We start from the raw sequence: 143034 nt of genomic DNA, 5'->3' as shown, positions 1-143034 counted from the left end.
AAAGCTAACCTATCCTGCTCAGCATCCCCTGGGAGGTTGGAAGGGTGCTAGAGTCATCTGAAAATTCTTCACTCACATGTGCAACGGTGGTGGATGCTGGCTGTTAACTGGGACCTCACCTGGGGCTGTCACCTCGGTCACCTACGCAGATGTTCTTCATGTGACCTTGGCCTCCTCCCAGCACTGAAGCAGGGTTCCAGGAGCAAGTGTCCCAAGAAAACGGGAAAGCTGGATGGAAGCTATATTACCTTCTGAGACCAAGTCTCCAAAGCTGCATAGCACGACTTCCACTGTACCCCATCTCGCAGGTAAGGGGAGGGACCATAGATTCCATCTCTTGCTAGGGGAGTGGTAAGGTTCTAGAAGAACATGTGAGACTGGAAATACTGTCATGGCTAATTTTAGAAAATACGGAAAATACAATCCCCATAATATGTGTCTGGTCCTAGGCGAAGCACCCCCTTACATTATTTCATTCCATCCTGTACTATCTTTACAGATGACAAAACTGAAGCTTGGAGATGTCACATCACTTGCCCAAAGCCGCCCAACCACTAAGGGGACAGAACTGGAGTTTGATTCCAGTAGTCTGATTCCATGTAACTGGCAAGAACCTGGCCAAGCCAAATGCAGCCAAACAAGACTTGGAAGTGGCAGAGAATGGTCTTCCGAGGTTAGCCCAGAGAGTGAGCAGCTAGAGATGAGAGCTGCCTGCTCTGGGCCTACTCGCAGCCTCTGGCCTCTCTAGGGTTAGCCTTAGTCTCCCAACTGGCTCTAAGGCCATGATTTTATTCTGATTTCAAGGCTATAAGAACATGAGGCCATGCCTGTAATCTCAGCAGTTTGGGTGGCTGAGGCAGGAAGATCACCTGAGCCCAGGAGTTCAAGACCAGCCTGGGCAACAGAGTGAGACCCCTTCTCTACAAAAAAACTTTTGAAATTTACAGGGTGTAGTAGCACGTGCCTGTGAGCCCAGCTATTTAGGAGGCTGAGGTAGGAGGATTGCTTGAGCCCGGCAGGTTGAGGCTGCAGTGAACAAAGATCATACCACTATACTCCAGCCTGGGCAATACAGAGAGAACTTGCGAAGAAGAAGAAGAAGAGGAGGAGGAGGAGGAAAAGGAGGAGAACGAGGAGAAGGCAAAGAGGAAGAAGGAAGAAGAAGTTTGAACACGCATAAGCAGAAAAGACAATTTGCCCTGAGCAGGCCCTGGAAGCCTGTTCTTGGCTCTGGAGGGCCCTAAAATCTGGATGGAGCTTCCCTGCAGGGTTGGATGCAGGCCAGTGTGTGGGCAGATGGAAGGGATGGTGGAAAGCACTTATTCCAGAAACCATCAATGTGGGGCTTAGATGCCCAGCAAGGGAACTGGGCTGTCTAAAGACAGCTTTCTAAGTCAAGCTTTATTTTGATCAATAGCCCCTTTATTTTGATCAATATTTCCTAGGAGAAAAGGCCGGGTCAGTGCAGAAACTTAGATGGTCTCTGGGGACCACTGGTTTCCCTGCCCGGTGGCCGATCATCAACTTCCGCTGTGAACAGCTTTCAGTAGTTTTCCAGAGTGCTGGCAAGGAAGACTTGACTTGAGGATTGGACACCAGGAAAATTGCCAGAATAATGTGTGTGTGTTGGGTGGGGGTTATAACAGGATGTGTTTATTTTGTTTGTTTGTTTTTTGTGTTTTCTTTTCCCTTTGCTTTTTTGTTTCTTTTCTTTTTGGAAACCATCTCAAATTGTATATTTATTTTTTGATAAACTATCTCAGGCATTAAAATGATAGATAATACAAACACAGGAAATAACCCAAATGCCTGCCAACAGGTGAATGGATGGACATATTCTTTTTTTTTTTTGAGACTGGGTCTCTGTTGCCCATGCTGGAGTGCAGTGGCACAATCACAGCTCACTTCAGCCTCCACATCCTGGGCTCAAGGCCTCCTGCCTTAGCCTCCTGAGTAATTAGGACTACAGGTGTGGGCCACCACTTTTAGCCAACTTTTTTTTTTTTTTTTTTTTTTTTTTTAGAGACAGGGTTTCACCATGTTGCCGGGCTCCATATAGGTGTCTTTTTTTAGATTCTCATGCCTCAGCCTCCCGAGTAGCTGGGATTACAGGCACCCACCACGCCCAGCTAATTTTTGTCTTTTTAGCAGAGACAGGGTTTCACCATATTGGCCAGGCTGGTCTCAAACTCCTGACCTCAAGTGATCTGCCCACCTTGGCCTCTCAAAGTGCTGGGATTACAGGCGTGAGCCACCGTGCCCAGCCTAAAATCCTTTTTTTTTTTTTGAGACAGAGTCTAGCTTTGTCACCTATGCTGGAGTGCAGTGGCCAGGATCTTGGCTCACCACAACCTCTGTCTCCCAGGTTCCAGCCACTCTCCTGCCTCAGCTTCCTGAGTAGCTGAGATTACAGGTGTGTGCCAGCTAATTTTTTGTATTTTTCATAGAGACAGTTTTTGCCATGTTGGCCAGGCTGGTATCAAACTCCTGACCTCAAATGATCTGCCTGCCTTGGCCTCCCAAAATGCTGGGGTTACAGGCATGAGCCACCATGCCCCGCCTAAAATATCTTTCTTAAAGCACATTGTGGACCCCAATAAGTTTGAAAACCCTGCCCTAAATATGTGATATTGTTTTCCCGTTTTAAACTTTTATGTAAGTAGCATCATCCAGCCCAAATGCTTCCCCCAGCTGGCTTTTGCTTCGCTGATATTAGGTTTGAGATGGATCCATGTTGATACACGTAGCTCGGTTTCCTTCCTTTCCATCACTGCCTAAACATGCTGCAAGTTATTTCTCTGTCATCCTATGATTGGATTTTTTTCTTTTGCCAAATGGGACATTTAAAAAATAGCTATCTCTCACTATTGCCACCTTTCTTACTTGGAAGGACATTTTAATATAAATAAAGTCAGAATGTCCTGCTCTCAGAAGCAAAGCCGGTCTTTTAAACAAAATAAATCTGGCTTTATGAAAACTCATTCCACCTGCCCCTGAGGGTTAAGGCTGTTGGTTTTCTTCCTTGTTGACTGTTAGTTTGTTTATTAGATGTTGTAACCTAGTGAAAACATAGTCACCTACACAACAATCTTAGGCTGCCTGATGCTACCTCTGGGGAAGGAAAGGGGAAGCGAATAGGAGGGAGATGGGATTCAAAGAGAGTAGGCTGGGCACGGTGGCTCATGCCTGTAATCCCAGCACTTTGGGAGGCCAAGGCGGGTAGATTACTTGAGGTCAGGAGTTTAAGACCAGCCTGACCAACATGGCGAAACCCAGTCTCTACTAAAAATACAAAAATTAGCCAGGTGTGGTAGGCACCTGTAATCCCAACTACTTGGGCAGCTGAGGCAGGAGAATCGCTTGAACCTGGGAGGTGGAGGTTACAGTGAGCCAAGATCGCACCATTGCACTACAGCCTGGGGCAACAGAGCAAGACTCCGTCTCAAAAAAAAAAAAAAAAAAAAAAAGTGCCAACCATAATACTTCATTTCCTTTCTTACCTAGAAAAAAAACTAAGTCAAATGTGGCCAAATGTTAACATTTGGAATCTCTGGAATGTGAACAGGGGTATCTATATGCAAGTACTTTAAGCTTTAAATAGTTCATTACATTTTTTTCATTACCAATCTATACTTCGCTCCAAGTTCTAAATAGTTCATTACAATGTTTTTTTCTTTTTCTTTTTTTTATTTTTTTTGAGATGGAGTCTCACTCTGTCACCCAGGCTGGAGTGCAGTGGTGCTATCTCAGCTCACTGCAGCCTCCGCCTCTCAGGTTCAAGTGATTCTCCTGCCTCAGCCTTCTGAGTAGCTGGGACTACAGGCGTCCACCACCACACCCAGCTAATTTTTGTATTTCTAGTAGAGATGGGGTTTCACCATGTTGGCCAGGCTGGTTTCAAACTCTGGACCTCAGGGATCCACCTGCCTTGGCCTCCCAAAGTGCTGCGATTACAGGCGTGAGCCACCGTGCCCAGCCAAAACATGTTTTTTAAGGAATGGGGTCTCACTACATTGTTCAGGCTAGTCTCAAACTCCTGGGCTTGAAGCAATCCTCTCACCTTGGCCTCCCAGAGTGCTGGCATTACAGGTGTGAACCACCATACTGGCCAGAAGACATCTTTCATTGTCATGACTGGAGAAGAGGGCATGCTACTTGTATCCAGTGGGTAGAGATCAGGGATGCCGCTAAATACCATGTAGTACACAGGACAGAACCCGCACAACAGAGAATGATCTAGCCCAAAATGTCAATAGTGCCCAGGTCAACAATCCCTGCTCTAAAGCGAGCCTCCCTTTGCCAGACTTTGTTCTAAATGGCAGTGTGATCCACCCTCCAGATGCTGGGACAGCTTGTTTCTTTCCCGACCACAGAGTGAGTCATTTTGTGATGCTAAGGAACATTTAGCAAGGCGATAATCATCCTAGTTTCTCTGTTGGATAAGTCCAGATGAAAGTGTATTTGGGGCCTTCTCAAAGAAAGACACACCCAACGACAATGAAGGCTCTGTGAAGGCCAAGGCTGGTGCAAGAGGTTTTGAACAGCCCATCTAAATCCCCCTGCTCCAAGAAGGCTCCTGGGAACATCCCAAAGAATCTGCTCTCCCTGATCCCTAAGAACGTAACTTCTGTGTTTGGAGGAAGAAGTATGACATCAGATTCCCTGGGTTCAAATCCTGGCTCTGGCCCTCCCTAGCTGGGTTATAAATTATTTCCCTTGGTGAAACCTAACTCCTAAAATAGTGTGAAGATTAAAATGAGCATGCAGGCAGGGCGCAGTGGCTCACGCCTGTAATCCTAGCACTTTGGGAGGCTGAGATGGGAGGATCGCTTGAGCCCAGGAGTTCAACATCAGCCTGGGCAACATAGTGAGACCCTGTCTCTACAATAAAAAAAAAAAAATCAAAAAAATTAGGGCAGGCATGGTGGCTCACACCTGTAATCCCAGAATTTTGGGAGGCCGAGGCAGGTGGATCACCTGAGGTCAGGAGTTCAAGACCAGCCTACAAAAATATTAGCCAGGTGTGGTGGTGCATGCTTGTCCTCCCAGCTACTCTCTACTCTGGAGGGTGAGGCAGGAGAATCGCTTGAATCCAGGAGGCAGAGGTTGCAGTGAGCGGAGATCATGCCACTGAATTCCACCCTGGGTGACAGAGTGAGACTTCGTTTCAAAAATAAAATAAAATGAGCGTGCTTGAAAGGCCGTGAGCATAGAGACTGGCACACAGAAAACACTCAATAAATGCCAGCTATTATCACTGTTATTGTCATAATTATTCCTGTTAGCACCCTAAGTACATTGCAAGATACATTCTCACAACCACATTCCGAGATGGGTAATAATGTCCCCATTTTGCAGATGAGAAAACTAAGACTCAGCAGTAAAGCCACTTTATATATATATATATACATACATATATACACACATATATACACACACACACAATTTCACTCTGTCACCCAGGCTGGAGTGCAGTGGTGAAATCTTGGCTCAGTGCAACCTCCATCTCCTGAGTTCAAGAGATTCTCCTGCCTCAGCCTCTGGAGTAGCTGGGATTACAGGCACCCACCACCATGCCCGGCTAATTTTTGTATTAGATGTAGAGATGAGTTTCGCCATGTTGGCCAGGCTGGCCTCAAACTCCTGACCGCCCGCATCAGCCTCCCAAAGTGCTGGGATTACAGGCGTGAGACACTGCTCCCGGCTAAAGCCACATTTTTCAACAGCCTGCTCTCTAGTCTCATAGCTTCCTCTCCTTCTCACCTACAGTCCATTCTCCTCACGGAAACCAAAGAAATCTTTAAAAAATATAGGCCGGGCATGGTGGCTCACGACTGTAATCCCAGCACTTTGGGAGGCCAAGGTGGGAGGATCACCTGAGGTCAGGAGTTCGAGACCAGCCAGGCCAACATTAGCCAGGCATGATGGCAGGTGCCTGTAATCCCAGCTACTCGGGAGGCTGAGGTGGGAGAATCACTTGAACCCGGGAGGTGGAGGTTGCAGTGAGCCGAGATCACGCCATTGCACTTCAGCCTGGGTGACAGAGTAAGACTCCGTCTCAAAAAAAAAAAAAAGATGCAATCAGAGCTAAGCATGGAGGTGTGCACCTGTAGTCACCGTTACTTGGGTAGGAAGTAACTGTCCAGGAGATCGTGGCCAGCCTGGGCACCACAGTAAAACCTGATCTTGGCCGGGTGCGGTGTCTCACACCTACAGTCCTAGCACTTTGGGAGGCCAAGGTGGGTGGATCACTTGAGGTCAGGAGTTTGAGACCAGCCTGATCAACATGTAGAAACCCCGTCTCTACTAAAAATACAAAATTAGCTGGGCGTGGTGGCGCATACCTGTAATCCCAGCTACTCGGGAGGCTGAGGCAGGAGAATCGCTTGAACCCGGGAGGCGGAGGTTGCAGTGAGATGAGATCGCGCCATTGCACTCCAGCCTGGACAACAAGAGCGAAACTCCATCTCAAAAACAAAACAAAACAAAACAAAACTCTGATCTCTCAAAACACATATACACAATCAGACCTTATTTAGAAGAAGGTACTGTCTGGGTTATATGTGATGTGATATTTTATGATCCATCATTTTTTTGTGGGGGAGACAGGGTCTCACTCTGTCGCCCCAGCTGGAATGCAATGGCACAGTCACAGCTCACTGCAGCCTCAACCTCCGGGGCTCAAGCAATTCCTCTGCCTCAGCCTCCCAAGTAGCTGGGAGTTACAGGTGCACACCACCAAGCCAGGCTAATTTTTTGTATTTTTTGTAGAGACAGGGTATTGCCACGTTGCCCAGGCTGGTCTCAAACTCCTGAGTTCAAGCGATCCACCCATCTCAGCTTCCCAAAGTGCTGGGATTACAAGCATAAGCCACCACACCCAGCCTGATCCACCATTTCTTTATGATTTAGGTGTTAGGAAATAATTATGAGCAATGCCTTGGCTGTTGATGTTAACGTTAAGGGGAAACCTAAAGGCATATGGGAACTCTTTGTACCATCTTTGCTACATTTCAGTAAACCTAAAACTATTCCAAAATAAAAAGCTTATTTTAAAAAAACATGAGGCTGGGTGCGGTGGCTCACGCCTGTAATCCCAGCACTTTGGGAGGCCGAGGCGGGTAGATCATTTGAGGTCAGGAGTTCGAGACCAGCCTGGCCAACATGGTGAAACCTCGTCTCTACTAAAAATATAAAAAATTAGCTGGGTGTGGTGGTGCATACCTGTAATGCCAGCTACTAGGGAGGCTGAGGCAGGAGAATTGCTTGAATCCAGGAGGCAGAGGTTGCAGTGAGCCGAGATCATGCCATCTAGCCTGGGCAACAAAGCGAGACTCTGTCTCAAAAAAAAAAAAAAAAAGCATGAAGTCATGAAGTCACGCTGGGCACAGTGGCTCATGCCTGTAATCCTAGCATTTTGGGAGGAGGAGGTGGGCAAACTGCCTCCTTGGCCCAGGAGCTCAAGACCAGCCTGGGCAACATAGCAAGACCACTGTCTGCACAAAAAACTTAAAAATTAGCTGGGTGTGGTGGTGTGCACCTGTAGTCCCAGTTACCTGGAAGGCGGAGGCGAGAGAATCACTTGAGCCTAGGAGGTCAAGGCTGCAATAAGCCATGATGTCACCACTGTAGTCTAGCCTGAGCAACAGGGCAAGACCCTGTCTCTAAAAAAAAAAGTGAAATCAGATCATGTTACTCCTCTACCTAAAACCCTGCAGTGACTTCCCATTAAGCTTAGAATAAAATCCAAACGTCTTCTTGTGGTTTATAAGATCCTGAGTGGGCCGAGGCGGGCAGATCGCCTGAGGTCAGGAGTTTGAGATTAGCCTGGCCAACATGGTGAAACCCTGTCTCTACTAAAAATACAAAAATTAGCCAGGCATGGTGGCAGGCACCTGTAATCCCAGCTACTTGGGAGGCTGAGGCAGGAGAACCGCTTGAACCCGGGAGGTAGAGGTTACATGAGCCAAGGTCGTGCCATTGCACTCCAGCCTGGGCAACAAGAGAGAAAAAAAAAACAAAAAAACCCTGAGTGATCTGGCCTCTGGCCACTTCTCCAATCCCCACCTTCTTCTTCTTTTTTTTTTTTTTTTTTGAGATAGAGTCTCTCTGTCACCCAGGCTGGAATGCAATGGCGCAATCTCAGCTCACTGTAGTCTCCACCTCCCGGGTTCAAGCGATTCTCCGGCCTCAGCCTCTCAAGTAGCTTAGGATTACAGTCACCTGACACTACTCCTGGCTAATTTTCGTATTTTTAGTAGAGACAGTGTTTGAGCATGTTGGCCAGGCTGGTCTCAAACTCCTGACCTCAAGTGATCTGCCTGCCTCGGCCTTCCAAAGTGCTAGGATTACAGTCGTGAGCCACCGCACCCAGCCTTCCAACCCCAACTTCTGACACTCTTCTCCTACCTTTCACACTGTGCCCCAGCCACTCTAGCCTTTTTCCCATTCCTCCAACACTGGAAGATTGTTCCTGCCTCAGGGCCTTGGCACTTGGTGGTCCTTCTGTCGGGAATATTCTTCCCCTATGCCATCCTTCCCATGACTTTCTCTTTTTCATCCTTCACATTTTGACTCAAATGTCAAATCCTCAGAGTCCTCCTATGTGGTCACATGACCCTTTCTAATTTTCTCACGAAATCGCCACTCTCTGAAATTATCCTTCTCAAATGGTTTATCTGTTCCCGTCTGTGTCTTTCTCTAGACTGGGAGCTCCATGAGGACAGGGACTGAGTCTGGCTTATTCACGGCTATGTCCCCAGCTTTTCACACAGTGCCTGACACCCAGTAGGGCCTCGACAAACGTTGCCCAAAAGAATACCAGTGTCTGCCGGTAACACCACAGGATGCTGAGATAGAACTGTGGACGTTGTCAAAGAGCATTCATCCCCGGAATAAAACCCCAGGAATATCCAGGGAGGTCTAGATTTGCGGGCAAACCTCATCACCCAACACTCAACACTTCTTTCTTTTTTTTTTTTTTTTTGAGACGGAGTCTCATTCTGTCGCCCAGGCTGGAGTGCAGTGGCATGGTCTCAGCTCACTGCAACCTCCGCCTCCTGGGCTTAAGCGATTCTCATGCCTCAGCTTCTGGAGTAGCTGGGATTACAGGCGCCCGCCAGCACGCCCAGCTACTTTTTGCATTTTTAATAGAGATGGTGTTTCATTATATTGTCCAGGCTGGTCTCGAACTCCTGGCCTCAAATGATCCACCTACCTCGGCCTCCCAAAGTGCGTGAGCCACTGCGCCCAGCCACCAACACTTCTTTCAATCATATCACCACAATCCTAATACTCATTAAATTGGAAGGAAGGAGAGAATAAAGTTCACCCCCAGCCTTCTAGGACAGAGTTCCAAATTGCTGGCCTAGGGCCAAATGTAACCCACAGATATGCTTTGTCTGCCTCACACTGTTTTAGAAGATTTTGAGTTCATGACCGACTTTTTAAAATTGGAACATTTAACATAAAAATCCATATGTTCAAGTTTTACCAAAAACTCAGAGGATCTGGCCACAAGTGGCCCCAGGGGACTGGAGCCGAGAAATGGCCGCCCCCTTGGATGAAACGTGGGCTCAGTTTGCTCCAGTCCCTACCCAGAGGCTGAATTCTTTCGTATTATCAGCCAGGTCCCTTTAGGCACTGGGATCCCCGCTCAAAGCCTAAGTATCCTCAGAGACACTATTGAGTTTCCAATATTTTGGCTACAGCCACTCTCTTCTAATCATCAGCTCCCCATCATCTTCGGCAGCCCCCTAAGAAAGCTCTGTAGAGCCAGGAAAGGCAATTTGAAAAGTGCACTTTAATCCACTCTCCTCATTTTACAGACAGGCAAACTGAGGCCTAGAGAGGGGAAGGGACATTCCATTTATTAGGCTGTATCCTTTCTGACAGGTTGCTTACATCAACTCATCTTTGGAAAGCCACTGGTGCTGATAATGGCAGAAAAAGGCGAATAGGGAATCAGTGCTTTCCTCCACCAGCTATTTGCTGGTTCCTGGGAGCTGTGCAGGCCCACCCTGGTGAGCTATGCCATGCTCAGGCTCAGAGCCAGCTAATCACTTAGGCGTGTGCCAGCAGAACTGAACTCTGGAGGGGAGTTGCCCAGCAGAAAACAGCCTGGGGACAGAGGCTCTCCTCATGTCCCAGCTCAGTCTGAAGTCCTCCTCCAGCCCTGATGATGTTGCAAGAGGTTAACACACCTGCCATTTTGCATGAGGAAAATTATGGCATTCCTATTGTGGGCAGAGACACAATTCAGTCACTCCACTGGGTTCCAAATTGATATGTGCCCAGTATGTGCCAGGGATGTGAATGCTGCTGGGGGTTCACTGCCGGGTTTTACTGAATATGAACGAGGGCTGTGGTTTCAGGCTGTCCTGAGTTCCAGCCCTGGCTCTGTAACTTCCTGGCTGTGTGACCTTCAGCAACCACCCTAGCCTCTCTGTGTCTCACTTTCTTCATCTGCAAATGGGGATGATAGGAATAGGACATAATTCCTAGAATTGTCTTGGGGATTCAATGAGATCATTTTTTGGCACATACTAAGAAATGAACACAGTAGCATTTTTTACTTGTTTATTTTTCTCCACAGCACGTATCAGAAGCTGATATTTTTATTTGCATCTTTGCTTACCATCTGACTGACTAAATGACTCTCCACAGAGAAAAGCCTTGTCTGTCTTGATCACCCCTGCTTCCCTGTCTAGAACAATGCCTGGCACAGAGTGGGTACTCCATAAATATTTGTCTGCTGAATGAATTGCTGTCTTTCATATTTCTACTCTAAATGCTATTCCGATGATGCACCCTGCCCTGGAGTAGCCCAAAGTCCTGTGGACTCCAGCAAGAGCCACCCTGACCTCCATAGCCAGATGTTCACAGCAGCGCTGGGCACCAACTCTGAATGTCACCAACTGGGCTCATTGCCTTGGCCTGACAAATGGCACTTATGTGACTTCTGGTGGACAGAGCCGTAGCAGGGGAAAGTGAGTTGGTGCCTGAGGAAAGTGGATCGATAGGCTGAGTTCTGAAACTCAAGGACCCTGCACCAGTAGCGAGGGGGCCCAAGTGAGGGGACATGGAGCCCGCACCCTGAGGACATTGCTTTGGAAGAGGATGCCTGGGTGGTGCAATTACCTCGTGGCACACTGCGATGGGGATTCGTGCATCCTGCACGCCTTGGAAAACAAAATGAATTTCTCGGAGAGAGAGAGCTTTGCAAAATGTAAAGCGCTGCAGGAAGCAACGTACATGGAAAGGTCAGGAAAGAGAGCCGATCTGTTTGGAAGTACAGCCGAGTATGGGCTGTACTTCCAAACCCAGCCAAAGTCGACGCGCAGCCCCTGGAGGTGGCACAGTTTGGGGGCCCCTTGGATAGGAGTGCCCTCGGGGAGGCTGGGAAGCCAGAGAGGAATGGGCCAAAGTTTCTTCCGGTGTCTGCAGAACCCAGGACCGCCCGCACAGCTTGCCTCTTCTCTTCCCGCCCCCGGCCCGCACGCGTGAAATCTGCAAATTCCCCTTTTAACTGCTGCACGCGCTCGTTCAACTTTGCCCTGGCGAGAATCGGGATAACCGTCCCGATGATTACATAACTTTCCGAGTTCAGGAAAGATAAATCCAAGGGATAGAAATGATGAAATTTTCTTTGAGGATGGATTTTTTACCCCTAAAGTAAAGTTACAAAAGTGCACAAAAATATATATATACAAATACCCATATACCCACCACTCACAATGAGTAACTGTTACATTTTGACTTATCTGAAAGAGGGTTTTTTTCTTTTTAGTTACCAAATAAACCTTTCTCTTCTCCCAAGTTCCAGTATATCTGAATCCAAAATAAGTCAACCTTCTTTTCTTTATTATTCTCCTTTTCTATCCTCACCCCAGATTTATCTTAAAGGGTAAATTCCAGGACCCCCGAAATCCCTCGGTGAGCTCCCACCTGGCCAGGTCTGCAAACATCTAGCCTCAATGTACAAGATCCGGCGACGGCCGCAACCGGCGGTGTGCACAGCTGCATTTCCTCCCCCAGCCCCAACTCCCGCGTGTAACTTTGCAACTCACGCTCGGGCCCGGCATCGGGGGCGGGCCTATTTACTCGGCCCGTTTGGCGGAAGGATCCCGTGCGCGGACGCGGTTGCGCTCAACCATCTCCGCCCCGCCCCGCGCCCGGGCCCCGCCCCCTCCCGCGCCCGGGCCCCGCCCCCTCCAGCGCGCCCTATGGCCCATAAAGAAGTCCCGGCCGGGCCGCTGCACTCCCCGCGCGCATCCGTGCGCCGCCCGAGGCTGTCTAAGGAGTCGGCGGCCATTTTGTTCTTCTCGTGGTTCCAGTGGGGAGAGAAGGAGGAAGCAGGGAGCGGGGCGGCAGGGGGGGGGACCCGCTGCGGCTGCTGCCACCGCCGCCACCACCGCCTCTGCTCGTGGCGTGGGAAGGGAGGTGTGAGTCCCGGGCGCGAGCCGGCGGCGGCGCCGCTGCGGGAGGGTCGGCGGTGGGAAGGCGATGGCGGATTTAGATAAACTCAACATCGACAGCATTATCCAACGGCTGCTGGAAGGTAAGGGGGGCGGCGGGCGGCTGAAGGGGGAGGCGGGCCCGAGGGCGGCAGGCGGCCCCGGGGGCTCGAGGGAGGGGAGTTGGGAGGCCGGTTGGGCTTGCAGCACCGTGGGGAGTGAGCTCCTCGAGTTGGCCCACGGGCCGGGGACTGCAGCCGGAGGGAGGCCAGCCCGGGATTCCCAACTTGTCGCCAGCCGCGGACCCTCCAGGCTCCGCTCATTCATTGCACGAGGATGCAGGCTTCCTCCCGGCCGTGGAATTTGAAAACTCCGCTCCCCACCCCCACGTTTCCCGCCCCTACCCGTTTGCCCCCGCACACCGGACGGGTCTTTGGAGCGATGGTTGGGGATCCCAGTCCAGCCCCCTGGACGACGTGTGCCGTACTGTGCGAGATGGACTTTTCGGTGCTCGTCCTCTCGGAAGGCAGTTTGATGAGGGCATGAGTTCCACCGGGTTTGGGGGCTCTTTTCCTGCTTGCTTTTGTTTTTATTTTTCGTGGTTCTGGGGTCTTGGGGGGCCCATTTCTTGTTACTTGGTAACAAGCGTTCATGTCTCAAGAGGTGTGAGAACCTGTGTTCGCCTGCTCTCCAAATCCTTTTAAGTTGTTCTAATCTTGGAGAGGTCTCCGCGCTCTTTTCCTGAACGTGCATCTGAACAGGAAGCCAACAAGGCTGACGGTATCATTATCTTTCCAGTGTGCCAGGCTCTGTCTTAAGCACTTTGCGTCCATGAAATTATTACTATAATCATAACTGACGCTACTAAAGCGCTTACTGTGTGTCAGGCATTCTTTGAGCACTTAAGACAGATTTCATTTAATTCTCCCACCCATTGCAAGATATTTGCAATTTTTTTTTGTTTTTGTTATTTTACAGAAGAAACTGAGATGAAGTCACTTAACCAAGGTCACACAGTTACTGACAGTTGGATTTCAAATGCAGATAGCCGGGAGCTAGAACCCGCTACAGACAACACTGTCACCTTATGTAGGAAGGAAGGTGGCCAGTGGTTAAGTAAAGGTTAATAGAAAGCTTTAAATTTCGGCTCATCTAAGACTAGTGAGGTGCCTGGCAATTGATTCATGTTGATGTGGGAGAGGGGCGAGGTTCAGCTTTTAAAGACGGAAGCTGAAATGAGCTTCTTTCAGATTCAAGGGCATGTCAACGGATGCTAACATCTTATCCAAGACTTTGTAAGAATTCAGTCATATCCCCTAACTTGGAAACTTCATAATGGGAACTTGGCAGTTTTAACTGCTTTTTGCCTTTATACAGTCCTAAAATATTGTTGGACTATAAATGCTGTGAGTGGTGGAGTCGAGGGCATGAACAGTTGGACAGCTCTGGTGTTAGAATTTGCAGATCTTTTAAAGTAAGTTATTAAAATGAAGCTCCTGAAAATATCTCGTCCTTTTCTTAATCTGTGCATTCTTTCCTTTTATGCTGTCTTAAAAAAAAAACCACTAAATGTCATTAAGAACCCCTGAAATGTTCTTGAAATGTTATTGCAGGTGAAAACCTTGTATTGTAGGTGAAAACCTTGTCATTCCTTTAATGCCAGGTATTTATGTAAGAACCATACTTTTTCATACTAGTTAATAAGTTCTTTAATTTATTCGAGGCAGCAGTTGGTCAGAAACTGATTAAAATAGGTTGCTGTAAGAAAGGAACTTTTTGTTAAATATTTTCTTTCTAAATTTTAAAATTCTGCTTATCTCTACAGGGATATGTGTGGCTTTATTTCTCTGAGGAAACAGGAAAAGTTGGAATTTGCATGGATTAGAAACATTAGAATTTTAAGATCATCTAAGGCTTGCTAATTTAAGTTCTGGTTTGCCCATAACTGCCTCTATTCATAAACAGCTTTTGTTAATTTTGATCTCTAAAATCCTAATAAGTAGTTTGCCTGGTAAGTAATGATACATCTAAAATGAGATCATTGTTTAATAGTTCCTCTTGTTATGTGGCACTTGAAAACCAGGTTTTCTTATATTTCATTTTTTGCTGAAATTAATAAAGCAGTGCATTTTAATGTCTTGGGAATAGGCTAACTGCAAAGTATACTTAAATTTCTTTTTTTCTCGTGGGTGTTAAATTGGCAGAGAAACAGTTGAAGATGATCCATTGAGGATATGTAGATATCTAAGTTAAATGATGTTGGTAATAAATTCTGTGTTTTACAATTTTTTATTTAAGAAAATTAAATTTAATCATTTAAAATAGAAGTGAGAGTCTCACTGTGTTACCCAGGCTGTTCTCAAACTCCTGATTTCAAGCAATCCTCCCACCTCGGCCTCCCCAGGTGCTGGGGTTATAGTCTTGAGCCACCATGCCCAGCCTAAATTTTGTTCTTTTCGTAATGTCCCCAAAACCTTTTTTTCCTCTAAATACTTTAAGATGTAAGTATATCTGAAAGTGGAGGGAATATGACTTTTGTGACTTTGGTGGATTTTTTTACGTGTTCAGAATTGATCTTTTAAGCTTGAGAGCAGTATAAGCTAGTTGAGAAGTAGCTCAGTAATAGTACTAAAAGCTAACTGAAAAGTGAAGTCTTAAGAAAAACAGCATGTTGGTTTAGAGCTTAGTCACTAACCTTTGCAGTTCTTTTCTTCTCTGAACTCTGAGTATTCCTGTAAGCGAGGCATCACCTCTGCAACCCACCATGGATGCTTTTATCCAAGCTCTGCCTTGCTGATGATAAAACCTTAAGGTTTTAACTCCTTAGTATAACTGATGTTAGTTATTTAAATAACTACACAGTAAAACGGCATTTTAAGAGAAAATAAGCCAGCTGTTGATTTGGTCTGATGTATTGAAGAAAAGTGAGATTTGGGGCAGTTTTACTTTGTAAATGACCTCCTTCAAGGAGCCGTGGTGGCTAGCGTTTTTCTTGCATAGCAGGTGGTTGTAACTTACTTCACATCTTGGTTTGCAAGAAGCATCTTTGCTTTGAAGAAGGCCATTGTCAAAGTGCAAGACCATGTCAGGCTCTGCAGAATTGCCTGACTTGTTTTAGTGATTTAAGTATGATCTCTGCCCTGGCTCACAGAAAGTGCTTACAGATTTAATCCTCTGATACATAAGGGTTGTTCTGAAGGTAGGGAGCGTTCAGGTATTCTGAAACTCTAAGATTGTTTAAATAGCGCATGTGTTCAACTTTTTGATGCAGTATAAAATGTTCATATTCTGGTGTTTAGCCATCCTTGGTCCTAAAGATAATAAAGGACAAACATAATGGTTTAAAAAGGGGAAGGTTTCTTAATATGCTAACCAAAAAAACACAAAAGTAATCTTTCCTAATGAACACCTGTAATTATTTAATTTTTTATTTTATTTTGGAGACAGAGTCTCACTCTGTCACCCAGGCTGGAGTGCAGTGGTGGAATCCCGGCTCACTGCAACCTCTGCCTCCCGGGTTCAAGCGATTCTCGTGCCTCAGCCCCCTGAGTAGCTGGGATTAACAGGCATGCACCACCACGCTCGGCCAAGTTTTTGTATTTTTAGTAGAGATGAGGCCAGGCTGGTTTCGAACTCGTGACCTCAAGTGATCTGCCCGCCTCAGACTCCCAAAGTGCTGGGATTACAGGCATGAGCCACCGTGCCCAGCCTGTAATTATTTGTTTACAGAGCAGGTAATTTTTATACTCACATCCAAGTTGTCAGTTTCTAATTCCCTCATCGATAAGAACTCTGATGTGAGCCCTTGCCCTTCCTTTCCCATCAGTATGTTGGTCATATGCCCACTTCCTCTCCTCCTAGGCAAGGTGGGAAAGCTCTGTTGGAGACAGATGATCTGCAGCTTGCAGGAGTCCTTTTTTAAACCACAGCATTGAAAAAGGATTACTCTCCTTGTGCCCACAGTGCCCTCTTGGCCTGTCAGTAGCAGGAGGTAGCAGTGAAATCTGACAGAATTGTGTGTGACGTTGTGTTTGGGGGGATGTGACACACAGGAGCACTCTGCGTTCTGAGCCTAGGGCGTTCCTCCTCAGAACTGGGCAAATGGACATGCAGTTGTAGCCCAGCAGTGGTCAGCTGTAGAAATTAGTGAGGTGATTTGATGTCTTTGAAAGCACAGTCCTATTACAACCTGTAACCTGTTGTGCAGAATCACAGTACCAGTCAGCCCACTTGACTAGGTGAGGATTCCTGATGGTGAAGCAGGGAAGTTATTGATGTTATGTGGGCTTCACCATTTAACTTAATTTACAATTGAGGCCATTAGTTGACCTTAGAGATTGAAATATGAAGGAGATAATATTCTGGGTGTCAGTCGCTTTGTAGATAAGAACTGGAAAGTCATTCAAGACCAAGAAGGAAAGATTTCATTTCCATGGAGCTTATGGAATTCCAAGACAGAGTTTGATATTTTAAGATCATACCTCTGTATCCAAAGCATCAAGAACAGATGATGTGTTTGTGGATCTTGGTGACTTGTCTGAAATCTCCAGCTTCCCCACTTCACTGGGGTTTACTGTCATCCCTCTTCTAGAAGGTAGTGGTCATCACCGACAGTAAAGCTTACAGCAAATGAAAACTCAAAATGTAGTCTACTCAGTGGTATATTACCAAAATGTGTTCTTAGACTGGAAAATTAAAGTTTTTAATGGATTGGCTTTACTCTAGGTATAGAAAACTCAAGATGCTTTATTGAGAACAGTAAACAGTGTTTTGCAGCCACATCCTATCTGCCTTGAAAGAACTGGTGTCACTTTTATTTATTTTTTTTACTAGAGACTGGGTCTCACTCTGTCCCCAGGCTGGAGACCTGAACTCCTCGGTTCAAGTGATTCTTCCTCCTCATCTTCCTGGCTAGCCGGATCTATAGGCACACACCACCACACCTGGCTAATTTTTTTTTCTTTTTCCTTTTTTCTTAAAGACAGGGGTGTTGCCTAGGCTGTTCTTGAACTCCTGGCCACAAGCAGTCCTCCCACCTCAGCCTCCCAAAGTGCTGGGATTACAAGCGTGAACCACAGCTCCCTGCCTTGGTGTCACTTATCAATGCCTGAAGTGTAACCCCATCAGTTAGGAAAATCAGGATGGGAGAGGGCAGGGTGTGGAAAAAATTGTAATAATCAGAACATGGAAGTCTTTCTGCTGGTGACTTTGCAGAGAAACTAAAGGATTCTTTTTTCTTTTCTTTTTTTCCTTTTTTTTTTTTGAGTCTTTGTCACCCAGGCTGGAGTGCAGTGGCAGGATCTCGGCTCACTGCTACCTCCACCACCCAGGTTCAAGCGATTTCTCCTGCCTCAGCCTCAGCCTCAGCCTCAGTTGTTGAGTAGCTGGGACTACAGGCATGCACCACCATGCCCTGCTAATTTTTGTATTTTTAGTAGAGATGGGGTTTTACCATGTTGGCCAGGCTGGTCTCGAACTCCTGATCTCAGCTGATCCACCCACCTCGGCCTCCCAAAGTGCTGGGATTACGGGCGTTAGACACTGTGCCTGGCCCGAAGGATTCTTGATAACATTTTTGTGGTTTATACTTTTTGCAGAAAAGAACTCAGTTGTTTATGGGAATGCTTAATGTTGGAAGTATTTACTGTTTTTGGTTTTGGTTTGAGTCTTATTTTCCTAAATCTGTCAAATATCATGAGGCTATTGATTCACTGAAATGAATATGATGTGGCATATTGTTAAAATTATCACCTACTTTTTAACAGGATTATTTTAAAACAGCAAAATCTTCGTTGGCTTATTTTTATACCACTTGTGCCTTTCTTAGGTTCTGAAACTTCATTAGAATTCAGCTAGGGCTTTTTTAGTATATGCTATTTCTTTAATATGTTTTTCTTTAAACAATTAAGGGGCCTTTATGTGGCAAGGAAAATACTTTTTTATTCCTCATAAATAATCTCAAACTTGTCTTAAATTTCCTTCCATAGTTTCCATCTTTGCTTTGCTTGTTGCCAGCAACTAACTTTCAAAAGTTAGTATTGCTTATGAGAAAGAACTGGTGTTGTAAATAATCACCAATGCTATTTTATTTATTTATTTTTTTTGAGACAGGGTCTCACTCTGTGGCCCAGGCTGGAGTGCAGTGGCGTGATCTCGGCTCATTGCAGCATCTATCGCCCGGGCTCAAGTGATCCTCCCATCTTAGCCTCCCGAGTAGCTGGGACTACAGGCGCATGCCACCATGTCCAGCTATATTTTGTATTTTTGGTAGAGACTGAATTTCACCATGTTGCCCAGGCTAGTCTCCAACTCCTGAGCTCAAGTGATCCTCCCACCTCGGCCTCCCAAAGTGCTGGGATTATAGGCCCAAGCCACCGCATCTGGCTGCTATTCTTTTATAATTCAAATTTTTACCAGTTTGTTTTCAATAAAAATGTGTGGAAGTTTTTATGATATGCTCATGTCAGTGATTTGCCAGAAAAATAGATCAGATACATTTCTACAGAGCAACCTTCACTTTTAACAGTAATAATACATTTTCCTGAATCTCCCTTTCTAGCCAGATAAAGAAATATTAATACTTCTACTGAAAAGTCACATCCTTAGGTCTAAGTTGGTGTTGCTTTTTTTTTGTTGTTTGTTTGTTTTGAGACAGAGTTTGTTTGTTTGTTTTGAGACCAAGTCTCATTCTTGTTCCCCAGGCTGGAGTGTGATGATGCAATCTGGGCTCACCGCAACCTGCCTCATTGGTTCCAGCGATTCTCCTGCCTCAGCCTCCCGAGTAGCTGGGATTACAGGTGCCTGCCACCATGCCCAGCTAATTTTTGTATTTTTAGTAGAGATGGGGTTTCACCATGTTGGCCAGGCTAGTCTCGAACTCCTTACCTCAGGTGATCCCCCCGCTTCGGACTCCTAAAGTGCTGGGATTACTGGCATGAGCCACCGCGCCTGGCCGAGACGGAGTTTCTTTCTTGTTGCCCAGGATGGAGTGCAGTGGCACAGTCTTGGCTCACTGCAACCTCCATCTCCTGGGTTCGTGCCTCAGCCTCCTGTGTAGGTGGGATTACAGATGTGTGCCACCATGCCCAGCAAATTTTTGTATTTTTAGTAGAGATGGGGTTTCACCATGGTGGCCAGGCTGGTCTCGAACTCCTAACCTCAGGTCATCCGCCGTCTCAGCCTCCCAAAGTGTTGGGATTACAGGCATGAGCCACCATGCCCGGCCTTCTCCTTTGGTTTTGAAGTTCAGTGTAGAACAGATTCTTAATTGGGGGGGTGGTATGGTGGATGCACCACTAGATCTAGCATCGTGGCCTCATGTCCTTAAGCTCTGTGACTTTGGACTAAGTCACTGTAAAATGGAAGATGACAGTGCCTGACTTCCTAGGATTGTTGACAGGATTGAATGACAATATAAAGCCCTTAGTACAGTGCCTAGTGGATAAGTGCTCAGTAAATGTTAACTACAACGAGTAAATAATTCTGTTTGATGGACATTGAAAATAGCGAAGTGGGCCAGGCGCGGTGGCGCACACCTGTAATCCCAGCTACTTGGGAGGCTGAGGCAGGAGAATCACTTGAACCCAGGAGGTGGAGGTTGCTGTGAGCCACGATCGCATCACTGCACTCCAGCCTGGCAACAGAGCGAGACTCCATCTCAAAAAAAGAAAGAAAAAAATAGTGAGATGAATTTGTATGCTTTTGGCTGATATGGCAACTTTTTTGTTTGTTTTGTTTTGTTTTGTTTTGTTTTGAGATGGAGTCTCACTCTGTCACCCAGGCTGGAGTACGGTGGCACGATCTCAGCTCACTGCAACCTCCACCTCCCGGGTTCAAGCGATTCTTCTGCCTCAGCCTCCGCAGTAACCAGCCACCATGCCCAGCCTGATATGACAACTTTTAAGAACTCTCCAGTGTTCACTTGGACTGCCAAGCCCCATTTGAAATCTCTGTTAGACCATTCAACATGAAATTTAAGAGTAATTCTAGATTTTCATACTTTGAAAAATACTCCAGTAAAGCCTGGTAAGCAAGTGGCACTATTGTTTTATAATTTTATAGTGCAGAAACAGGCTTTTTGCTCATCAAAAGTATATAGTCTGGGCTGGGCACGGTGGCTCACACCTGTAATCCCGGCACTTTGGGCTCTGAGGCAGGCGGATCACTTGAGGTCGGGAGTTCGAGACCAGCCTGACCAGTATGGAGAAACCCCATCTCTACTAAAAATACAAAATTAGCTGGACGTGGTGGCGCATGCCTGTGATCCCAGCTACTCGGGAGGCTGAGGCAGGAGAATTGCTTGAACCCGGGAGACGGAGGTTGCAGTGAGCTGAGATCGCGTCACTGCACTCTAGCGTGGGCAACAAGAGTGAAACTCCGTCTCTAAATAAATAAATATATAGTCTGGAGTATATGTTTAATTCTAATGCCGCCAGTCAACACTACTTAAAGACTTATCCAGATTTCAGTCATGCAACAAATTTTGAGCACCTGCTGCATGCTGGCTATGGCTCGTGTACACTACAGAGCAGGACTACTGCTGTGAGTTTACTACTGTGGGTTTACATTCTACCAGTGGGTCCAGATGAGCTGGCAGAAGCAAACTGGCAAGTATAAAACAAATACAAGCATGGTTGAGGGGGTGTGGTGGGTAGTGACCTGATGTTGAGAGAGCCTTTCAAAAAGCATGCAGCAAGCTTGTGAGGGGAGAGGAGATGGATGAGAGAAGCTTTTCTCCAGGGTGAAGTGTAGTGTCTGAGCAGAGGCCTGAAGGCTGAGCAGCTGTATGATAGCTGATGGAAGATGGTTTTGGCAATTTCTATCTTTATATAACTTTTTTCCTTCTGCTAATTTTAGGGAATTTAAGAAGCTTTCAGACCATGTTTGTTGATGTTTTTCATAAGCACCATTCTTTAAATAGAAATCTTTATTTTTTCTGGAAAAGCTGCATCTAATCTTAATATTAAGAGTAATTTTTAAGGCCAGGTGCAGTGGCTTATGCATGTAATCCCGGCACTTGGGGGGCCAAAGCAAGAGGATCACTTGAGCCTGGAAAGTTGAGGCTGCAGTGAGCTATGACCATGCCACTGCACTCCAGCCTGGGCACCAGGCTTCTTCAAAAAAGAATTTTTAAATTGTTGTTAGTATTGCTTTTGCTTTTTACTGATCTCTGAATGTCCCCACCCAGAGGACAAACAGAGAAACAGAATAAAGGAGGTAAAACAAATATAAACTAGGTTCAAAGGTGACAGTGGAGAGCTTCCAAAGCCAAAAAAAAAAAATTGTTAGCAACGTTGATTTCATCTGATGGCGTTGACTAACTACAATAGCATTCATACAACAAAGCCTGCCATTATATGGTATGAGCCAATTATCGCAGAAATATTCTCCTGGAAGACTTAGAGTCAGCTATTCATTCATAAGTGTGGGACTCTGCTGAAAAAAATTCACATTGAAACCGGAAGCTTCTAGGATTTCCTTCCTAGCTAAAAATAAAGCTTCCTGCTGGGCAGTCTGCCCAAGTTTTTGGTTAACTTGTGGTGAAATCACTAATGATTGGCATTTTCTGGCCAATGACGCGGGGATCCCATCTTTCACCGGGAGTATTTCCTGAGTTCCAGCTCTGTATGTGTGTCTAGAGAGAAAAAGAAAATCACTTATGGAAAAAATATTTTTGTTGCTCAGTTGCTGTTTTATTAAATATGCATCTGTTTCATATCTTTCCTCGAAGACTATTATTACTATGCTTTTATTGCTGCTTGTTGTATAATAATTTTATCAGAATGAGACTTAGTTACATATTTTGGGGTCCAGAAGTGAACTTTGTAACTGTAAAATTAAGGTACATTTAGCAGTTCAGTGCTACTTTATCTGTATCTAATGACTATCCAGTCTGTTACAACTGGAACCAAAACAGAAAATTTCTTTCTCACAACTACCTACGTGCTGACAAGTGAGCTCTGTTGCAAAGTTTGTACTTTGATAGAAGAACCCCAAGTGCTCTCGTGGTGTGGATGCCCCATGCTGTGCAATGATTTCTTTCTCCCATTATTATCTTATCTGTTCAAATTATTAGGAAACATGCTTTCTTACAGTATAGCACATGACTGACATCCTTTGCCCTATATAGATGTGAGCATAAACACAAATGCAGGCCCAGAAAATGCATGGCAAAATAAGTACAGTGAACCAACATTTTCTTAATGAAATGAAAACAACACTAACATTTTTTCGTAGGTAAATTCAGTCAGAGATCCTCAGGAGGAGATACCCATGGTCCTCTGAAAAACACTGATGGGGGAGGGTTCTGAGTATTTTCAATCCTGTTTCTTGTCTTGTCTTTTCTTTTTTGTTTTCTTTTTTTCTTTTCTTTTTTTTTTTTTTTTTTTTTTTGAGACAGAGTCTCGCTGTGTTGCCCAGGCTGGAGTGCAGTGGCGCGATCTTGGCTCACTGCAACCTCCGCCTCCCGGGTGCAGGCGATTCTCCTGCCTCAGCCTCCCGAGTAGCTGGGATTACAGGTGCACACCATGTTGGCCAGGATGGTCTGGATCTCTTGACCTCATGATCTGCCCGCCTCAGCCTCCCAAAGTGCTGGGATTACAAGCGTGAGCCATTGCGTCCGGCCTCTAGTCCTGTTTCTAACAGCATTTGCACAGACAGGATGGCTCCTTTTTTGGAATACTATAAAAGAAGTCTTACTTGGTATCGAAGATGCAATTAAATCTTGTCTAAGATTTTAAGATTCTAATTAGACATTAAAACCATGTTTATTATAAGTGTCCTGAAAATGAAGCCACTCAGAAAGCTAGTTAAACCATGTTTTTGCCCCTTTATCTAAATCTCGTATTTTGTATTTTGGTTTCATTGGACTAATTGCGATTTTTCTCCTGCAGTGAGAGGGTCCAAGCCTGGTAAGAATGTCCAGCTTCAGGAGAATGAAATCAGAGGACTGTGCTTAAAGTCTCGTGAAATCTTTCTCAGTCAGCCTATCCTACTAGAACTTGAAGCACCACTCAAAATATGTGGTAAGTTTGGGGCACACAAGTTATCTTTGGTTACATGATTGATTAACTGAGTCAAGGATATGTTGATGACCTTGTATTAGCTAGCAGAATGATTATCCTGTTTGCGAATAGCTTGGAACTACTTAAAATTCAGTTAAATAGTAGCTTTAGAATAAATACCTCTAATGGACTTAGTTTACTTAGATGTACTTCAGATTTTTTTTTTAAATATTTTGCTGAAGGAATAAACGTTGCAGAAGAAAAAAATGAAACTTAAGAATGGAGAGCTGAGGAAAGGTCTGAACTACATGGATGTATAGGAATATGTTTAAGTTTAAAGCAACACTAGTTATAGCTAAAAATAGAACTTCCTTGATGCTGATTTTGTGGTTCTGTTTTCTGCATAATAGAAGCAAATAATCTGTTTTAACTCAATGTAAAACTAAACTTTATTCATTTGAGTAATACATTCTTATAGCATATTTGCATTGATAAAACTTTGTGTTCATGTTTTTAAAAGTAAAATGTTCTTTGGCATTATCTAGCAGGGAGAAATTGAGAGCTAAATGCATTGATGGGTGGGGGGTGGGGGTGGTGTGTATGTGTGTATGTGCTTTTGTTCAGATGGGGCCAAGGCTCACTAGAAGTGCAGCAGTTCTGCTAACACAGTACCCAGAGACTGAGCTGTCAGAGATCTGATATTGATCAGTCAGCCTGAAAGGAATACCATGTTACTTGGCAAGAATGCATGCTTGGACATAATAACCCCTTCCACAGAATAAATTCTTAATTAGTTGAATTTTATGTGAGGTTCTGGACATAACACATATACTTAAAATTTTTGTTAAGCTCAATTGAACTAAATATGATGTAAGACTGGAAATTACTTAGTGTTGGCTGCCCAATTAAACTCTCATTACTAGAGGTCAATGCCATTGTACAATGAGTATTTAAAGAATGTCTTTCCAAAGCTTTGTTAGTGGATTGAGCTTTAAGTATGGGAACACTGTGTAACAAAATTCTTGCTTCCAGGTGACATCCATGGGCAATACTATGATTTGCTGCGACTTTTTGAGTACGGTGGTTTCCCACCAGAAAGCAACTACCTGTTTCTTGGGGACTATGTGGACAGGGGAAAGCAGTCATTGGAGACTATCTGCCTCTTACTGGCCTACAAAATCAAATATCCTGAGAATTTTTTTCTTCTCAGAGGGAACCATGAATGTGCCAGCATCAACAGAATTTATGGATTTTATGATGAGTGTAAGTACTTTCCTATATCTAAGGAAGAGTTATTGAAATTAAGATATTTATCATAAACAATTATCATGTACTTCTGTTAGGAATTGTGAGAGTTTAGATGCAGTGGTATCATCTCTCATGATTTCTATTTCATCAACTTGTTTTTAGCTTAGCTTTTTTAGGGGGGTGGGGGAACGCAGTCTCACTCTGTTGCCCAGGCTGGAGTGCAGTAGCACCATCTTACCTCATTGCAACCTCTGCCTCCCAGGCTCAAGCGATCCTTCTGCCTCAGACTCCCAGGTAGCTAGGACTGCAGACATGCATCACCACGCTTGGCTAATTTGTGTATTTTTTTGAAGAGATGGGGTTTCACCTTGTTGCCCAAGCTGATCTGAAACTCCTGGCTCAAGGAATCTGCCCGCCTAGGCCACTCAAAGTACTGGGATTACTGGTGTGAGCCATGGTGCTCAGCCAGTTTTTTCTCTCTTGGGTAGAAAAATAACACTGCCACTGTAATAAAATAAGGTCTTGGATTCTTTTATGATGTGATGATCAGATTAGGAAGTAATGATCATGGTAATGGTTGCTTTAAGATTTAAATTGTTGTATTCACAGATAACTTAATTCTTAGTTGAAATCTGAGAACCATTCCAAATAGTTTTTTTAAGCAACTTTATTATGTAATTTCATTCCATAAAATTAATCTGTTAAAAGTGTACAATTCAGTGATTTGTAGTAAATTTATAGTTATGCAACCATCACCATAGTCCCCAGGCAACCACGAATCTACTTTTTGTCTTTTCTAGAGAATATTGCATGCAAATGGAATCTTGCAATATGTAAATAATTAGTTTTTGAAATTATTGTAGTTTTTCTCCTTCTGGCATATCCACACCCAGGAAGAATGGCAGTAACTTTCCTAAAACTAAAATGTGCTGAACAAAGATTATTTTTACAGTATTTTACACATTTTGTGACCCATTTTGGATTGTTTAATTAAAGGTGCACTTTGATTTGACTGTTGACAAAACACAGTTCTTAAAGCTTTGAAAATAGGCCGGGCACAGTGGCTCATGCCTGTAATCCCAGCACTTTGGGAGGCCACAGCGGGTGGATCACAAGATCAAGAGATCAAGACCTTCCTGGCCAACATGAGGAAACCCCGTCTCTACTAAAAATACAAAAATTAGCCAGGCGTGGTGGCAGATGCCTGTAGTCCCGGCTACTCAGGAGGCTCAGGCAGGAGAATTGCTTGAACCCAGGAGCCGGAGGTTGCAGTGAGCCAAAATCACACCACAGTACTCCAGCCTGGGTGGCAGAGTGAGACTCCGTCTCAAAAAAAAAAAAAAAAAAGCTTTGAAAATATCAGTTCGATAAAGGGTTTTAAGTCAGAAAAGGTTTTGAGTCTCTACCTTCACCTTCCTTTTGTGCTCATCATTGCTGCCAGGAGGGGTTTCAGGTTTGGAGTGAAGAGGTGGTTAAGGAACTTCAGGTACTTGGCATTTGCTAATATTATAGGGAGATCAGCAAAGGGTTGTCCCTGTGGCCCTCCCCTAGACCACATTGTAACCTAGAGCCTCCAGATGCGGTGTTTTTCCATCTCAATTCACATAGATGTGTTGAGCTAGCACATTTGTTAGAAGTGCATCCTAGAAAGATTATATTCACAGACTGAGCCCTTCTACTACCACCCTTTCCCACAACTGGATGTTTGCTTGGTCTGTGACCTTGAGATCCAGCTGATAAGACGCAGGGTGGCAGGAATATCAGGGACAAAAATTCTGTGGGTTCTGGACTGACTGATAGCATTGAACTTGTACATGAAAGATATTCAATATTAACAGTGATTCTGTGTCAGAGAAGTACCAGTAAGCCAGTTACTACTCCTTAGGTAGTGAAATGCAAGGCAGGTGTGATGGGTTTTTTTTGTTGTTTGTTTTTGAGACAGAGCCTTAGGCTGGAGTGCAGAGGTGGGATCATAGCTTACTACGACCTGTAATTTCTGGGCTTAAGCAATCCTTTCACCTCAGCCTCCCTGAGTGCTGGGATTACAGGCATGAGCCACCACACCAGCCAACACTGTGTTTTGGATACTTATTCCAAGTGTTACTCTTGAGTTAAGAAAGGATTCCTTTTACATAGCTGTTAGCCCAGCAAATACTTTTCATGTTTGCACTGATGAATTCAAATCCAGTTGACCTCATTGTTGTGACATGTATCCTAATGTAATGATACTGGCTGCATCAGTTTCAGTTTCTACTTAATGCAGAGGCCTTTAAAAAATGACTTAGAAGATCAGTGTTGGTTGGTATCAGTTTCGACTCCTGTTTGGTCATCAACACAATTTGTAGATCTTGTACTCAAGCTTCCTCTCTCTCATCAGGCAGATATAATTTGCCATCCAGTCTACTTGTGGGCATGAAAGTGCCCTTGACATAGGTGGCTTTTGGTTGAAGGCTTGCAGACATTTAATATATATATAAAATACTTATTAATTTTATTAAAATGAAAAGTTATATTCAAATGTTGATTTTCATGGGACAATTTAAAAACCACTGCCTGTTTTCCAGGTACGTAAGTACTTTATACTACCATTTCTTTTTTTTTTTTTTTTTTTAAACTTTGCAAATGTGATGGAAAGGCTGAGGTATATGTTGTTGGGTAAAACATGAATGTTTGTTGATCTGTTTCTGCTACTGTAGCTGTCTGATGTACAGTAATGGGAAACCACATTACAGGTTATGGCTCAGAATCTTAGGATTTGGAAGCTGGGCGATTACCCTGGCTAAACCTTTCAGGAGCCAGATGTTCCTAGTGGTCTGAGGTGGCCTTAGGGAGGAAATGAAGAGAGAATAGAAAGAGGCAGGCCCACGCTGAAAGTGCTGAGAGGCAAAAGGAGGAAACAAACTGATTTTTGATGGAGAAGCCAGCAGGAATCGGCAGGAGAAGCTGGAGTGTGTGGCATAATTAAAGAATCAAAGCCCGGCCGTGGTAGCTCATGCCTGTAATTCCAGCACTTTGGGAGGCCAAGGTGGGTGGATCACTTGAGGTCAGGAGTTTAAGACCAGTCTGGCCAACATGGCGAAAACCCATCTCTACTAAAAATACAAAAATTAGGTGTGGTGGTGCACACCTGTAGTCCCGGACACTTAGGAGATTGAGGCAGGAGAATCACTGGAACCTGGGAGACCATGGTTGCAGTGAGCCAAGATTGCGTCGCTTCACTCCACCTAGGTGATGCAGTGAGACCCCACCTCAAAAAAAAATATCCAGACGTGAAGCTGACCTTGGGGAAAGAGGAAGTCACTGTCACTGGGGAGCTAAGACAGCAGCTCTGTTTTTATAATACAGGTTAAGTATTCCTTACCTGGAATGCTTGGGACTAGAAGTGTTGCAGGTTTCAGAGGTTTTTTGTTTTTGCTTTTTTTTTTTTTTAATTTTGGAATATTTGTGTTATAATTACTGATTAAACATCCCTAATCCAAAAATCTGAAATCCAGAATGCTCCAGTGAGCATTTCCTTTGAGCATCATGTGAGTGCTCAAAAAGTTTCAAATTTTGGAGCATCTTGGATTAGGGATACTCATCCTATGGTGGTGGTAGTAGTAGTAGTAGTAGTATTGCTGTTGGAAATGGGAGGTGGTGGTTTTGCAGATTGCCCTTCAGCCTTTCGTAAGGAGGAGTTTCCTTTTTTTTTGAGACGGAGTTTCACTCTTGTTGCCCAGGCTGGAGTGCAATGGTGCGATCTCGGCTTACTGCAACCTCTGCCTCCCAGGTTCAAGCAATTTTCCTGCCTCAGCCTCCTCAGCCCGGCGGGAGGAGTTTGTTAAACTTTCTGAACCCCCCAGTGAAGGAATTAGTAGCCTCTAAAGAAATATGCAACAGGGTAAACCATAGTCAGCGTTAGACCCAGTCATTGAGAAACCAGAAATTACTAGGAGAAAAGATAACACTCTCCTCTGCAGAGAGAAGGCAAACATTTGTTGAATTTACATTACATTTCAAGCCCTGTGCTAAACTCCCTAAGCTGCTTGATTTGCATTACAGGGTGGGAGGTGTGGTTCAGGTCAGTTGCTTGGGCTGGCGCTAACTCTCAAAGGAGAGGTACAGGTTTAAACCTTTAGATGTCCCTTATAATTTCTGTTCTTTTACATTTGCTGAGGAGAGCTTTACTTCCAACTATGTGGTCAATTTTGGAACAGGTGTGGTGTGGTGCTGAAAAAAATGTATATTCTGTTGATTTGGGGTGGAGAGTTCTGTAGATGTCTATTAGGTCTGCTTGGTGCAGAACGGAGTTCAATTCCTGGGTATCTTTGTTAACTTTCCGTCTTGTTGATCTGTCCAACGTTGACAGTGGGGTGTTAAAGTCTCCCATTATTATTGTGTGGGAGTCTAAGTCTCTTTGTAGGTCACTCAGGACTTGCTTTATGAATCTGGGTGCTCCTGTATTGGGTGCATATATATTTAGGATAGTTAGCTCTTCTTGTTGAATTGATCCCTTTACCATTATGTAATGGCCTTCTTTGTCTCTTTTGATCTTTGTTGGTTTAAAGTCTGTTTTATCAGTGACTAGGATTGCAACCCCTGCCTTTTTTTGTTTTCCATTTGCTTGGTAGATCTTCCTCCATCCTTTTATTTTGAGCCTATGTGTGTCTCTGCACGTGAGATGGGTTTCCTGAATACAGCACACTGATGGGTCTTGACTCTTTATCCAATTTGCCAGTCTGTGTCTTTTAATTGGAGCATTTAGTCCATTTACATTTAAAGTTAATATTGTTATGTGTGAATTTGATCCTGTCATTATGATGTTAGCTGGTTATTTTGCTCGTTAGTTGATGCAGTTTCTTCCTAGTCTCAATGGTCTTTACATTTTGGCATGATTTTGCAGTGGCTGGTACCGGTTGTGCCTTTCCATGTTTAGTGCTTCCTTCAGGAGCTCTTTTAGGGCAGGCCTGGTGGTGACAAAATCTCTCAGCATTTGCTTGTCTGTAAAGTATTTTATTTCTCCTTCACTTATGAAGCTTAGTTTGGCTGGATATGAAATTCTGGGTTGAAAATTCTTTTCTTTAAGAATATTGAATATTGGCTCCCACTCTCTTCTGGCTTGTAGAGTTTCTGCCGAGAGATCCGCTGTTAGTCTGATGGGCTTCCCTTTGTGGGTAACCCGACCTTTCTGTCTGGCTGCCCTTAACATTTTTTCCTTCATTTCAACTTTGGTGAATCTGACAATTATGTGTCTTGGAGTTGCTCTTCTCGAGGAGTATCTTTGTGGTGTTCTCTGTATTTCCTGAATCTGAATGTTGGCCTGCCTTGCTAGATTGGGGAAGTTCTCCTGGATAATATCCTGCAGAGTGTTTTCCAACTTGGTTCCATTCTCCCCATCACTTTCAGGTACACCAGTCAGATGCAGATTTGGTCTTTTCACATAGTCCCATATTTCTTGGAGGCTTCGTTCGTTTCTTTTTATTCTTTTTTCTCTAAACTTCCCTTCTCGCTTCATTTCATTCATTTCATCTTCCATCACTGATACCCTTTCTTCCAGTTGATCGCATTGGCTCCTGAGGCTTCTGCATTCTTCACGTAGTTCCCGAGCCTTGGCTTTCAGCTCCTTTAAGCACTTCTCTGTATTGGTAATTATAACAAACTGTCTCTCAGACCACAGTGCAATCAAACTAGAATTCAGGATTAAGAAACTCACTCAAAACCGCTCAACTACATGGAAACTGAACAACCTGCTCCTGAATGACTACTGGGTACATAACAAAATGAAAGCAGAAATAAAGATGTTCTTTGAAACCAACGAGAACAAAGACACAACATACCAGAATCTCTGGGACACATTCAAAGCAGTGTGTAGAGGGAAATTTATAACACTAAATGCCCGCAAGAGAAAGCAGGAAAGATCCAAAATTGACACCCTAACATCACAATTAAAAGAACTAGAAAAGCAAGAGCAAACACATTCAAAAGCTAGCAGAAGGCAAGAAATAACTAAAATCAGAGCAGAATTGAAGGAAATAGAGACAAAAAAAACCCTTCAAAAAATTAATGAATCCAGGAGCTGGTTTTTTGAAAGGATCAACAAAATTGATAGACCGCTAGCAAGACTAATAAAGAAAAAGAGAAGAATCAAATAGATGCAATAAAAAATGATAAAGGGGATATCACCACCGATCCCACAGAAATACAAACTACCATCAGAGAATACTACAAACACCTCTACGTAGATAAACTAGAAAATCTAGAAGAAATGGATAAATTCCTCGACACATACACTCTCCCAAGACTAAACCAGGAAGAAGTTGAATCTCTGAATAGACCAATAACAGGGTCTGAAATTGTGGCAATAATCAATAGCTTACCAACCAAAAAGAGTCCAGGACCAGATGGATTCACAGCCGAATTCTACCAGAGGTACAAGGAGGAACTGGTACCATTCCTTCTGAAACTATTCCAATCAATAGAAAAAGAGGGAATCCTCCCTAACTAATTTTATGAGGCCAGCATCATCCTGATACCAAAGCCGGGCAGAGACACAACCAAAAAAGAGAATTTTAGACCAATATCCTTGACGAACATTGATGCAAAAATCCTCAATAAAATACTGGCAAACTGAATCCAGCAGCACATCAAAAAGCTTATCCACCATGATCAAGTGGGCTTCATCCCTGGGATGCAAGGCTGGTTCAATATACGCAAATCAATAAATGTAATCCAGCATATAAACAGAACCAAAGACAAAAACCACATGATTATCTCAATAGATGCAGAAAAGGCCTTTGACAAAATTCAACAACCATTCATGCTACAAACTCTCAATAAATTAGGTATTGATGGAACGTATCTCAAAATAATAAGAGCTATCTATGACAAACCCACAGCCAATATCATACTGAATGGGCAAAAACTGGAAGCATTCCCTTTGAAAACTGGCACAAGACAGGGATGCCCTCTCTCACCACTCCTATTCAACATAGTGTTGGAAGTTCTGGGCAGGGCATTTAGGCAGGAGAAGGAAATAAAGGGTATTCAATTAGGAAAAGAGGAAGCCAAATTGTCCCTGTTTGCAGACGACATGACTGTATATCTAGAAAACCCCATTGTCTCAGCCCAAAATTTCCTTAAGCTGATAAGCAACTTCAGCAAAGTCTCAGGATACAAAATCAATGTACAAAAATCACAAGCATTCTTATACACCAATAACAAACAGTGAGCCAAATCATGAGTGAACTCCCATTCACAATTGCTTCAAAGAGAATAAAATACTTAGGAATCCAACTTACAAGGGACGTGAAGGACCTCTTCAAGGAGAAGTACAAACCACTGCTCAATGAAATAAAAGAGGATACAAACAAATGGAAGAACATTCCATGCTCATGGGTAGGAAGAATCAATATCGTGAAAATGGCCATACTACCCAAGGTAATTTATAGATTCAATGCCATCCCCATCAAGCTACCAATGACTTTCTTCACAGAATTGGAAAAAACTACTTTAAAGTTCATATGGAACCAAAAAAGAGCCCACATCGCCAAATCAATCCTAAGCCAAAAGAACAAAGCTGGAGGCATCACGCTGCCTGACTTCAAACTATACTACAAGGCTACAGTAACCAAAACAGCATGGTACTGGTACCAAAACAGAGACATAGATCAATGGAACAGAACAGAGCCCTCAGAAATAACGCCGCATATCTACAACTATCTGATCTTTGACAAACCTGAGAAAAACAAGCAATGGGGAAAGGATTCCCTATTTAATAAACGGTGCTGGGAAAACTGGCTAGCCATATGTAGAAAGCTGAAACTGGATCCCTTCCTTACACCTTATACAAAAATTAATTCAAGATGGATTAAAGACTTAAACATTAGACCTAAAACCATAAAAACCCTAGAAGAAAACCTAGGCATTACCATTCAGGACATGGGCATGGACAAGGACTTCATGTCTAAAACACCAAAAGCAATGGCAACAGAAGCCAAAATTGACACATGGGATCTAATTAAACTAAAGAGCTTCTGCATAACAAAAGAAACTACCATCAGAGTGAACAGGCAACCTACAAAATGGGAGAAAATTTTCGCAACCTACTCATCTGACAAAGGGCTAATATCCAGAATCTACAATGAACTCAAACAAATTTACAAGAAAAAAACAACCCCATCAAAAAGTGGGCAAAGGATATGAACAGACACTTCTCAAAAGAAGACATTTGTGCAGCCAAAAGACACATGAAAAAATGTTCACCATCACTGGCCATCAGAGAAATGCAGATCAAAACCACAATGAGATACCATCTCACGCCAGTTAGAATGGCAATCATTAAAAAGTCAGGAAACAACAGGTGCTGGAGAGAATGTGGAGAAATAGGAACACTTTTACACTGTTGGTGGGACTGTAAACTAGTTCAACCATTGTGGAAGTCCGTGTGGCGATTCCTCAGGGATCTAGAACTAGAAATACCATTTGACCCAGCCATCCCATTACTGGGTATATACCCAAAGGACTATAAATCATTCTACTATAAAGACACATGCACATGTATGTTTATTGCAGCACTATTCACAATAGCAAAGACTTGGAACCAACCCAAATGTCCAGCAGTGATAGACTGGTTTAAGCAAATGTGGCACATATACACCATGGAATACTATGCAGCCATAAAAAATGATGAGTTCATGTCCTTTGTAGGGACATGGATGAAATTAGAAATCATTCTCAGTAAACTATCGCAAGGACAAAAAACCAAACACCACATGTTCTCACTCATAGATGGGAATTGAACAATGAGAACACATGGACACAGGAAGGGGAACATCACACTCTGGGGACAGTTGTGGGGTAGGGGGAGGGGGGAGGGATAGCATTAGGAGATATACCTAATGCTAAATGACGAGTTAATGGGTGCAGCACACCAGCATGGCACATGTATACTTATGTAACTAACCTGCACATTGTGCACGTGTACCCTAAAACTTAAAGTATAATAAAAAAAAAAAACCTTTAGATGTCCCTGTAGTCCCCAGGAAAAGAGATTAAGGACAAACTCTTGGTTTGTTTTGTTTGTTTTGTTCTTTGAGACGGAGTTTTGCTCTTGTTGCCCAAGCCGGAGTGCAATGGCACAATCAAGGCTTACCATAACCTCTGCCTCCCAGGTTCAAGCGACTCTTCTGCCTCAGCCTCCCAAGTAGCTGGGATTACAGGCATGCGCCACCACACCCAGCTAATTTTTGTATTTTTAGTAGAGATGGGATTTCTCCATGTTGGTCAGGCTGTTCTCAAACTCCCAACCTCAGATGGTCTGCCCACCTCAGCCTCCCAAAGTGCTGGGATTACAGGTGTGAGCCACCGCGCCTGGCCAAACTGGTTTTTAAAGATTGTGCTTAGTTTAGTAAGTACAGGAAACAAAGGCATCTGGACAATTGGACAGTCCTCAACCAATCCAGAGAAATTTGTTCTTGCAAGGTATGTGAGTAGGTTTTAAACTCAGAACATCAGTTTCCTGTAGAACCAGTGCATAGAGGCATATTTCTGTCAGAACTGCACTCTGACTCCAGAATGTGTGGATGCGTGTGCTGTTGAGGGAACAAGACCACCCTGTAACATCAGGCCTGTGGGAGCATGTGGAGTCTGTGCAGTGTTGGAAACAAATGCCCTGTAGTGCCTGTGAGAGGCAGCCACTGCCGTGTGATCATTGTGCCTCCTGCTAGAGTACTGAGGGCTGGAGATCCTCTGGTATCAGTAGGTTATTGAGTGGGGTACATGGGGAAGGGTGCTAACTCAGGTTTCCTCAGAAGGAAGGTCGTAACGCCACATGTGTAAGTTCTCATTGAATTCAGAAGTAGGGAACTAGCTGCGGTGAGATTGGACAGAGCAGACAATTTCAAACAGAATTGATGCTACCAGATAATTCCTGGGATTTGATGGCAGTCCTTAATCGTTATCAAATCTGGAATTCTGGTTTCATGCTTCTGTGGAATTTAAAAAGATTTCATGTGAAAATGTAAGTCATTGCTTTTAGATCAGATATGTGTCTCTCCTAAACCCCTTCCTTCCAGGAGAGTCTTTCTTTAAAGAGATGGGGTCTCACTATGTTGCCCAAGCTGGTCTTGAACTCCTGGGCTCAAGCCATCCTCCTACCTCAGCCTCCCGAAGTGCTGGGATTACAGGTCTGACCCACCACGCCCAGCTCTTATTTTAAAAGAGCCTTAAAATAAGATGGTTTTATTAAGATTCTTAATAAAAACATAGTTTCATTTGCTTAAAAGGCACCCAGAGTCTTGCTTTGGAGGAAGTTAATCCTGAGAGAATGAGCCTACAGAACAGTAATACTCTCTTTTAAATCACAGGTAAAAGAAGATACAACATTAAACTATGGAAAACTTTCACAGACTGTTTTAACTGTTTACCGATAGCAGCCATCGTGGATGAGAAGATATTCTGCTGTCATGGAGGTAGGTGGGCTGATTTTTGTTCCAAATAGGTTTTGATCCCTTCCAAAGGGTGAACACTTTAACATTTGTGAGTTATCGTTGGGATGACTTTCTCTGACAGAACACTCCTTTGTTGATGTGTTGCATTGCACTTTCACTCTGATACAGCCAGGATCATTTGGATAAAAATCTTAAGGAATTGATTTATGGGAATTCTAGACTCTGTAAGTTAGGTTTGAAAATAGAGCAGAAAATTTTTATTTTTATTTTATTTTTTGTAAGGATGAGTTCTCACCATGTTGCCCAGTCTGGTCACAAATTCCTGGGCTCAAGCAATCCTCCTGCCTCGGACTTCCAAAGTGCTGGGTTACAGGCGTGAGCCACCATGCCCGGCTCAGAAAAGTTTTTTGTTTTTTGTTTTTTTTTTGAGACAGAGTCTCGCTCTCTCGCCCAGGTTGGAGTGCAGTGGCACCATCTTGGCTCACTGCAAGCTCTGCCTCCCAGGTTCACGCCATTCTCCTGCCTCAGCCTCCCAAGTAACTGGGACTACAGGCACCCGCCACCATGCTTGGCTAATGTTTTGTATTTTTAGTAGAGACAGGGTTTCACCCTGTTAGCCAGGATGGTCTCGATCTCCTGACCTCGTGATCCACCCGCCTCGGCCTCCAAAAGTGCTGGGATTACAGGCGTGAGCCACCGCGCCCGGCAGAAAAGTATTTTTAACTATAAAATGAACAATGTGTAATTTGCTGTGCCAGAGATCCTCTAGAACACTCAAGATGTGAATAGATTTTCCCTTGATTGTTTTTTATCCTCTCAGAACTTTCTCTGACTTGGATTTTGAAAGTTATTTTGGCCAGGCATAGTGGCTCGCATCTGTAATTTCAGCACTTTTGAGAGGCCAAGCCAGGAGGATTGCTTGATGCCATGAATATGAGAACAACCTGTAACATATCGAGACGCCTGTCATTAGAAAAAGTTTTAAAAGTTAGCCAGGTGTAATGGTGCACACCTGTAGCCGTAGCTATTTGGGAGGCTGAGGCGGGAGGATTGCTTGAACCCAGAGGTTTAAGGCTGCAGTGAGCTATGATCGCACCACTGCACTCCAGCCTAGGCAACAGAGCAAGACCGTATCTCTAAAAATATATACATATACATATATATGTTATAAGCTGTTTTGCTTTGCTCAGTGGTTGTGCTTTCTATAATGTAATTAAAATAGTAATTGCAAAGAGAATTTCTTTTCACGTATGGTCTGAAATTAATCAGCCATCAAAAAGCCTGCATAATGTCTTTTATCTCTGTGCTTCTGTACTTAGACAGGTTTTGGTAGAGTTGGATACATGGTTTTTAACTCTTACAATATGCATCCCATATTGTAACTCGATATAATAAGCTCTTATAGATTTTAATGGTCTGTGAACAGTGCAGGTTTCCTAGAGAACTACCTCACACTGAGCATCCTTATCTTCTCAGCTCAGTCATTGTAAGCCATCAATCATAACATCGCTCATTATTGTCATCAACTGGGGGAAGCCCATAGAAGAGTTTTTTAAATCACTGGATTTTATTTTACAGTGTTCTGTATAATATAACTGTTTCCATGTATTGTTTAAACCTGCTGCACCCCATGCCTTACTGCATATAATTCTAGTGTGTATCCAATGTTGTCCTTTTTCTGTGTTTTTTTTTCTTTTAACTAAAAGTAAATAAAATATAATCATAGGTTTCAGTTTTTATGTCAGGATTATTGAATTTCTGTGTAGACAAATGGAACTTATGAAGGGGTAGTATCCTTTTAAAAGTTCTGCTTTCTTCATTTTTTTTTTCCTCATTGAATAGGTTTATCACCAGATCTTCAATCTATGGAGCAGATTCGGCGAATTATGCGACCAACTGATGTACCAGATCAAGGTCTTCTTTGTGATCTTTTGTGGTCTGACCCCGATAAAGATGTCTTAGGCTGGGGTGAAAATGACAGAGGAGTGTCCTTCACATTTGGTGCAGAAGTGGTTGCAAAATTTCTCCATAAGCATGATTTGGATCTTATATGTAGAGCCCATCAGGTATTGATTTTGAATTTTACATGTACACTTAAGAGCATGTGTGTGAGCACAGATTCTCCTTGTTGATTTTGGTGGGTAGGTATTGCTTATTTATACAAAGTGTTTCTGGAACACAAGATATCAGGCTCAATGGGAAACTGAAACATGGTTTTACTCACCTAGTATTTGCACCTATTTATACTGAAAAAATTTTCTCTTTAAGGTGGTTGAAGATGGATATGAATTTTTTGCAAAGAGGCAGTTGGTCACTCTGTTTTCTGCGCCCAATTATTGTGGAGAGTTTGACAATGCAGGTGCCATGATGAGTGTGGATGAAACACTAATGTGTTCTTTTCAGGTAGAGTGTGCTTTCAACATTATTTCCTTTTAATATGTTTACACTTTGCTGATTGAAAAATATAATCGCTACTTTTTGCCTAGTGTTCATTTATGCTGAGTAGGCTAAGTTTTTATTTTCCCTTAACTAGTGTGTATCATAGTTGAATAATGTGTGGATCCCTTGTAAAAGAAAAAATTAATTATGGCACCTTTCCCCAGTGTTGAATTACAATTTTTTGCATTGCATATTGGCTCCTTATGCTTATGGCTCTTTTACTGTAAATCTAAAACCATAATGACAATGTAATATTCAGCTAAAATTAAATCACCACTTGCATGTGAAAAGTACTGAGTGCCTTGTGCTGTGTGTTTACTTAGTTCTGCCCTCTAGTCTAACTTCCACAAAACTTCTGTTAATGTACCATGACATCATTTGGCCTTCAGTTGGCACAAAAGCATTATTTAGAATCTGCCTTGGCCTTTTTCTCATTTGCTTATTATGATACTTGTACAACTTCAAGCCAGCCTAGTCATAAACATAAATACAGCCACAAAATCATGTGGCAGTCATCAGTTAAATGAATTAAAATAGTTTTTTACCAATTATCAGAGAGAACTTGCAGCTTTCAAAATTCCAAAGATTGTGCAAGGATCCCCTACAGGTTGGAGAAACACTTTTGTAAAGAACTTTCTCCCCTGTATCAGAAGGAGTAGCTAAAGATACTACCAGGTGTAGACTTCAGAATATTGTCATTATACTCAGAGACAAAATAATTTGTCCAGATAATAGATTTTATCTGTTCGTCATAGCATTAATTACTAAATGTTTACATTCAACGTAGCTTGTGTTAATATGCTAGGGGGGCTTTTACACTTGTTGGGGCAGTTGTAAACACCATCTGAACAGAAGATCTGAATGAAATTTAAGGACTCTTAAGATTTGGGGTTGAGTATATTTCCTAAATGAACTGTCTTTTGAATCTCCAGATTTTAAAGCCTGCAGAGAAAAAGAAGCCAAATGCCACGAGACCTGTAACGCCTCCAAGGGGTATGATCACAAAGCAAGCAAAGAAATAGATGTCATTTTGACACTGCCTAGTCGGGACTTGTAACATAGAGTATATAACCTTCATTTTTAAGACTGTAATGTGTACTGGTCAGCTTGCTCAGATAGATCTGTGTTTGTGGGGGCCTTTCCTTCCATTTTTGATTTAGTGAATGGCATTTGCTGGTTATAACAGCAAATGAAAAACTCTTCACTCCAAAAAGAAAAGTGTTTTGTTTTTTAATTCTGTTCCTTTTGCAAACAATTTTAATGATGATGTTAAAGCTGTACACCCCAGGACAGTTTATCCTGTCTAAGGAGTAAGTGTACAATTGATCTTTTTTAAGTCAGTACAACCCATAATCATGTAAATGCTCATTTTCTTTAGGACATAAAGAGAGCCCTAGGGTGCTCTGAATCTGTACATGTTCTTGTCATAAAATGCATACTGTTGATACAAACCACTGTGAACATTTTTTATTTGAGAATTTTGTTTCAAAGGGATTGCTTTTTCCTCTCATTGTCTTGTTATGTACAAACTAGTTTTTATAGCTGTCAACATTAGGAGTAACTTTCAACCTTGCCAGCATCACTGGTATGATGTATATTTAATTAAAGCACACTTTTCCCCGACCGTATACTTAAAATGACAAAGCCATTCTTTTAAATATTTGTGACTTTCCTAAAGCCAAAGTTTCTGTTGAATTATGTTTTGACACACCCCTAAGTACAAGGTGGTATGGTTGTGTACACATGCTGCCTTCTTAAGGATTCAAAAACAGGTTTTTGATTTTGAATAGCAATTAGTGATATAGTGCTGTTTAAGCTACTAATGATTAAAGGTAATAACATTTTGTACAATTTCCATATAGCCTATTCATTAAGTAATCTTTTTACAGTTGCATCAGGCCTGAACCCGTCCATTCAGAAAGCTTCAAATTATAGAAACAATACTGTTCTATACGAGTGACCGATTATGCTTTCTTTGGCCTACATTCTTTATTCTGCGGTGAAGTTGAGGCTTATAAGTTAAAACAAAGGAACTAACTTATTGTCCACCAGTTTATACAGAACTCACAGTACCTATGACTTTTTTAAACTAAGATCTGTTAAAAAAGAAATCTGTTTCAACAGATGACCGTGTACAATACCATGTGGTGAAAATGAATTCAGACTTATTAAATGATGAACTTGTTAAATCTTCTCAGTGTCTATTTATCAGCACAATACACACAGGAGAGCTGTTGATGGCATATTGAATAGATTTTCCTGAATAAATTGCTCTGGAAACCACACAGTTGCATTTTGGTTTTGCTTCTTTCAAATAATCTGTTTTCCAAAGATGGATTATAATACAGATACTAATACTCTTTGAGTTGTAACCTGGAGACATCTATTTGTGTAATAGAGTGATGAGGTGGAATGATCCTCCTCTACCATTTGGGGAGATGGGGATGAATCTGTGTCCATAGTTTTCTTACTGTGTGGGTTCACTTGAACTTAGTGGCGGATTTGAAAGCAGCTCACTTTGTTAGATTCTGAGTCAGCCACCTATATTTTCATGCTCAGTTCTTTGATCTCTTCCCCCTTCCCTGGTTTATATGGAACACAGTATCATGTTGTATTTTGTCACAAGTATGTATCTTAATTTCTCAAAGGTATGCTAAAAATGAGTGAAGAGCATGTCATTTGAAAAGCTTTTTTTTTCTGTTACAAAGTGGTCTCCCTGAGGGCGTTGGCAGAGGACCTAGCAAGGGACTGTTTGAAGGACACAGAAGAGCACAGGGCCATGGACTCCCCTTTGCTAACAAGCTCTGGTCCTGAGGCATCTGGACCCTGCCCTGCTCCCATCAAAGAGGGAAGGGGGACCTCATGACCTGCCTGCTCCACATTGACAATATCCAAACTTGTGATGTTTCACTTTTACTTTATATTCTCCCAGACTTCTTTGACTATAGGAAGAAAAAAGTGAACGATAATTGTGTCAAAGGCAAATTCTGCACATCTTTATGTCCTGAACGTTAATGAATTGACACTAGGATTTCAAAATGCCATAAAGTTGCAAAATTGGGCTGCTTTACTAGGATTATATCGTTATTGGAGTGTGGTATCGGGCTCAAAATTTTCTTAAGGAACATTGGTCAAGTACTAAGGATGATATCATTATTGGAGTGTGGTATCGGGCTCAAATTTTTCTTAAGGAACATTGGTCAAGTAGAAGACAAGATTAATCTTTGGTTTTAGGACCTGAGATCCTTAGGAGAGACTCAGTTTGAAATCTGTTTGACAGCAGAACTTGAGATTTGTGTGATAACCCAAGTCCTGGCCCCTCCTACCTGATTTGAGTGAGTGACCTGAATGCTGAGCCTCCTAGCTATGAAACGTCCATAGCAGTAGCCGTCTCACATTGTGAATCTTGAGTGAAGTTGTGTGGTGTCTTTAGAATGCTCAACTCGGTGGTATTTGCTAAATGTTTGCTTTTGGTTATCTTACCGATCCCAGTTCTTTCGTGTCTTTGCACATCTCGGTTGGCTGAGTTTGAAGTGTCACTTGCCTTTGCTTTGCTTTGCACCTGATACCAAGCCATGGATAGCTAAGTATGTCTGAGCATTTACTGCATAAGGGAACACCATCATGGATGTTTTCAGCATATGCAAAAGAAGTAACTAGGAAAGAGGAAGTTGTAATTATTAGTGTGATACTATTCTAGTAAGTGTTTTTGTTTTGTTTTGTTTTTGTCAAGTATTCCTGGTCAAAAGATGACAGCACCATTACAAAACCATACAGAAAGGCAGGTGCTAGGCATCCTTAGTCGCTCAATCATCTACGTAATACCCTCCCATAGAAATTGCTGATTTGGTACACAAACTAGGCCTGCCCACGTCTAGCTGCAGTGCACAGCATAGATGCTCACATATAACCCTTGTTCTTGAAGTACCTTGATTTAAGGCCAGAGTTCTCAAGTAACATACACATAAATGGGCTATGGAACACAGGGACTAGGAAAAAATTACTGAATGCTGAGCCATGAAGAAGGCACATGATTTAAACTGATGGAAAGGAATATCAATCAAATTTCTCAATGTGGGTCCATGATGAGCGTTTGAAAGGGAATTCAGTTTGCTGGGAAGTGAAGATACAAGCTACCAAGTTAAGGCATCATGATACCAAAAAACACAAAGGAACCATTGCAGGGAAGTGCTGCATGAAAAATCTTAGGTTTATTTTGGCAGTTTGCAGACTCGCCATGTGAATTGAGACATGGAGACAAGGGCCACGTAATCCAAGTATCACCTGAAATTAGTAGAAGGGACAAAGCTGAGGATCTGCATCAGAACAAAGAAGGAATGTCTTCCTCATGTTTCGGTCTATAGAAGACATTAAAGAAAACTTCCAGAAAGTGGGTTTGAGGCCGGGCGCGGTGGCTCACGCCTGTAATCCCAGCACTTTGGGAGGCTGAGGCGGGCGGATCACAAGGTCAGGAGATCGAGACCATCCTGGCTAACACGGTGAAACCCCCGTCTCTACTAAAAAAGTAGAAAAAATTAGCTGGGCATGGTGATGGGCGCATGTAGTCCCAGCGTGAAGCTGGGAGGTGGAGCTTGCAGTGAGCCGAGATCGTGCCACTGCACTCCAGACAGAGCGAGACTCTTGTCTGAAACAAACAAAGTGGGTTTGAAGTGCTATGTCTCCATTTTCCTATCTTGAGGAAAAGACCCAAAACTCAACCTCATGTACCAGCTGGCTTGAATCTGCAGGGGTGGTTTTGATGAGTAAGAACTTTTTCAGTCCTGCAAATCAGATGTATCCATCAGCCCAGACTGGAAGAACATGGCACCCTCTGCCCCAGGCTTTGGTTTCCTTCTCACCCACAGAATAGGGATAACTAGAATACTTACTGATGGGATTGTGAGGATTAGCCCACCAAAAATCTACAATTTGCCTTACTCATAAGCATTCAGGAAACATTATCCCTGGTATAAGACCAACGAATAGCCCTAAGATTTAAACCAATGGCAACACACAGGAACTTTGATTAGGAAAACTTGGGCCAGGCACAGGCAGAAGTCACTTTTCATTCATCCTTGCTGACGTGTGAGCTTCAGAAGAGTGGAAATGATGGACTATCAACACCTTCGGCCTACGACTCAAATAGAATTGAGTACTTGGCATTAGTGCATCCCTGAATTAGTGGGTGGTTCATAGTTGTGTGATCACAGAGATGACTGCCATCCCATCTGATCAGCTGTAGGTCCAACGGACTTGTCATCCAGATGTATTACAAGTATCCCAATAATTTCAAACACAGGTAAGTATTTCAGTTGTGAGAATTATGTCAGTTATTTGAAAGATAAATATGTTAGAGGATTAAAGCACTTCAGTTAATCATGTAAACAGTTCTGTAATCAAAAAGTTAAAACTAGGCTGGGTGCAGTGGCTCATGCCTGTAATTCCAGCGTGATTGGGAGGCCGAGGTGAGTGGATCACTTGAGGTCACGAGTTTGAGACCAGCCTGGCCAGCATGGTGAAACCCTGTCTCCACTGAAAATACAAAAATCAGCCCGGTGTGGTGGCACATGCCTGTAATCCCAGCTACTCGGGAGGCGGAGGCAGGAGAATCGCTTGAACCTGGGAGGCAGAGGTTGCAGTGAGCCAAGACTGTGCCACTGCACTCCAGACTGGGCAACAGAGTGAGACTCTTATCTCAAAAAAAAAAAAAAAGTTAAAACTAAGAAAGTTTGCGGTAATAGGGAAATAGAATATTACCTACATAAGTTCAAGAACTTTATACTCTTGAACTAACAAAAGTTTGTAAGAACTTTAAAATACAAGGCGTGCAAAATATTGGGAATGAATCAGTACGGCAAGTCTTTTAAGTGCATCTCAGAAAGCATCCTGAGGCACTGCCCAAAGATTGAGATTGAGGGGTTGTGTAAAGGCACTAGCATCAACCAGATTTTTTAAGTCTAGGAATTGAGAAGGAAGACATAAGTTTTTTACCTTGCTATTGGGATGGAACAACCAATTTGGTAGTAGGACCAGCCAAAAAGCAACTTGCCCTTCCACCAACCTCAGTGAGCATCTATTTAGTATTACAAACGTGCAGATACCGTAGGAGCAATAAAGCGACAGGTGGTGCTAAGAAGGTAGCATACTGGCTGGGCACGGTGGCTCACGCCTGTAATCCCAGCACTTTGGGAGGCCAAGGCAGGCAGATCACCTGAGGTCGGGAGTTCAAGACCAGACTGGGCAACATGGAGAAATCCCGTCTCTAATAAAAATACAAAATTAGCCCGGCGTGGTGGTGACACATGCCTGTAATCCCAGCTACTCAGGAGGCTGAGGCAGGAGAATCGCTTGAACCCAGGAGGCAGAGGTTGCAGTGAGCTGAGATCGCACCATTGCACTACAGCCTGGGCAACAAGCAAAACTCCATCTCAAAAAAGAAAAGTAGCATACCAGCCCAGCGTCAAACTTGGGAGAATTCTGATGATTGTAATAATTAAATGGTATCAATTAAATTTTTTTCCAGTATGGGCATCATGGTGACACCCCGTCTCTATTAAAAATATAATAATACAAAAAATTAGCCAGCCATGGTGGCACACACTTGTGGTCCCAGCTACTTGGGAGGCTAAGGTGGGAGAATCGCTTGAGCTTGGGAGGCGGAGGTTGCAATGACCTGAGATCGTGCCACTGCACTCCAGCCTGGGCGACAGAGTGAGACCCTGTCTCAAAAAATAATTTTTGATAGAATTTCAAATTCATTCTTGTGTTCCAAACAATCAGTTCCCTAATAGCGATATTTAGCTATGACCACCAAATACTAATTTTAATACTCATTCAGCCAAAATGCATATTTGGTGCAACTCTTGAAACAATTCTAAAATGTCACTTAAAAATGCGTATTCCTTTTTTCTTCTAGCCACCCAATTAGCACAGTATCAAATACCATGTCTCCCAGAGATGACCATCCCACACACCAGTTGTTCAGGGCTGGTGAACAAGAGAACAGTAAACTAGTCATATTCTTGGACAGGCTGGCTTGACCTTTCCCTGGCAAGTTAGGTAGGTGTGGCAGAGGGAGCAGGTGGGATAAAGGGTATTTTTGCTGAGGTTAGCAGAAGATTTTTACCATCTGATGGGGCTTTGCTCATTCACCAGCTCCACGAGCCCCTCAAGGAGTCCAGTTCCATACCTGCTGTTAGTTATCATAATGAAATCACTTCCCAATTTTTTTTTTTTTTTTTTTTTTGAGACAGTCTTGCTCTGTCACCCAGGCTGGAGTGCAGTAGTACAATCTCGGCTCACTGCAAGCTCCACCTCCCAGGCTCAAGTGATTCTCCCGCCTCAGCCTCCCAAGTAGCTGGGATTACAGGTGCGTGCCACACACCCAGCTAATTTTTACATTTTTAGTAGAGACGGGGTTTTACTACGTTGGCCAGGCTGGTCTCAAACTCCTGACCTCAAGTGATTCGCCTGCCTCAGCCTCCCAAAGTGCTGGGATTACAGGCCTTCCCAAGTTTTGATTACTGACCTATAAACACCACATATCTTCTCTAGTGCTTGCCCTTCAGATTGAGAGGCGGAATGGACAGATCGTAGACTCACATGGTCCTCCGCTCAGGAGGCTGTCCAGCATAAGTGAAGGACCGAGATTCAGCGTGGATCACAGCGTTAGCTGGATTTTACTCACTAGCTTGGCTTAGATTGGTTTCAGATCTGCCCCATGTTCCTCTCACTGTTCTAGGGCCATTGGGTATTACTTAGGAGAGCGGACTGAGGAGAGGAGAGCAAGCAGGCAATCTTAAGATTTGCTGCAGTGCAAATTACTCATTGGTTGCACATTTTGGTCGCCATGAATGCTGTGTTTTTATACTTTTATTTTTAGAAGCCATAATCTTGCTGAGGTCAATATAATCTTGCTACAATGAAAGTTTTTTTGTTTTTGTTTGTTTTTGAGTTGGAGTCTTGCTCTGGCACCCAGGCTGGAGTGCAGTGGCGAAATCTTGGCTCACTGCAACCTCCACCTCCCAAGTTCAAGCAATTCTCCCACCTCAGCCTCCAGAGTGGAACTATAGGCGCCCGCCACCACGCCCAGCTAATTTTTGTACTTTTAGTAGAGACAGGATTTCACCATGTTGGCCAGGCTGGTCTCGAACCCCTGGACCTCAGGTGATGCGCCTGCCTTGGCCTCCCAAAGTGTGAGCCACTGCGCCTGGCACAAGAATGAAAGTTTTGAGAAAGTGATCTGCATTCTCAACTCCAGAAAACCAGAATTCCTCTAAGACAATGCTGTTTGAACTTTTTTGACAGGTGGAACCCATCAAACAAAATAATATTGGAGGCCTCATGTAAAATGAATAAAATCAGAACAGCTCTGTTAAAAGCAGGGGCTGGGGCCTGCTTGTCCCTGAACAGCTGCCACCTCCAAAGATTGAAACCATGCTCTAGGAAAGATAATGGCTGCTACATACAGGCCTGTGTTTGTAGACCAGCATTGGTAAGATGTTAGTACAACTTATTAGATAGAGCCTTCCCTGATTTTGTGATGCCTTGTCTAAGATCCAAATAGCTAAGAAGTTCAATCCAAGTATTCTCCAAGTAGAAAGTCAACACGTGGCCAGGCACAGTGGCTCACGCCTGTAATCCCAACACTTTGTGAGGCCAAGGTGGGCAGATTGCCTGAGCTCAAGAGTTCGAAAACAGCCTGAGCAACACGGTGAAACTCATCTCTGCTAAAATACAAAATAATTAGCCGGGCATGGCAGCGTGTGCTTGTAGTCCCAGCTACTCAGGAGGCTGAGGCAGGAGAATTGCTTGAACCCAGGAGGTGGAGGTTGCAGTGAGCCAAGATCATGCTACTGCTTTCCAGCCTGGATGACAGAGTGAGACTACATCTCCAAAAAAAAAGAAAGTCAGCATGTAACTACCATTTTCCAAGTTATTTAGCTGGTTTTCATTTCTTTTTTCTTTTTTCTTTTTTTGAGATGGAGTTTCGTTCTTGTTGCCCAGGCTGGAATGCAATGGTGCAATCTCGGCTCACTGCAACCTCCACCTCCCAAGTTCAAGCAGTTCTCCTGCTGCAGCCTCCCAAGTAGCTGGGATTATAAGCATATGCCACCACGCCCGGCTAATTTTGTATTTTTGTAGTAGAGATGGGGTTTCTCCATGTTGGCCAGGCTGGTCTCGAACTCCCTACCTCAGGTGATCCACCCACCTTGGCCTCCCAAAGTGCTGGGATTACAGGCGTGAGCCACCACGCCCAGCCTGGTTTTCATTTCTTAGCACTGCGGTAACAGACACAGGAGATCAGAAAAGCATTTTGCAGATTTGAACAAAGCATCCTTTAGGAGACCAGGGTTTTTCATCAAGGGGATTTCAATGCCACTTTTTTTTTTTTTTTTTTTTTTTTTTTTTGAGACAGTTTGTCGCCCAGGCTGGAGTGCACTAGTGCTAACTTGGCTCAGTGCAACCTCCACTTCCCGGATTCAAGTGATTCTCCTGCCTCAGCCTCCCGAGTACCTGGAATTACAGGCACCCACCACCACATGTGGCTAATTTTTGTATTTTTAGTTGAGACAGGTTTTCACCACATTTGCTAGGCTGGTCTCGAACTCCTGACCTCAAGCCATCCACCCACCTTGGCCTCCCAAAGTGCTGAGATTACATGCGTGAATCACCACGCCCGGCCTGTGTATCTGTTTTTCAATGTGTGTGTGTATCTATAAGGTATATTGTCATTTTATGTTATTTTATATAATATATATGGTCCCGTGTCACTTAACGATGGGAATACATTCTGAGAAATGTGTCATTAGGCAATTTCATCATTGTGCAAATCATCATAGTGTCCCCACACAAACCTAGATGACATAAGCTATACGGTAGGGCCTATTGCTCCCAGGCTACAAACCTGCACTGGACCCTGTAGGCAATTATAACACAATGGTAAGTATTTCTGTATCTAAACATATATAAATATATAGAAAAGGTACAGTAAAAATATGGTATTATAGTCTTATGGGACCACCATCACATACGCGGTCCATCATTGACTGAAAACTCGTTAGGTGGCATGTGACTGTATTTTTAATGGTTTGTTGTTGTTTTTTTGTTGTTGTTTGAGACAGAGTTTCATTCTTGTTGCCCAGGCTGGAGTGCAATGGCGCGATCTCGGCTCACTGCAACCTACACCCCCCAGGTTCAAGCAATTCTCCTGCCTCAGCCTCCTGAGTAGCTGGGACCACAGGCATGCACCACCACGCCCAGCTAATTTTGTATTTTTAGTAGAGACGGGGTTTTTCCATGTTGGTCAGGCTGGTCTCGAACTCCCAACCTCAGGTGATCTGCCTGCCTCAGCCTCCCAAAGTGTTGGGATTACAGGCGTGAGCCACCGCCCCTGGCTAGTGTATTTTTTAAATGAAATGTCTTAATACAAAAGAATACATAAAACACCCACATACCCATCACCTGGGTTAAGAAGTAGAATATTACCAATAGCTTAAGATCCCGTGTGCGTACCTCCCCAGTTACATACTTACCCATCTCCCTCCAGAGTTAACCATGATCTTGAATTTGAAAGTAATCACTTCCTTACTTTTCTTCATTGTGTTTGTATCCCTAAGCAATATACTGTTAAATTTTGCCAATTTATTTATTTTTGTAGAAACAGGGTCACGCTATATTGCTTAGGCTAGTCTGGAACTCCCGGCCTCAAGAGATCTTCCTGCCTTGGGCTCTCAAGTAGCTGGGATTATAGGTGCAAACCACAGTACCGGGCAATTTTTGAGCTTCATAGAGAAATATCTGTATTTCTGTAAATGGTTTCCTTCAGCATTTAAAAATTTTTATTTATTTATTTTATTTTGAGACAGAGTCTCACTCTGTCACCCAGGCTGGAATTCAGTGGCACCATCACTCACTGCAACCTCCGCCTCCTGAGTTCAAGCAATTCTCCTGCCTCAGCCTCCTGAGCAGCTGGGATTACAGGCACATGCCACCATGCCTGGCTAATTTTTGTATTTTTAGTAGAGACGGGGTTTCACCATGTTGTCCAGGCTGGTCTGGAACTCCTGGCTTCAAGTGATCCACCTGCCTCGGCCTCCTTTTAAAGTGCTGGGATTACAGATGTGAGCCATCGTGCCCGGCCTAAAAATTTTTATATTTTAGAGAGACAGGGTCTTGCCTTGTTGCCGAGGCTGGTCTTGAATTCCTGAGCTCAAGTGATCCGCCCACCTTAGCCTCCCAAAGTGCTGGGATTACAGGCATGAGCCACCTCACCCAGCAAGCATTTTTTTTTTTTTTGAGAGAGAGTCTCGTTCTGTCACCCAGGCTGGAGTGCAGTGGCGCAATCTCCACTCACTGCAAGCTCCGCCCCCCGGGTTCATGCCATTCTCCTGCCTCAGCCTCCCAAGTAGCTGGGACTACAGGTGCCCACCACCACACCCAGCTAATTTTTTGTATTTTTAGTAGAGATGGTGTTTCACCATGTTAGCCAAGATGGTCTCCCTCTCCTGACCTCATGATCCACCCGCCTCGGCCTCCCAAAGTTCTGGGATTACAGGCGTGAGCCACTGCGCCCAGCCTAATTTTTGTTTTTCAAAACAAAAATTTTTTTGTTTTGAAAATTTTTGAAATTTTTAATAGAGACAGGGTTTCACCATGTTGACCAGGCTGGGCTCAAACTCCTGACCTCAGGTGATCCGCCCACCTTGGCCTCCCAAAGTGCTGGGATTACAGGCCTGAGCCACCGCACCTGGCCTTAATTTGCATTATTAATATTAGAAGTTATCTTTGCCCTTTTTCCTATTCTCTTTGGGAAATATAATGAGGTGTGTTAGACCTCATTCTGTCTTTCATTTCACTTTAACATCTTGTTTTTCCATCTCTTTCCCTATGGTTTGCATTCTTGATAATGTCCTCAGCTCTATCTTCTAGTTTACTAATTTTTTCTTCAGTTGTGGTTAATCTAATCCATGCACTGAATTTTTAAATTTTAATTACTATATTTTTATCTTAAGTTCTATTGGGTTTTTTGTTTTCCCTTATTTATTTTATTTTATTTTTTTGGAGTTTTTTTATTTTTCACAATCCACTTGGTCATTCTTCATTGTCTATTATTTCTTGCTAATCTTTTTAAAACTTTTAAAATTTGGCCGGGCGCAGTAGCTCATGCCTATAATCCCAGAACTTTGGGAGGCTGAGTCAGATGGATCACTTGAGGTCAGGAGGTCGAGACCAGCCTATACAACATAGTGAAACCCCATCTCTACTAAAAATACAAAAATTAGCCAGGCGCCTGTAATCCCAGCTACTGGGGAGGCTGAGGCAGGAGAATCACTTGAACGAGGGAGGCAAAGGTTGCAGTGAGCCGAGATCACACCACTGCATTCTAGCCTGGGTGACAGAGTGAGGCTCCGTCTCAAAAAAAAAAAAATTATTTGACCCCGTGGCCTTCTGGTCTGACGCTTTTTGGCCAGGCACCATGGCTCATGCCTGTAATCTCAACACTTTGGGAGCTCGAGGCGGGTGGATTACGAGATCAGGAGTTCAAGACGACCCTGGCCAAGATGGTGAAACTCCGTCTCTACTAAAAATACAAAAAATTAGCCAGGCATGGTGGTGCATGCCTGTAATCCCAGCTACTCGGGAGGCTGAGGCAGAGAACTGCTTGAACCCAGGAGGTGGAGGTTGTAGTCAGCCGGGATTGTGACACTACACTCCAGCCTGGGCAACAGAGGGAGACTCCGTCTCAAAAAAAAAAAAAGTTTTATTTCTCTAAATATAATAAACATGGTTATTTTATGTTCTATCTGATTATTCCAATATCTGAAGTGTTTGTGGGTTTGTATCTATCATTTGTGGGTTTTTGTGGGGGGTTTTGCCATTCTTCTGAATGTTTCTATCATCGGTTGTTTCTATTGTTCCTCATAGTTGTTTCTCTGTGTGTGTTGTGATTTTTTGACAGTTGCCCATTTTCTTCACATCTTTATCCATGGGATTCTCTGCGGCCTGAATTGAAGTTGAGCTCCTCCAGAGAAGATCAGAGTTTGCCTCTGCTGGTAGACTGGGGCAGTATCAATCTAGACTCTTTAAATCCTCACTTGACATTTTTCTTTTTTTTTTGAGACGGACTCTCGCTCTGTCACCCAAGCTGGAGTGCAGTGGTGCAATCTCGGCTCACTGCAACCTCCACCCCAGATTCAAGCGATTCTCCTATCTCAGCCTCCCAAGTAGCAGGATTTACAGGCGTCTGCCACCATGCCTGGCTAATTTTTATACTTTTAGTAGAGGCGGGGTTTCACCATGTTGGCCAAGCTATTTTTGAGCTCCTGACCTCAAGTAATCTGCCCACCTTGGCCTCCCAAAGTGCTGGGATTGCAGGTGTGAGCCACCATGCCCAGACCCACTTGACATTTTTCAGATCATACAAGTCTCATGAAATTAGGCCACAAACCTGCAGATCCTGGTTGTGAATTCTCAGGAGAAAGTTGTTTTTCCAAGAGTAATGGAGATCCCATTGGTAATAACTGTAATATTTTCATTGTGCATGTGTTTGTTTTGATGAATAAACATTGGAGTCATATATATCTTTCACCCATGAGAGAAGTTGCTGAGTTGCTAATAGTTTCTAAAGAATATAGATAGATGGGTGAGATTCCATTTATTTAAGCTTTCTATTCCTTTAAGAGCCAATTGTTATAAAGAAGTAGGAAACTAACTCAAAACTATAAGGTTTTCTGCAAACTATGCAGCTCAACCTAGCTCTTACAGAAGCAGGGTACCCCTTTCTGTAGTGAGTTGGTGGATTCATGTAGCTAGTTACACTGGCACCCCAGTCTACAGAAGCCCACAGGGGCAGCTTCTGGAAGCTGTTGCTTCTCTTGAGAGGCCATACTGGGCAGTGGTTAAAGCTTGGGCTTTGCAGGAGTGTTAAAGCCTGGCGTTTGCAGCCAGTGGCCCAGGTGGGAATCCTGACTCTTGCATTCTGGTTGTGTGTGACCTTGGGCAAATCCCTTAATCTCCCTGTGCCTCAGTGCTTCCCTTGGTTAAAACAGGGATAGCAGCACCTGACTTCAAGCTATGCTACAAGGTTATAGTAACCAAAACAGCATGGTACTGGTACCAAAACAGATATATAGACCAATGGAACATAACAGAGGCCTCAGAAATAACACCACACATTTACAACCATCTGATCTTTGACAAACCTGACAAAAACAAGAAATGGGAAAAGGATTCCCTATTTAATAAATGGTGCTGGGAAAACTGGCTAGCCATATGCAGAAAGCTGAAACTGGATCCCTTCTTTACACCTTATACAAAAATTATCTCAAGATGGATTAAATATTTCAATGTAAGACCTAAAACCATAAAAACCCTAGAAGAAAACCTAGACAATACCATTCAGGACATAGGCATGGGCAAAGACTTCATGACTAAAACACCAAAAGCAATGGCAACAAAAAAAAGCCAAAATAGACAACTGGGATCTAATTAAAATGAGCTTCTGCACAGCAAAATAAAATATCAGTGTGAACAGGCAACCTACAGAATGGGAGAAAATTTTTGCAATCTGCCCATCCGACAAAGAGCTAATATCCAGAATCTACAAAGAACTTAAACAAATTTACAAGAAAAAACCCCATCAAAAAGTGGGCAAAGGATATGAACAGACACTTCTCAAAAGAAGACATTTGTGCAGCCAACAGATGCATGAAAAATGCTCATCATCACTGGTCATCAGAGAAACGCAAATCAAAACCGCAATGAGATACCATCTCACACCAGTTAGAATGGCCATCATTAAAAAGTCAGGAAATAACAGGTGCTGGAGAAGATGTGGAGAAATAGGAACACTTTTACACTGTTGGTGGGACTGTAAATTAGTTCAACCATTGTGGAAGACAGTGTGGCGATTCCTCAAGGATCTAGAACTAGCAATACCATTTGACCCAGTGATCCCATTACTGAGTATATACCCAAAGGATTATAAATCATTCTACTATAAAGACACATGCACAGGTATGTTTACTGCAGCACTATTCACAATAGCAAAGACTTGGAACCAACCCAAATGTCCATCAATGATAGACTGGATTAAGCAAATGTGGCACATATACACCATGGAATACTATGCAGCCATAAAAAGGATGAGTTCATGTCCTTTGCAGGGACATGGATGAGTCTGGAAACCATCATTCTCAGCAAACTAACACAGGAACAGAAAACCAAACATCGCATGTTCTCACTCATAAGTGGGAATTGAACAATGAGAACACATGGACACAGCGAGGGGAACATCACACACAGGGGCCTGTCAGGGGATGGAGGGTTGGGGGAGGGATAGCATTAGGAGAAATACCTAATGTAAATGTCTAGTTGATGGGTGCAGCAAGCCAACATGGCACATGTATACCTATGTAACAAACCTGCACATTGTGCACATGTACCCTAGAACTTAAAGTATAATAATAATAAAAAATAGGGATAGCAGCATCTATATCAATGGTTGCTCTGAGACTAAATAAATTAATACATGGAAAGAACCCAGACACATAATAGGCAGCAAATATTAGGTATTATTTTTATTGTTTGACTATTTCCTGCCACCAAATCCAGGTAGCATTGATGAAAGGTGTAAAACACAGTAACAACAAAACAAGAACTCCATCCCCCTACCATCATGTAGTTGATAGTTTGCTAAAAGCACAGTTAGGAAATTCTGTTCCACAGAGATCCACAATCTTTCCAGAAGTAACACAGAGCCAACTAGGAAACTGAAGGAAAAGTAATTTCTTTTTTTCTTTCTGAGGCGGAGTCTCGCTGTCGCCCAGGCTGGAGTGCAGTGGCATGATCTCGGCTCACTGCCAGCGCCGCCTCCCAGGTTCACGCCATTCTCCTGCCTCAGCCTCCCGAGTAGCTGGGACTACAGGCGCCCGCCATCACGCCTGGCTAATTTTTTGTGTTTTTAGTAGAGACGTGGTTTCACCGTGTTAGCCAGGATGGTCTTGATCTCCTGACCTCATGATCCGCCTGCCTCGGCCTCCCAAAGTGCTGGGATTACAGGCGTGAGCCACCGCGCCCAGCCAGGAAAGTAATTTCATACAGTCAACAAATCAATTACTGGTTCTTTTTGAAACAGGGTCTCACTCTGCCTCCCAGGCTGGATTGCCCTGGTGCACTCACAGCTCACGGTAGCCTTGATGTCAAGCGATCCTCCTACCCTCCCACCTCAGCCTCCCAGATTCTTTTCTTTTCTTTTAGCATATTTTAACATTTTTAATTAATTTTTTAATAAATGTAATAGCATATAAATCATGTTTTAAAGATCCAAATACTCCTATGCATGGAGTGGGGGCAAAGGGTATATGAGAAATCTCTGTACCTTCCTTTCAATTTTGCCATGAACATAAAAGCACTCTGAACAATTTTTTTTTTTTTTTTTTTTTTTTTTTTTTGAGACAGTGTCTTGCTCTGTTGCGCCGGCTGGAGTGCAGTGGTGCAATCACAACTCACTGCAGCCTCAACCTTCCAGGCTCAAGCAATCCCCCCACCTCAGCCTCCCGAGCCTCATGAAGTGAGGGTCTCTCCATGTTGCCCAGGCTGGAAAACAGTCTTTTAAAACAAAAATGCAGACACTTTAAAATGTGAAATTAAATTGTCCCTTTGCCCCGATCCCTCCCCAGAGGAAACTGTCCCTGTTTGTTTTTTGTGCCAGCGTGTATGAGTACCTATCTTCCTAACAAATGACATCGCATCATTGTTTTCATTACTTACTGTATCTTGTAGATTTCCCATATTAATACATTGTAGAGCTCTATTTCATTCTCTTCCTTCAACTCAGCCCGATTCTAATTTTTCAAAAAGCTTATTGAAATAAGGTTCTTCTTCACTTCGTTGAAAATAAAGAAGTGTGAAGCCAAAAGTACAATAGAAAAAACGTGTGTGGGGGAAAAAAAACCCATATAATCAGACATGGGGACCTGTTTTATGCCAGCACAGCTGAGTGTTTACCTGGAAACGTTTGTTCTTTGTAACAAGCTTCGTTCCCAGCCTGCCTCCTGGAGGTGAACATGTGCAGGTGGAGGAGTGCACTGCATCGGGGCCAAAAGAGGCAAGTGAGCTCAGTGGACCCCAGGCCAGCTCTAGGATTGTGCCAGAAGGAATGGCAGGGCCCCATCCCTGAAACCCAGCCCAGGGGGATACCTGGGGGCCTACTAGTCACCAGGTGTGGCTGTTCATTTATAGTGACAGTGCTTTAGCTACTACCCCTGCATTTGTTTACCTGGGGAGGTGTGTTCTATTTTTGTTTTTTAACTTTATTCTTTTTAGAGGCAGGGTCTCACTCTGATGCCCAGGCTAGAGTGCAGTGGCACAATCATAGCTCACGGCAGCCTCCAACTCCTGGCCTCAAGTGATCCTCCCGTCTCAGCCTCTCAAGTAGCTGGGACCACAGGCACGCACTACCACACCTGTCTTTTTTTTTTTTTAATTATTGGTAGTGACAGGGTCTTGCTATGTTGCCCCAGGCTGGTCTCAAACTCCTGGGCTCAAGCAATCTGCCCACATCAGCCTCCCAAAGAGTTGTGATTACAGGCGTGAGCCACCATGCCTGGCCCACACTATTTTTTGTATACACTTCTGCATTTCTATTTAAGTAAGTATATTAACCTATACTAAATAATAAATCTTGGGGATCGTTCTGTATTATGTGTACATATTGCTACCTTCTTCTTTAAGAGCCACACAATATTCCTTTGTATGGCTTTACTATAATTTATTTAACCACCCCACTATGGACGGACTTTTAGGTTGTTTGCCCTTGTTTGCTACTATAAATCATGCCAGAGTGAATATCCTGGCCCATACTTAGGTGTACACATGTTCAACTTAGGTGATCTCTGTTGGATAAATTTCATGCAGTCAAATTGTTGATCAAAGTGGAGAGGTCCCAAAAAATTTTTAATAAGAGAAACAATACATTTTTAAAAAGAGAAAAATAGGCCAGGCACGATGACTCACACCTGTAATCCCAGTACTTTGGGAGGTCGAGGTGGGCAGATCACATGAGGCTAGGAGTTCGAGAGAAGCCTGGCCAACATAGTGAAACCCCATCTCTACTAAAAATACAAAAATTAGCCAGGCATGGTGGTGCACGCCTGTAATCCCAGCTACTTGGAAGGCTGAGACACGAGAATTGCTTGAACCCAGGAGGCAGAGGTTGCAGTGAGCCGAGATCATGCCATTGCACTCCAGCCTGGGTGATGAAGTGAAACTCTGTCTCAAAAAAAAAAAAAGAGAGGGGTGGGGGGGAAATAAATAAATAAACAAAGTGGGGCGGTCCTTTTTATTTGTTTTAACTCTGAAAAAGAATCAAATATATACACAAGTAGAAGACTACTTCTGAAGCCCCATGTACCTATCATTCAGCCTTAACAGGCATCAAGTTGGAGCCAAATTTGTTTCATCACCACAGCACTCGCCCAATATGGTTATTTTGAAGTCTTAGATACCATTTTATGTATAAATATTTCTGCTTGGAGAGCCACAAGATGATTTTTTAAATTTTTTTAATTTTTAATTTTTTTTTTCCTTTTTTTTTAGAGTCAGGATCACACTCTGTCTTCTAAACTGGAGGGCAGTGGTGGGATCACAGCTCATTGCAGCCTCAACCCTCAGGGCTCAGGCAATCCTCCCACCTCCGCCGGTCAAGTAGCTGGGACTACAAGCATGCACCAGCACATCCAGCTAATTTTTAATTTTTTTTTTTGTTTGTAGAGACATGACCTTACTATGTTGCCCAGACTGGTCTCAAACTCCCGGGCTCAAATGATCCTCCCAAAGCACTGGGAGCCACCGCGCCAAGCCTTGCATTTTTTAAAATAGTTTACTGGGCCTGGTGCAGTGGCTCATGCCTGTAATCCCAGAACTTTGGGAGGCCAAGGCAGGAGGATCACTTGAGGTCAGGAGTTCAAGACCAGCCTAGCCAACATAGTGAAACCCTGACTCTACTAAAAATAAAAAAATTGCCAGGCGCGGTGGTTCACGCCTGTAATCCCAGCACTTTGGGAGGCCGAGACGTGCGGATCACCTGAGGTCGGGAGTTCGAGACTAGCCTGACCAACATGGAGAAACCATGTTTCTACTAAAAATACAAAATTAGCTGGGCGTGGTGGCACACGCCTGTAATCCCAGCTATTTGGGATTACTGGCGCAGCGCCTGGCACACGGCCGGGAGAGGAGGGGTGGCGGCGCTGTTATTATCTCCCCGTTATCGTCATCACTGGCCATTTCACTCTTCAGCCTCACATTCAATCTGGCTGTTCTCGGCTCTGCCTCCCGCCTTTCGAGTGTGTCCCTTACCAGCAAGGACCTTGTCTTCTCTCTCTCTCCCTCAGCTCCTGGCCTGGGCTCCTAGGCTGCAGACGACAAAACCAGTTCAGGCTGACTGGAGCAAACAGGAGACGGCTGGAAGGCAATGGGACCCCCATAGAATGACGGAGGCCTGGAAACCATGGCTTGGGTTGGGGGCCTAGGAGCTTCTCTGCTGCAGGAGCCCACCCCAGCGGGAGTGCATGTGGCCATTCACCATGGCTCTGTCTCTCTCCCATTGGCTCCCGTCCCAGGCCAACCCCTTGGCAGGAAGAGGGGGATGCCTGGATGAGCAGTTCCACCAGGGACCCAGCGAGTGTGCTGAGAACATGAAATGTGCCCTGGGCTGCAGCCAAGACCCAGCAAAGCCCAGCAAAGCCTAGCAAAGGTCAAGTCTGGCCAGGGGCCGTAAGTGTTTTTGTTTGTTTGTTTGTTTGTTTTGAGATGGAGTCTCACTCTTGCTCAGGCTGGAGCACAGTGGAGCAATCTCAGCCCACTGCAACCTCCACCTCCCGGGTTCACGTGATTCTTCTGTCTCAGCCTCCCGACTGGCTGGGATTACAGATGCCTACCACCACGCCCAGCTAATTTTTGTATTTTTAGTAGAGATGGGGTTTTACCACGTTGGCCAGGTTGGTCTCGAACTCCTGGCCTCAAGTGATCTGCCCGCCTTGGCCTCCCAAAGTGTTGGGATTACAGGCGCGAGCCACCGTGCCCGGCTGGCTGTGTGTTCTTGACGGTAAGCACCAGACACCCTGACCCAACAATGGGTAAACAGGTCCACTCCTCTCAAAAACGGAAGGAGGGAAGCAGGGGCTGCCCAGGGCCAGTGGACGGAGTGACTCATCACTGGGTCTTGTCCAGAGGAAGGAGAGGCAAGAGGAGGAAACTCCTGCAAGTCCCTGCAGACAGCGCTCGGGTCCCCCTGGCTAGAGCAGTTGATGATCACATGACCTCTGCTGCAACAGGTAACTGCAAGGGGTGCGGGGGAGTTCAATGTAGACTCCCGTGGTGGAGACGCCAGGAGTCCTCCCAGGTTGGCTCTGCTCCAGTGCTGCAGCGGCTGCGGAAGCCTCTAGTTGGCCTGGAGGGCGGAACCAAGGTGTGGAGAGCACTTTCCACCAGCAACCAGCAGGTGGAACAAGGGGATGCTGCTAAACCCTTGAGTGTGAGGCTCTGCTCACTAAAGTGAGTTAGAACATATCTCTAGTGTCTTCTGCCTCCATCTTCCCAATGTTAAGTCTCACCCACTTCAACAGACAGGAAAGGCTGGGCATAGAGGCTCACACCTGTAATCCCAACACTTTAGGAGGCCAAGATGGGAGGATCGCTTGAAGCTAGGAGTTCAAGACCAGCCTGGGCAACATAGTGAGACCCTGACTCAACAAAAAAATAATAATACAAAGCAGAGAAGAAGGATCCTAAAGGACTGGAGAACTTGACCCACGAACAGTAGCAGCACCCACTCTCTCTCTGCGGGCCGAGAAGGAGCCCACTGAGAATCCTGTATTGGGAGCCAGGTTCATGTTCTAGCTCTGCCTCTTACCAGCTATGTGGCCTTGTGAATAATTCTCTGAGTCTCAGCCTTAGCTGTGAAATGGAGACAAGATGCTTAACGGCCAGGCGCAGTGGCTCATGCCTGTAATCCCAGCACTTTGGGAGGCCGAGGTGGGCAGATCACGAGGTCAGGAGTTCGAGACCAGTCTAGCCAATATGGTGAAACCCCATCTCTACTAAAAATACAAAAATTAGCCAGGCGTGGTGGTGTGCACCTGTAATTCCAGGTACTAGGCAGGGCTGAGGCAGGAGAATCGCTTGAACCTGGGAGATGGAGGTTGCAGTGAGCTGAGATCGTGCCACTGCACTCCAGCCTGGGCGACACAGCAAGACTCCATCTCCAAAAAAAAAAAAAGATGCTTAGCACGGTGCCTGGCATATAGTAAGAACTGAATCAATGGGTGTTCTTGCATTCCAGGTGCTGTGCTAGTCTTGGGGGGACTCCAGTGTGGACCCTCCAGCTGTCCTCCCATTTCTCTGCTCCCTTCAAGTGCTTTTGTATCTCCTTTCCACTCTCTCCCTCTCTGCGCTGTTCACCCTATCAGTTTCCATCTGACACAACTTATTCCTTCCTCTCCTCAAAACGCTCCTCTCTTGGTTTCCAGGATCCCACACGCCCTTGGTTTTTCCTTCTACCTCTTGGCTACTCTTTCTGTCTCCTTTGCAGCCTCTTCCTCACCTGCCCAGGCCCTAGCTTGGTCCTGAACCCCTTTGTCAACACTCTGGAAGGGGATCGCAGCCCAGGCCTTGCTGTCAATACCAGTTGTGCAATGATGACGCCCAAGCCTCTCTGCCAAATTCCTGACTCAGATCCTACTGCCCAGGTGACACCTCCACTTTGACAATTCAAACAAAACATTATCAAAAATGGGACATCCTCCACCTGGCCCCCTCCCGGGCTTCTCTGCTCGATGGAGGGCACCACAGTGCACCCCGGTGCTCTGCCCCTTCCTCTCCCCTACATGTCCAGGCCACCCACAGTTCCCACCTGTCCATTCTGTCTCCCACATGGATCTGGAATCATGCCCCTTTTTCCTTCCCTACTCCCAACAGACTTGTCCAAGCCATCCTATATCTCCTCTACACTTCCATTTTTATCTTCCCTATAATCTAATCCCCACCCAACAACCAGAGTTATCTTTTTTAATCAAACCATTTCAGTGGATGGAAGGATAAGCAACATGTGGTAGACCCATATAGTGGAATATTCTTTGGTCATAAAAGGAATGAAGGACCATGCTACAACATGGGTGACGCTTGAAAACATTGTGCTCAATGAATGACAACAGACACAAAAGACCATATATGATGATATTCCATTTAAAGCAGGCAAATCCATAGAGATAGAAAGTAGACTAGCGGGTTCTTAGGGCTGGAGGGAGACGGGAATGGGAGGAACTGCTTCGTGGGTACAGGGTTTCCATTTTTCTTTCTTAGAGATGGGGTCTTTCTATGTTGCCCAGGCTGGTCTCTACCTCCTGGGCTCAAGCAATCCTCCTGCCTCAGCCTCCAAAGTGATTGGGATTCCAGGTGCATGCTACCATGTATGGGGCATTTGACAGTGTTTCCTTTTGAGATAATGAAAAGGTTCTGGAACTAGATAGTAGTGCAGGTTGCACAACATTGTGAATGTACTAAATGCCACCAGCCGTATACTTGATAATGGTTAAAATGGTAACATTTATGTTATGTGTATTTTACCACATTTTTTGTAAAAAATCAAATGGTCCTGGCCGGGCGCAGTGGCTCACGCCTGTAATCCCAGCACTTTGGGGGGTTGAGGTGGGCAGATCACCTGAGGTCACAAGTTCGAGACCTGCCTGGGCAACATGACAAAACCCCATCTCAACTGAAAAAAAAAAAAAAAAAATTAGCTGAGCATGGTGGCGGGCTCCTGTAATCCCAGCTACTCAGGAGGCTGAGGCAGGAGAATCGCTTGAACCTGGGAGGCAGAGGTTGCAGTGAGCCGAGATCGCGCCATTGCACTCCAGCCTGGGCGACAAGAATGAAACTCCATCTCAAAAAAAAAAAAAAAAAAAAATCAAACGGTCCCTCCCCTGCTTAGAACTCCCATGGCTTCCTGTGCTCTGCATGGACTCCAGCCCCTTCTGTGGGCCTCCGGCCTCCTCCCCAGCCTTACTTCTCATGACTGTCTTCCCCCTTCTCTGTGCATCCACAATCCTGGCCTCCTTTTGGCCTCATAAGGCCAAGCTCTTCCCACCTCAGGCCCTTCGCACATACTGTTCTCTCTTCTGAAAAGGTTTTCCCTCTCTCTTCATAGCTGCTTCTACTTCAGCTTTCAGTGTCCGTTTAAATATCACCTCCTCAGAGACCCCTTCCCTGCCGTCCTGCCTCAGTGGATCTGCATCTCAGTCTCCACCTTTAGTTACCTCCACCACAACCCCCAGCTCATTCTTTTGAATACTTAATTTTTTTCAAGACAGAGTCTCACTCTGTCACCCAGGCTAGAGTGCAGTGGCGTGATCACATCTCACTGCAGCCTGGACCTCCCAGACTCAAGCAATCCTCTGGCCTCAGCCTCCTGAGTAGCTAGGAATACAGGCATGCACCACCACACCTGGCTAGGTTTTGTGTGTGTGTGTGTGTGTGTGCATGCGCGTGTGTATATACAAAAAATAAACAAAATATATGTAATTATAAAATTATAATTATACAATTATAATTATAGAAATGTTTATATATGTGTGTGTGTGTGTGTGTATATATATATATGTAGAGACAGAGTCTCACTATGTTGCCCAGGCTGGTTTTGAACTCCTGGCCTCAAGTGATCTGCCTGCTTCATCCTCCCAAAGTGCTGGGATTGCAGGCGTGAACCCTCGCACCCAGACCCTTTTCAATACTTATCACTTTGTAATTTCTCGTTTAGTATTTGTGTGCCTCCCTATATAGACTAAGTTTAATGAGGGCAGGCAGGACCTGCCTGTCTTACTCAACTCTGTATTCTCTGCCTAGCACATAGTTGGCACTCAGAAACTCTTTGCTGAATTGATGACAGATCACTCAGCGGGCAAGGGAAACCATGGAGGCAGGATTTACACCCAGGCCTCTTTGATGCAATGCCTGTGTTCTTCCTACTCTTCTGTGTGACTCTGAACTGTGAGGCAGAAGGCTGAGCCGAGTGCCAGAGAAGAGAGTCGGAGGTGACCGTGCCCTTTTCACGTAGCTGTGTCATCAGGCATCGGTGCCCAGACCTTGTGCAGATCCCGTCGTGTGGCCGTCACTGCTGTAGATAAATCTTATCTGCTGGGAAAGGCACCTCTGGGCCTAAACAACAGACGTCACTCTGAGAAATCCCAACAGAACCCCCACCCTGTCCCTGGCTAAGAACTAATCTACTTTTCTCTTCCTCTGTCCGTTTTCTCACACTCTACCAGAGCCAGGACAGGGCTTTTGCCCTAGGAAGGGAAGTGGTCAACTGCAGCCGTTGAAAACGGCCTTGGAGGAACCAAAACCAGCAGAGGCAGCCCTCTCTCTTCCCGCTGGGCAAAGCCAGAGCTGGCCACTGCCCTGGCCCGGCCCCAGCTGTCCTGGAGCCCAGAGATGGCCCAGTCCCCCAGGGCTGTACTCAGATCTTCCTCAAAATGCTCCATGTGGCCAGGCGCGGTGGCTCGTGCCTAGAATCCCAGCACTTTGAGAGACCAAGGCGGGAGGATCCCTTGAGCCTAGGAGCTTGAGACTAGCCTAGGCAACATAGTGAGACCCTGTCTCCACAAAAAAATAAAAATTAGCCAGGTGTGGTGATGCATGCCTGTGGTCCCAGGTACCCAGGAGGCTAAGATGGGAGGATAGTTTGAGTCCAGGCGGTCAAGGCTGAAGTGGGTAGTGATTGCACCACTGCACTCCAGCCTGGGTGACAGAGCAAGACCCCATACCTAAATAAGTGAGTACACGCTCCATGAACATCAAAAGGCAGGACACCCAGAAAACTCAAGCAAGCTGGGCTCACTGCTTGGTAAGAAATGTGGAGGACCGGGGGTGGGGTAAGTACTGCCTTGTGTAAGAGAACTGTTTTGGTATTGCCCAAACCGGAACAAGTCCTTCATCTAACGCAGTTCCTAATCTTTTTGTAATCTGGGCCCTTTGACATCTAGGGAAGCTTCTGGACCTCTTCCAAGAGTAATGTTTTTCAAAGCATAAAACAGAACGAATGCATTGTATTACAAATGATGCCAGCTATCTTGCATTGAAGTTTTGAATTTTTTTTTACTTGTAATAAATAGATGAAGTTCTTATAATACACATTAAACTATAAGAACAGCTGGCTCAGTAACTACTATAATTTTGAAGTAATGATACATATAAGTTATATTTTGAGATATCTCCAATAACTATACTGTGGTTTAAAAACATCTGTGATTTTGACTGATGATAAAGTTAGTGGGTTTTTTTTTTTTTTTTTTTTGAGATGGAGTTTCGCTCTTGTTGCCCAGGCTGGAGTGCAGTGGCATGATCTCAGTTCACTGCAACCTCCACCTCCCAGGTTCAAGCGATTCTTCTGCTTCAGCCTCCCAAGTAGCTGGGATTACAGGCATGCACTACCACACCCGGCTAATTTTGTATTTTTTAGTAGAGATGGGGTTTCACCATGTTGGCCAGGCTGGTCTCAAACTCCTGACCTCAGGTGATCCACCCGCCTCAGCCTCCCAAAGTGTTGGGATTACAGGCATGAGCGACCACGCCTGGCCAGTTAGTGATATTTTTAATGCAACTGTAATTTGTTACCTACATTCATAATTGAAGGAAATATTAAATTTCAGTTAAAGGCCAGTGGCTCACATCTATTATCCCAATTAAAAAAAAAAAAAATTGGGGGAGGCTGAGGCAGGAGGATTGCTTGAAGCCAGGAGTTTGAGACCAGCCTGGGAAACAAAGCAAGACCCCATCTCTACAAAAAATAAAAATAAATAAATAATAAATTAGCTGGGTACAGTAGCATGTGCCCGTAGTCCCAGCTACTTGGGAGGCTGAGACAGGGGTATCACTTGAGCCTGGGAGTTTGAGGCTGCAGTGAGCTGTGCTCGAGCCACTGCATTCCAGCCTGAGCAACAAAGTGAGACCCTGTCTCTAAACAAACAAACAAACTAATAATGTGTTTCAGTTAGAGGTTAATGAAAATAAAGACAATTTTTTTCCCACCCAAATTCATAGACCTCCTGGATTCTTTCTGTGGACCTCAGGTTACTCTTCCCCAAGTTTTTGTTTTTGTTTTTGTTTTTGTTTTTTTTAAGAGACAGGGTCTTGCTCTGTCACCCAGGCTGGAGTGCTATGGTACAATCATAGCTCACTGCAGCCTCGAACTCCTGGGCTCAAGGGATTCTCCCACCTCAGCCTCCTGAGTAGCTGGGACTACAGGGGCACACCACCATGCCCAGCTAATTTTTTAAAACATTTTTTATAGAAATGGGGTATTGTTCTGTCATCAGGCTCATCTTGAACTCCTGGGCTCAAGCAATCCTCCCGCCTCAACCTCCCAAAGTGTTCAGACTACAGGTGTGAGCCACCATGCCCAGCCTTCTCCCCTAAGTATTGTTGGCCTCACTTTCCCAACTAAAATGGGAGCTCACTAAGAACAAAGGCTGTTCCTTCATCTTATACTTAGTACCTTGAAAGGGCCTACCACACAGTAGGTGGTCATGTGTTAGTCTGTTAGGTCTTTTGGATTTTCTAGGTAGACAATCACATTGAATGCAAATAATAGTCTTTTTCTTTTCAATCTTTGTATTTCTTTTTTCTTGTTTTATTGCATTGACTGAGATCATCAATGAAATGTTGAATAGTAGCAATGATGGAGGGCACCCCAATCTTATTATGCTCAATACTCGTTAATTTATGCAATAGGAATGTAAAGTACCTACTGCGGGTCAAATCCTGTGCCTGGGGATAACAGTGTAACACATTTGAGATCTTTTCCTGTCCACTGAAATGCCTGAGCAGTAGCAGGATTTCAGTGAACACAGCAATGCTGAGAATATCACCAAATTCTCCAAACTTGTTGAAGTGCTCCTTTGGGATCCTGGTTCCCAAAAAGTATAGACATAGGTCCCTGCTGGTGGCCCCAGGTTCCAGGCCATCGGTAAGGTTGGGAGCTGCAGACTTTCCCAGGACCACTGCAATGTGGAGCAGAGGCAAGTACCCAGGGAGAAGACTGAGCGATGCCTCTGTAGGGGAAGGGATGGGGGAAGGCAGCCAGAGGATCGAGCCAGGCCAGGGTTTGAGCCTTGCCTTGCCTTAGCAGGGCCTGTTGAAGTCACCACCTCTCTGCACTAAGGGTCTAACTACAGGCAAGACCAGATGTTAAGACAGAGGACTGCAACTTCCAGGTGTGCAGCTAGGGAACGGAGTACTTGTTCCCTTTTCCCTTCCTCAACCAGAGGGGAGTGAACACAGAGGAGGGGCTGTCGGGAGCAGTCCCCACATCCTCTCCACTCTGTCTAGCTGGCCCTGGGGAAGGAGGAGAATTTTTAATAAAATATAAGGAAGTTGAAGTTGAAAATGGACCAGACTATGCCTTAGGAATTGGCATGGGACTGTTGTAATAATACATGACTGAGAAGTCAGGAGATCTGACCAAAATGTTTTTAAGAAAGCCTTCTGGCCGGAGGCGGTGGCTCACGCCTGTAATCCCAGCATTTTGGGAGGCCGAGGAGGACGGAGCACGAGGTCAGGAGATGGAGACCATCCTGGCTAACGCAGTGAAACCCCATCTCTACTAAAAATACAAAACATTTAGCCGAGCGTGGTGGCGGGCGCCTGTAGTCCCAGCTACTCGGGAGGCTGGGGCAGGAGAATGGCATGAACCCGGGAGGTGGAGCTTGCAGTGAGCTGAGGTCGTGCCACTGCACTCCAGCCTGGGTGACAGAGTGCGACTCCGCCTCAAAAAAAAAAAAAAGAAAGCCTGTTGCAGGCCAGGAGTGGTGTCTCACACCTGTAATCCCAGCACTTTGGGAGGCCGAGGCGGGCGGATCACTTGAGGTCAGAAGTTCGAGACCAGCCTGACCAACATGGAGAAACCCCGTCTCTACTAAAAATACAAAAATGAGCCAGTCGTGGTGGCAGGCACCTGTAATCCCAGCTACTCAGGAAGCTGAGGCAGGAGAATTGCTTGAACTCAGGAGGCAGTGGTTGCAGTGAGCCAAGATCATGCCATTGCACTCCAGCCTGGGCCACAGAGTGAGACTGTTGCCGGGTGGAGTGGCTCATGCCTGTAATCCCAGCACCTTGGGAGGCCAAGGCAGGCAGATCACTTGAGGTCAGGAGTTCGAGACCAGTCTGACCCACATGGTGAAACCCTGTCTCTACTAAAAATACAAAAATTAGGCATGGTGATGCTGGCCGGTAATCACAGCTACTTGGGAGGCTTGAGGCAGGAGAACTGCTTGAACCCAGGAGACGGAGGTTGCAGTGAGCCAAGATCACACCACTGCACTCCAGGCTAGACGACAGTAAGACTCCGTTCCAAAAAGAAAAAAGAAAAGAAAAGAAAGCCAGCTGCCCAGCATAATTGGGGAAAGCGGAGTCAGTTGAAGCAGACAATACCCCTATGGGAGGCAGAAGAATGCACCCCGCCTACCAAGATATCCACATCCTAACCCCTCCAAACCTGTATGTTGCCTTAAGTGGCAAAGGGGACTTTGCACATGTGACTATGTGAAGGATCCTGAGCTGGAGAGATTAGCCTGGATTATCCAGGTGGATCCCGTATAATCACAGGGCTCCTTAGAAGGGAGAAGACGCTGTGACCATGGAGGCAGAGGTCGGATTGAGGCAGCCGAGGATCACAGGCACCTCTCCAGCCGGGAAAGGCAAGGAACACACTACCCTGGGGCCTCCAGAAGGCACAGCCCCACCCACACCTTGATTCTGGCCCTGTAGGACCCATCTGAGACTTCTGGCCTCCAGGGCTGTAAGATAACACATTTGTGTTAAGCCACTAGGTTTGTGGTGATCTGCTACAGCAGCATGAGGAAACTAACACAACCCCAAGGAGGTGAGCCTCTCCCCACAGCCCCGACCCAACCGGAAGGGAGAGGTGTGCAGAAGACGGCTCTGCAGGCTGTTTGGGACAAATGGTCTCTGGGGGAAGACAGAAGCTAACAGAACTGATTCGACTGTGTGAACAGGGTGCTGGGAGGGCCCACAGGGGAGGGACTTCAGAGCTGGGCCTGCGCCTGCGGGGCCGTACGAGTTGGCCAGGAGCAAGGCGGCCCGGGACAGGCAGGGGCTGCACGCGGTAAGGCTCCCTCTTGCCAGTACCATCCCATGAGCAGCCTCAGCGCCCTCGACCAAGGGAAGTCCTGAGGGCTGAGAGGTTGCTCATTCGTTAGAGCGTCCTGCCCACCCTCCACCCCTGCATGGCAGAAACTGTGCAGGGGACGAGGCCAAGGAATCAGGAGACCCAGAGGCAGGGGTGGCCCGGAGACGGTGGGATGGAGCAGAAGTTCCCCGAAAGGGGTTGGCGGGGTGGATTCGCCCCGCTCCAGCCGGCGGAGGAAGGAAGTGGTTCCTCCGCCCACCCTTCCCTTAGGCTGGCCCGGGGCAGGATTCTCGTGATCCGCGATTCGCTCCCACGGGCGGGACCTTCGTAACTGCGGGACGCCCAGGACAGGCCCACCCTGCGGGTCGGGAGGCAGCCGCGGTGAGGGAGGTAGGCACGAACAGGTGGACTGACCACAGGCAGGGACAAGGGGACTGAGACCCGGGCCGAGGCCTAGAAGCCCGCCGACCGTTGGGGGTCTGCGGGCTGTGGGGGCGGGGACGGGGGCGGGGCCTGGTACGGTAGGGGCGGGCCGGGCCGGGCCGGACCTGCTCTGAGGCTCCCAGTCGCAGCGGTGACCGCGGGCGGGTGGGGCGCCGGGTAAGTGCTCGGGCCGGGCAGGGGGCGTACCCCGTTTGGCGTGCAGCCCTTTCTACAAGACCGCCAGTGCCCGATCCTTCCGAGAAGAGGGGACCCCTCCCCCTGCATCTCAGCTGTCCAAGCCTCGCCGCGGAGCCCCAGCAGGACCCCAGCCCTCGGTTGCCCTCGGCTCTGGCGTGTCCCAGCGCGGGCGGCGCGGGCGGCGCGGGCGGGCAGTGCTTCCCCTCGGCTGGGACTGGAGTCCAGGGGAGGGGGACGCGGGAGACGCCGGCACTAGTGACCCCCCGATCCCGGAAAGTTGGTGGTGCGCGCCGCCCTGGGTCAGGTGCCTTCAGTTCTTCACACTTCGCGCAGCAGCCGCAGGTGACCATCGTCGTCTCTCTCTTAACAGGTGAAGAAACCAAAACGCAGAGAGGCCAAGCCCCTTGCCTTGGGTCACACAGCCAAAGGAGGCAGAGCCAGAACTCACAACCAGGTCTGTGTCCCCTAAGTCCTCGGATGCATCATCCCTGACCCGCTGCCCTCCCAGGAGATTGTAGGAGAGAAGCAGGGGCAGAGGCAGTGCTGGGTGTCCCGGGAGAAGGCTGCAATGAGCAGGCCCAGCCATCCCTGAAGGAGGAGCCCCGGGGCAGCAAACCCTTCCCTAGAAACACTTTAAAAGCACCCACCTGTTGGAGACAGAGATGCTGAGGAACCAGTGACTGGGGCCAGGGTAAACGCCAAGACAGAGAGGGGAGAGCAGTTCCTCACTGAACTCCCTCCAGGAACATTGCTCCCACCACTTTTACCAGTGCTGGGTGTGGGGGATCTTGCAGGCTCAGCTACCTGACTTGGCCTGTCTCTGCCTCAGTTTCCGCATCTGTCCCATGAGGTTAAGCATGTACCTACCTCGCAGGATTGCTGAGAAGATGACATAAGATGCTTGGTGTACAGGCTTAGCCTCTGGTACCAGGTTACTACCAAAAGTTAATGGTTCCAGTGCCTCCTCCACCCTCCCTCCTGCCCCTCTGAGAGTACTTCTCTGTCCTGGGCACCTTTAACTTCAGGTTGTTCAGGGTTATCTGAGATGTGCAGGATTTCCGGACAGCCCCACCAGCAACTAGGAGGTGCTTGAGTAAGACCAAGGCGAGGGGGCGGCAACTTCTCTGGCTCTGACTCCCCAGAGGGAAAGGCTGATAAGGGCAGGGTTTTGAAAACCTCTGGGCCGAAGCTTGCACAAGGTCCAGAGCTGCCCTGCGGCCCCTGCCCTCCCCGACACTGGTTTAGCAAGAAGGAGAAAGCCAGAGTGTTCTTGTCCCCAGACTTGATCCTTTGCTAGTCACTGGGGCTTGGGCCCTGGGAGCTGTCATCCACCACCCCCCTCCTCATCCCTTCCCCGCAGTCTAGGCTAGTGACAAGTTCTAACCCAAAGCATATCCTGAATCCAGCCACTCCTCCACCCCCTCCTTCCACCCTGAGTCCAGGCTGCCAGCATCTCTTGCCACCTCATCACGCTTGACCCCTCAGTCCCATCCAACTCCCCAGCATCGCCTGCCAAGCCCTCTCCATGATCAGGCCCTGTGTGATTATTCTCGATTCTTCTCTCCGGCCACTGTCCTGTCCACTGCTGTCCCCAGCCGCCGCCTCCTAAGTTCTCTGCTCTCTCAGGGGCTGTGCACAGCGCATGTGCTCTTCCTTTTCCCGGGAATGCTCTTCTCTGCAATCTGTGACATACTCCCTTGTAATTCAGGGGAACACCATAAATGTCGCATTGTCCCTGACCACCCCACCTAAGGAGACCCCACCTGCTCCCTGGCCCCTTACTCTGGCTGGTTGGCTTCCCAGTGCTTAGCTGGGGGTGTGGTCTGTCTTGTGTATTTCCTTGCTTCCTTGTTTGTCTCCCCAGGTAACGTGTCAGTCTACCAGGATCATGATCTGGCCCTTGCCTCTTCACCTTGGATTTCCCAGAACCTGGGAAATCAGTGCCTGGCACCTAGGAAAGGCTCAGATACTTTTGTACAGTTGCAGGCAATGTGTCAGCCATCAGCCTATTTTTCTTCTCATTGCTTGACAGCATTTTTTCTCCCATTTCTACATAGACTTCAGAATTATCCCTCCCAAGAGCCCACTGCCTTCCTCAGCTTTTCCCTAAAGTAGGGCTTGAGGGTTGAGGGCCACTTCCAGGTTTTAGCTGTACTATTCAACTTAGCTATAAATATCATTGTGCATATTGTGCATGTTTTTGGCTATCAAATGGCTTCATGGAGACACAGTTTCCTAACCAAGTTGTGCAAGTCAAGGGTGGGATCATTTTGGAAGCACTTACCTCTTGTGACCAGGTAGCTATTTAGAAAAATCATCCCCAGGAATGTGTGCACATTTCTCTGCAGCTCTGAAAGCATTGGGTTTTATCCTTTTTATTTGTTTTGGCTAGCTTAATGGAGAAGGGCATGGTAGTTTTAAATTTTCTGTTGCTTGAATTGCTGAAGCTGAGTGTTTCTCTGCGTGTGTGCTAGTTCTAGTTCCTGTCTTGCAAAGGAAGGGAATCTCCAGGGCACCGTAATTTTTCCCTTCACCTCCTCTTGTGGTGATGGTTCCACTTGAGCCCCTCTCGTGAGAGCAGGTTGAGAATCCCAGGGGGCTGGTATAGGGACATGCAAAGCTGAACTCTGCTGGGTCCGGAAGCTGCTCTGCCAGTCAACCAGCGAGAAAGTCTAAGAGTCCCTTGCACCCTCAGCATGTAACTGTGGGGAGAGAAAGAACCTTTTTAAAGTTTTCTTGAAAGTTTATTTCAAAATTTTTTAGAATTAGGCCAGGCACGGTGGCTCATGCCTGTAATTCCAGAGCTTTAGGAGGCTGAGGCAACGGATCACTTGAGGTCAGGAGTCCGAGAGCAGCCTGGCTAACATGGCAAAACCCTGTCTCTACTAAAAATACAAAAAAAATTTTTAGCTGGGTGTGGTGGTGGGCACCTATAATCCCAGCTACTCAGGACGCTGAAGCAGGAGAATCGCTTGAACCTGGGAGACAGAGGTTGCAGTGGGCAGAGATCATACCACTGCATTCCAGCCTAGGCAACAGAAGGAGACTCTGTCTCAGGGGAAAAAAAAATTATAGAAGTTACATAGAGGGATCAGGTGCAATGGCTCATGCCTATAATCCTAACACCATGGGAGGCTGAGGCAGGAGGATCACTTGAACTCAGGAATTTGAGACCAGCCTGGATAACATAGTGAGATCCCCCTTTCTACAAAAATTAGCTAGACTTGGTAGTGTGTGCCTATAGTCCCAGTTACTCGGGAGGCTGAGGTGGGAGGATCACTTGAGTCCAGGATCTTGAGGCTGCAGTGAGCTCTGATCACACCACTGCATTCTAGCCAGGGTGACAGAGTGAGACCCCAACTCCAAAAAAAAAGCCAAAACAAAACAACAACAAAAAAAGGGTGCGCAGGGTTATTTATTGAAGCACTGGGGTGGGAGGGGATTGGAAACAACCGTTAAGTGTCCATCACTAGTAGGATTAAACACATTCCTACGGGGGACTCATGTGCAGCCGTGACAAGGCGTGCACTTCATACAGGACACACTGGCATAGAACCACCTCTGAGATACTGTGTTAGTCTTCTGTGGCTGCTGTAACAAATGGCCACAAGCTTGGTAGCTTAAGATAACACACATTTATTATGCTACAGTTCTGGAAGTCAAAAGTCCACAGTCGGTCTCAGCGGGCTCGAGTCAAGGTATGGGCAGGGCTGTGTTGCTGCTGCAGGCTCTGGGGGAGAATCTGTTTGCTTGCCTTCCCAACTTCTAGAGGGGCCCACATGCCTTGGATTGAGGCCCCATCCTCCATCTTTAAAGCATTGAATCTTCAGATCTTTCTGATGCCAGCCTCTGCTTCTGTCCTCGCAATCTCTTCTTTCTCCTGCCTCCACTTATCAAAGACCCCTCTGATGACATTGGGCCCACTAGGATAATCCAGAATCATTCCTTTCATCTTGAGAGCTGCAACTTAATCATGTCTGCAAAATCCTCTTTGCTATGTAAAGTAATATACCAGTTCAAGGACTAGGGCATGTGCATCTTTGAAGGGGAGCATTATTTTGCCTACCACACCCTACAGGGAAATAAGGTTCAGAGCAGTATGTGGGTTCACATTTGTTTACCAAAAAAAAATAGAAGGTTGGGGGAGAGTATCTACTCATGTGCTTGTGAGGGCATAGAATACTCCAGAAGGCGACGTAGGAAACTGGTCAGAGGGTCAGAGCGACCACTTCTGGGAAGGATAATGGGTAGAGGGGAGACTGACTTGTCATAGAATATCTTTTTGTATAATTTAAATTTTTTACTACATGCATAGATCACCTATGTTAAAAATAACGTTTTAAAGTAACACCTACTTATTGTAAAAGTTCACGCCTCCCAGAAGCAGAGAAGGAAAGCCCCACACCCAGATCACTCCCTTTTTTCCCAAAGATAACCACTGCGAAGAGTGATCCTTACGGACCAAAAAAAAAGCATCTGTATTTCTTTTGACTTAGATGGGGTCATCCTGTAGACTCTGCCGTAATGTGACTGCTCTGTGGCTGGCGCCTTTCCACGTCCATATGTGAATACTCAACGGCACTAGCAGCTCCTGCTGCTCAGAGGTGCATTCACTGATGTAGCTGGTGATGGGTATTCAGAAGGTTTTACTGTTTTTCAGAGCAACCCCAACACTGTAATGTCTGCTTTTTTCAATTGGAGTGAAATTCACATAATGTAAAGCTAACCGTTTTAAAGTGAATAATTCGGTGGCATTTAGTACGTTTCACAGTGTGCGGCCTTCACCTCTATCAGAACATTTTCACTGTTTTTCTTTGTATTAAAATTAATAATATATCATTTTGCTTTTTTAAAAATACCTTGTTAGCTGCACAGAACATTTTCATCATCCCAAAAGGAAACCCCCTAATCCATTAAGCAGTCACTCCCCATTCTTCCCTGCCCCCAGCCCCTGGCAACCACCAATCTGCTTGTTCTGTTCTGGACATTTCATATCCTATTCTGGACATTTCATATCAATGGAATCATACAATATGTGACATTTTATGTCTGGCTTTTTTCACTTAGCATGGTATCTTTGAGGTTAATCTACATTGTAATAAATATCAATACTCATTGTGAGAACTCTATCATGAGTACAGCACTAGGAGGATGGTGCTAAACTACTTCCTATGGGAGAAACCCACTCCCATGATCCAATCACCTCCCACCAGAGCCTGCTTCCAACACTGGAGATTACAATTCGACATGAGATTTGGGTGGGGACACAGATCCAAACCATATCACTGAGTACGATGAGAATTAAGCATTGACCTCTGGGTCAGTGACCTCGATAGAGCAGTTTTAGGGGAGGACTGAGAAGAAAAGTCAAATAAGAGTTGATAGAAGACTAAATGAGAGGTTATAAAGTGCACACAGCAAATACAACTCAAGAAATATTTTTAACAACTGTACATTCAAAATTGGTTAGGATAGTAAATTTTTTGTATTTTTACCATAAAATTTTAAAAATTGTAGTAGAAAATAGCAAAATAGTGATAACTGTGTGTTGGAAAATTTTCATAATAAAGTAATAAAGTTGTAAATAAATAAATAAATAAATAAATATCAATACTTTATTTCTCTCTCTCTCTTTTTTTTTTTTCCTTTTTTTTTTTTTTTTTTTAGATAGAGTCTTGTTCTGTTGCCCAGGCTGGAGTGCAGTGGCACAATCTCGGCTCACTGCAACCTCTGCCTCCTGGGTTCAAGCAATTCTCCTGCCTCAGCCTCTGAAGTAGCTGGGATTACAGATCCCCACCACCATGCCCAGCTAATTTTTGTATTTTTAGTAGAGACAGGTTTTCATCACATTGGCCAGGCTGGTCTCAAACTCCTGACCTCAGGTGATCTGCCCACCTTGGCCTCCCAAAGTGCTGGTATTACAAGTGTGAGCCACCACACCTGGCCCCCTTCATTTCTTTTTATGGCTGAATAACGTTCCATTGTGTGGATAGACCCATTTTGTTGATCCAAGTGGGTCATTTCCACCTTTTGGCTTTTGAGAATAATGCTGTGAAAGGCTATGAACTTTCGCGTACAAATAAGTATTTGTTTGAGTCCCTGTTTCAGTTCATTTGGCTCTATATCCAGGATGTATACCCTCCTACATACACTTTGTACTTTACACTAATTTCGGGCACAGTTAAAACTAAACTAACTTAAAACTAATTTGTCAGAACGGATTACAGAGCACATACCAAGGTAGATGGCAGCAAGATGATAGATCTGGACAAATGTCTTCTTATTTTTCAGATCCAGAGGCAACAGGGACATGGCCACCTGGGACGAAAAGGTAATGGATTATGTGGTCTTGCAGCTTTAGAGGATATCCCAGCCTAGAGAGGATAATTCTGTTTGGTGTTTCAAACAGGAGAGGGAGAACTACCTGTCCAGGTGTTTCCACTATACTGAAATATTTAAAATCACAATGATGAAAAGCTGTAAAAGGACTTCACAAAACCTCCAAGTAGCCTGATATTCCACATCAGACCATTTGAATCCCACCCCTGTATGTTAATAACTATGTGCATTTTTTTTTTTTTTTGAGACGGAGTTTCACTCTTGTTGCCCAGGTTGGAGTACAATGGTGCGATCTCAGCTCACTGCAACCTCTGCCCCCCCAGGTTCAAGCGATTCTCCTGCCTCAGCCTCCCAAGTAGCTGGGATTACAGGCATGCACCACCACACCTGGCTAACTTTGTATTTTTAGTAGAGATGGGGTTTCTCCATGTGGGTCAGGCTGGTCTCGAACAGTGCATTTAATAACTATGTGTCCTTAGGCACAAAATAACTGTGTGCCCTTCAATTCCCTGAGCCTGTTTCCTTATCTGGAAAATAGTGAAAAGATTATTTACCACCCCTGCCCTTGCAGGATTGTTGGGAAGATTTGATAATACAGTGGTCTCAGAATGTTAGGCAAGTACTGAGCCCATACAGGGCTTGGGCACAGAGAAGTAAAGTCACTTCTCTAGATCACACAGCTAGAAAGTGGTAGAAATGGGATTTTAGGCCAGGTGTGGTGGCTCATTCCTGTAATCCCAGCACTTTGGGAGGCCAAGGTGGGCAAGTCACTTGAGGTCAGGAGTTCAAGATGAGCCTGATCAACATGGCAAAACCCTGTTTCTACAAAAATACGAAAATTAGCCAGGCATGGTGACATGCACCTGTAATCCCAGCTACTGGGGAGGCTGAGGCAGGAGAATCGCTTGAACTTAGGAGGCAAAGGCACCGTGGCTCACGCCTGTAACTCCAGCACTTTGGGAGGCCGAGGCAGGTGGATCACCTGAGGTCAGGAGTTTGAGACCAGCCTGGCCAACATGGTGAAACCCCATCTCTACTAATAGTACAAAAATTAGCCAGGCATCATGACGCACATCTCTAATCCCAGCTGCTTAGGAGGATAAGGTAGGAGAATCGCTTGAACTTGGGAGGCAGAGGTTGCAGTGAGCCAAGATCACACCATTGCACTCCATCCTGGGTGACAAGAGCAAAACTCCGTCTCCAAAAAAAAACAGAAATTGGGATTTCAACTTGGCCTGACTCCAGAGGAAATGCTTTCCTCCTGTATCTTATGGCCATCTCAAGTAGGAAATAGACTGTGTCTTTGATATGTGAGGTGCAGGTTTATTGGATTTCGGGGGCATTGGTTGTGAAGATTGGGGGCAAGGTAGAAAGGAAGTGTTGACTTTCGCATCAGCTGTTCATCTTGAGGTTCTGGGGGCCTAGCCAGGCCAACCTGGCGAGGGCAGAGCAGTAAGCTCAGGGCAGCAGCAGGGGTGAGTGGGGCAGAGTCTGAGAAGCAAATGTGAGGGTCAGAATGACCACGGGATGATGATGATGATGGTGGTGATTGTGTATTTCATCAAATTGATGACCCTGGTAGCTGTAAGAGTTAGGAGCTCCAGGTATCCTTCATAAGAGAGTCAGCATGGAAGAAAGGTTAAGTGGGAACTGTTCATGCTTTTCCTTCATTTGTAGTTCCCTATTAAATTAGGCAAACCAAAAAGAACATTCGGAAATGCTAATGCTGATTAGACTGTGATGAAACCAGCTCACTTGTACATGTCACGGGGGACTGGGTCAACCCATGCCACTGTTCTAGACACACAATTTGACCATGTGTATCAAGAATCTTGAAAATATCCATACTCAAGCCTGGTCATTTCACTTATGGGAAAAGAACCCATAAAAAAGAAAAAGTACAATTTATGGCACCATGTTTCTTAGCACATGAGACAACACTGTGCATGCACCTTATTTTATGTACTATGAAGAAAAAAAGCGAAACCATGTGCTGCCATTTACTGTGATAAAAAGTAACACAAGGCTGAAACCGATCAATTGTCAGGCCCAGCCAGATTTCAGAGACATTAAAATGTGAGAAAACGTGGTCTTAGAATTGGATTAAAAACCATCCAAAATGGTTTAAAAACATGCAAAATGCAATAATGAGATCATTTGACTCCTTGGTAAGTTTCCTGGCCTCTGAACAGGTGCGAATCTGATGCATGTAGTGGTAAAAAATAAGATAGAAAATTGTCTGCTGTCTTTTTTTGTTTGGTTTTTTTGAGACAGGGCCTGGTTCTGTCTTCCAGGCTAGAATGCAGTGGTGCAATCTCGGCTCACTTCAACCTCTGTCTCCTGGGTTCAAGTGGTTCTTGGGCCTCAGCCACCCTAGTAACTGGAATTACAGGCGTGCGCCACCATCTCCAGCTAGTTTTTTTTTTTTTTTTTTTTTTTTTGTATTTTTGGTAGAGACAGGGTTTCTCCATATTGGCCAGGCTGGTCTTGAACTCCTGGCCTCAAGTGATCCACCTGCCTCAGCCTCCCAAAGTGCTAGAATTACAGGCATGAGCCACCACACCTGGCCCACTGTCTTTGATTATAATTGTAAAAGATATAGACAGGTGGGAGAGAAAGAGGTAGATGGGTAGATGATACATAAGTTTGGTGTGCAGGGATTGTTATGAATTTATTTCCCTTTCTTTTGTTCCTTTTTTCACAATAGTAATAAATAGAACAAGGCTATAGGTCTGTTCATGGGGTAAATGGCAGCAGGTCAAGCTGGGGTTATGCATTTGAGTCTGGGGGTTCCAAATGAGGCTGGGGGTTGCAGGAACGAGTTGGTGGGGTGAGGACCTTGTCAGAAGCCCATCCCAGGCATAGAGACAGCAAGGGAAGTAGGGATTGAAATGCAGAACCAGGGACACACCTTGGGGAACTCCCAGGGCCTGGAACCTGGAGCCTGGAGCCTATCTGTCGTCACACAGAGGCTAGCCTGAGAGGGTGTTGTCAGGAGGACATTGCTGGGGGGCTGGGGAAAAGGCCAGGACCACTTATGGCAAATAAGCCTCTTACTGGTTTGAAGAACGTGTTCCTTCTCATGATCTGCCCTTATGGAATTAATTGTGTTTTGGAAAAAAGTTGTCTTAATGAGATTGCTTTTAGAGATTTTTGAGTGTCAGCTCTCCTCGTTTCTGACAGGAAAATAGCTGTGTTAGGAGAGAAACTGGTGGGGTTTTGTAGCCATGGGGCAGACCTGGCTTGCAGTTCTGCTGAGATAGGCTCACCGGCCCTCCTCAGAGCCCCTCTCTGCCCCCGCCACCTCCCAGAGCTTCAGTTTTCCTCTTTGGTAAAATGGGAACGATCACACTACCTCACAGAGTTGAGGTGAGGATTAAACAACATTGCGTGCAGAAAACACTTTAGCCGGGTGCCTAGCTCCAGCCTGCATTTAAGACATGGGAGCTGCTGGCTCTGTCATGAGCATGAACCAGCTTTTCAGCCCTCAGCTGACCTTGTTCCTCAGCACAGGTGACTGCACTCAACAGCCACCTCTGGGGAACTTAAGAGTCAGGTATGTATAGAAATCCCTGCAGCTCCTGGGCTCATTTCACATGAGGCATGCAGAGGCCCCTGGTGCAGCTGGGGTTCCTTACCCACCTCAGCTGCACATCCACCACCGCAGCACCCAGACCACACCCAGATGGGTTGAATTGGAAGCTCTGAGCCCAGGACTCAGATTTTGGGGTGCCTTAAAGCTGCTAGGTGATTCCAACATGCAGCCTGGCCTAGGCAGCCCCTCTCTCTGCAGAAGGAGGAAAGAGGGATAGCTGAGCTCTGTGTCCTGTGGTTTCCATGGCCAAAGCATCACTAGACATTGGCTCAGGCGACCTAGTTACACAGGTGGCAGCTCTTCATTTCTACCTGGGTAACTTTTTCTTTTTTCTTTCTACACTTTTGTAAAACAAATAGCACAGCCCCTGCTTCTGGTTGACATGACTGAAGTCACAGGCTTGGACCTGACTCCCCTCTCAGTCATTCCCAGGGAAATAGGCAGAGCGTGTCCGCCCAAAACTGTGTCTTTAAACTCAACCCATTGGCGGGTCCTGAAATCCATTGAGTGGGCTACAGTCGACCTTTAAATAAATGAAATAGGGCTAGGTGCGGTGGCTCACACTTGTAATCCCAGCACTTTGAGAGGCCAAGGCAGGCGGATCACTTGAGGTCAGGAGTTTGAGACCAGCCTGGGTAACATGGAGAAACCCATCTCTACTAAAAATACAAAAAATTAGCCAGGCATGGTGGTACATGCCTGTAGTCTCAGCTACTTCTGGGGCTGAGGTGGGAGGATCTCTTGAGCCCAGGAGGTTGAGGCTGCAGTGAGTCCTAATCGTGCCACTGCCCTCCAGCCTAGGTGGCAGAGTGAGACCCTGTCTCCAAAAAAAAAAAAAAAAAAAAAAAGAAATAGAATGAAATGGAAAATAAGAGCGCCTCACATAGTAACTTTAGTGCTAGTTATAGAATATGTGTACACAAGTCAGTGTGTACTGAGAGGCAGGGTATGAAATGTGATTTCTTATTGAGAAACACTGCTCCAAACTCCCTTCCCAGCATGGGGCTTCCCCAGCTGTGAGGAGGGTGCAGGGCTGGGCAGTGTTCATGAGGGGTCCCGCAAGAGGAGGGGGCGCTGGGCTTGGCAGCCTGGGTTGGAATCCTAGCCTTGCTTCTCGCTGGCTGTGTGACCTGGGGCAAGTCACTGGCCTCTCTGTTCTCAGTCCTTATCCATAAACAGAGACATTGCAGTGCCCGCCTCATGGGCTTGTTACAGTATGTTAATGAAGGTCTTTGCACAGAGCTCAGAAAATATTAAATATCAGGTATTCTGGGGATAGTTGGAATGATTACAGTTCCTACTCCTGTAAATATGTCCCTTATAGTCTGTATGCAGCCCTGCCATCATCTCACCAGGCTGACCGGCTCATCTATCAGGCAGGAAGGTTCCTAACCCTATAGAAAAAGGAGACAGTTGGGGACCATGGCTTTAGGGGAACCTGGGCCGCCAGTTAAACCCCTCAGCCTGTAAGCAGCCCCTCCTGCCAGAGCTGATCAGCTGTCACGGTGGTTGTTTTCATGAACCTCAGACTTCCTCCCCACCCTAGAGAAGGAAAAGTTTCTACACTTATTTAAAGACTTCCCTGATTTTAAAAATAGGCCTTCCTCAGAACACGGATCCCCTGGGGCAGGAGGGGAGAAGTGCTGGGGCAGCTGAGCCTGCTGCTTGGAGTCCTCTTGCCTCCCCACAGAGAAGAGATTTGCTCAGGGGTTTCATTCCACCTTCCACCATCCAGGAGGTATGTTCAGCAAGAGCCTGTGGTCTGCCAGGCACAGAGGTCATGCTGTGAACAGCTGGGCCACGTGAGAGTGTGATGGGGAAGGCCTGGCCAGCTCCTGAGAGCTGGGATGAAGAAGAAGATAGAGGACAGGGTGAAAGGGGGTTGCACATTCTACGCAAAAGAAGTCACGTGTGCAAAGGTCCTGTGGTTGGAGAAACCAGCCAAGTATGAAAGGCTCAAAGGAGACAATGTGGCCAGAGTGGGGAGAGAGGTGAGAGGGAAGGTGAGAAGATGGGCAGATAGAGGCTAGATAGAGCGTGCCAAACAGGAGTGGGCTTCTGGGAGGCATTGGTGTCTTTTTTTTTTAAGAGACAAGGTCTTGCTGTATCACCCAGGCTGGAGTGCAGTGACACGATCACAGCTCACTGCAGCCTCGACATTCCAGGCTCAAGCGATTCCCCTCTCTCAGTCTCCCAAGTAACTGGGACTAGAGGCGAGCACCACCACACTTGGTTAATTTTTAGATTTTCTTGTAGAGACGGAGTCTTACTCTGTTGCCCAGGCTGGTCTTGAACTCCTGAACTCAGTGATCCTCCTCAGCCTCCCAAAGTGCTGGGATTACAGGTGTGAGCAACTGCACCCAGCCAAAAGTTTTAAATAAGGGAATGTGTCAGAGACCCTATGCCCAGCATCAATGACTCACTAGGAGGACCTGTGGGACTTGCATGCAGATGCACTCCTGGCTCAGATTAATTGCCACAAAAGGATTGAAATTAAAATCAGTAAAGGGAAAAGGCACGTGGGGTGAAGTTCAGAAGAAACCGGCACAAGCTTCCAGAGCCCTCTCCTGGGTTGGGGGCAGATGTCCTTGGGGTCACACTTAATTCCTCCAGCAGGGAGTTGTGACAAGATGTGTGAAGTGTTTGCAAGCAGAGCAGTTCCTTAGAGACCCAACGCCCAGAGTTTTCACTGGAGCTGGGCACAGAGGTACCCTCTGCCTGGCACTTAGAAAAGTTCCAGACTCTCCAAAGGAAAGTAGGAGTTCAGCATAAACCATGCTGTTTCCACAAGCAGTCTAGGCACAGTGAGCTGCTCTTATAAGGGAATGGTGGGAATTTTCCAGAAGTCCAAGTTCCCAGATGCCAGTGGGGGCCAGGCAGGCCTGTCTGAGGAAGGCAGCCTCGGGACCGCTGGGCTGGCCCTTTTCTGCACAGGGAGTAATTTATTTATGCTTGGAGGGATGCTGTCCTGCAGCTGATGGAGAATGCAGCAGGGAAGGAGAGAGCAGAGAGGAGCTGCGACAACCTCCAAGTGAGGCGGGGGGTTGGCCAGGGCAGTGGCAGAGGGTGGGGGAAGTAGGTGGCAGATCAGGGGTCATTTAGTTGCTGAAATACACCAGGCTTAGTGCTGGATAGGGCTATAGGGGAGGGTGAGTGAAGCTAGGACTGGGGACAGCTGCCCTGGCCCTGCCTGGGTGGCGTTAAGACCCAGGACCAGGAAGCAGCACACCCAGCTGCAAGTCTGTGGACTGTCCACTGACAGGTGGTGGTTACCATGTTGCAGACTTCAGTTTGCTCCTCTGCTAAGGGAGGTAAGACTGCATCTCAGAACCTTGATCCCATCTCTTATTTATTTATTATTATTATTATTATTATTGAGACAGAATCTTGTTCTGTTGTCCTGGCTGGAGTGCAATGGCATTATCTCGGCTCACTGCAACCTCTGCCTCCCAGGTTCAAGCGATTCTTATGCCTCAGCCTCCCAAGTAGTTGGGATTATAGGCATGCACCACCACCACCCCCAGCTAATTTTTGTATTTTTAGTAGAGATAGAGTTTCACCATGTTGGCCAGGCTGGTCTTGAACTCCTGGGCTCAAGCAATCCACCCACCTCAGCCTCTCAAAGTGCTGAGATTACAGGCATGAGCCACCACTCCCAGTCCCATCTCTAAAATATCATTTTTGTTGCTGAAAGAAAAATCTACTTTTCTGCCATTTTTTTCTCTATATTTGCAGAGAAAAGAACAAAGCGGGTGGACTTGAGTTCCTGTGCTGGCTTTATCACTTACTTATGATTTTATGTTTTTTTTTGGTTTTCTGTTTCTTTTGAGATGGAGTCTTGCCCTGTTGCCCAGGCCGGAGTGCAGTGGTGCGATCTCGGCTCACTGCAACCTCCGCCTTCCAGGTTCAAGCAATTCCCCTGCCTCAGCCTCCCAAGTAGCTGGGACTACAGGCATGTGCCACCACGCCTGGCTAATTTTTGTATTTTTAGTAGAGACAGGGTTTCCCCACGTTGGCCAGGCTGGTCTTGAACTCCTGACCTCAGGTGATCCACCAGCCTTGGCCTCCCAAAGCACTGGGATTACAGGTATGAGCCACCACACCCAGCTTTATGTTTGTTTTTTAACAACTCTACATGAACATATGTATAGCATAATAAAACAGCAAACAGGTATATATTAGGTTGAATCATATGAAATTATCAATTTCTTCTAGTTTTTATCTACAAAGATGGCATTTTTAAGTCCTCTTTTATATCAGAAAAGTTTTCTTGAATTATGTCTTTGTTCTAGTCTATTAATCTCATTTCCTTATTCAGGGATTCCAGTTATGAGTATATTGGTTCCTTCTCTTTCCACCTCCACTAAATACTTCATTCACCACTTAACTCCCTGCTGGCTGGATCTCACTCCAATTTCACTGGCAATTTCTTAGGGATAAACCTTGTATTTGTTTTCATGCTGCTGATAAAGACATACCTGAGACTGGGAAGAAAAAGAGGTTTAATTGGACTTATAGTTCCACATGGCTGGCGAGGCCTCAGAATCATGGCAGGAGACGAAAGGCACTTACATGGTGGCAGCAAGAGATGATGAGAGAGAAGCAAAAGCAGAAACCCCGATAAACCCATCAGATCTTATGAGACTCATTTGCTATCACGAGAATAGCATGGGAAAGATTGGCTCCCATGATTCAATTACCTCCCCCTGGGTCCCTCCCACAACACATGGGAATTCTGGAAGATATAATTCAAGTTGAGATTTGGGTGGGGACACAGCCAAACTACATCATTCTGCCCCTGACCCCTCCAAATATCATATCCTCACATTTTAAAACCAATCATGTCTTCCCAACAGTCCCCCAAAGTCTTACTTCATCATTAGCCCAAAAGTCCACAGTCCAAAGTCTCATCTGAGACAAACCAAGTCCCTTCTGCCTATGAGCCTGTAAAAATCAAAACAAGCTAGTTATTTCCCTAGATGCAATGGGAGTACAGGTATTGGGTAAATACAGCTGTTCCTAATGGGATAAATTAACCAAAACAAAATAGTTACAGGGTCCATGCAAGTCTGAAATCCAGTGGGGCAGTCAAATTCTAAGGCTTCAAAATGATCTCCTTTGACTCCATGTCTCACATCCAGGTCAGGCTGATGCAAAAGGTAGGTTCCCATAGTCTTGGGCAGCCCCGCCCCTGTGGCTTTGCAGGGTATAACCCACCTCCTGGCTGCTTTCATGAGCTGACGTTAAGTGTCTGCGGCTTTTCCAGGTATATGGTGCAAGCTATTGGTGGGTCTACCATTCTGGGGTCTGGAGGACTGTGGCCCTCTTCTCACAGCTCTACTAGGTGATGCCCCAGAAGGGACTCAGTGTGGGTGCTCCCACCCCACATTTCCCTTCTGCACTGCCCTAGCAGAGGTTCTCCATGAGGGCCCCACCCTTGCAGCAAACTTTTGGCTGGGCATCCAGGCATTTCCAAACATCTTCCGAAATCTAGGCGGAGGTTCCCAAACCTCAGTTCTTGACTTCTGTGCACCTGCAGGCTCAACACCACGTGGAAGCTGCCAAAGCATGGGGCTTCCACCCTCTGAAGCCACAGCCTGAGCTGTATGTTGACCTCTTTCAGCCACAGCTGGAGCAGCTGGACACAGGGCACCAAGTCCCTAGGCCCATGAAACCACTTTTTCCTCCTGGGCCTCTGGGCCTGTGATGGGAGGGGCTGCTGTGAAGGTCTCAGACATGGCCTGGAGACATTTTCCCAAGGTCTTGGGGATTAACATTAGGCTCCTTGCTATTTATGGAAATTTCTGTAGCTGGTTTAAATTTCTCCCCAGAAAATGGGTTTTTCTTTTCTATCACATCATCAGGCTGCAAATTTTCCAAACTTTTATGCTTTGCTTCCCTTATACAACTGAATGCCTTTAACAGCAGGCATTGAATGCTTTGCTGCTTAGAAATTTCTTCTGCCAGATATCCTAAATCATCTTTCTCAAGTTCAAAGCTCCACAAATCTCTATGGCAGGGGCAAAATGCTGCCAGCTCTTTGCTAAAACATGCCAAAAGTCACCTTTACTCCAGTTGCCAAAAAGTTCCTCATCTCCATCTGAGACCACCTCAGCCTGGACCTTATTGTCCAGATCACTATCAGCATTTTGGGCAAAGTCATTCAACAAGTTCTAGGAAGTGCCACACTTTCCCACACTTTCCTGTCTTCTTCTGAGCCCTCCAAACTATTCCAGCCTCTTCTTGATACCCAGTTCCAAAGTTGGTTCCACATTTTCAGGTATCTTTTCAGCAATGTCCCATTCTACTGGTACCAATTTACTGTATTAGTTTTCACACTGCTCATAAAGACACACCTGAGACTAGGAAGAAAAAGAAGTTTAATTGGACTTACAGTTCCGCATGGCTGGCGAGGCCTCAGAATTATGGCGGGAGGCGAAAAGCACTTCTTATGTGGCGGCAGCAAGAGAAAATTAGAAGCAAAAGCAGAAACCCCTGATAAACCCATCAGATCTTGTGAGACTTGTTCACTATCACGAGAATCACATGGGAAAGATTGGCCCCCATGATTCAATTACCTCCTCCAAAGTGCCTCCCACAACACATGAGAATTCTGGGAAATAATTCAAGTTGAGATTTGGGTGGGGACACAGCCAAACCAAATCATATCTAATAGGTTTGGTATCAGCCAAACCTATTAGAAAAAAATACAAAGTTTCACCCACCAACCCAGTCCCTCTCTCCTCCTGGGAGTTGGGGTTGATTTTGTCAGTTTTCCCATGATTGTAGATTGAGGACCCCTTTCCCTGTGGGTGCGGGAGGTCTACAGGCCTGCCACACAGTAGTGTGGTGCTCTGTGGTGTGGGTCTTCCATGGTGTCCTGGGCAACAGACTTTGAGGTGGTTTCCAGTTTAGGGCTCTTGAAGCAGGACTGGAGCAAGCACCTGTTTGCACGTGGGAGTCTCTTGTAAAGTCAAGCAATAAGGACATTTTAAATGTTGATAGAAACCAAGGTAGCCATGGTGGCACACACCTGTAGTCCTAGCTACTTGGGAGGCTGAGGCAGGAGGATTGCTTGAGCCCAGGAGTTTGAGGCTGCACTCCAGCCTCAACAACAAAATGAGATCCCATCTCAATAAAAAGGAAATAAAATTTTGATATAAATTGGTTTAGGGCCAATCCCCTCCTTTGTCCCCAAGCCTGGCACATCAGAGAGACTCAAATATTTTTTCAAAAGATGAAAGGAACTGCCCTGTTACCCTCCTAGGAAGAATACACCCATTTACATGCCCAACAGCTGGCATACAGGAGTGCCCACTTCCCTCTGCCTCTGTCACCCTGCTACAATGTGTGGCACGGTGTGACTTCAGGCAAGTGGTCTCTCCTCCCCAGGCCTCAGTTTACCCTTTTGCAAAATGTGGAGACTTCACCTACCCTCCCTGCCTACTTCTTAGGAGCATTAAAAGTATCAAGTGACAGCAGGTGGTGTGACCAGTGGGCTCTGAGCAAAAGGAGCCGCTGTCGCTGTTGCTGGCTGCAGAATCGGGCTTTCTCCAAGTGGTTTTGGGCCCTGAAGAAGTCGGCTTTCTCCTTGGAGTCCAGGACAAATGTGTGGCCCAGAAAGATAAAGGGAAAGACAGTACCTGGCCTACAGACCATCCTGGCTAACTCGGGCACACACCCTCTGTCCTGGTTTCCTGTGGTTGCTGTGACAAATTATTACAAACTGGGGGGCTTCAACAACAGGAACTTGTTTTCACCATTTCCAGAAACCAGAAGCCCAAAATCAAGGTGTTGGCAGGACTGGCTCCTGGAGGCTTTGGGATGGGGAGATGTGTGCCAGGCCTCTTCCATCCCAGCCTCTGGTGTTGCCTGCAGTCTTTGGCTTGTGGACATATCATTCTGAACTCTGTGACCTTCACGTGACCTTACCCTCTGTGTGTCCTTTTCTCTTTTTTTTGTTTTTGAGACCGAGTCTCATTCAGTCTCCCAGGCTGGAGTGCAATGGCATGATCTCGGCTCACTGCAAACTCCTCAGTAGCTAGGATTACAGGCACCTGCCACTATGCCTGGCTAATTATTTTATTTATTTATTTATTTGTTATTTATTTATTTATATATATTTTTTGAGATAGAGTCTTGCTCTGTTGCCCAGGCTGGAGTGCAGTGGCATGATCTTGGCTCACTGCAGCCTCTCGAGTTCAAGTGATTCTCCTGCTTCAGCCTCCTGAGTAGCTAGGATTACAGGCACCCACCACCACTCCTGGCTAATTTTTGTATTTTTAGTAGAGACAGGTTTTCACTGTGTTGGGCAGGCTGGTCTTGAACTCCTGACCTCAGGCGATCTGTCCACCCTGGCCTCTCAAAGTGCTGGGATTACAGGCATGAGCCACTACGCCTGGCCAATTTTTGTATTTTTAGTAGAGACAGGGTTTCGCCATGTTGGCCATGCTGGTCTTGAACTCTTGACCTCAAGTGATCCACCCACCTCAGCCTCCCAAAGTGCTGGGATTACAGGCATGAGCTACCGCGCCTGGCCCCTTTTCTCTTTTTATAAGGACACCAGTCACCGGATTTAGGGCCCACCCTAAATCCAGTATGATTTCATCTTAACATCTTTAGTTACATCTGCAAAGACCTACATTCCAAATAAGGTCACATTCTAAGGGTCCAGGGGGACAGGAATTATTAGAGGGGTGTGCACAATTCCACCTACTCTACCCTCTGAGCAGGTGGCTCTCCGGTCACTGGCTGCCTGGCTTTCTGTCAGCTGTGTTTTCTAGAACATGGTCTCCAAGTCACGGAGCCCAGGGGCAGATCCTGCTTTTCCAGTTCCCCACAGTGTGTGACCTTGGACAAGGCCCCCCCTCACCAGGACCCTAAAGGATGACCTCAACCTCCGAGTTGTTAGGAATTGAAATGAAATAGTGCATGGAAGGAAGTTAGCAGCATGCTGAGATGATATGAGGTGTGATAAAATAAGCAACCATAGTAATACACGTTGCTGCCATTGTGTCTTAGAGTTTTGGGGTGAGGATGGTAGTTAATATGCAAATCAAGTCCCCCAAAATAGCTCTGGGAGGGAACAGGGAAATGGAAACTGAAGGGACATCAGGCCATGGGAGTTGGAAGTTGGCTGACTTTCTTAAAAAGTACCTTTTTCTCTGATTGTCAGAGAACAATGAACTAGGGACTTTCCCCCTCCCACAGATGGCGGCTTCCGAGTCTGTAAAAATAGGCATCCACAAAATGCTTTTCTCTCCTTCGCTTCTAGGTCTGTCTTTTTCACTTTCCCCTTCTCTCCCAGATGGTAGTTTTTCTGGTCTAATACCTGTAAAAGAGGTCAGCAATATGTTTACCTTGAAGGAGCAGTGCCTAAGATTTTGTTAATCCATTCATTTATTAACCATTTCTTTTTTCTTTTTTTTGAGATGGAGTCTCGCTCTGTCACCCAGGCTGGAGTGCAGGGGCGCAATCTTGGCTCACTGCAGCCTCAGCCTCCCAGGTAGCTGGAATTACAGGCATGTGCCACCATGCCCGGCTAATTTTTGTATTTTTAGTAGAGATGGGGTTCCACCCTGTTGGTCATGCTGGTCTCGAGCTGCTGACATCAGGTATCTGCCCGTCTCAGCCTCCCAAAGTGCTAGGATTACAGGTGTGAGCCACCGCGCCCGGCCTCTTAACCATTTCTTGAGCCTCTCCCTGTGACTGAGGAAGAGTCTCTGCCCTCCCAGCATTCGCAGCCCAGTGTGGTGAGGACAGTATCCCAGTGGTTGTTAAGACGGCGTGACGTACACCCCAACTGGGGTGAGGGAGAATTAAGGAAGGCCTCCCAGGGAAGGTAAAATCTAGGTGTAAGACCTGGAAGATAGATGGGATGGGGACAGGCCACACGGAGTCCTGGAAGCAAGAGAGCGTGGTCCGCTCTAGAACTGCAAGTTCCATGTGGCTGGAGGGTGGCAGAGGCAGGGTGCTAGGAAGGAATAAGGCTGGCAGGGAGACCAGGGCCTGGGGAAGCCAAGAGAGCTGGGACTTGATCCTGAAGGCAATTGTGGGCATGGGGGTCGCTGCACAGCAGGGACACAGTCAGGCTGGCATTGGAGAAAGAGGACCCTGGCCGCAGGCAGGTGGAGGGAGGGTCAAGGCAGGCTCTGGTGAGGGAGAGGGGACGAAGGAGTGCCAGCCAGGTTCAGGAAGTGAAACCGATGGGATGTGAGGGAAAGGGAGGAGCCGAGGACGATTTTCTGTTCTTGGCCTGGGCAGCCAGGTAAGTGACAGCGTGCCCTAGGGGATGTGGAAGGAGGAGTTGACTGGGGGAGAAAGGTAAGAAATCAGGTCAGTTGGGTCACAGCAAACCAATGACCCAGCAGGATCTTGAACATCAGACTGGAGTCTTTGATTTGAACGTGAACGGCACCAAGAACACAGGTGTGCTAAGACCCCCCAAAAGAGAGTCACCGGCCCAAGGACAGGGTCAGGGCTGAGGTCTCCAGGACTCCTGGTGTGGGGCAGGGACATGGTACAGGAGGCTGAGGAGGGCGGCCAGAGATAGCAGGAGAAGCAGGGGGTGAGATTGCCAAGCAGAGCAGATTCAACAGCGTCAAAGAGTGTGGGACAGTCAGGCAGGCTGGAGCCACGGTCACAGGCTTTGATATGGAAAGGTGACCTCAGAGGAGCATCAGGGTACAGTGGGGACAGCAAGGATTCTTGCACGGGAGATGGAGCTATGGGGGTGTCCCGCATCAGCAACTCCACCTGTAGACTTTTGGGGTTATAAGTGACAGAAACGCAGCTCAGTGTCACTTAAGCCACAAAGCGGCTGTATGAGCTCATGTAACTTAACAGCCTGAGGGATGCAGAGGTAGGCAGTGGGCAGAGAAATGAAATATCCAAGGATGGTGATGAAGCTGGAGGAGAAGAGTTTTGGGGTTTTTTGTTTTGTTTTCTTGAGACAGTCTCACTCTGTCGCCCAGGCTGCAGTGCAGTGGCATGATCTCCGCTCACTGCAACCTCTGCCTCCTAGGTTCAAGCAATTCTCGTGCCTCAGCCTCCCAAGAAGCTGGGATTACAGGCACCCACCACCACGCCTGGCTATTTTTTTTTGTTTTTAATAGAGATGGGGTTTCGCCATGTTGGTCAGGCTGGTCTCAAACTCTTGACCTGAAGTGATCTGCCCATCTTGGCCTCCCAAAGTGCTGGCATTGCAGGTGTGAGCCACCACGCCCAGGTGAGTTTTTGTTGTTAAGGCATGATCATAGCTGGCACTTCCAGAGCTGGGGGCTGCTCTGAGCCAGGCACTGAAGCAGGTGCTCTGTGCGCCACACTACTAAAATTACAAAAATTAGCCGGGCCTGGTGGCAGGATCAGTCTGTCCATGAATGCTAGGAGTCTGGGGTGCATGGTGAAGCTGCTGAGGCCTACCACATTCTCTTGATCAACCCTATCTTTGCCCTTTTCTGCAACTTTTCTGCTTCTGGCATGACAGACTTTTGACTGAAAACCAGAAATGTTTTCTGCTCTGCTGAGTGCCCTAGATATTTTCATCCCAAATTACTAAAAGTTGCTTCTTCACTGGTTGCAAGGTTTCAGAAAGAAAAATTTCCTCTTCTGTAAAATATAAATATGGTTTTTGCAAAGTACCTTGAGGTTCCCACACTACTGAGAAATAGGACAGGCTGCTCTTGTCTGCCAGGTAAGGTGTTTCCAAAGGAAAGTATGGGGTCAGGCATGGTGGCTCATGCCTGTAATCCCAGAACTTTGGGAGGCCGAGGCGGGTGGATCACTTGAGCCCAAGAGTTTGAGACCAGCCTGGGCAACATAGCAAAACCCTGCCTCTACAAAAAAATAACAAAAAATTAGCCGAGTGTGATGGTATGTGCCTGTAGTTCCAGCTACTCAGGAGGCTTTTGTGGGAGGATCGCTTGATCCCGGGAGGTCAAGGCTGCAGCGAACCGTGATCGTACACTACAGTCCAGTCTGGGTGACAGAGCGAGACCCTGTCTCAAAAAAGGGAATTATGGCCAGGCATGGTGGCTCACACCTGTAATCCCAGCACTTTGGGAGGCAGAGGCAGGAGGATCACCTGAGGTCAGGAGTTCGAGACCAGCTTGGCCAACATGGTGAAACCCTGTCTCTACTAAAATTACAAAAATTAGCCAGGCGTGTTGGCAGCGCCTGTAATCCAAGCTACTCAGGAGGCTGAGGCAGGAGAATCACTTGAACCCAGGAGGCGGAGGTTGCAGTGAGCTGAGATCGCGCCACTGCACTCCAGCCTGGGGAACAAGAAAAAGACTTTGTCTCAAAAAGAAAGGAATTACGGCCAATGGCTGCCTGGAAAGCTTCAGTATACCCTGGCCCTGGCCAGCCCTGGGAGTCCAGAGTTGTTTGGTCTGGCTGAGATGAGCCCAGCATGGGAGATGAGGTACCAGTGCCCTCAGCCAACAGGTGCATGATGGGATTCTGCTCAAGGTCAGGTGTCACACAAGACTCAGGGGACACAGACCCTGCCTTCATGTGGGGTAAATGCTAGTGAGGAGGGAGAAAAATAAGTGGCTGCACAAAACAGTTTCTAGTTAGAAACTAGGATAAGGGCTCTCGAAGGAAAAGTAGGAGGAGAGTTTATAAATGGGAGGGGAACTGATTTAGAATTTAGGGGTGAAGGAGGGCCTCTTTGAGGAACTGACATTTTAGCTGACATTTCAAGCATAAGTAAGAGTAAGCGAAGCTCGGCGTGGGGAGAAGAGTATTCCAGGTTGAGGGAACAGCCTGCATGATGGCTCAGTATGGAGCATCAGAGGGACAGAAGGGTGGCTGGAGTGTGGCGAGGAGGCTGTGGAGAAGGAGAGATGCCAGTTCCTGGAGGGCCATGCACTACAGGTACACATATGTTAAACTAGTAGATATGGTCCCTGGGGCTCTGTTTATTTTTCCTTTCAGCTTTTTTTTCTCCCTGTGTTTCCAGTTGATGTTTTCTATCGCCCTGTCTTTAAGTTCATTGATCTTTTCTTTTCTTTTCTTTTCTTTTTTTTTAGGCAGAGTCTCGCTCTGTCACCCAGGCTGGAGTGCAGTGGTGCAATCTCGGCTCACTGCAACCTCCGTCTCCTGGGTTCACACCATTCTCCTGCCTCAGCCTCCTGAGTAGCTGGGACTACAGGTGCCGGCCACTATGCCTGGCTAATTTTTTTGTATATTTTTTTAGTAGAGATGGAGTTTCACCATGTTAGCCAGGATGGTCTCGATCTCCTGAACTTGTGATCCGCCCGCCTTGACCTCCCAAAGTGCTGGGATTACAGGCATGAGCCACTGCCCCCGGCCTCATTGATCTTTTCTTTGGTAATATGTTATCAGCTGTTAAGCCCATCCAGTGATTTTTTATTTCGTATATATACTTTTCAGTTCTAAAATATCCATCTGGATCTTTTTTTTTTCCTTCTTTTTTTGTGAGATGGAGTTTTACTTTTGTTGCCCAGGCTGGTGTGCAATGGTGTGATCTCGGCTTACCGCAAACTCCGCCTCCCGGGTTCAAGTGATTCTCCTGCCTCAGCCTCCCGAGTAGCTGGGATTACAGGCATGTGCCACGATGCCCAGTTAATTTTGTATTTTTAGTAGAGATGGGGTTTCTCCATGTTGGTCAGGCTGGTCTTGAACTCCTGACCTCAGGCGATCTGCCCACCTCGGCCTCCCAAAGTGGTGGGATTACACGAGTAAGCCACCATGCCCAGCCATCTGGATCTTTTTTGTAGATTCCATTTCTCTGTTAAGATTTTTATTTGTTCCCTCATTAAGTTTATATTTTCCTTGAAATCCTTGAATATATTTTTAATACCTGTTTTCAAGTCTTTCTTGGCCAGTTCTATTATCTCTGTACATTTTTAGTCTTTTTTTTTTTTTTTTTTTTTTTTGAGATGGAGTTTCACTCTTGTTGCCCAGGCTGGAGTGCAATGGCATGATCTCAGCTCACCGCAACCTCTGCTTCCCAGGTTCAAGCAATTCTCTTGCCTCAGCCTCCCAAGTAGCTGGGATTACAGACATGTGCCACCACACCCAGCTAATTTTGTATTTTTAGTAGAGATAAGGTTTCTCCATGTTGGTCAGGCTGGTCTCGAACTCCTGACCTTAGGTGATCTGCCCACCTCGGCCTCCCAAAGTGCTGGGATTGCAGGCATGAGCCACTGCGCCCAACCATTTTGAATCTTCTATTAGCTGATTTTTTTATTAGTTGTGGGCCGCATTTTTCAGCTTTATCTGTCTAGTAATTTTTATTGTATGCTAGACAGTATGCATCTATGATGTTGAGTTTATGTTGTTGTCTTCCTAATAAAGTATTGAGTTTTGTTCCAACAGGCAGTAAATTTACTTGGGGATCAGCTTGTTCATTTCAAGGCGTATTTTTAAGCTGTGTCGGGATGAGTGTAATGTGGCCCTTCCTATAAAGCTAGATTAGGTCTACTCATAAGGCATGATTTTTCTGGGATTTCTGCTGAATGCTTAGGGTGTTCAATGAGGTCTCTCTACTCTGGCTGTTGGGAACTCACATATCTCCCAACCCAGTCCTATGTAATCTCTGGTAGTTGTTCAGCTCACAGCACCCCAAGGGGTTTTTTTCCTGAAAGTTATATTTTTCCCTGCCTCATGAAATCTTGTTCCACACACACAATGTTTAGGACTCAGCCAAAGTCCATATTTTGGGGTCTCCTCCTCTGTGTAGCTTTCCTATTTCTGGTACATTGCCATGCCGATTCCCAAGGGGAGGGAGACTCAATAGCTTTGAACTACAGTCTTTGCCTTCACAGTCCAGAAAGTACCTCCAGGCACAAAGCCAGGGTGATTGTAGGGTTTGCCTCATTCATTTTTCTTCTCTAAGGGATCATGGTAAATTTCACATATTTTATCCAGTTTTATAATTGGTTATGGCAGGAGGGATAATCTGTTATTAGTTACTCTATAGTGTAATAAGGCCAGAAGCAGAAATCTCATTCTTGTGTATGTTTACACTCATGCTTTTACACATTCCAAAACAATATATAATATTTTCCATATATTTAACATTTTTACTTAAGTGGTATGACATTGTTCTTATTCTTCCATATCTTTCTTTTACAATCAACATTTTTTAGGAGCTATCCACATTGCTAGATTCATTGTTGCTTAACAAACATTTCAGTATTTTTGAGTGTCTGTTAAGTGCAAGGCATTTTTCTAGGTGCTGGGTATACAGTTGTACTTAATACTTAAATGTAAGCCAGGCACAGTGGCATGTACCTGTAATCCCAGCTACTCAGGAAGCTGAGGCTGGAAGGTTGTTTTAGCCCAGGAGTTTAAGACCAGCCTAGGCAACATAGCAAGACCCCATCTCTAAAAAAAAAATTGTTTTAATTAGCCAGACACGTTATAGTGTGCCATAGTCCAAACTACCTGGGAGGTTGAGGCAGGAGAATTGCTTGAGCACAGGAACTCAAGACTGTACTGAGCTATGATCGCCACCCTGCATCTAGCCTGGGTGACAAGTGAGATCCTCTTTTTTTAAAAAAAAAAAAAAAGAAAAGAAAATTAAATGTAAGATCTTCCTCTAAGATATCCACTGGCCAAAAGAAACTAACAGGAAACAACCACTGAGATAGGAGGAAAACCAGGAGACTGTGGCGTCCCAGAAGCCAATGAAGGAAGCATTTGAAGAAAGCAGTGATTGGTCTACTGTATTCAGTGCTGCCAAATAGGTACACACGGGCATCACCAGTGACATACTGAGATGCAGTTAATTCATTTTAACGGCTGTATAGTGGCCCATTACATGAACAGAGAATATTCATTCCTCTATCTCCCACATGTATATAAATTTTCTTTTTCTTTTTTATTCTTTTTTTTTTTTGAGACAGAGTCTCACTCTGTTGCCCAGGCTGGAGAACATGGCTTACTGCAGCCTCAACCTCCCAAGCTCAAGCACTCCTCCTGCCTCAGCCTCCCAAGTAGCTGGGACTACAGGTGCGCTACCATGCCTGGCTAATTTTTTTTATTTTTCTGGAGACAGGGTCTTGCCATATTGCCCAGGCTGGTCTCAGCTCCTGGGCTCAAGCAATCCTCCCACCTCAGCCTCCCAAAGTGTGGGGATTACAGGTGTGAGCTGCCACACCTGCCCAACTAGGTGAATATTTGCAATGAACATTTTTGAACATGTCACCAATTTGAGCACATGTGCCCAAGTTTCTCTTTGGACCCTATATAGGGATAGAATCACTAGATCATTCAGAAAGATACACACAACTTCAACTTGACAAGATCATGCCAAATTTCTCCCCAAAATGATGGTGCTGGTGCCTGTTTCTGTCTTCAGTGTTCAAGAGACCCCATTGCTTCACGCCCTCACCGATATTTGATGTAGACTTTAAGACTCTTGCCAACCTGAGGAGTGAAAAGATGTGCTATTGTTATTTCACTCTGCGTTTTTCTGAGTATTATTGGGGATAAGCATCTTGGCTATTTGAGTTTTCTCTTACATGACCTGCCTGTTAACATCCACTGCCCAGTTTTCCATGGAGTTTTTCTTTCTCTTTTTGATTTATAAGATTTCTTTATACATTCTGGTTACTCTTTGTCTATCACATACATTGCAAATATTTATCCCAGTCTGTGGTATGTCTTTTAACTTTGTAGGGTGTGTGTGTTGGGGGGGGGGGGGGTGTCATAGCCTAGTGGCTGCCACGTTAGATAGCACAGGCCTAAGTGATGCTGTGGTAACAACCCCAACATTTCAATGGCTTAGCACAACAGAAATTTATTTCTGCCTCATGTAATATGTCCAACACGGGTATGCAGAGGCCATTTCCAATGTAAAGCTTTTACTTTTGATGCAGTCAAATCTATGTATTTTGTGTTTGTTTTTGTGTTGTTCGTTTGTGTTTTGAGACAGGGTCTCAACCTGTTGCCCAGACTGGAGTGCAGTGGTGTGATCTTGGCTCACTGCAACCTCCGCCTCCCAGCTTCAAGCGATTCTAGGGCCTCAGCCTCCTGAGTAGCTGGGATTACAGACATGTGCCACCATACCCAGCTAATTTTTGTATTTTTTGTAGAGATGGGGGTCTCGCCATGTTGGCCAGGCTGGTCTCAAACTCCTGACCTCAGGCAATCCACTTGCCTTAGCCCATGGGATGAGTGCTGGGATTATAGGCATGAGCCACCACGCACAGCCTATTTTGTGGTGTTTTGTGTTATTTAAGCAATCTTTTCCTATCCTAAGCTCATGAAGTTACTGGCCTGTATTTTGTTCTAAGACTTTTTAAGTTGTTCTTTTTAAATACACTTTACACATTCATGTAAGTGCATCTCAGATGTGTTCTGTGTGGGGGCAAGGTGGGGAATGGATTTTTTTTCCTATTGAGAAAGCCAGGTATCCCAGCCTCTCCAGCCTTTCTTTCCCGTGAGTCTGGATGGCCACCCCATCTCCTCTAGGCTCCCTCACTCTTCCTGTTCCAGTAGTCATGTAGCCTGCTCTACATTTCAATTATTTATGTAAATTTGACACCTGGTAGGGCAAGTTGGGTAAAGTGGAGACAGGGCACAGGGATATTTACTTTTGCTTTCAACAACCGTCCGTGTGAATAGCACTGGCTGAACTTGGAAAATGTCCATCTGCCACGCGCCTGTCAGGATGTGTGGCGTGATGGGTGGGGATCTCATGACTTCTCTGTGAAACTCTGGGTACTTTTACTTTTGGCTTCCCCTTTCCACGCCCTGCCCACTGGCCCCTCCAGTTTCCAGGTTGTGATGTCTCTGAACCTTGGGGCGGCCCTTCCGGTATTCACACATAGGCCCGTGGCGGGTGTTTTGGGACCGGGCTGCAGTACCGATTCCGTTGGTTACTACCAACCAGACCACAGTGACAGGCCTGCTGGGGGCAGGAGTTTCCTGTTGCCTCATAGACACTGAGACCCTGGATTCCAAAAATAAAAGCACGAGAAACCACCGTGACCTCATGGTCTCTGCTTGCAGGGGGTTCTAAGCACCCGGGACCATCTTCACCTGCAGTGGCCTGGCCCGGCCTGGGCCATGTGGTCTCTGAGTGGCCAACTGCCTGAAGCTCTTGCTCTGTGTCCCCGCCTTCTAGGCAGTCACCCGCAGGGCCAAGGTGGCTCCCGCTGAGAGGATGAGCAAGTTCTTAAGGCACTTCACGGTCGTGGGGGACGACTACCATGCCTGGAACATCAACTACAAGAAATGGGAGAACGAAGAGGATGAGGAGGAGGAGGAACAGCCACCACCCACACCAGCCTCAGGCGAGGAAGGCAGAGCTGCAGCCCCTGACGCTGCCCCTGCCCCTGCCCCTGGCCCTGCGCCCAAGGCCCCCCTTGACTTCAGAGGCATGTTGAGGAAACTGTTCAGCTCCCACAGGTTTCAGGTAGGTGGGGCAGGAGTCCGGGATACCCAGAGCTGGCAGGAGAACCATCAGGGAATGTGAGGCAGGTGGCCAGGCTGAGCCCATTTGGCCACTGCCTCATTCATTCTACAAGTGTTTGCCCAGCACCTACCACGTGCCGGGGACCCTGTACTGTGCTGGGAATGCGGTAGGCCGATTTCAAGTTGTCAGGGAGAAAAGAGCCATGATCCAAAAGTAAAAGGTCCACCAATGGATGAGTGTTAAACCGAATGTGTTCTATCCATACAGTGGAATATGATTCCAACATCAAAAGCAAAGAAGTGCTGATCCATGCCACAATGTGGATGAACCTTGAAAACATGGTGCTGAGGGAAAGAAGCCAGACACAAAAGGCCAGAGTGTAGGATTCCATTGATACAAAACGTCTAGAACAGGCAAATCCATAGAGACAGGAAGCAGACTGGCGGCTGCCACAGGTGGGAGTGTTTCCATTTGAGGAGATGAAAATGTTCTGGAATTCTAGTGGTGATGGTTACACAACCTTGTGAATGGACTGAATGCCACTAAATTTTACGCCAACGTTAAAATGGTAAATTTTACGTTATGCAAATTTTACCACACACAAAAAAAGTAAATAAAGGGTAAATAACGGAGACAGAAAGAACACTCATCTGTTCACTCTGCGAACACTCAGTGCCAGAGGCTCCCCTGCCTCATGGAGATCCATCACGCTGGGGGCCTCAGTCTCTCTTGTGGAGTGATGCCCAAAATACCTGCCTGTCCTGGCCTTAACCCACTGCTGATAGCCTCCAGGCGTGGTTGCAGGAAGAAAGCAGAGCTGGGGTCGTCCTCACAGACGAGCGAAGGGAACTGAACTTTCTGTGGAGTTCAAGCAATTCTCCTGCCTCAGCCTCCCAAGTAGCTGTGACTATAGGCACCTGCCACCATGCCTGGCTAATTTTGCATTTTTAGTAGAGACAGGGTTTCACTATGTTGGTCAGGTTGGTCTTGAACCCCTGACCTCAGGTGATCTACCCACCTCAGCCTCCCAAAGTGCTTGGATTACAGGTATTAGCCACCGTGCCCGGCCAACTGTCCTGCAATTGATTGATTGATTGATTGGAGACAGAGTCTTGCTCTGTCACCCAGGCTGGAGTGCAATGGCATGATCTCAGCTCACTGCAACCTCTGCTTCCTGGGTTCAAGCTATCCTCCTGCCTCAGCCTCCCAAGTAGCTGGGATTACAGGTGCCTGCCACCATACCTGGCTAATTTTTGTATTTTTGGTAGAGACGGGGTTTCACCATTGGCCAGGCTGGTCTCAAACTCCTGACCTCAAGTGATCCACCCGTCTCAGCCTCCCAAAGTGCTGGGATTACAGGTGTGAGCCACTGTGCCTGGCCATGTCCCGCCATTTAGAAGGGCTTTTTTTTTTTTCAGAGATGGGATCTTGCTATGTTGTCCAGGCTGGTCTCGAATTCCTGGCCTCAAGTGATCCTCCCATCTTGGCCTCCCAAAGTGCTGTGATTACAGGCGTGAGCCACCGTACACAGTCTAGAAGGGCATTTCTGATTTTGAAGGACAAATGCAAGTGGAGTCTGGTCAGCCCTCTCTGGACCCAATCCCCATCCCCAAGGTGGCAGAGCCTATGTCTGGGTGCCTGGAAACACATTCAAGTCCCGGGAGGGCACAGGTCTGGGGACCACAGGGAAGCACACAGTTCTCAAAGGTGGGCATTCGGGGGATGCTACTGCAGGTGTCCCCAAACAAAATAGACCCGTCCCTCTTCTGGAAGCAGAGAAGTGTAGCCCTTGCCTCTTCCATCGCTGACTTTATTCCAGGGTAAAAGAGAAAAAAAAATTATCTTGGTCTTTTTCTCCCCCACTCTTGTGTGGCTGAAATAGAGCCTGTCCCTCTTGTGGAAGCAGAGAAATGTAGCCCTTGCCTCTTCCATCGCTGACTTTATTCCAGGGTAAAAGAGAAAAAAAATTTATTTTGGTCTTTTTTTTCCCCACTCTTGTGTGGCTGAAAGCAGCAAAGCTGAAAGCAGCAAAGCAAGCCAGCTGACATGCCAGAGCGCCTGGCGACCCAGCTTCTCTGTGGCTGTGATGGGAAAGGAAACATGCTATTAAGTTGTTGGGGTTGAAATCCCAAACCCTCAATTTCAGGAGCAGAAGGAAGGAAACAGCTTCCTTGAAGCTGCAAGGGGAGCCCTGGGCCGCCCCATCAGGATATCCCCCTCCTGCCTGGGCTTAGGGCTGGGGACTGGCCCCTGAGCTGGGACACCCAGACACTCCTGCTGGGGAAAAAGACAAATGCCCTGTCATAAAGTGAGCGGAGGTGTTTATTCACCCACCCAACAGTCACTTATTGAGCACCTGCTGTGTACAGTGACAAATGTGGCAGACACATCTTTGCCCTCATTGAGGATTTGGCAGGCTGCAGAGAGGCAGGAATGATGGGAGCCATCACCGAGACACACATTGGTTACAAATGGAGAGAAGACCTCCGCAGGGAGGAGGGGGGCTCTGAGAGGTCCTGGGGGTGGGGGGACCTGATCAGGGACTGGAGTCGGAGGAGGTGACACCTGCATGCTGAGCAGGAGTGAGCCCCGCGGATGGATGGTGTGGGAGGCTTCCAGGTAGAGGGGCTTTGTTTGCCAAGGACCTGCAGCATTGGAGGAACTGAGAAGGGTGCACGTGGATCGGGTGTGGGTGTCGCCAGCAGGCAACTGGCAAGAGAAGAGGCCAGGGAAGGTCATCCACGGGTCATGGGCTGCCTTTGAAAGCTCTAAGTGTGTGGGTGGTAGATCAGATTTGTAGAGGGACTTGGTGGCGGCAGTGAGGCCACAGTGGAGTAGGTGGTGAGGCTCAGGGGTTGTAGTCTCTGCAGGTAGGATCAGCATCCAGGAAGCTCCTGGGATCCCTTTCTTGGGTGGTTTGAGATGGCCAAGGTGCTTGATATATTAGTAGTTAACTGTGGTCCCTTCTTACATGGGATGGCACAACCAAGAGAGAGAATACGGGGTGATTCAGGGCCCAAGGAAGCCATGAATGACAGGACAGAGTTGAGCCAAGGGAAAGTGGTCCCAGGAGTCAGGGAGCTTCACTTTCATTCCCATGCACCGCAGGCCAGCCGTGTGCTAAGTGCCCTTCATACTTCACTCACGTCATGCTCCCATTGTTGCTCTGGGGTAGAAAATGTGGCCCACCCCATTTTCCCCGAGAGGACGCTGAAGCTTCCAGCACTGAGAGATGTGTCCAAGGTCCAGGCAGATGGGGGAGCTGGGAGCTGAGCCCAGGACTGGCCGCCCCACGGCGCGGACTGCAGTCTTTGCCAGGGTGAGGATTTGGAATGAAGCAGCTTCTCTGAATTCTCAGCAATTTTCCTTGTGACCTGGTTCCCCTCAGAAGCAACACTCCCTGTGAACTGGCAGATTCAGGGCCCCAGGGATGAGTTTTCATAGAGGCCGGGGTTATTATCCTGGCATCATAGTTTTGTGATCCTGGGTTGGTCTGTCTCTCATTTTTCTTTTGCATTGTTTCTTTTTTAAATTGAGGTGAGATTCACATAACAATCATTTTTAAGTAAATGATTCTGTGGCATTTATTTAACACATTCACAGTGTTGTACAAGTCACCACTATCTAGTTCCAGAGCATTTTCTTTTTTTTTTCTTTTTTCTTTTTGAGACGGAGTTTCGCTCTTGTTGCCCAAGCTGGACTGCAATGGTGCGATCTCGGCTCACTGCAACCTCCGCCTCCCAGGTTGAAGCGATTCTCCTACCTCAGCCTCCCAAGTGGCTGGGATTACAGGCACACACCATCATGACCAGCTAATTTTCTGTATTTTTAGTAGAAACAGGGTTTCACTATGTTAGCCAGACTGGTCTCGAACTCACGACCTCAGGTGATCTGCCCGCCCAGCCTCAAAGTGCTGGGATTACAGGCATGAGCCACCGTGCCCAGCCCCAGAGCATTTTCAAATGGAAACCTGTACCCATTAGCAGTCACTCCCCATTCCTCCTCCCCCAGCCCTGGACAACTGTGAACCTGCATTCTGTCTCTGGATTTGCCATTTCTGGACATTTCATTAGATGGGATCATATAATGTGTGATCTTGTCTGTCTGCCTTCTTTCACTTAGAATGACGATTTCATAGTAGCGGGGGTCAGAACCTCATCCTTTTCATGGCTGAATATTGGGTCTGTTCCTTGTAGCTCTGTGGCTTGGTTTTACCTCACATGAGCTCTCAGATCCCTTTAGTTCCAAAATAAAACCAAGGAAAAACAACAACAAAAACCCCACTAGAGGCTTGCACCTTTATTAAGCTTGCTGAATTTGAATATGTGTGAAAACTTCATTACAAAGCAATTTGCCATGCAATTTTCACAAGAAACAACATCATAAAATACTTTAATTACTGAAATAATTACCTACAGGTTGAAAGGATCAAAGGATTAATAGTCTGTTCTTGCAGAGGCCTGAACTTGTTTAATTTTAACCTGAAACTGCAGAAATTGCCAAGATAATGGCAGATTAATTTTCAGAGGCCAGAATCTACTGATCTGAGAGCATGAGCAGCAAGGCCCTGGGGGGGACGGTGATGGCCTGGAATTTCCAAGGGAAGAGAGGGGTCACTCGAGGTCCTTTAGGGCTCCTCCCACTGCTGCGTTTCCACTGCCATTATGGTATCCCCAACACTGTCACCTCCACTCTGCCATCAGTGCCCTCGCCAACATCACCAGCTGTCACCGTGACTGCCATCACCACCAGCTGCTTTCCACAGCCGCCATCAGTGAGGCCACCCACCCACTCCACACTGCTCCCCACCTGTCCTCTGTCAGCCCATCACAAAGCCCACGAGGCTGTGTTTCCCATAGCAGCTCTCCTGAATTCTTCAGGACACCAGGACTCCTCTCCCCTTCACCCACTATGAGCACACGTGAGCTGGGGCAGGCACCTCGCATCTCCGGGCAGAAGCTGGTTTGTAAGCACAGCAGCTGTCCCTGTAGCCGAGGAACCTGCAGTCAGCAGTCCCCAAGGTCCCTTCCAGGACTCGGACTGCCAAGGCAGGGCTGTGTTGAATTATTTATTGAGCATCTGTTCTGTGAGCACCCCAGCAACAGCAGTCCCCAGGAATAGAAAAATACAAACTTGCCTGGGCACAGTGGCTTACGCCTGTAATCCCAGCACTTTGGGAGGCCAAGGTGGGTGGATCACTTGGGGTTAGGAGCTCGAGACCAGCCTGGCCAACATGGTGAAACTCCATCTCTACTAAAAATACAAAAATTAGCCAGGCATGGTGGTGCGTACCTGTTATCCCAGCTACTCGGGAGGCTGAAGTGGGAGAATTGCTTGAACTCAGGAGGCAGAGGTTGCAGTGAGGCAAGATCATGCCACTGTACTCCAGCCTGGGTGACAAAACAAGACTCTGTCTCAAAAAAAAAAAAAAAAAAAAAAAAAAAAACCTGATTATTTGTTGCCATCTAGGTATGGGCAGTTTGGTTTGAGAGGTGGTATTTGAGAAACAGTGACCAAAGGTCAGAAAATGAGCCAGAGATGTTCTGGGAGGGCAGGGAAGGTGGGCAGCGCCTAGAAGCAGAGCAGGCCAGGAGGGTGGCGGGAAGGAGGCTGGCAGCTTCTATCAGAGAGGAGCTGGCCCTGCACAGCCTCCATCCTGGTGGGGCCTCTGGTGAGCTATGGCAGTAGCCTCCCATTCTTAATGGCTTTGCCCAGTGGTTTCCCCCACGTGCTTCCAAGCCAGCTCTTAATGATGGGAGAGGGAGGGCCTCTGTGTGGGTCTTATGGTCTCTGGCACCTTCCCTCGGCCCACAGGTCATCATCATCTGCTTGGTGGTTCTGGATGCCCTCCTGGTGCTTGCTGAGCTCATCCTGGACCTGAAGATCATCCAGCCCGACAAGAATAACTATGCTGCCATGGTAGGGGTTGACAGCTCTTCTGGGGTCTTACTGATACGTTTTACTTGTGTTATCTGCACAGATGGGGTACAGAGTGGAACAGCTGACACCCCACTTGGAGTAGCAAGGTCTGTGGTAGTTTGATAGGTGTTTTCATCTTCCTTTCCAGATTATGGATTAGCATTTACCACAAGCAGGAAACCTTGTTTCACTTGATGGCTGGAATCCTGGGCGATGCTAGGCTAGTGAGCTGGAGCATGTGGGGTGGATCCACTCTCCCATCTCTGGGTCAGGAGGGGCATTCCTCCTGTCTTCTGTTGATGGTCTGCATGGTCCCCTTGCTGGGCCATCAGGGGATGTGCTGTTTATTCACTGATTCAGTTACTGAGCCCATCCCAGATGTTCACCCAAAGGGTGGTGGACACACCCTGTCTCAGTGCCAAGGGAGGAGATCAGGAGAGTTCAAATCATCTCTGGCTGGGCACGGTGGCTCACACCTGTAGTCTCTGCACTTTGGGAGGACAAGGCGGGTGGATCACCTGAGGTCAGGAGTTCGAGACCAGCCTGGCCAACATAATGAAACCCCATCTCTACTAAGAATACAAAAAAGTAGCTGGGCGTGGTGGCACGCGCCTGTAATCCCAGCTACTCAGGAGGCTGAGGCAGGAGAATCGCTTGAACCCCAGAGGCGGAGGTTGCAGTGAGCCGAGATAGCACCACTGCACTCCAGCCTGGGCAACAAGAGCAAAACTCCGTCTCCAGGAAAAAAAAAAAAAAAAAAAAAAAGCATTTCCCCCCCCATCCCCCGCCATGCCCTTTTTTGGAAAAACAAAATGGAATTGATATGCAAATGTATGTCTTTGCAAGTGGTGAAAAAGGCAGAAGGAAATATTAAACTTCCTCCTTCTTCCTGATACCGTTCCCAGAGGCAGCCCTGTGACATCTCCTATGCCGGCATAGGAGGAGAATCTTCCCTGTCCATCTATTTTCTCCTAAATAATTGTTTTCATGTTTCTCAGAGACTGGGTCTTGAACCCCAGGGCTCAAGTGATCCACCCACCTCTGCCTCCCAAAGTGCTGGGATTACGGGCGTGCGACACTGCACTTGGCTCTCTCCCTCTATCTTTAATAGAATCCATTAACATACCTGCCATACTTATTGTCTTTTTTTCTCTCAACTTTTTATGAAAAATGGCAAAGACATATTTTGCTGTGTTTGCTTTGTCATTATACATCCCCACAGACTCACACACGTTTCCATCTGGCCATTTGACATCACAACCCTTCACTCCTAAATACTTCAACGTGCCTAATAAGGTTTTTCTCCCATGAAGCCATGAGAGCATCATCAGACCTAAAATAAGATCAATAGTCCCACCTAACAACCGCTTTTATTCACTCATCCCAAATGTCTCTTTTTATTTTTTTGAGATAGTCTCTATCACCCAGGCTGGAGTGCAGTGGCACTATCTCATCTCACTGCAACATCCGCCTCCTGAGTTCAAGCAATTCTTCTGCCTCCAGCTCCAGAGTAATTGGGATTACAGGTGCCCGCCACCACACCCAGCTAATTTTTGTATTTTTAGTAGAGATGAGATTTCACCTTGTTGGCCAGGCTGGTATCGAACTCCTGACCTCAAGTGATCTGCCCACTTCGGCCTCCCAAAGTGCTGGGATTACAGGCAAGAGCCACTGTGTCCAGCCCAAGAATGTCTTTAATGGCACTTTTTTTCAAACTAGGATAGAGAATTCCAATATTCTATTTGGTTATGTCTCCTTGGAATTTTTAAATTTTTTTTTATACTTAAGACAGAATTTTGCCCTGTCACCCAGGCTGGAGTGCAGGAGCACCTAACAGCTCACTGTAGCCTTGATCTCATGGGCTCAAGCCTTCCTCCCACCTCAGCCTCCTGAGTAGCTAGAACCACAGACACGCACCACCACACCTAGCTAATTTTTAAATTTTTTGTAGAGACAGGGTTTCCTTGTGTTGCCCAGGCTGGTCTTGAACTCCCAGGCTCAAGCAATCCTCCTGTCTTGGCCTCCCAAAGTGCTGGGATTACAGGCGTGAGCCACCACACCCGGCCTCCCTGGGCTTAACTTAATCTAGAGAAATCCTCCTGCTTTTCTTTTTCCTTCATGACAATGACTCTTGGAAGAGCCCAGCCAGTAGAATGTCCCATGTTCTGGATTTGTCTGATGATTTTGAGGTCTCCTGCCTTGTTTCTTTATTTCCCGCACACCACGCACGGTTAGGTCCAGGGCTTGATCAGCAGGGAGTCCTCATTGGCTGGCAATGTTCTGGATGTGGCATTTTCAGGAGGCACACCACGCCAGGGGTCCCACTCAGTTGGGTCACTTGATGTAGGTAGTAAATGCTGGACTGCTCCACTGGCCAGGGGCATTTTTCCCACTGCAGTGGTAAATGATCTGCCCGGTACTGCTTTGGTAGCACGCAAATATCCTCTTCCCCAGTTGGCATCTGTTGGTGATCCTTGCCTGAGTCAGTGACTACACTAGGGAATGCAAAATGGTGATTTTCTGTCTTTCCTTCTACATTTAGTAGTAGGTACTCTTCTATAAAAAAGCACTTCCCTGTTTTCCCACGTGTGTGTGTGTGTGCATGGGTGTATGTGCCGCACTGTGAATTTTTTTTATTCACTGTGTTACAATCAATCTTAGTCATTCTTTTCAATGTTCAGATTGTTCCAAATGTTGTCACTGTGAGCCTCTTCAAGCTGACTGCTGGGTCCTGTTGACATGACTCTGCAATGTCTTTGAAGACTTCCTTGCTTTCTGGCACAAGACGTCCTTGCCCACATTGTACCTCCCCTGCCGCAGATCTGGAAATGGTTATCTTGGTGTGAGGACTGGTTATTTTATTTTATTTTTTATTTTTATTTTTAGAGACAGAGTCTCACTTGTCACCTAGGCTGGAGTGCAGTGGTGCAATCTCAGCTCACTGCAACCTCCTCCAGGTTCAAGCAATTCTCCTGCCTCAGCCTCCCAAATAGCTGGGACTACAGGCATGCACCACCATGCCTGACTAACTTTTTGTATTTTTTTAGTAGAGACACGTTTTCACCATGTTGACCAAGGTGGTCTCAAACTCCAGACCTCAGGTGATCTGCCCACCTTGGCCTCCCAAAGTGCTGGGATAACAGGCATGAGCCACTGTGCCCAGCCAGGACTGGATCAGGATCTCGGAACCCTTTTCACTTTCCACCTACCTTGGTGATCACTCCTAATTGGAACATATGGATCTGCCTCCATTCATTCATTCATTCAGTTATTTTAGAGATGGGGTCTTGCTATGTTGCCCAGACTGGCCTCAAACTGGGCTCTAGGCAGGAGGCCCCACCTAGCCTCCTAAGTAACTGGGACTATCAGCTCGAGCCACCACACCCAGCTTAATCTTTTTAACAACTGTGTCCTTAGGGCCCCATATGGAGGTGCCACCATTCATTTCAAGAGTAACTTCTAATGGACATTTCTGTCTAATGGACATTTCTGTTGTCTTACAAACAATGCAGAAAGTATTTGTTCTGCAAACAGTGCTGCAGTAAATATCCTTAGTCCCTGTGCACAGGAGCTCAGCTGTAGGGTAAGTTCTTAGCCATGGAATTGCTTGTCCAAAGGGTCTAGAGGATGCTTTAATTCTGACATTGCCTAATTGCCCTTTAGAGAGCAGGTGCCTCATCTGTGGTGTTCACAGCTGTGTTTCCAGCACTGGGCATCTGGATTTGTCCAACAGATGAATTCTCTTGCTGGTGACCAGGCAGGTGCATGCGAGGGCAGCTTGACCTCCCAGAGGCCCAATCTCCCCTGACTGTGGTTCCTTGTCCCCTTCAGGTATTCCACTACATGAGCATCACCATCTTAGTCTTTTTTATGATGGAGATTATCTTTAAATTATTTGTCTTCCGCCTGGAGTTCTTTCACCACAAGTTTGAGATCCTGGATGCCGTCGTGGTGGTGGTCTCATTCGTCCTCGACATTGTCCTCCTGTTCCAGGAGCACGAGTTTGAGGCTCTGGGCCTGCTGATTCTGCTCCGGCTGTGGCGGGTGGCCCGGATCATCAATGGTACGTCTCCTGCACTCCCAGGCTGTGGATGGAGAGTAGGGGCTCAGGCATACATCCGAGGCCTGGCTGCGCAGTCACTCTGGGTGCCTGAGCTCACAGTGGCTCCTGTTATGGAGGCCTCCCCTCTGCCCCCTCACCTCCCTCTCCTCCCTTCTTCCTCTTCAGCCCTTTAGGAGCTGGTTATGAACAGGTTTACGTCAAGCAAATAAAATGAAACAGGTTGGGTGCAGTGGTCATGCCTGTAATCCCAGCACTTTGGGAGGCTGAGGCAGGAGGATCACTTGAGCCCAGGAGTTCGAGACCAACCTGGGCAACATGGTGAAACCCCATCTCTACAAAAAAAAAATACAAACATCAGTTGGGTGTGGTGGTGCACACATGTAGTCCCAGCCACTGGGGAGGCTGAGGTGGGAGGATCGCTTAAGCCCAGGATTTGGAGGCTGCAATAAGCCAAGACTGTGCCACTGCACTCCAGCCTGGGTGACAGCAAGACCCCATCTCAAAAAAAAAAAAACTGGACTCTTGTCAAAGGAAAGAAAAAAAGCCTTTCAGTTCCTATGGAAGATGCCTGTTATGGGGAAAGGGGGCATTTCCCAGCCTGTGCTTTCGTGGCATTTATGGACACCGCTGCTATGCATCCATATGATTGTGAACAGGTTCTAGGTTAAGAAGCCTAATGCTCATCTTGTCAGTGATTATTTTTAAGGATTTCTCAGCCATGCCAGCTAAAGAGAGATACTGTGTAACTGGGTACTAAGTAGCTCAGACACGAAACCCTGACCTCCCAGTTCTGATACCCTAAAGTGATGACTGTCTCGCGTGTCTGTCACCACTCCTCCAAACTCTATAAGAATACAGATTTTTTTCCTGAGTGGTTAAGTTAGAAACCAGTATCACTGAGACCCCCAATTTTATTTCAGGGATTATCATCTCGGTTAAGACACGTTCAGAACGGCAACTCTTAAGGTTAAAACAGATGAATGTACAATTGGCCGCCAAGATTCAACACCTTGAGTTCAGCTGCTCTGAGAAGGTAAGACGACACATCTGGGGACTGGGCGTGGTGGCTCATGCCTGTAATCCCAGCACTTTGGGAGGCCAAGGCAGGTGGATCACCTGAGGTCTGGAGTTCGAGACCAGCCTGACCAACATGGAGAAACCCTGTCTCTGCTAAAAATACAAAATTAGCTGGGCGTGGTGGCACATGCCTGCAATCCTAGCTACTCAGGAGGCTGAGACAGGAGAATTGCTTGAATCCGGGAGGCGGAGGTTGTGGTGAGCCAAGATTGCGCCATTGCACTCCAGCCTGAGCAACAAGAGCAAAACTCTGTCTCAAAAAAAAAAAAAAAAAAGGCCTCTGGGAAGCTGGCCTCTGCCACAGCACCCGCCTGCAGCACAGCGCTGCTCATGCGCCTAGAGCGCCCTTCCCTGGGCTGAGCCTGCCTTGTCCTTTCAGATCCAGCCCAGGCATCACATCCTCCCTGAAGCTGTGCACCCCCCCACATCCCAGGGCTCTGCCAGGTCCCCCCACCTTTGTCTTCTCACTGCTGTCACTGCTGCTCAGTGGAGCCTATCTGATTGTAGCAGTCTCCTCAGCTGACTGAATGCCACAAACAGCGTAGCTTTCATTCATCTCTGTGGTCCTGTGCCTGGGGCTCACTGAATGATTGTCACATCCCTGGCGAGGCTCAAAGTAAATTCCAGTGTTTGTCTGCTTTTGCAATAGGAACAAGAAATTGAAAGACTTAACAAGCTATTGCGACAGCATGGACTTCTTGGTGAAGTGAACTAGACCCAGACCAGCTGCCCTCAAAGAGAAGACACTGCCTCATGGGCCTGTGCTATCACGAGAGGAACAGCTGCCCCTCCTGGGCCACTTGGTGAGAGGTTTGGTTTGATGCCTCTGCCTCCCTCCTGCCAGCATGGATTCTGGGTGGACACAGCCTTGTGGAAGGTCCAGTACCACCAAGAGCTGCCCATCCATTCCCACCCCACACTGTATCAAATGTATCACATTTTCTCATGTTGAACACTTTAGCCTTGCTTGAAAATGAGCAACAAAGCTGGACAATTGCTAGTTGTATATAAAATTTAATCTCATCGAATGTACAGTTTTCAAATTTCATGTGTATATTAAGGAACTGATGCATCTGAGCATTCTGAAAGAAAGAAAAAGAAGCTACTTTAGCTGCCACCCCATTCTAGAAAAGTCTCTTATTTTCAAGCTGTTCTAAATAGCTTCCCTTGTCTCAGTTTCCCCAAAAGGGGTACCCAGGCCCCTCCTCTGTGTGCCCCAGCTGCATCAGCCAGCTTCCAGGTGGCTCCATTGCGTTCTGCCACCTGACAACATTTTTCCTCAATTAGTGTACAATTACTGTATAAAATAAACTCTCTCTTTCCCCTGGACCCTCCTACTGTATTCTTTCCTCTGTGGCACCCATACCAGCCTGCCAGTCGGAGAGCAAGCTAGCTACAGTGCCTGGTGCAGAAATGGCAATTAGACCCAAGACTCCACTATAATTAACATATTTGGGGGAAGATCTCCTTGTAAGGCTGTGTACTCTTCTCACATGATTTTATCTAATATTTTGCTATTTTTTGTACTCATTTCAACTGGACCCAAAAAGGAAAAAACCTGAACGGAGTATTTTTAAAATAACTCAAAGCAGGGGATGAATGAACTGGCCAAATCCCCCTTGCCTCTGCTGCTTCAAGTCCTGTTGAGTTTCTTTACCATCTCCCCAAAGACTTTTTGGATTCTATCTATGACCTATGTGTTAAGCATATTACCCATTCAAAAGTCAGACAGAATGACATTTCCAAAAGGAAAAAAGGCGGGAAGGGAGTGGAGAAGGGCAGTGTGCTGGTTTGGAGGCAACCTCAAAGGTTAGAAGCATAATAAGGCCAGGCACGGTGGCTCACACCTGTAATCCCAGCACTTTCAGAGGCCGAGGCAGGAGGAGCACCTGAGCCCAGGAGTTTGAGACCAGCCTGGTCAACACAGCAAGACCCCATCTCTACAAAATATATTAAAATTAGCCAGGTGTTGTGGTGTGCACCTGTAGTCCCAGCTATTAGGAGGCTGAGGTGGGAGGATCACTTGAGCCCAGGAGGTCAAGGCTGCAGTGAGCCATGATCACACCACTGCACTCCAGCCTGGGCGACAAAGCGAGACCCTCAAAAAGTATAAAATTCAGTGTCCCCTAGGGACTTCTAGCCCCACGTGCACACTTTCCAAAGGGGATGACCTCAGAAGAGGGGCATAGTTTCCTCACTTACGTCAAACAAACGGGAAGAAGAAGTTAAAGGGCAGCCTGGCATTGATGGCTGGCGGAGCTCTGAAGCCTGCCTCTGCAGGTGCAGACACATCCACAAAAGTAACCGCAGTGGAAATAAGAATCGTCCTTTCATTTCCTGAGTTGGCCTGTAATAAACAGAGAGATGCAAGGCCCACCCTCCAGTGTGCTCCCAGAATAACAACAATGAGACACTTTTCATTCTCTTCCTCACTCAACTACTGTTCATGAATCTGATAGGTCCTGGAGCACTAATTGGCCATTAACTTGGATGAGAGAAACAATTTTACCAGGGTGTCTGATTAATACGTGAATATCATAATTTTCATGAGAATTTTAAAGATCCAATCTAAACCAGAATGCTAATGTAAGTAGAACCATCGTCAGTGTTTCTAAGTAAAAGAATGACTGCTGAAATATTTTATGAACCCCCATGGTTTAAATTATAATCTTTTTCACAAAGTAATACCTGTCACCTACCACACTTGAGTTGTGTCTAGACTTCTGTCTTAACCTATGCCTTTAAACTAGGTTAGGCCTACCTCAGGAAAGGAGGATGAAATTAGATTTGCAGTTACATTGACTATTTTGGCCTGTGGATTCAGCAAGGATCCGTATTTAGTCCACTTCACTTCTATAACCAAAGCCCCTGGCAGCTGGCAGGAATCCTGCAAAACAAAATGCTGTTAATCCATTAGAATCTTACAAAACCACAAGTTAGACTTAATCTGCAGTTCAGAGTTTTAATTATAAAAGGTTTCACATATTACAAAATGTTCTGAACAAGAAAATGAATAGACTCTACAAGTTCAGATAAAAACAGCTTAGAGAATGTACGTGTTTTAAAGTAACTCAATGCCCCAAAAATATTTTTAACAGCTGAAGTGTAATTTTTCCATCTCCTCCTATTTCTGAAAAGGCCGACATCACCTGAAACTGTGGTAGTGCCGATACCCAACTGTGGACCCTTTAGGGCCATAACTGCTCTAACTTCATCTACCTGTTTATACCTGCCTCACAGACTTCAGGAAAGAAACTGGTGGGAGGGATGGAGGGGGAGAAATAATTATTAGCAGACAAATAAAACCTGATTGCGTGTCATGTTAAAATGCTCTGAGGGGAAATTTAAGTGCTTTCTTCTCATTTATCTAATTTCATCAATTGGCAATTAAGATGTGACATCTGGGTATCCAGGCAGTGTCCGTATGTTGTCAAAGACATCAACTCTTCATCTGCATCAGGAATGCTGCTGGTGCCATAAAGGAGCTGAGCTTCCCCTTTGGTTGGCTGCTTTGGCAGCCGGCTCTAAGGCCTCTGACCCAAGGGAAAAAGGGGCCGTGGGCCTTCCAGGGCTTTTCCTGCCTTGGCAGTCTCTCCAGTTGGCAAATGTGGTAACTGTTGAAGCTGCAGGCTGGGTACGTGGGGACTCCATGGTACTATTCTACTTTTTTGTGTGTCTGACATTTTTTCATTAAAAAAAAAAAAGCTTTAAAATACATCTCTTCAAGATATGAAAACCTCACAGGCCTGCTAAATTTGGTGGCTGCGAAAAAAGCACTGATGGAATTCCTTAGCTTGGAACTGCCTTTAAAAACCACGCAGGCTGAACAATCCTCTCGAATATCCTGTTCTTAGGAGACAATGCAGCATGCAGCTGGTGGAAACTGAGTTTAGCAGGTGCTCGTGCCTGCCTCTACCTGAGTTGCCGGCAGAGTTGGTATAAAACCCGCTGCTGCAGGCCCTCTGAGCACCCAGGATCAGCACAGACCCTGACGGTGCCATGTGCGCACTGCTGCCTCTCCTCCCAACCCGTGTCTTCCCTTCTGAAGAGGAGTAATAACTGCATGTCTTCACCCATGGCCAAGAAGCCAGAAGCGATGTGCCTGGTTCTGGTGGGAGAGCTGAGCCAAGACTTTGCAGTGGAACAGCAGGGACTGAGTAATCCCGGGTCTCTGCTGGCCTCGGTGGGAGGGCGGATCAGAGAAGTGCGCAGTCCTCACCCCCGTTATGCCCATGCTAGAAATATTCGGAGCAGATAATGAGAGGTCTGAAGAAAGCGTGACAAGAACAAGCTGGGCAATTACAGGCTAAGATGGAGAGCACGCCTCTGGGCCAGGGCCAGCCCACACACTGACTGCTAAGACAAAAGAAAAAGGTGGGCAGAAGCATCACATGTGACCGGGAACCTATCTGTAGGATTGTCAACTTCCATTCAACTCTGTGAGGAACTGTGGCAGTGAAAACTCTCAGGTGTGGGCTGCCTGTGTAGACCAGGGGACAATGGGTGGGACAGCCACGTGCACATAAGGAAGTCTCAGTCTTTGATACAGGACTCAACATTCGTCTATCGTGTCATGAGATGCCTGGAGAGGGCTCGGGGGACACCAACAATCACAATGATGGTAGCAACAGGATGAGGATCACAGTGGTTCCCATTTATGGACCACTAGGCACCATGCCCAGGGCCACATAAACGTTACCTCACTTAACCCTCTCAATGCCCCATGAGGCCATTCACTCACTATTGACTAGCGTTCCCATTTCACAGATGAAAACAGAGGCTCAAAGCCATAAAACTGCTGGCCAGAGGCAACATTGCTAACAAGGGGCAAAAATCAGTATCCAAGATTCAGCCCGCACTCCCACTCAGGGCCATCCTGCCTCCTTAACAGCTGGCTTCCCCAGTTGCCTTCATCACACCACCTGGAAGAGAGAGACCGCTAGCATGGAACCTGTACCTTCTCCCCTTTACCTTCCTGTTGAATGACTGGGTGATGAAGTGGATGGGCACCCAGTCCAGCATGTCCTGGGCCTGGGAATTTCCAAAAGGGGCCACGTAATCTGGGAAGCCCTGGCCCCACAGCAGGCTCTTCACTTTCTGTGCTACGAGCTGACACGGGAGAGCTCCAGTCAGTCTTTGTGAAGGAAAAAGAAGTCAACTGAATGAGGCTGTTGTTCATCCACCAGCAGTTTTTATTTTCTTCTTCCTTTCCTTCCCTTTATTTATTTATTTTTGAGATAAGGTCTCACTCTGATGCCCAAGCTGGAGTGCAGTGGCACCATCATAGCTCCCTGCAGCCTCAAACTCCTGGGCTCATGGAATCCTCTCAGAGTGCTGGGACTACAGGAGTGAGCCATCACACCCAGCCCATCAGCAGTTTTTTGTTTTTTAATTTTTGATTTTTGTTTTTTTTGTTTTGTTTTGAGATGGAGTTTGCTCTGTTGCCCAGGCTGGAGTACAGTGAGGCAATCTTGGCTCACTGCAACCACCGCCTCCCAGGTTCAAGTGATTCTCTTGCCTCAGCCTCCTGAGTAGCTGGGACTACAAGTGCCCACCACCATGCCTGGCTAATTTTTTTGTATTTTTAGTAGAGACAGGGTTTCACCATGTTGGCCAGGCTGGTCTCGAACTCCCGACCTCAGGTGATCTGCCCACATCGACCTCCGGAAGTGCTGGGATTACAGGCGTGAGCCACCGCTCCCAGCCCCACCAGCAGTTTCATTCCTTCCCAGTTTCATTATCTTCTCACTCTCCAAATGAGGGATTATGACAGAAGCTAAAGAGTCTCTAACTTTGCAAAGTCTTGACCTGCGAGATGATAAGTCTAAAACAATGTTTCCCAAACTGTGTTCCACTGAAAATCTGTACAAGAAGGGTTTCATGGCCAAAGTTGGGGAAGCATTGAACCTCCACATCCCCATGTCCCTCCTGAGGCACATTTGCCTATTAAAGGCTCTGATGAGTAATACAGGAAGGAACCATTGTTTTAACTTTAATTTGGTGTTTCCCAAACGTATTGGACCATAGACCTACCCCTACTGATGTCTTGTGGAAATGTATTCCATGGAACTCTCTCCCTTTGAAAAATGCTGGTCTAAATGGATCAGAACTAATAATGTAAATGGTGGCTGGATGTGGTGGCTCACACCTGTAATCCCAACATGTTGGGAGGCTGAAGCAAGAGGAGCACTTGAGCCCAGGAGTTCGAGACCAGCCTGGGAAACAAAGGGAGACCCCGTCTCTACTAAAATTTTAAAAATTAGCCAGGTGTGATGGCACCCGCATGTGGTCCCAGCTATTAGGAGGCTGAAGCAGGAGGACTGCTTGAGCCTGTAGGCTGAGGCTGCAGTGAGCCTGATCACGCCACTGCACTCCAGCCTGGGCAACAGGGGGAGACCCTGTCTCAAAAAATAATATAAGTAAATGGTAAATATTGGTCTAACCAAAATAATGATCCAATGACCCTGGGAAGATGCGGGAAGTATGTGGGTCATGAGGTAGGGGATGAAGGGGAAAGAGCCAAACCTTTGTCTTCCTTAATGGAAACTCAATAAAAAATTCATAAAACCAAAAAAATCAAGAAGTAGCATATATGCAGGTTATTTCAAGATTTGGGGGTAGAATTTGAAAAAAACAGCTACAAGAGTTGAAAGTGGTTGCCTCCAAGGTGGGGCAAATGAGGGTAAGAACTATTTTGATAACAAACCATGCAGCACTGTTTGATATTTTATATTACGTACATATTTGATAAGATAAAAACATCATAATTCAGGCTTCCTCCCACTGGTTTTGATGTGCTGTGTATATTAAAATTGAGCAACATAGGAAATATTGTCAGGGGAAATATTTTTGCTGTGAACTCAAATGCTAAACAACCTTAAAAATGAAACATACAGACCAGGCACAGTGGCTCACACCTGTAATCCCAGCACTTTAGGAGGCTGAGACGGGAGGATTGCTTGAGCCCAGGAGTTCAACATCAGCCTGGGCAACATAGTGAGACCCTGTCTCTACAAAAAAAAAAAAAAAAAAATCAAAAATATTAGGCCGGGCATGGTGGCTCACACCTGTAATCCCAGCACCTTGGGAGGCCAAGGCAGGCAGATCACCTGAGGTCAGGAGTTTGAGACCAGCCTGGCCAACATGGTGAAACCCCGTCTCTACTAAAAATACAAAATTTAGCTGGGCTTGCTGGCACATGCCTGTAGTCCCAGCTACTCAGGAGGCTGAGGCAGGAGAATTGCTTGAACCTGGAGGCAGAGGTTGCAGTGAATTGAGATTATACCACTGCACTCCAGACTGGGTGACAGAGCGAGACTTCGTCTCAAAAAAAAAAAAAAAAAAAAAAAGCCGAGTGTGGAGGCGGGATCCCTTGAGCCCAGGAGATCAGGGCTGCACCGAGCTATAATGGCGCCACTGTACTCCAGCCTAGGAGACAGTGCGAGACCCCCATCTCTTAAAAAAAGAAAAAGAAACATACAAAGCCTTGAAATTTTTGTTTTGCCATATTTAATAACAAAAATGATTGTAACAGTTTTGCTACTATTCATGCATGATGATATACTATATGTGGCTTTCATGTGAGCTCATCAGCTGATGCAGAGATTTGATTAAAATGGGGAAAAGTGAGAATGCTTTGTTTTCTGATCAGCACAAGCTCAAATAGAAACAAGTGACTCTTTTACCTTAGTTTACAGCCAGATTGCATAGTGTAACCAAATAATACTGGGGTCCGGACCCCCTCCAGTGCTAAGCAGTCTTGCTCAGTTGTGCTATGAAGAATAGTAAGCTGTCCGTATCTATTTGTGGTCTGAATAATCCCAGATATTCACAGACAGTTAAGGGACAACTGCCTAGTGCTAGAGCAGCCTGGTTCTCAGGTAAGAAGACAGTGTCACTTGTGTGACATGAGGGAGACCCAAATACACTTTTTCTGGGCCTCTGGGATTTTGACAGCTATTTCCCAGGAGCAGGCAAAAAGTCAGTTCTATTTTCCTTAATAAATGGATTCTCAGAAGAAAAATTCTCAGAAACTGGCCCTTCGAAATTCTAAATTTTCAAAATCACTAAATCTGTTTAGGAGTGTCTGTTTAAATGTGAAATTAAAAACGTTTAAATGTCAACCTTTCTCTCTTAAGATTTTCGTTGTAAAACACTGACATATTTTGTGGCTTAATGGCAGGCTGAAAAAAAAAAAGATTAAAAAAAAAAAAAACACTGACATTTTCCCAGGATGTGCTGTCTCACCCCCAACTGCCAGTCTCCCCCCAGCCCACCTGCTGTGTAGCCAGACTGGCCACCCACCAGAGCCGCCTGCAGGAAGCTCGGCCTGGACTGCTCTCTCCTTCCCACAAGCAGCCCAGGGGAGCCTCAGCGATAAAGAGCAGTGCAGCCCACGCACATGGAGAGAGGAATAAATCTACCCTCTACAGAACCAAAAAGGATATCCCTTATGAGGCTGGAATCCAGCAGCTAATGGGAGCCCCACGACATAACCAGGGTTTCCACTGAGAGGGACTGGCTTGGTATTTTCCTGAAAGACAATGCAGAAATGCCCCCAAATAATTCTCATTTTAATAAGGAAATGGCAGGAAGAAAAATGCTTCTTTCATAATAAAATCTGGAATTACCAACCAATAAAAGAATTTCTCCCTCCGTACTCAGAACTATAAATACATCTGCCAGGTGTAGGAGTACATCATACTGTAAAAGAACAAGCTAATGTGGAAGAGAATCTTTTCCCAAAAGGAAAAAAGATACAAGGAGAATGCTTGGTTTCATTACAAATGCACAGGCTACACAAAGCCCTCTGTTCACTACAAAGGCTTGGATGTAATACTTAGAAATTCAGTTTTATCCACTGAGAAGTTATTATTTCTTTTTAAGTTGGCAATTAAATACTTATGCCAAATTGATCAACCTTACCTGAAGAAAATGAATTTCAAACTTTTGCTGCAGTGGGACCACTACGCTGCTAACTGTCCCCAGAAGGAATGAGAGATCAGCTTTGGTGACTTCACCCGCATCTGTGTATGTGAGGCTGTACTTTACCTAAAAACAAAATGATACTCCAAATATACCTGTTCCATTACATTTCAGAAGCTGTATGAATAACTGAAAACACCCATAGATAGCAAATCTTTCCCCATTTCTCCATGTGTTGAAGCTTTGCTCTGCTGTCCAGTTGGATTATGAGAGGTGTTCCCTCAGCACCACCCCTAGCAGACAGGGTCATCTGACCCACTCTGCCCAATTCCAGAAGTTCCACATAAGCTGGTCCAAGCCGAATGCAATAAGTCTATCTCTGCAGAGGAAACATGTTAAAACAAAAACAGCAACAACAAAAATATTTTGATGTATTCCGGCAAGTCACTAAGTTTGTGGAGACAAGAGGTGTCCTTTGATGAGATAGCAGAAAGACAAGCAGACAGCTGAGCCAAGAAAAGCCACACCATGGGCTGGGACAGAGCGTCCTCGGAGGGCGTCCAGTTATCCCGGCGCAACAGGAGGCTTAAGTCTGCCACAGACAAGCTCTCAAAGCCAAATTCGGCACCTACCTCAAGAACAACATTCATGCAAAGGCTAAAGTGTCCAGCGTTGATGAGAGTCGGCTGCAGCACATCAGTGTCTTCCCGTCGGGTGAGCGTTTTATTTAGAGACTGAATGATGATGGACTGAACAGTGATAGGGACCTGCAGAGTGAAGACCTGGAGTGTTGAAGATGCTCTACCCAGGGAGGATGGGCTAAAATAACAACCAACTGGAAAGAAACCTCCCCTGATATATGGCCAAGTAGGGGGAAGCATGCTACACAACAGTGTATACACTATGATCCACATTTGCAAAGGTAATAAACATATATACATTCACAAAGAAAATACTTGAGGATATAACCAAAACTTTAAAAGTAGTTACCTCTGAAAACATAAAGTTTACACAAAAACTTGTACACAAATGTTCACAGCTGCACTATCATAATAGCTAAAACCAAAAACCACCTAAATGTCCATCAACTGATGAATGGATAAATACAAAGTCTAGCCTTACAAAGGCATATGACTCATCCCTAAAAATAGTACTAATACATGCCACAGTACAGATGAATCTTAAAAATATGCTAAGTCATAGAAGCCAGACACAAAAGGCCACAGTTCTAATTCCATTTATGCGGAATGTCCAAATAGGCAAACCCATAGAGACAAAAAGTAGATCGGTGGTTGCCAGGGGATGGGGGACAGAGCTGGGGAAGAATGAAGAGTGACTGCTAACACAGGGCTTCTTTTTGGGGTGATGGAAATGTTCTGGAATTAGTGGTGATGGTTGCACAACCTGTGACTATACTAAAAACCACAGAATTGTATACTTTAAAATGGTGAGTTTTATGGTATGTGAATTATATCTCAAATACACACAAAACTCCATCACACTGTCAAGCGCACATATATATCCTCACCTCCAAAACACAACTCCTATACAGTCCGTACCCACACATGCACATTCACATGCAGTCCCAGGATACATATCCTTAAGCCCCCACACACCCCCGAATATTCATTTGACCCAATTTATACACAACTTCTATACAAGCGCAAGCACGCACACACACACATACACACACACACACACACACAGTGGTTTCTCTGGGTGGTGGGAATATGAGCAACAAAAAACAGACACAGACAAACGTTTTCAGCAGCACCAGGGAAGCCCTGCTTATCCCAGTGCTAGTAAAAGACATTTTGCATTCATGGCCACCACCAGCAGAGTAACAAGGCATCAAGCCATCCTCTAAAGGTAGCTGGGCCTCCTCGTACTATAGGATGAATCTGTCATTTGCTCTAAACTTCAATTCTTGGAAACCACTGTTGAGGAAGGAGCCTCATGTATCTATTAATAGTTGTTTATACCACTTTGAACTTGCACTCAATCATGCACCATGCTGTTTATAATTCAAAATGACCAAGTATTTAAGCAGTTATTTTAGAGATAAATAAGCAGTCCTTATGTGTCTGCTCCCATGACCAAGAAGACCTGCGAGTGAAAGCCTCTCATAGAAGAAAGTGACATGACTCAGTAACAAAGACGTGAGCTGTCATGTGATGAGAATGGCAGAAGAGCAATGTTAGTCACTGTGAGGCCCTCTGCGTAACATGCCGCACCGAGGGGTTTCAGCATGGAGGGGGTCCTAGGCTGTGATTCAATTAGCTCTTGTTTAACACAAGGGCAACCCCGGGTTCCTTACTCTGAGCATAGTGGTCCCTGATTCAGCAATGACACCGGGTTCCAAGAAAGAGCATAGCCTGCCATACCAGCCTCTGCTGGAGCCACTTCCACGGTGTGTGTGTGGAACTGGCAAAAAACGAAGGATTCAGTGTCAATGAGCTTTGGAGAGTCCTGGTGTCAATGGCAGGAGCTGCCCTCGTCTCAACAGCTCACTCAACTGTCACGAGAAGGAAACAGTAGCGCTGTGCTGATTTCCTTGATTCCTCTTCCACCACATACCATTCCCAAACCACACACACACTGGTAAAGAACTCCAGCATACTCAATGAAACTACAGGGCTACCCTGCAATCTTTCACTGATGGCGCCACAGATACTGACAATGATTCCAGGCAATCATAACAGTCTTCACTTAGTGGGGAGATTAGACCCAATTTCTATACTCCTGATCCTCTAACCTTAAAATCTGCTTTTTAAGAAAATTTTTAACAAATTCCTACTATTAGTTTACATGCTTGTCCTTTAGAGCACAACCTTTGGTGTCACACAGACCTAAGTTAGAAGTCCCAGTCTGCCACGTCCTGTGTGGCCACAGGATGCAAAGAAGGAAGGTGTGTGAAGCCTGTCACATGGGCTCACAGAGTAGAGCTGACCCAGTATGGTGGTAAAGTATAAGGTCCCTGGGGCCAGACCACCTAGATCCCTGTCCCAGCTCTACCACTTCCCAGCTGTGCAGCCGTGGGCAAGCTCATTCATCTCCTGTGACTCATCTGCCAGAGAGTGACAGTAACTGAACCTACCTCCTAGGACAGCCAAGAGGACTCAAAGACGTCGGACACGTACAGCACTTAGAACAGTCCTGGCACCTGCTCCAAGCCTTCCAGTAACATCCATCACATTCCTCATAATAGGTCTTCCCACCCTGAATGGACCCACCTCCTTCCTAGTCATTCATCACTAAATATGTAACTCATTGAATGCCCAGTACATACTGGACGCTGCGTTAGAAATAAGGATATATCATGAACAAGGCTGATAGGGCTTCTGCCCCCACAGACGGTTCCAGTTTTGAGTGGTAAAATCCAAGCACTCTCTAGGGGTTGGAGGGAGGTGAGAGCTAGCCCATTGCATGACTTTCACACTGCATTCCTGGGAGCCCTCGGGTTCTTCACTGGGACCAAAGAGGAGAGAGAAGGAGACTGGGCAGGTGGAGGGCTTCAGGCCCCATCCCTGCTCCAACCAGCACAGCTCCACATTCAGTCTGTGTTACACTCTAGGGAGGGTTCTGCTTCAGACTGCATTTAAGAAAGGGTCTCTATAACTAAAACAAGTTTGAAAACACAAGTAACATCCATCATTCCTCATAATAGGTCTTCCCACCCTTCACAGAAGGCGGGATCCAGCCCCACACACCGTTGTGTGAGACCCAAAGTCACATGGCTATTTCCTTTCAAACATCTCCCTCAAACACATTTGTGTGCAGAGCATCAGTGAAGTCAATCACAGCCAGTGCATCCCCATCCCGAGTGCATCCCATGCGCAGATGCCACACCAGCACCTCATGTGCTTCTCCCACTTGGCCTTGTGTCATGCCTCTGCACAGATGCTTACCATCCACTCAACAAAGGGAGACCACAGTGTCAGTCAGACAAGAAAATAATGGCAAAGCTGAGGTTTGAACCTAGGCTGGCCAGTTCCACAGGGTGGGAAACTATGACAAAGCCACCAACTCAGGCCTCCACGGGGACTGTGTTCACAGGCAGGCCTAGGGTGCAAACCCTAGAATAAGGGGTAAGGGATCCACATTCCTTCTGACATAGCCATGAAGAGACACTGGCATCCTGACCACAACCAAGTAGAACCCTGGGCTGGGGTGATAAGGCTTTGAAAAGAACCCACCCTCAAATAAAGCCCTGAAGGTATACCACGGGGCACGCCTCACACACGGTATGGACACCCACTGACCAAAGTGCTTATGGCTTCTGCCCTGCACGGGCAGCATCCTGGGATCTGGACAGCTTTCTTAACAAGAGACCAAGAAGGGAGCAAGGGACAGCCTGAATGTCCAGAAGTCAATCACACCCACTGCTGGTCACGACAGTGGTGTCACTGAACCACAGAAGAGTACAAAACCACAACAACAGAGGCAGCTGGAAAGCCCAGAAGTGTGACTCCCACTAAGGAGTTTCCCTATTGCACTTCTGCTTGCTTTTTGGCAAATGTATTTGCTACTGGCAACAAGGTCCCCTTCTAATTGTAACTGTATTCATTTAAAAGGGCTCAGAAATAAGACAGTATTATAAACTATCCTACTTTCTATCACAAAAATAAATAAATAAATACTCTTACCTTTGTTCTTGAATCAGGTACCTAGATAAAAAGAAACCACAAAAAAATTGTGTTAAGTACAACAGAAAGAAGTATTTTCATTGCTTTTTCAGATCTTGAGTTGAAGAGTATATTCATCTTATTAAAGGCTTCACAAAGAAGAAAACAGAATTCCCTTGATCAAGACTTCCCATCTGCATGTGTTTGAATCTATGTCCTAATCAAAGAGGTCACATTGGGTTTTCCTTCTATCTTCATTTCCTCCAGGTGGAAGCTCACCAAGCTAGTCTCAGGAAGGCTCCATGCTCCAGGGTCATTATTGTGTATTTCCACATGGTCTCACAGCCATAAGCACTGTGGGAAGCACAGTTCTTACACTCCTGGTCACTCTCACTGCACCTGTCCTTGCTGGAAGGCCACCATTGCTTGCCCAGGCGATTTCCGCAGCCTCCTAACTGGTCGTCCTGCCTCTGGCCCAAGCCTCCTCAATGACAAGCTCTTGCCTTCCCAGTAGAGCCACAGCTTTCTTTCTGAAGGGCCCACTGGGAAACGTGGGGAGGAAGACAAATAGACCTGTTTGGAGAGACCTGTGCTGAAAGAGAACTGTACCTGGATGCCCAAGGAATAGCTTCAAGACAACTGTGAGCTCAAGCTAACTAGAAGAATTCACAAGCCTAGATGGCTGACTTACACAAGAGAGGGAGAGAGAAAATGAGGGGAGAGGGAAAGGTTAAATTTGATCCTAAAAACTGAAGTCCAGGTAAATAATGGTGCCATGAACCACCCTACCCCTGTACCCCTCATAAAGAGGAAATTGGGAAGGGGACCCCTTTGACAATAATCGTATGTTTCTGGAAGGGGAGTTGTTTTGTTTTGTTAGAGACCAGGTCTCACTCTGTCACCCAGGCTGGAGTGTGATCATAGCTCACTGCAACCTCAGCTCACAGCAACCTCAGCCTCTTAGGCTCAAGTGATCCTCCTGTCTTAGCCTCCTGAGCAGCTGGGACCACAGGTGTGTACAACCATGCCACAAAAGCTTTTTTTTATTTTTTGTAGGGACAGGGTCTCATTATGTTGCCCAGGCTGGTTCTTGAACTCTTAGCCTCAAGTGATCCTCCTGCCTCAGCCTATCATATGGTTTTTAATCATTGAAAAAAGTCTTCTTCCCTTGCCACCCTCCATCTCATCTGTCATGTGGGCCAGTGGCCTCATTCATTTCTTCAGTTTAGGGTTCAGTCACTGCAACCAGAGAGAAGGGGCCCCTTCACCATCGTGCCCACTTCTCCCATTCCCTGTTCTTTCCTGACTGCCTGTGTCATCTGCCAACCAGAAAGTGGATTTCCTCTTATTTTCTGGCCTGTTTCTGAGAGAGAGCCCTTTTTGGGGCTAATAAGATTATTTCTGTCACAGACATGAAGATGTTTTTATGATTTCTAAAGTTTTTAGTTATTAGTAAAGATTTGTTTTTATTCAGGAGACAGATATTGGTTACCATCAAAATGAATGAAAGAAAAAAATCAACAAAAGCAAAATATGAGCTAACTATATAAAAATAAAAATTATTTAAAGGATTATTTCAATAATCACTGATACAAAAGTACTGGAGAAATTTAAACTCGAGTGTCAATCATGTACTGAAATATTCTGTACTTGTCATATTTTAAAAGCGCAGAAAGAACAGAAACATACCTAATGAGTAAGTTACACTTCAAAATAATTCTTACCCTCAGAATTTCCGGGCTGCTGTAAAAAGCCATGCTGAGGGCTTCAATTTCTTCACACTGTTCTAAATTTATTTTTCTGGTGCACTTAACAGCCTGGTTCACCAGAAACGCTAGAAATCATTAACATTCCCAAGGAAAAAAAATACAAAAGAGAAGAAATTTTTCAATTTTCCAATGGCAACTAAAAAATTTTAATCTAGGTAAAACTGTAAAATAAGTTACAACACAGATATACAATTTTGTTGTTGTTTGTTTTGTTTTGTTTTTTTAGTAGAGACAAGGTTTCACCGTATTGCCCAGACTGGTCTCAAACTCCTGACCTCAAGTGATCCTCTTGCCTCGGCCTCCCAGAGTGCTGGGATTACAGGTGTGAACCAGTGTGCCTGGCCTACAATGTTTTAAATTATTTTTTAAAAAGGTAACACATTCATGAGATTCAAAATTCAAAAAGCACAAAAAGATAATGAGTAAATCCCCCTCCAATTCTTGTCCTGCCCCCCAGCTACCACCAGTCCCCTTCTCCTGAGGCAACTGGCATGAGGCTTCTTGTGTATCTTTCTAGAAATATTCTATGGAAATAAAAACAAATATGTGTGTAAAAAACATACATATATCTTTATTATTATTTCTTTCCCCTTTTGGAAACAAATGTACAATATATACACTATTCTGCCCCTCATTTTGTTCACTGAACAATATATCTTGGAGATTGGCCTGTCTTTACATGAAGCAGCTCCTCCTTTCTTGGGGATAATTAGTATTATATTATAGATGTGGCATAATTATTATACCAGTTCCCTATTAAGGAACACTTAAGTTGTCTCCATCTTTGCTATCACCAACAATGCTTGCAATCTATTATTTTGCATGCTGGCCAGCATTTCTGTAGGATCAACTCCTGGAAGTAGAACAGCTGGGTTGAAGAGCACATTCATTTGTAATCTGGATACAAATTGCTAAGTTGCCCTTCACCGAGGTTGTACCAATTTACAGTCTTACCAGCTATGTAGGTGGAGTGCCTATTTCCCCACAGCTTCAGTTGTTTTGAGTTTTGCCAATCTGACAGGGGAAAATGGTATCTCAGTTTGGTTTCTAGGTTTTGTTGCGGGGGAGGGGGAGTTGTTTTTGGTTTTGTTTTCTCTTTTTTTTTTCTTTGAGACAGGGTCTTGTTCTGTCACCCAGGATGGAGTGCAGTGGTGCAATTTCAGCTCACTGCAACCTCCACCTCCCTGGCTCAAGCAATCCTCCTACCTCAGCCTCCTGAGTAGCTGGAACCACAGATGTGCACCACTATGACTAATTTTTGTATTTTTTATAAAGACAGGGTTTCGCTATGTTGCCCAGGCTCAAACTCCTAATCTCAAGCAATCCGCCCACCTCAGCCTCCCAAAGTGCTGGGATTACAGGCATTAGCTGCCACACCCAGCCTTTGGTTTGGTTTTAATTTACACTGTTCTTTGTGTGTGCAAGATTGTCTTTTCAGCAGAATACATTTTCCTATCGTCCATTACTTAGCTTCTTCACAGTGAGGCCCCTTGGGGATGGGAGAGCCAAGCCTGCTGCCTTCCACTGCCTAGGGGGCCATTCTGCAAACTCTTGGAGGCTCCTGAATGGAGAGGAGCATAGGGGAGCACAGGCTGCAGGCCAACTGCATGGGGTCCATTCCCGCTCCACCACCGCCTGAGTGAGCCTGAACAAGAAACTGTACATCTCTGTTTCCTGCTCTAAAAAACGGAGATACTAACCTGGCCTCAAGGGATTACAGAGAGTATTTAAAGGAAAACACATGCAAGCACTTAACACAATACCCAGCACACAATAAGTGCTTAATAATGGTTAGCTGTTGATATGCTTTAGAACTTTCCAACAACTGGAAGTGTTAAACAATTGAGTGAGCTGTTTTCAGGTAGTCAGTTCCCCATCACTACAAGTGCTCAAGCAGTGACTGCATGTGGTAGAAAAGACTGGCCCTGGGTGGGAAATTGAACTGCATGACCTTTGAGGCCTCTTTTAACCCGAAGATTCTGTTTTTAGTTACGAGGCCTGTTTAATTATGACTACTACAAATGTAAAGTATTAAGTTGGTGCAAAAATAATTGCGATTTTGGTCATTACTTTTAATGGCAAAAACCGCAACTACTTTTCCACCAACCTAATAATAACAGCAAATGTCTAAGGAAAGAAGAATGACCACTTTCTTACCTGCAGGGTTATCATCAGTGCACAGAGATGATGTTAGGGACAAAGGAAATCTCAGAAACGAATCTGAAGTCTGCAGAGGAACCCCATACTGCAAACACAACAACCAACAGTCATTATGGTGTAATTAAGGTATTCATTCAACACTTACTGGGCACCCACGATGTGCCAAGCAGCACTGCAGGCATCAGGGACACAGTGATGAGCAAAAAACAGATGTGGTCCTTGCCCTCAAGAAGCTCACATCTAGTTGTGTCGCCATTTTTAAAAGGATGTGTGTTTCTGTATGTGCATGTTACTGTATTTGCAGGCTTCTTAGTCATGGAATTCCTTTGGAAGGGTACATGAGACAATGACATAACGGTCTGCCTCTGCAGACAGGAACTAGGTGGCTGGACACAGGGGTGAGATAATTATTTTTCGCTAGCATTAATTATTTAAGTAACATATACAGTATACATTAAAATCATAAAAATCATTTTATGAATCAATTTTATGAAAGAATGCCTTCTTTCCCAAAACCAAACCCCACAAAATTATTTTCCAATCTTCAAACCCAGATTAATAGCTATTAGGCTTATAGCCAATTTTCTCGAACTTGAAAGTTTATCCAAATGCTTTAGTGCCAGCAGGAGTATGGGAAACAACTCCTTCCACTCACTGGAGCTGGGAGTGTAAAGCACTGCAATTTTTCTGGAGGGCAATCTGGTATCTATATTTAAATTTTCCATTTATTTTTACCAAACTAACTCATTTATAGGAATGTATCCTAAGGATTTAATCAGTGAAGTGTACAAAAATGTACATATATATGGGAATGTTCATTGTGGATAACAGCAAAAACTGGAAACATGTCTGTTAAGAGTGGAACAGCTCAGATACATACACAGAAAATAATATTTTGGGTTTGTTTTTGAGATGGAGTCTTGCTCTGTTGCCCAGGCTGGAGTGCAGTGGCATGATCTCAGCTCACTGCAACCTCCGCTTCCTGGGTTCAAGCGATCCTCATGCCTCAGCCTTCCAAGTAGCTGGAACTACAGGCACGCACCACCACGCCCAGCTAATTTTTGTATTTTTAGTAGACATGGGGTTTCACTATATTGTCCAGGCTGGTGTGGAACTCCTGACCTCAAGTGATTTGCCCACCTCGGCCTCTCAAAGTGCTGGGATTACAGGCGTGAGCCACCGCGCCCAGCCAAGAATATTTTGTAAACTGCAGCTCTAGGCTGGGTGCAGTGGCTGACATCTGCAATCCCAGCACTTTGGGAGGCTGAGGCAAGCGGATCACCTGAGGTCAGGAGTTCAAGACCAGCCTGGCCAACGTGGTGAAACCCCGTCTCTACAAAAATACAAAAATTAGCTGAAGACCAGCCTGGCCAACATGGTGAAACCCCATCTCTACAAAAAGACAAAAATTAGCTGATCATGACAACAGGTGCCTGCAATCCCAGCTACTTGGGAGGCTGAAGTGGGAGAATCACTTGAACCTGAGAGGCGGAGGTTGCAGTGAGCCAAGATCACACCACTGCACTCCAGCCTGGGCCACAGAGCAAGACTCCATCTCAAAAAAAAAAAAAAAAACAACAACAACTTAGCTCTATCACTAGTTCTGACAAGTTACTTTCCTGTGCCTAAGTTTTTCTCATCAGGTAAATGGAGACAATGGTGCATCCCTCCCAGGGGGGTGCATGAAGTAATGCCTGAAAAGCTCTTCACAGTGCCTGGCACATGGAAAATGCTCAATGGTAAATTTTATGTTGACATGGGAAGATGCACATGATTTATCACTGAAAAAGGAATTTTCTAGAACAATGTGGATACCTATAAATTCCACTTCTATACAACACCATATATACATTATAATAGACATATTTAAAAATCAGGAAGAATACACACCAATCTTTTCAAAGTGATTTGCAGTATGAATTTTAATGGATACAGGGATCTTTCAACTTATATGCCTCTATACTTTGAACTTTTAGAACTAGTACATGTTGCTTTTATACTTTGCTTTTAAAAAGATGCTTCCAAAAGAGTTAAGGTTCATTCAGTTAATATGTGTCCCATTTAAAGGTGTACTACTGAATAGACATAAAACAGCACACATCTTCCAAAATCTGTAAAACTAAATACAATTTTGAGAAGATGACCAGGCAACCAACCAATCTACTCCATGATCTCAGCAACATGCCTCAAGCATTTTGCTACATCTTTTAAGGTTGAGGAGAACAAAGAACTCTGAAGAGACAAAATACAAGTTTATCACAGAATAAACAACCTTAAATCCTCTATTCAGAATTCAAATATTCAGTTTTATTATTATATTTTAAGTCCTGGGATAACGGGTGCAGAACGTGCAGGTTTGTTACGTAGGTATACATGTGCCATGGTGGTTTACTGCACTCATCAACCTATCATCTACATTAGGTGTTTCTCCTAATGCTATCCCCTCCCCTAGCCCACCACCCCCCGACAGGCCCCTGTGTATGATGTTCCCCTCCCTGTGTCCATGTGTTCTCATTGTTCAACTCCCACTTATGAGAACATGCGATGTTTGGTTTTCTGTTCCTGTGTTAGTTTGCTGAGAATGATGGTTTCCAGCTTCATCCATGTCCCTGCAAAGGACATGAACTCATCCTTTTTTATGGCTGCTTAGTATTCCATGTTGTGTATGTGCCACATTTTCTTCATCCAGTCTATCACTGATGGACATTTGGGTTGGTTCCAAGTCTTTGCTATTGTGAATAGTGCTGCAATAAACATACGTGTGCATGTGTCTTTATAGAATGATTTATAATCCTTTGGGTATATACTCAGTAATGGAATTGCTGGGTCAAATGGTATTTCAGGTTCTAGATCCTTGAGGAATTGCCACACTGTCTTCCACAATGGTTGAAATAATTTACACTCCCACCCAACAGTGTAAAAGCGTTCCTATTTCTCCACATCCTCTTCAGCACCTGTTGTTTCCTGACTTTTTAATAATCGTCATTCTAACTGACGTGAGATGGTATCTGATTGCAGTTTTGATTTGCATTTCTCTAATGACCAGTGATGATGAGCCTTTTTTCATAGGTTTGTTGGCCACTTAAATGTCTTCTTTTGAAAAGTGTCTGTTCATATCCTTCACCCACTTTTTGATGGGGTTGTTTTTTTCTTGTAAATTTATTTAAGTTCCTTGTAGATTCTGGATATTAGCCCTTTGTCATATGGATAGATTGCAAAAATTTTTCCCATTCTGTAGGTCACATGTTCACTCTGATGATAGTTTCTTTTGCTGTGCAGAAGCTCTTTAGTTTAATTAGATCCCATTTGTCAATTTTGGCTTTTGTTGCCATTGCTTTTGATTGTTTTACTCATGACATCTTTGCCCATGTCTACGTCCTGAATGCCTGGGTTTTCTTCTAGGGTTTGTATGGTTTTAGGTCTTATATTTAAGTCTTTAATCCATCTTCAAATATTCAGTTTTAATTTTCATGATCTTTGATTTGTAGGCATGAACATTAAGTTTTTTAGTCTATAATATCAACTCTGTCTCAGGGAAGCCAGTTTTCCTGGTAACCTTGAAAATTAACTTATAAGGAAAGATATTTGTGATGTGATGAAAAGAATCAATCAAGTTCAGGCTCACCTCATATTTAGCAGCAGTAGGAATATCCAGTTTGGTTGTGAAGGAAATATATGATTCAGCATTCAATGTAAAACCATCAGATGTTTTCATCAGTGTATCAAAATTGTTTTCATCAGGTACTTCCGGATTAATAAAGGATAATGCAGGTTTATCTATTTTTTAAAAAAAACAATATTTTAAATCGGTATAAAATATATGTATAATATGTATGACCTATATAAAGGTTTTGGAAAGTTTTTAATAGCATCAAGGCTGACGTGAAAAACAAATAGTGTCTTGGCTGGGTGCACTGGCTCACGCCTGTAATCTCAACACTTTGGGAGGCCGAGGTGGGCGGATTGCCTGAGGTCAGGAGTTTGAGACCAGCCTGGCCAACATGGTGAAATCCTGTCTCTACTAAAAATACAAAAATTAGCCAGTCATGGTGGTGCGCACCTGTAATCCCAGCTACTTGGGAGGCTGGGGCAGGAGAATCGCTGAAACCCAGCAGGCAGAGATTGCATGAGCTGAGATAGCGCCACTGCACTCCAGCCTGGGCGACACAGCGAGACTCCATCTCAAAAAAAAAAAAAAAAAATTGTGTATTTTTCCATATTCACTTCTCCCAGGATTTTTTAAAGCTTATTAAACAAACAGGACCTCCAGACTCAGCCTGCTTCTTCTAATAATGGGGAAGTAATAGTTTGTAGCACCTACAAGTAAACAGCACAACAGAAGCCAATAATAATCTGTCTATTTCTCTAGCCCCTGGACTGATGAGTTTGCTGTATCAACCTGTAAGGGGAAGCTCTCTCTGGATGGCTATGGGAATGAAAGAATCCGATTTCTACTCTCACACAGCCACCATGAAAGTCATGGAGTAAAATGTGCTGTGTACAGAAGAGAGAGAAGGGAGCAGGCTGCCATGTTCACCGGGCTGGTGTTACAACAGAGAACCTGACAGTCACTGGCCAGTTATCACTTCAGATTACAAATCACACAGAGCATCTGCCTGTTTTCAATCACAAGAGAACAAAACCAAAATCTATAAAGATATTCTGAAAATATGACAGAGTTTAATTGACAAATAAAAGCATAAACATGTCTCTGATCTTTGATATCCTGATAACATTTTACATGTACATGTACTTTGGATCTAGACATATACTTGAGCTAAATGCTCAGATAAAAATAAAGATCCTGTTTTCATGCAAATATTCTTAGTAAAAATAAAAGAAAAAAAGGAAATAGAAACCACAGGTAATGTTCAAAGCTGAGCCTGATTTTCAACCATTAAACCAGGAGGAAATAAAGTTAAAAAAACACATGTATATATAGAAACCTAGATTCCTATGTCTGTCTGCATATAAACACCTTTGAGATAAGTATAAGGTTTCAAAAGACAACTATACAAGCATAATTACTTTTAAAGAAAATGTGCATGCCCACAGGTCTATAAAGTTACTTCCTATTACCTGTGAAATGGTCTCTAAAGATATACACTATACATATAGCAAAACATAGAATAATTGCTTTAAATCTAACTGAGGGCTGGACGAGGCAGCTCACACCTGTAATCTCAGCATTTTGAGAGGCCGAGGCAGGAGGATCATTTAAGGTCAGGAGTTTGAGACCAGCCTCGCCAACATGGTGAAACCCTGTCTCTACTAAAAATAAAAAATTAGCTGGGTGTGGTGGCAGGTATCTGTAATCTCAGCTACTCGGGAGGCTGAGGCAGGAGAATCACTTGAACCCAGGAGGCAGAGGTTGCAGTGAGCTGAGAACATGCCACTGCATTCCAACATGGGCAACAGACTGAGACTCTGTCACAAAAAAAAAAAAAAGAAAGAAAAAATAGTAATAATAGGGCTGGGCACAGAGGCTCACACCTGTAATCCCAGCACTTTGGGAGGCCAAGGCAGGTGGATCACCTGAGGTCGGGAATTCTAGACCAGCCTGACCAACACGGAGAAACCCCGTCTCTACCAAAAATACAAAACTGGCCGGGCATGGTGGCCCATGCTTGTAATCCCAGCTACTTGGGAGGCTGAGGCAGGAGACTCGCTAGAATCCAAGAGGCGGAGGATTTGTGATGAGCGGAGATCGGGCCATTGCACTCCAGCCTGGGCAACAAGAGTGAAACTCCATCTCAAAAAAAAAAAAAAAAAACACAAAAATTATCCAGGCATGGTGGCAGGCACCTGTAATCCCAGCTACTCAGTAGGCTGAGGCAGGAGAATCACTTGAATCTGGGAGGTGGAGGTTGCAGTGAGCCGAGATTGCGCCACTGTACTCCAGCCTGGGTGGCAGAGCAAGACTCTGTCTCAAAAAAATCATAATCATAATCATAAAATAAATCTGAGACATTTTTCCATAACTTTGAGAAAAATTTTCCAGAGTTTCACAAAATATATCAATGTCAAATACTTACAGTTTGTAATATGAATGCAGAACACAGATGGATTAATCTGGTCAACAAGTTTAAATACTCTTTGAGGTGGGTTTGCTGTAAAATTCAATGAATAGATGACCGCTTTTTGACTACAAAACTGGCTGTCGCCCCTGAAAATTAAAAAAATAATAATACAAAGTTACAAGACATAAGCACACAATCTTAGCAAAATTATTTTAAAACTGTCAGATGCTTGTACTGTACTATGTTAACAGTTACGTGGAGGATATTTATGACAGCATGACGTCCCAGCCACTTGGGAGGCTGAGGCAGGAGAATGGCGTGAACCCAGGAGGCAGAGCTGGCAGTGAGCCAAGATCACGCCACTGCACTCTAGCCTGGGCAACAGAGCAAGACTCTGTCTCGCAAAAAAAAAAAAAAAAAAAGAAAGCACGACATTAGAATTGAATCCAGCTGGGCATGGTGGCTCACACCTGTAATCCCAGCACTTTGGGAGGCCGAGGTAGGCAGATCACAAGGTCAGGAGATCAAGACCAGCCTGGCCAAGATGGAAAAACCCCATCTCTACTAAAAATACAAAAATTAGCTGGGCGTGGTGGCGTGTGCCTGTAATCCCAGCTACTAGGGAGGCTGAGGCACGAACATCGCTTGAACCCAAGAGGCAGAGGTTGCAGTGACCCAAGATCGCGCCACTGCACTCAAGTCTGGTGACAGAGTGAGACTCCATCTCAAAAAAAAAAAAAAAAAAAATTGAATCCTTTTTTTTGAGATGTAGTCTCACTCTCCCAGGCTGGAGTGCAGTGGCACAATCTCAGCTCACTGCAAACTCTGCATCCCAGGTTCAAATGATTCTCCTGCCTCAGCCTCCCAAGTAGCTGGGACTACAGGTGTGCACTGCCATGCCTGGCTAATTTTTGTATTTTTATTAGAGACAGGGTTTCACCATGTTGGCCAGGCTGGTCTCAAACTCCTTACCTCAGATGATCCACCTGCCTCGGCCTCCCAAAGTGCTGGGATTATAGGCATGAGTCACCACACCTGGCTGAATCCATTTTTATTTAGTTTATTCTGTGTTAAAATATTTTGCATTTGGGCCAGTCACAGTAGCATGCACCTGTATTACCAACTACTCAGGAGGCTAAGATGCGAGGATCACTTGAGGTTAGGAGTTCGAGGCCAGTCTGGCAACATAGTGAGATCCTCGTCTCTTTTTAAAAAAGAAAAAGTTTGGCATTTAAAACTTTTTCCTCTAACAGAAAAAAACAAAATTGAGACAAGTAGAATAACCTTTAAGGAAATCTTGTCAAGAACATAGATCAGGGTATAATTTTCATGTCAATGAACTTCATAAACTCTGATAGCATCAATTAGATAAAATTTTGCAGACCTTCAGATTGTTTAAAAGTACCTAGAATAGATCCAAATTCCTTGTCTTTAGAATAAAGCTGTCTTCAAAGGACTGTGAGAATAAGAAAATGTGGAGTCATCTGGAAGGTTTAATGCTTACAAGTTATGGTACAGGGCCAGGCGCAGTGGATCATGCCTGTAATCCCAGCACTTTGGGAGGCCAAGGTGAGCGGATCACCTCAGGTCAGGCATTCAAGACCAGCCTGGCCAACATGGCGAAACCCTGTCTCTACTAAAAATACAAAAATAAATTAGCCAGGCATGGTGGCATGCACCTGTAGTTCCAGCTGCTGGGGAGATTGAGGCAGGAGTATTGCTTGAACCTGGGAGGTTGCAGTGAGCCAAGATCATGCCACTGCACTCCAGCCTGGGCGACAGAGTGAGACTCTCTCTCCAGAAAAAAAAAAAAAAAAAAAGAAGTTATGAGTTAAGTCTTCAACCAATCCCAGATTTGACAAACCCCAATCAATTTGCTATAGATACAGATATAGGCCAAGCACCGTGGCTCATGCCTGTAATCCCAGCATTTTGGGAGGCTAAGGAGGATCACTTGAGGCCAGAAGTTCAAGACCAGCCTGGGCAACACACACCCCTACCTCTACAGAAAACAAAGAAAAAATTAGTCCGGCATGCTGGCAGATGCCTGTAGTACTAACTACTTGGGAGGCTGAGGTAGGAGGACTGCTTGAGCCCAGGAGCAAGGTTACAGTGAGCTATGATCGTTGTCACTGCACTCCAGCCTGGGTGACAGAGCAAGACCTGTCTCAAAAAAACATAGAGGCTGGGCACAGTGGCTCACGCCTACAATGCCAGTACTTTGGGAGGCCATGGCAGGAGGATCACTTGAAGCCAGGAGTTCAAGACCAGCCTGGGCAACAAAATGAGATTTTTGTCTCTAAAAAAAAAAAAAAATAGACAGATAGCTGGACAGACAGATAATGGTATAGAGACAGTCATAATAAAAATGGGACCATATTCTACATACTGTTTTAAGGCTTTTCTCACTTAATATATAATGCCTAATATGCACTTACCATATTATACTAAGTGGCTTCATCATCGTATACCAGCCTATTAATACCCCAATTTGTTTAACCAATATTGATATGGATATGGTACAGCACAAGCACCATGGCTCATGCCTGTAATCCCAGCATTTTGGGAGGCTGGGGAGGATCACTTGAGGCCAGGAGTTCAAGACCAGCCTGGGCAACACAGATCCCTATCTCTACAAAAAAACAAAGAAAAAATTAGCCCAGCATGCTAGCAGATGCCTATAGTTCTAACTACTTCGGAGGCTGAGGTAGGAGGACTGCTTGAGCCCAGGAGCAAGGTTACAGCGAGCTATGATCGTTGGTTTAGGTTTAGGTTTCTAATTTTCCCCAATTATATGTAATGCTATAATGACATCCTTATACATACATCTTTATGACTGTCTCCAGTTGTTTCCTTAGGATATGTTTCTTGAACTGGAACTGCTAAACCAAAAGGCAGGTAACATTATTTAAAGCTTCTGAGACACACTCCCAGATTGCCCTCTAGAAGGGCACAATATACATTCTCACCAACACTGTAGTAAGAGTGCCTATTTCCCTGTACTCTTGCCAAGACTGGATATTATCATTCAGTTTTTACTGGGCCTTAAAGGATAAGTAGAAATCAGACAGACAGTAGGAATGGGAAGCAAATCCAAGTGCAAGAACGGCAATGGCCAAGGCTGGGTAACGACTCATGGTCTTTGGGAAACTCTGAGTACCAAGGCTGGACTGGAGTGGATTTGAGATGGCTGGTAGCAAGTGATAGGCTCTGAAAGAAGGTGGAATGAATCTGAATCCAGGCTAAGAAGCCTATGGATAATGAGAACTTCTGAAGGTCTTTTAGTGAGTGCCTGACAGGATGAGGTGTGAGCTCATAAAGCAGGAGCAGGGATGGACGACCACAAGGGCTAGAGTGATGGAAGTCTCCACAGAATGGGACTCCTTACTCCCCTCCAGTCAGCCACCTCCCCAATCCTCTGCAGTATTTCAGTATCATCATCAGATCTAGATACTTCTCCCTAGCCCCACTGTCACAGCTTTTGGGGAGGGTGGGGAGGGAAACCATTAATCCGCATCTGCAATAGCTTTTTACTTGGTTCTCTGCCACCAGGCTTGGCCTTGTGATCCACTGCACATGCTGCTGCAGAATTACGTAAGATGGGAATCTGATCCTCTTACAACCCAGGTCCTGTGGACTTCAGGACAGAGTCCAAACCCCTTAGCATACACACAAGGCCCCTGGGGACCTGACCCCTGATCTCTTTGCTACACTCCTCTCACCCCACCCCTCTTCTGGCCACACTGAGTTACCTGCAGTTAAGCAGGCCATCTCGCATCCCCCCATCTCTGTCCACGCAGTTCCCTCTGCCTGGAATGCCCTTCCCCTCAGTCCATGCTGACCATCTTCCACGTGTCCTTCAGGACCCAGCTCAGCTCCTGTTTTCTGGGGAGCATTCCTTAGTGGGGCTGAGTTAGATGCCATTCCTCTGCCTTCTCATCGTGCTTGATGTAGAAACTGCCATCCACTCCTCTGTCTCCCTTACTCGACGGTAAGCTCTTTGAAGGCAGGAGAGTGCCTAACTCATCTTTATGTCCCTGGTGCTGGCACTCAGGAGGTGCTCAAGAAAGGTTGGGAGAAAGGAAAGACTGCTGAGACAGGAAAAGGAAAGGAAGAGGCAGGGGTCGGGGAGCCTCCAGGTTTTTGGCCTGGTGTCGGCCTAAAAGACTAATGGTAGAGGAAATCAAAAAGGGACACTAGGAAATCAGTTAGAGGTAGAAGGGAGAAATTCATTTATCCATTCAACTCATTATTATTATTATTTTTTTTTTTTTTTGATGGAGTTTCGCTCTTGTTGCCCAGGCTAGAGTGCAACGGTTCGATCTTGGCTCCTGCAACCTCTGCCTCCCAGGTTCAAGCGATTCTCCCACCTCGGCCCCCTGAGTAGCTGGGATTACAGGCACTCACCACCACGCCCAGCTAATTTTCGTATTTTTAATAGAGACGGGGTTTCACAATCTTGGCCAGGCTGGTCTCGAACTCCTGACCTCAAGTGATCCACACGCCTCAGCCTCCCAAAGTGCTGGGATTACAGGCGTGAGACACCGTGCCCAGCCAATTCAACTCATTCTTAATGAGGGCCCACTATGTGGCAGGAGCTCTACTAGGCACTATGGTTAAGGAGTAGAGATCTTCCAGGCTAGGCACAGTGGCTAATACCTGTAATCCCAGCACTTTGGGATGCTGAGGTGGGCGGATCACGAGGTCAGAAGTTCAAGACCAGCCTGGCTAACATGGTGAAACCCTGTCTGTACTAAAATACAAAAAATTAGCTGGGCATGGTGACACATGCCTGTAGTCCCAGCTCCTTGGGAGGCTGAGGCAGGAAAACTGCTTGAACCCAGCAGGCGGAGGTTGCAGTGAGCTGAGATGGAGCCACTGCACTCTAGCCTGGGCAACAGAGCAAAACTCTGTCTCAAAAAAAAAAAAAAAAAAAAATAGCCCCAAGTTGGAGCAAAAATCTCACTTTCAGGCTCCTGTATTTACTAAGGGAGGAAAACAGAATGATTTTCAACAAATACTGAAACATGCTACAGGCCAGGTAGCCAGAAAATTAATCTGACTACATTGCTCTGTTCTCTGAGCATTTTTACAAAACTAGAAATAGGATCAAAATTCCGTTGGTCAATAAAATAGTTTCTCACAGGAAAAACCCATTGTACTTCTTAAAAGGGTTCACCTATCAAGTATCAATTGCTAAAACTTGCTATAAGGCTAAATTTAAATTAGCTATCTCTGAATACTAAATTGGTCCCATCCTGAATTAATGAGCCTCTTCTAAGTGCTGCTAGTTTTTCAAAAAGCCTTGAAGCTGGGCGCATTGGCTTACACCTGAAATCCTAGCACTTTGGAAGGCCAAGGCGGGCGGATCACCTGAGGTCAGGAGTTCGAGACCAGCCTGACCAGTATGGTGAAACCCCAGCTCTACTAAAAATACACCAGGCAGCGTGGTGTGCACCTATAGTCCCAGCTACTCAGGAGGCTGAGACAGGAGAATTGCTTGAAGCCAGGAGGCGGAGGTTGCAGGGAGCCACTATCGCACCACTGTACTCCAGCCTGGGCAACAGAGCGAGACTCCATCTCATAAAAAAAAAAAAAAGAAGCCTTGAAATCTCAATTATAAGAGATCATTCAGAACAGATTATTTACCTTATAATCAGCTGGGAATGTCACTTTTCATTGTCCTGTACAATGCGAACTGTGAGAATTCCTGGTAGATTTACATATCAGAAAAGTACAAAGATTTCTTATCTAAATTTTTGTTACAAATACTATGTCCACAACAAAAGCTGTAAATTAAAATGCACTTTTCACCCTAGGCTATACTAATTCACTGATACAAAAAATGTGACCACTGTCTACAACTCAAATTGAAATGTAATTCAATCTTCAAACACGGAGGTTTCATTACATTATTTTAATGTATATTCTCTCTTCTCTTTTGCCTGCACAGTCACCTGGCTGAATGCAAATAAGGGATAGCTACTTTTTTTTTTTTTTTTTTTTGAGACCGAGTCTCGCTCTGTCGCCCAGGCTACAGTGCAGTAGCGCAATCTCCGCTCACTGCAAGCTCTGCCTCCCGGGTTCACGCCATTCTCCTGCCTCAGCCTCCCAAGTAGCCGGGACCACTGGTGCCCACCAACACGCCCAGCTAATTTTTTTGGATTTTTAATAGAGACGGGGTTTCACCGTGTTAGCCAGAATGGTCCCAATCTCCTGACCTCATGATCCACCCACCTCAGCCTCCCAAAGTGCTGGTATTACAGGTGTGAGCCACGGCGCCCTACCAGGGATAGCTACTTTTTTACATATTTGTTTGGACGGTATGGCTTCAGAACGATGCAAAACACTGAAAATCAGGTTTGGGTTTTTAAGCCTGGGAAAGTTTTCCCTTTCTCCAAATTGTATTATCCTGGTCAAAATTTTTCAAAATTGCATGTGTCATACATAAACTTACGTGACAACTGGAACTGAGCAGGCAGAAAAGACACTGAAATCCATGGAGCTGCAGTCGGGATCACAGCAGCAGTTGACGTCACACTGTGCTGGGGATAAGTCACAGACACACAGAGCAGCAACTGCAAAAAAATAAGGGTAGGATCCAGAGCATCACCATCAGCAGGTGGTGACTGCCCCCTGCCACCACAGTGTATCATAAGTCAATTTCATACAAAAGGTCCATTTTATCTTTCCTATTGCATTTGGGGGAAATTTGTGAAGTGGAAATGAGTCAGTTTGAGCATCCCACAATCAGAGGTTTCCCCAAAGTGGCTAATGATCTGACTCGCTTGGAAAGTTCTGTTAGTGCTTTGCCTACAGAGATGCTGATTTGGTAAGCTGAATATGAAACCCAGGCATTTGCAGTTTTCAGAAACTTTCCAGGTGATGCTTATAATTAGACAAGTTTAAGAACAAGCACCCCTAAACCATTTGCCTGGCCATAAGAACCACCAGTTTAAAACTCCAAAGTCCTTAAGCCCCTTCTCTGGAGATTACCATTCAGAGGAAGTGCCCACTTAAACCTTCAGGAAAGAGACTTTTCAACCTTGCCCCTCTCTTCACGTATAACCTGCTGCTTTAAAGCTGAACTCATATTCACAGACCCTTGGCCAAGAATCATACTGGCTCTGGTGCTCAGAATGTCTTTGGTGATTTAGACAATAAGGTATGAGGGCGGGGTAGGAATCTCCCCGACTTCACAACTTTTAATTATTTTATTTAATTATTTTTTAAAGGAATTTTGGCTCTTGTTGCCCAGGCTGGAGTGCAATGGTGCAATCTTGGCTCACTGCAACCTCCACCTCCTGGGTTCAAGCTATTCTCCTGCCTCAGCCTCCTGAGTAGCTGGGATTACAGGCATGCACTACCATGCCCAACTTTTTTTTTTTTTTTTTTTTTTTTGTATTTTTAGTAGAGACAGGGTTTCACCATGTTGGCCAGGCTGGTCTCGAACTCCTGACCTCAAGTGATCCGCCGGCCTTAGCCACCCAAAGTGCTGGGACTACAGGTGTGAGCCACCACTCCTGGTCAACTTTTAATCATTAATAAGGATGATTTTTCTTTGCCACTTTGTAACAAAGATGATTATCTGGATTTTTAATTCTCTTATTTTATTCTGTCAAGGAAAAGACAACCCTTTTAAAAAAAGAGAATGAATTTATGGTTGCAATTATTGCTGGAAGGGAAGAAGATCAACCTTCAATCTTATCTGTAACGTTTTCTTTTTCAAAAGAAGATTTCAAACCAGGCACGGTGGCTCACACCTGTAATTCCAGCACTTTGGGAGGCGGGCAGATCACTTGAGGTCAGGAGTTTGAGACCGCCCTGGCCCACATGGTTAAACCCTGTCTCTATTAAAAATACAAAAATTAGGCCGGACGCGGTGATTCACGCCTGTAATCTCAGCACTTTGGGAGGCCGAGGCAGGCGGATCACAAGGTCAGGAGATTGAGACCATCCTGGCTAACACGGTGAAACCCCATCTCTACTAAAAATACAAAAACTAGCTGGGTGTGGTGGCGGGCACCTGTAGTCCCAGCTACTGGGGAGGCTGAGGAGGGAGAATGGCGTGAACCCAGGAGGCGGGGCTTGCAGTGAGCCGAGATCGCGTCATTGCACTCCAGCCTGGGCGACAGAGCGAGACTCCATCTCAAAAAAAAAAAAATACAAAAATTAGCCAGGCATGGTGGTGGGCGCATGTAATCCCAGCTACTCAGGGAGGCTAAGGCAGGAGAATTGTTTGAACCCAGAAGGCAGAGGTTGCAGTAAACCGAGATCACACCACTGCACTCCAGCCTGGATGACATAGGGAGACTCCATCTCAAAAAAGAAAAAAAAAAAAATCTCAAGCCAAAAAACAAAAATAACAAAAAAGGAATCTGAAGCAAATGCTGCTAGTGTCCACCCAACATTCTTATTTGTACGTATGAATTATTTCACGATAAAAAAGCTTTAGAAAAATGTACCCCACAGCGGCCGGACGCAGTGGCTCATGCCTGTAATCCCAACACGTTCGGAGGCTGAGGCAGGTGGATCATGAGGTCAGGAGGTCCAGGCCAGCCTGGCCAATATGGTAAAACCCTGTCTCTACTGAAAATACAAAAATTAGTCGGGCGTGGTGGCACACACCCATAGTCCCAGCTACTCAGGAGGCTGAGGCAGAAGAATCGCCTGAACCCAGGAGGCAGAGGTTGCAGCGAGCCGAGATCGTGCCACTGCACTCCAGCCTGGGTGACAGGGCAAGATTCCATCTCAAAAAAAAAAAAAAAAAAGAAAAAGAAAAAAGAAAAATTATCCCATAGCTCACGCCTGTATCCTAGCACTCTGGAAGGCTCAGAAGAGTGGATCCCCTGAGGTTAGGAGTTCAAGACCAGCCTGGCCAACATGGTAAAACTCCATCTCTACTAAAAATACCAAAAAAATTAGCCAGGCATGGTGGCGCGCGGCTGTAATCCCAGCTACTTGGGAGGCTGAGGCATGAGAATCGCTCGAACCTGGGAGGTGGAGGTTGCAGTGAGCTGAGACTGCACCACTGCAGTCCAGCCTGGGCGATTAAAAAAAAAAAGAGTACCCCGTAAAAGGTATAATGCACTCTGCAAAAAAAATGTGTGAGGTGAAGGGGAAGGTTTTGTTAATATGCCATGATTTCTTAGTCTAAGACACAAAAGCTTTCCCCCTAAAGTTTACAGTGCTTCTCTCTAGTTGAGAACTCTTCTATGTGCTTAGTAAAATGACACAACTTATGCACGCTAATGTGAAAAATAAAAGGTGCTTTAGGTTCCCTGTATGTTTAAAATTACTATCTTGCTTTGTTTTCAAAACTTAAAGCCCTTATAGGCAGCTATAAGACTACTAAGGACGAAGCAATAGTGTTTAGTAACTCCACTTAGGAAAAAGGTTTCTACCCAGGATGCGAGTGCACTTAATCATCCAACAAGTAGCTGTTGAGCCCCTGTCAGGTCTAAGCAGCACTCAGCTGCTCTTGCCTCCTATCGCATCTGCACACCTGGCTTGTAGAGCAGGGTACTAATGAACAGAGCCCAGATTCAAGATGAAGGGTTATCACTCTTCTCTACCAACACTGCCTGAAGCCACCTGCAATTTTCCATCCAGTTCTCCACTCAGAGTCAGCCTGCTGCTCCGATATCTACAAGTTGTGTGTCCTAAAATTAGGCAAATAATTTACCCACCTGAAAAATGGGGATAACAGTATCCTCATCATGGGGTTGTTGTAAGAATTAAATGAGATACATCATAGGTGAAATGCTTAGCACAGTGCCTGCCACACAGTGAAGTTAACAAATGAGTTATTACTGTCACAAGTCTAAAGAGAGGTCCTTTAAAAAGGTGAAGACAGGCGACTGGCAGAGTGCAGTGGCTCAAGCCTGTAATCCTAACACTATGGGAGGCCTAGGTGGGTAATCACTTGAGGCCAGGAGTTCAAGACCAGCCTAGGCAACATGGCGAAACCCCGTCTCTACAAAAAATTAGCCAGGCGTGGTGGCATGCACCTATAGTTCCAGCTACCTGGGAGTCTGAGGTGGGAAGATCACCTGAGCCTAGGAGGTCGAGGCTGCAGTGAGCTGTGATCATGCCACTATACTTCAGCCTGAGTGACAGAGTGAGACCCTGTATCCAAAAAAAAAAATAAAGTGTGAGGACAAGCACAAATTCATCCCCTATACTGGAAAAACAGCCTTGAACACATGCTATAATAATGATGTTTCAAGCATAGCTTTATTTTGGAGAGAAAATGCATTAACAGATGGAGTACTTACATGAATAAAAGACAATCCAGTCCAAAAACCTTAGAGTTTCAGGCATTGAATACTTGGCTTTATTCTGTCCCAGTTTATCACTGATTTAACTTCCCTACTAATTCATCAAATCAACAATTTAAATATAAAACAGAGCTCTGTTTATATATTAAAATAGCAAATATATTTCTCTGTACTTTTTCTTTCAGATTACTCGTAATTCAGAAAGGAGAGCTTTTGGAGAAATAAAGGTTCAGTAACTTAAGTCCTAGAGTTCAAGATCTCAGCTGATGACTTTTTTACTTACTAATACTGAGCTTTAATCAATTTGAGAAAAGATCTTAAGAAGGGATAGGCCAGGCACAGTTGTTGACACCTGTAATCCCAGCACTTTGGAAGGCCAAGGTGGGAGGATCACTTGAGCCCAGGAGTTTGAGATCAGCCTGAACAACGTAGCGAGATCTCATCTCTACTAAAAATAAAAAAATTAAAAAAGCAAGCTGGGGGAGCACACCTGTGGTTCTAGCTACTCTGGAGGCTGAGGCAGAAGGATCCCTTGAGCCCAGCAGATTGAGACTTAAGTGAGATATAATCACGCCACTGCACTCCAGCCTGGGTAACAGAGCGAGACCTTGTCACAAAAAGAAAAAAAGACTGAAAAAAAGATTTAAAGTACTGCATATCTATTGGGGTTACTCTCAATTCACACAATCAGAAAATTTAAAAAAACTTTGAGATCATGAACCACTTTAAGAATTGGCTGCTATGAACTCTCATCTCAGGAAAAGGCATATTCACAAAGTTTTGCACTCAATCTTAGCGGGTCACAGTCATTCAGTCAAGTCATCCACGTCAATTTTTTTTTTTTTTTGAGACAGTCTTGCTCTGTCGCCCAGTCTGGAGTGCAGTGGTAATTACTGCAACCTCTGCTTCCTGGGTTCAAGCGATTCTCCTGCCTCAGCCTCCCGAGTAGCTAGGATTACAGGCATGCAGCACCATGCTCGGCTATTTTTTCTATTTTTAGTAGAGACTGGGTTTCGCCATTTTGACCAGGCTGATCTTGAACTCCTACCTCAAGCAATCCACCCGACTTGACCTCCCAAAGTGTTGGGATTACAGGCGTGAGCCGCGGCGCCAGCCAAACGTCAAATTAGATTATAAAATATTTCCACTAAATGTGTAATTCTAGAATTAAACAATCATTTTCTGAAAAAAAATGTTAATTATCCCTAAATATGACTCCTAAGAAGTGAGCATAAACCCTCCCTCAATAGCTTTCCACCTCCAATTCAACACAGGAGGAATCCTGGGTTTTTAGAATTCAGGTCAACCGACAAGGGTCTTAACATAGTCACATTTAGTAAGACCTTTGGCCTCTCTTTAAGTGAAAGTTCAGTGCAGCCTAGGCACTAATTTCCACCATTGTCTCGACTTAATTTCGTCTTGGGCTGCAAGGATTCATTCATTATTGCTCTTTGCATCACTGTTGTCTGGGACCACTTCAAGTATTTTCAAAGGTTTGATACCGTCCCACTTAAACTCTCTGAGACCCGGTTTTCTCATTTACCTGACAGTGATAGTAACAGCTACCTCTCAGGGTTATTGTTTAGAGAACGGACGTTTATGGAACACTCAGCAGTGTCTGCACACAGTAAGTGTTCAATAAGCGTTAGCTATCATTATCCCGGGGCTGCCCCCTTGAGGTTGGATCACTGTGGACCCCAGGAGCTGGCACACGGTACCCACCGTCCGTGACCGGGGTAGGCCTGGGGCCCGAGGAGGGCCCTGGAGCCCTGGGAGTCCCGGGGGGCCTGGTCGACGGGGAAGTTCCGAAAGTGGCCAGGGCTGCCTCGGTGGAGTTGAGGCCCTCTGTCGTCACCGCCGGGGTGGCCTCGGTCTGGGCGCTCACGGAGGCCCAGCAGCCCAGGAGCACCACCAGGAGCGGCGGGAGACCTCGCGGCCTCATCTCCTAGGGGGTCCCAGCGAGGCCCGCGACAGGGACCGCGCGTTGCCCGGCAACCGCGACAGCCAGGCGCGGGGCATCACGGGAAGGGGCTTGCGAAGCCGCGAGAAGCTGCGGGAGACTGACCCGGGCGAAGCCTGGATGAGGCAAGGGGCGGATCCCGGATGAGGCCGGAGGGCGGAGCCTGGGTGAGGCAGCGATGGCAGGCACAGGGGCGAGCACTAGTGAGCGGGTGTGAAGCTGGCGTAAACGAGGGGCGTGTAAATCCCGGCTGTGGTTCCCAACCGGTCTGCGGCGCTTGCTTAAAAAATGCAGATTTTCTGTAGTTCCAGGTACTCGGGAGGCTGAGGCAGGAGAATCGCTTGAACCCGGGAGGTGAAGGCTACAGTGAGCCGTGAGCGTGCCACTGCACTCCAGCCTGGGCGAAAGTGCGAGACTCTGTCTCAACCAAAAAAAAAAAAGACGGATTTCCAGGTACCACCTCAGGAGATCCTGAGTCAGTTAGTCTAGGGCAGGACCCAGGAATCAGTTTTTGG

The 143034-nt window shown here is 45.6% G+C and overlaps 3 protein-coding genes across 29 annotated transcripts; 2 read left to right on the top strand and 1 right to left on the bottom strand.

Annotated features, from left to right (window-relative positions):
• Positions 1–12263: 12263 nt before the first annotated feature.
• On the top strand, positions 12264–39855 carry PPP1CC (protein phosphatase 1 catalytic subunit gamma). Its single transcript, XM_054443637.2, has 8 exons — positions 12264–12559; positions 23348–23479; positions 24491–24721; positions 35050–35154; positions 36976–37199; positions 37402–37536; positions 38505–38565; positions 39462–39855. Exons 1-8 carry the CDS (start codon positions 12505–12507, stop codon positions 39530–39532), a joined length of 1014 nt encoding a protein of 337 aa, XP_054299612.1. The 5' UTR covers positions 12264–12504; the 3' UTR covers positions 39533–39855.
• A 26823-nt stretch (positions 39856–66678) lies between these two features.
• On the top strand, positions 66679–108109 carry HVCN1 (hydrogen voltage gated channel 1). Of its 6 annotated transcripts, none has more exons than XM_054444990.2 (8): positions 66710–66751; positions 67767–67850; positions 73688–73727; positions 95431–95721; positions 101536–101640; positions 105472–105703; positions 106624–106736; positions 107430–108109. In XM_054444990.2, the coding sequence occupies exons 3-8, from the start codon at positions 73707–73709 to the stop codon at positions 107493–107495; spliced, it is 828 nt and encodes a 275-aa protein (XP_054300965.1). In that variant the 5' UTR covers positions 66710–66751; positions 67767–67850; positions 73688–73706; the 3' UTR covers positions 107496–108109. The 6 variants fall into 6 exon arrangements, with proteins under 6 accessions (XP_054300969.1, XP_054300965.1, XP_054300967.1 ...); XM_063646751.1 differs by lacking the exon at positions 66710–66751 and adding an exon at positions 67022–67165; XM_054444991.2 differs by lacking the exon at positions 66710–66751 and adding an exon at positions 67351–67375.
• On the bottom strand, positions 99279–142664 carry TCTN1 (tectonic family member 1). 22 transcript variants are annotated; one of them, XR_008493021.2, is made up of 16 exons: positions 142282–142617; positions 136737–136857; positions 130295–130425; positions 127885–128036; positions 124257–124344; positions 122055–122164; positions 120352–120372; positions 116338–116472; positions 115706–115831; positions 115228–115313; positions 114466–114606; positions 111752–111914; positions 109542–109682; positions 108983–109127; positions 107235–107414; positions 103599–105725 (listed from the first exon to the last, which is right to left on the bottom strand). XR_008493021.2 is itself a non-coding variant. In XM_063646742.1 (15 exons), the coding sequence occupies exons 1-14, from the start codon at positions 142499–142501 to the stop codon at positions 108984–108986; spliced, it is 1779 nt and encodes a 592-aa protein (XP_063502812.1). In that variant the 5' UTR covers positions 142502–142617; the 3' UTR covers positions 99279–99541; position 108983. The 22 variants fall into 22 exon arrangements, 19 of the variants coding, with proteins under 19 accessions (XP_063502812.1, XP_063502816.1, XP_063502819.1 ...); XM_063646742.1 differs by lacking the exons at positions 103599–105725; positions 107235–107414 and adding an exon at positions 99279–99541; XM_054444976.2 differs by lacking the exon at positions 107235–107414.
• Positions 142665–143034: the final 370 nt, after the last annotated feature.

This window comes from Pongo pygmaeus, chromosome 10 (genome assembly GCF_028885625.2).
Source record: "Pongo pygmaeus isolate AG05252 chromosome 10, NHGRI_mPonPyg2-v2.0_pri, whole genome shotgun sequence".
Classification (NCBI taxonomy): Eukaryota; Metazoa; Chordata; class Mammalia; order Primates; family Hominidae; genus Pongo; species Pongo pygmaeus.
Note: the sequence above shows the minus strand (reverse complement) of the source record. Positions and strands in the feature narration are given on the sequence as shown.

Coding starts and splice junctions, on each gene's coding strand:
- HVCN1 (XM_054444990.2), top strand. CDS start 73,707: ATGGCCACCTGGGACGAAAAG. Junction 101,641..105,471: donor AGAATAACTATGCTGCCATG/GTAGGGGTTGAC, acceptor TGTCCCCTTCAG/GTATTCCACTACATGAGCAT. Junction 106,737..107,429: donor AGTTCAGCTGCTCTGAGAAG/GTAAGACGACAC, acceptor CTTTTGCAATAG/GAACAAGAAATTGAAAGACT.
- TCTN1 (XM_054444975.1), bottom strand. CDS start 142,501: ATGAGGCCGCGAGGTCTCCCGCCGCTCCTGGTGGTGCTCCTGGGCTGC. Junction 120,373..122,054: donor GCAGCCCGGAAATTCTGAGG/GTAAGAATTATT, acceptor CTTTTTATCTAG/GTACCTGATTCAAGAACAAA. Junction 115,832..116,337: donor GCATGAATGTTGTTCTTGAG/GTAGGTGCCGAA, acceptor TTTTGTTTTTAG/GTAAAGTACAGCCTCACATA.
- PPP1CC (XM_054443637.2), top strand. CDS start 12,505: ATGGCGGATTTAGATAAACTCAACATCGACAGCATTATCCAACGGCTG. Junction 24,722..35,049: donor TTATGGATTTTATGATGAGT/GTAAGTACTTTC, acceptor TTTAAATCACAG/GTAAAAGAAGATACAACATT. Junction 37,200..37,401: donor TTATATGTAGAGCCCATCAG/GTATTGATTTTG, acceptor TTTCTCTTTAAG/GTGGTTGAAGATGGATATGA.